Source organism: Gobio gobio, assembly GCF_949357685.1.
Source record: "Gobio gobio genome assembly, chromosome: 4".
In the NCBI taxonomy this organism is placed as follows: Eukaryota; Metazoa; Chordata; class Actinopteri; order Cypriniformes; family Gobionidae; genus Gobio; species Gobio gobio.
The window spans coordinates 45,346,013-45,476,965 of NC_137100.1; the positions used below are offsets into that span (position 1 = coordinate 45,346,013).

The following is a 130,953-nucleotide window of genomic DNA, read 5'->3' on the forward strand; positions in this document are numbered from 1 at the left end:
CAAACTGTTAGGACAGTTTGCTCTACAGCTGTTGGGTGCCGCCCCCAAAAACCAATCGCGCAACCACGAGCACTCGCGACTGGGCGGAGTTCCATACCAGCGCGAGACTCGCGGCTGCCCGAGATAACATGACTGTCAACTTTAGGTCGGATCAGGCAGCGCTGACACACCCGTAGGCGGAGCACAACCTAATCGTCATCTCCAAAGGACTCCAGCCCACCTTGGGATGCGGCGATCGACATCTCACTATCCGGAGCGTGAACTGAACGAACGAGGCGTCAGAGACGGGCCGCTGTTTCAGTCCAACACTCGCGGGAAGCGATGTGCGAGAGGGGGCGTGGCCCGAGGAATGATCGTCGGGGTTCTTAATACCACGGCACCGCCCTCAGGTCACCCTGGCCACCAGCCAAAGTACCACCTCTCTCGGAGACGGTAGATTGGGGTGTGGCAGAGGGGACTCTCTCTCCTCACGGAGATCACTGAGTCTGGACCGCGACATCGCGATGGTCACGTTCCCGCAGTGGGAACATGACACATCCACAAACACTGCCCGAACGTGCTGAAGCCCAAACACATCGAGCAGTGAATGTGCCCATAGCAACGGAGATCGATCGCACCCGGAAGTGCACGGGCGAACTGTCTTGAAAAAGACGTGCCACGCGCAAGCTCTTTTTGTGAGAGGAAAGCTCTGCAGAAGTGCCGAAGCGCCAAGGGAAACACACACACAGCTGTTGCAGATCACTGCACAGATCAACAGGCAGGCAGCATGAGATCGCTGGAACGCGCCGTAGATCCAACGCCTCTGGAAAGCTTGTTCGTCTCAAAGGCTGACAAAGACTCAGTTAGCAGGCTTGAAGGAGTGAAGAGATACTCTTGGCTCCAAAGCAGAAACATAATGCGATGTTGCTAGCGTACTTCCTTATATACCCACGAGGTGGGGCGGAGTTACGCATGCAAATTCCGCATGTCCATGGCATTGGCACGCCATTGGGCGCTGTTAAACACCTCGAAGGTAATTGGCTTCTAGGCGAAACCCCCATTCGTCAGTCACTGGCGTACGTCGGAGTGACTGAACGAAAGGGAACTAATGTTAGACGTACCTGAAAAACATTGTTTATTTTATTAGTATCTTTGCTCAATAGTATTTATTTGTGCTGCTGCTTGTATTTAAATTATTTGTTCTTATTATTTTCTCTATTTTATTTGACAGTAGTCTTTTTTTCCCTGAACATAGCAAATACTGAATCGTTCCGAAACCGTGAACCTAAAACCGTGATACAAACCGAACTGTGAGCAATCTGTACCGTTATACCCCTAGCGTAACGTATGCGAGGGGGTGCCACAAAATGGAGAACATTTCCAAAGGGTGCCACCAGGCAACCAGTTTCTCTCTCCGCTTTACAAACAGCTAGTTTTTGCATCCTAACTTCTAATAGCAGGACATCTGGCAAATTATGGAAGTTTGCTCCCTGTAGTGAAATTAGCTGAGATTAAAAATAAATAAATAAAATAAAATAAAATGCATTAGTATACAGAGTATTATGACTAATAAAGCTGAGCTCTGGTGTCAAATGCAGAGCAACAGCTTCACAGCTTAATAAACCAAAATAAATCTATATAAACATCCAAACATCACTGCTCTAATAATGCCAGAACACATATGAATACACAAATGACCCAATACGAGGTGTCTGATTAGTACTTTATTACCAGTTTTTAGCAGATTCTTGATTGTAATCACAGATTATGTTTACATACCAGGTTTTATACTGCCATTTTTTGTTTACTATCACATCGCTCTGTTACAGTGTATAATTTTAAGCTCGCCATATCACCTGCACATCAAACAGATCTTTTACGCAGGAACAAGCTGTTCCACTCCCAATCAAGTTTAAAGGCACATTACCTTCAAACTGACATGGAGAGGAACATCTGCTCCACAAGTCTTCAGAGGAGCTGAAGAACGAGAGCAGACTCCCGAATAACACGCCCATGTGGCCCAAGTGACACATCATGCAAATCCAAATGGATGCCTACGACTTTATTGGAAAAAAAAGAATAATAATGCGAATGCTCCACACTTGGAGGTTACTTGTTTCAAAACACCACATGGCACCATATGCTTGTTTGTCAGAGCCAAGGATCTATTTATGAAAATAAAAAAATAGAGATACACATGAGTGTGTTTGGTTTTATTTAAGAGAATCAGGATTGCGTTGGTGCTTAGAGGAGGAAATACTGTAGAAGATGTGGATGATCTATAGCATTTTACCCATCAGTCTTACAAACGCAAGTTATTTGCACTGTTGTGTTTATATGCCTGTTTCTGTTCTGTTAAAACTTTTCGGAAAACTTTCAAAATTAGGCTTTTTTTAGGGAATCATTGAGTGCAATACCTATGGGGCGTCATGTATTGGAGCAGCTGTCACAGATGAGTAGTCCCTTGGACCACATGTTGTCACTTCAAATACCAAAGGTCTAGACACCAGACATTATATTTTATTGCAACAAGTTCTCTCTAAGCTCTGTAAATTTCACTGCAATATACGACTTCTATGACTTCATAAAATGATATCAGAAAGCAGGCAACGGTTCAGGGGAGCTACAAAAAAGATCCCATCCAAACTGCAGAAATTGTTTTCTTGTGGAAAATGTAACGGTATTATTCGGAAGAACCAAGGGAACAGTATCATTTGGAAGAACCAACAACCGACTATTAGAACAAATGCTGCTATACTGTACTTATGCATAGCTTAAAAGCAATGCATAGGAGATATAAATTGGTAACCATGATGTTTTATATACATCTAAATGCAAGACATTATACACTTCAAATTAATTACAAGAAATAAGAGTACTATTTGTGCAGACATGTCTGCAATTGCACACATTCAACAACTTGCAGACCTTTTCTAATACTCTTGCAAATAATCTCTGCTTATTGCAACAAATTTCTCTTTTAGCCATCTTTAAAAAAAAAAGGAAAGTTGCCATATATAAACAAGCAAACTCATAAAGGTTCAGATGTTGCATGGTTAAGCCAATTGGCTTAATTTTAAACAAATAGAGCTTCAAGCGTAGTTCAGGCAGACCACTGATCGCTAAACAATATCAGCTGATGCTCAGCTGATTTGTTACTCCACCTACTCTAAACAACTATAGTATTTATCATTCAAAAACATGTTCCTCAGTCTGTAGACTGTCGCACAGAGATTCACACCCACCTCTACCTCCTAGCATCTTCATAATTGAGTACTGGATTCTGTGTAGAAACTCCATTTGTGTTATCATTGTATCTCCTTCTGTAATATGTGCTAAGAAACTTTTGGTTATTATGAAGGCTGGGGATTTGTGTCTCAAGGATGTATCACAAGCTGTCTAGTATGGCAGCTCAAGCCTAAGCCTTTCGCCAAATCCAAAGATTGTCAATAAATTTCATTCTCAATGTGTTCCTGACTGAACTTTCGGAAACACTTTCAAGAATATCAAAGTTTTACCATATATTGGGAAACAGTATTGTCTAATTAATCATTGAAAATGTTGCTACAATTTGTTGGTTATACACCATATTGAACATAGGTGGACCAACACCTATGAGCTGAAATAATAATAGAGTTATATGACTAAATTGGAAATTAGTTGTTGTGGGTCAGCAAGGACAGAATGAATAGGATTTATCTTTGTGAAGATAAAATCAATGCAGAATGTATTACCTGTTGAATTATACTGGACCCTAAAGTCTTTTCACGATAGTTTGAGAGAAAAAAACTGTCTTATATCTGACATCTTACTGCACAAGTATATTGACACTTATGTATAACTCATGTTGGGATTATGTGACATTTGACCTTTGGTTTGAGTTAATGAGTTTATGGAAGTCTGAAGATTGTGTGCTGAGAAAAACACACCACAAGTTTATTGAATGGATGCCCAGAGAAACCTGGAGAGCTCAAAACATTGTTTTCGTCTAGTAGTCTTTTTAGTTTCGAGTGCATATTTCGAGCTTATATATTTAAACTTTTTATCCTATTCACTTTAATTGCGTTTCCATTCAAGTTTTTTTTTCTTTCAGATGTTTTTGCTCTTTCTTTACATCTAATTTATTGTTTCGCAGCGCCAAAAATAGCCTCACTGTCATTTTGTTTTCTTATATACACACAATCGCAAGGCAAACTGTCACTTTGCCATAGAGAAAAAAAAAAAAAACACCACTAGATTCACTGCCCACACATTGTGATCTGAGTACTCGTCGACATTCCTGGTAGCAGTATGTATTATATGTAGCTAGAGTATCATATGAAGCTAGAGTTAATGCTTAATATTTGAAACAGCCCAATAAATTAATTGAACATCTTACCTTTGGGGATTTAAGACTGGGTGGTTATCACCCTGGAATATGCAATAATGCAATGACCAGTACAGAGGGCCCAGTTTACCTTGAGACACCATTCATTGTCAATACTGTAGATAATCCTTTTTTTATACCTTAATAGGGCAACGTATCCCGGGAGATACTGTACATACTTTTCAAAATGCGGTAAATAACAGCATGAGTAACATATAACTTAATTTTCTTAATGTTCACAATTAATACTAGCAGTTTTTTTGCATTTTTTGCTCAAAAAATTTAAGATTAATGCCTACAAAATCAGATGGTTCAGCACCATGGACAGGCATGTTGGCTTTAGGTCAAACTGACAAAACGAGCACAGAAAATTTGAACCAAGTCACACGATCCACATACTCCAAACAGACACAACTATATTGACCACAGTATTGGATGAAAAATTATTTCTCGTGCCTTCTTCAAGAGACTAAAGACTATGTATCCTGTGGTACATATTGCCTGTTTAAGGGTTTTCTTAAGTTAGAAAATAAGAAGAAAATAGCAGTTAAGAAAAATTGTATTCTTAAGAATGTTTCATGAATCTGGTCCCTGCTTTACAAGGAATAGAGAAGCAGGCAATGTCCAAAAAACAAACAAAAAATGTCTCGTTGGGATGAAAGATTAAACAATTTCACAAGGACCTAAATATACACAAAGCATAGGATCCTGAATTGAAGATTTCATACCCTCTTAAGACACATTTACTGAACATGAACTAGACTATGAAAAGCCAGTCCTGGATCTTCTTTTTGTTTAATAACAGTGTTGGATGGGGAAAATATATGTCTCAGAACTGAACTTCAAAATCAAACATTGAGTGATATAATCACTTTCCTTACATGCATGTTGTTTAACAGCACTCTTACTCAATGTCTGACAGGTAGAAAACGTGCTGCAGAACTACAAAAAAACACTTCTGAACCCTGATATGCATGGCTTCAAACACCAATAACCTGCTGCTGTAGGGCAAAAGCACACACACACACACACACACACACACACACACACACACACACACACACACACACACACACACACTAGTATTTGCGCAAGTGCTTGTTCACATCAAAATTGTGGACCTGTTCTTGTTGACTCTTCTTGACATTTTTGTGGCTGATCTAGCCAAGATATTTTTGTAAATCTAGATGACAAATAATCCATATTAAGAACCTAGTTGAGGTGGAAACATACTGAATTTAAAGTAATGAAATTAATATTTAATCAATTGTTTTACCTACATAATGGTGAAAATGGGGTGCCAAGTTTGAGTCTGACCTGGGTTACATTCCCCCTCTCTCACCCCTAGACTGAAAATACACATACAGAATATCAGGCATATAAAGTATTGTATATTTTATATACAGGTATAAAGAGAGGCATAAATGTACACAGAGTGTAGAGAAACATAACATGCATAACACATTATGTTATGAGAAACATAACATACATTACACATTATGACATGAGAAACATAACATACATAACACATTATGTCATGAGAAACATAACATACATAACATGAACCAGATCATGAGACTAGGGATCAGAGAAACATATGGAGTCAGGATAAATATCCTGACTCTTCCACGCTTTATAATGGCAACGACGGTGTCAATTGATTTTGAAGCTCAAAAAAGTGCATCCTTTACACCTTTTAAGGTGGGCTTTGAAATCATATAATGATGTGAGGTTGCGAATATATTGGGGAATAGAATTGCAGAGGAGGGTGGGGCGGGGCAGTGATGCAGAAGGCCCTGCCACCAAATGATGCTAGTTTGTGGCACAGGACCAACAATAGACCAGAATCTGTCAGGGAAAGATACACAGGATCCAATAGCAAGTAAAATGGTGCTTTATTTAGCTCTCAGAACACACAAAGGAAGATCACACAGAAAGTCCGAAGTTACAGAGGAGGACCAGGATCTCCAGGCAGGCAGAGGAACAAGCAGATGGAATACAGGGCTGTGACGCAGGGATGCAATGGGCAGATCCACGGCGGAGAATTCCAGAACCGAAACAGGCAGAACTCCCAGGAGAAACACACACACAGGACACAGCGAACTGACAACACGTAAGAGTGAGTGAGGTGAATATATAGGGAGAGGTAATCAGGTGCAGCTGGATGTGATGATCAGAGTAGCAATCAGTAACCACGCCTCCAACACAACCACACAAACAGAGAGAGAATTAATCAATGAACCCATGAACCGTGACAGAATCAGAGAACCGAAGAGTGCAGGGTGTAGATATGAATGAGGTCAGAAATATACGGGCTGGGTGGGCTGGAGGGCTTTGAAAGTAATGAGAAGTACCTTATGTTGCATAATTATGGAAACTAAAGGGTAGCCAATGTGATCTGCGTAAAACAGGAGAAATGTGGGAGGATTTCTTGGTATGTGTGAGTTCTGAATATATTGGACCTTATTTAGTGTTGTAATGGGTAAGCCAAAAAAGAGAGAATTACAGTAGTCTATAGGCGGGTAGTAATGAAGGCATGAACTAGGATCTCTCAGCATCATTGATATTTAAGAATGGACGTAAACAAGCAATATTCCGGAGGAGGGGAAAAGGCAGATTTTGTAAGTGATGAGATATGAGGAGAGCAAGACAGAGAAGAATCAAAAATTATACCACGTTTTTTTTTACAGTGGTGGAAGGTCGAACTAGGGCATCAGCAATAACGATATTGTCAACACAGAGACGGGATGTAAATTGAGGAGGACCAACCAGAAGTATATTTGTTTTTTCAGTGTTCAGTTCATCAGTTGCCATGGTTTTTGATTTGCCCTCATGTGTTACACCTATCTTGTTAATTATCTCATTTATCTCAATTATCTCATTTGTGTCCCTTTGTATTTACAGCCCTGTGTTTGTTTCGTCTTTGTCAGATCTTGTCATTTAATAGTGGTTGTTCTGTTTCTCGTATTTTTGTTTTGCCCATATCCTGAAGAAGTGTAATTTTGAGTTTTCTTTTCATTAAAACTGCTAGCAAATAGATCCAGCTCTATTATTTCCATCTTTATTTCAACCCCTTGCTGACAATACCACAAACAAAGGTTTGTTGATAAGGGAAGAAAGAGGCGGGAAATGGCAAACATTAAACATAAATACACAAAAACAACAAAACGTCCCTTCACAGATGGCAGCCACCCCTCCTTGAATAGCGAGCATTCGTCCCACATCCATCGCTTCAGCTCCAGACCTCCTCAGCACCGCAATCTTCCTCAGGCTCTCCGATAGGGCGCCCCTTCTTCCTCCAGGGTTTCGGCAATAACTGGGTAATAGCCAGGTACTAATCCCGAACCTACCCCTAAACCTAACCTTAACCCATGTAGTTACCTTATATTAACAGTACTTTCTTAGGTAAGTACAAGTGTGCACACTGTAAAATAAAGTGCAACCACAAAAAGACCAATATAAATGACCCATGCCTGGTTCTCGTCTTGCATTGCCGTCACTCCTCCTTTTATCCTTCCGGAGATCCTCTATGGGACTTGAGACTGGTGTGGCGAACACTCACGCCACCGGCCTCGCTCCGTTCCCACGGCTCTCGGCCCCGCTTACCACAACCACTATAATGAATATTTTATTATAAATTACATAATAAATTATAATTGATAACAGATTAATAAATAATAATATGATACATTCAAATGTAAAATATGAATGCATTAATTAACAAATAAATAAATAAAAATGAATCAACAAAAGCTTGTTAAGTAGCAGGGGGATCACTTTTAAGGATTATGTGATCATGTGAACTAATATTACAGAGCAACTTTCTGTAAACTGTAAAAAGCTGTTGAATTTAAATACAAGAATAACAGTATAATTCATCAAGAGAGAGATGCAAGAAAGTGACAACGTTCACAGGAGTCAAAACTTCTTTTACAGAGACTTTACAACCAATAAAACATCCAATGCAACTTAAGCCCTGTGAGAAGGGAAGATTTTGAGAGTCTGCGAAAAATTGCTATGTGAACCTTCAAAACAAAATGCATACAGAAGGTAAACTCTCTGTCTGTGCCTCATATTAAATCTTTGCACTCTGAAATAATGGTCAGATTTTCCGCATTGCTCCCAGTGTTGAAAAGTCTTCTAAGCGCATCTATTCAGGGCCATAAGCTCACAAAAGAGCGAGTAATAATACACAGGTTTGTTCCAATTTCCTCGTCCTGCAAAGGGAATACAAAATGTCAAGCAGCATTCCTTTCAAGCAGCTAAATAATTACAGCAGTAGAGGACACAGCAGGGGCAGAGACCTTCAAAACAATGCTACAAGTCTCACCTTCTACTGTCATAGTGAAAATGAGAATCGACTCCACCACAAATGGCTGTCTTTTATCGTGCTCACCTGCCAGATGCTTTTTGAAAACATAATAATTGGATTTGGAAAGTGTAATGAATTTCCTCTGACATAAAATGTATTGCTTGAAATCACAAACAACACCACAAAGACTTGAAACTTCCAAAATGATTTAAAGGCACTGATGGAGTAATTGTCCCGTAAACACTGTGTGTTGTATAATCCGGGCCGTAACCACCATAGACAAGTGATAAACTGAGTGGTCTAACAGCACTAGTCAATGTCAAAATATTGGCCAATCAGATCAAAGAAGGCGGGGCTTAATGTTGAAAATGAGTGTGAATTCCAACATAATGCTTTTAGTTTTTACAGTGAAAGAGTGCATGCGCGTGATAAGATATAACTAGCTAAACATTTAATAGTTGACAACTGTTTTACGATGGATGTTTAATAACCCACAGTCACATACAGTGATGCAAACTACTCAACTTTTTAAATGTCATTTTGCCATTTTGAATTGAAAATATAATTTAATAAAATGTCATTTAAATATCATGATATCATAACGGAATGCAATGAGAAAAAAACTTATTTTTTTACATTTTTGACATTAGACATACAAACAAGAGTAAATGTGTGTATATTTTTTTTAAAAAATATATAATTTGAAAATAGTTTTAAAGGGGGGTGGTTGATCAGCTTTTTTAGAAGTCTTGATTGTGTTTATGGGGTGCACTGTGACATGGGTTCATGCTTCATTGTTTTTTTTTTAAATGCATAATTTTTTCACGTATTTGACCCTTATTCTACACCTCTGTGTCCCTTCTCGTAAAAACGGTCTGTTGAGTTCCTGTTCAATGAAGCCTCTCCCTCAGAAATATGCAATGGGCTCAGATTGGTTAGCTGGCCCAGTGAGTTGTGATTCGCTAACCGCCTAGTACACGTTGTCCAGAAACGTCACGCCCCTTACCATTACGGGTAGATGCATATGTTCAGGTATAATGTAATAAACAATGGCATCAATATTGCCATATCAATTTGAGCCTGAATCAGACCCAGAGAATATTAGTGAAGAGGATCGAGCAGAACCTGTGCAAGAACAGCTGTTACAGAACGTTTCAGAATGTTTTTTTACATTTATTTGTAGTTGTCTCATACTTTGTAGATAAAATGTGCCCGTAAAATGTGCAGCACAGAGAGCTATATTTGGATTATAATGTTCAGGAAGGTTCAGCTTTTCTACGGCATGGCAACAACACTAACTCTTCCTCTTCTTAACATGGCCTTTGTTGTGTGTTCCCGGTTATGTCAATTTTAGGGTTAAAAAAAAACTTTGGTCTCCCCCTCCAGTGTTCAAGACATGGTTACGACCTTGGTATAATCCACAGAATAAGGAAAACAGGTGATGCAGGCAAATAGATTCAAAGAGACTTAATAAACATGGAGAATATTCACACTACAAATTAAACATTGACGTTGATGATGCAGAACAGACATGACCATGTCAGTAATATATATTGGTAAACAAACTATCCTCTCAAAAGAATAGTTCTCCTAAAAATTCTGTCATTAACTCACCTGAATGTCATTCCACGCTCGTACAAATGTCTTTTTGTACTGTACGCATACCACGAACGGAAATGTTTATGTTCATGCAATGAAAGCAAATGGTGAGCAGGGGCTGTCAAACTCCAAAAATCATAAAAAGCACCATAATCAAAAGTCCATACAAATCTGTGCACTATATTTCAAGTCTAAAGACTGTAATTTTATTGACGATTTGATGAAAATGATTTAAATTTTTGAGTGAATTATCCTTAAATTCAGTTGTTAGTCTGAAACAAATAATTACTACACCCCAGCAGTGACACAGATAAAGCAAATCACTGGGGCTTGATCCTCCCTCTATCCTATCTTCTCTGGCAGTTCAATCTTGGAATTCCTTTTGAAGTGCATTGTGCAGCACTAATGTCGGTGTACTTTCAGTTCCCTAAAGCCAAGAGTTGCCTTGAAAGTGTGGCTTCATTTTCATCTCTACCCTTTCATTGTGGATGTAGTAGGAGAGCGCTGGAGGAGCCGGCCCTGATCTCTGGGCTGCAGACTACAAAGATCAAACATTTAATATCATTTGGGGATGTGAGGAAAACATATCATCGATAAGAAGTGCTTGCTGACAGTGAGGAAGGTTTAGTACATGCAAGTAAGATACCTACATAATGTATGCAATACACTCTAAAAAATGCTGGATTAAAAATAACCCAAGTTGGGTTGAAAATGGACTAACCCGGCAATTGGGTTGTTTTAACCCAGCGGTCGGGTTAAATGTTTGCTTAAAACAACCCAATTGCTGGGTTAGTCCATTTTCAACCCAACTTGGGTTATTTTTAACCCAGCATTTTTTAAAGTGTACAGACATGTGTTCAGTGGTTATGCAAAAAAAAAAGCTTAATTTGGAGTTAAGAATAGGCTCCCTTTCAATGTCTATCTACTCATCTATCTTTCTATCTATCCATCCATCCATCCATCCATCTACCCATCTATCTCCCCATATACCTATCCATGTTCTACCTACCAACCCATCCATCCATCCCATCCATTGATGTCATCTATCTTTCTACCATCCATCCATTTAAAAATGTTCAAACAAAGTTTGGATTGACGAGATTTTCTAGTTAAAAAAATTATGGTAACACTTCACAATAAGGTTGTATTAATTAACATTAGTTAATGCATTAGTGATCATGAACTAACCATGAATAACACCTCTGTTCAACATTAGTTCATCTTTGTTAACATTAGTTAATAAAAATACAGCCATTCATGGTTTGTTCATTCATGTTAGTTCTCAGTGCATTAACTAATGTTAACAAGATTTTAATAATGCATTAGTAAATGTTGAAATTAACATTAACAAAGATAAATAAATGCTTTATAAGTGCAGTTCATTATTAGTTCATGTTAACTAATGTAGTTAACTAATCTTAACTAATGAATCTTATTGTAAAGTGTTACCAAAATTATTAATTCTAAGTTTATTTTCATTCTACTTCAACTTGATTTTCTGCATCCTACCTCAACCCTGGGTTGACTTGTGGTTTGCTTTGAAAAAACACTTCAGTTCAGGGAATCAATAAATCCATCCATCCATTCGGCCTGGCCTGTAAACTTTCAAACCTTGGGGCTTTTTAAACATTGTGGAAAAAACATGTCTCAACTTGTGGTTTGATTTGAAAACCACCCTCAGCTACTATCTAACAGTAAGTTGTGGTCAGTGGACCCTTGGACCGCTGGATTTAATCTGCACTCATATGATCAATCTCCTTGTCCTATACCCTACCACAAGTCACCACAAGCCACCACAAACACCACAAACCAGCACATCTCCAGACACCCAAAACACAAAGCAACTCACTCCTGTCTTCATTTTGTATTTAATGTGCTCACACAGTCTTAATACATCTTACATACTCCACTAGAGTTGATACTGATACTGTCCCTGTTTATTGCCTGTTCTGGCATTTAAAGTAAATTAGCACAAAAAAATCAGCAGGACCCAATAAAGCTCATGTCGTCCCAGAGTAGTCTATAATGTTTAACTGGTCATTTCCCAGATTTTGTGGCCACACTTTAAAATGAAATTAAAACACAATAAACTGTGAGTATAAAGATGCAAAGGAGCTACAGCTGAGAAGTGAAATATCTGTGAATCATGCACTAGAGAAACCCTAACTTTAACCCCCAGCAGCCCAGCAGTCAGCCATACAGAAGAGATAAACGTGAAGTCAAATGCTGAGGGAGATGGAGGCCTACTTTCATGATGAGTTAAAAAAATCATAAAGTATTTTTAGCTCCTAAACATTTTAGGAAGTTTACATAATATATCGTATTACTGTTAGAATATACTGTACACACTAGGGGTTGCACTGACTAGTCGACTTTAATGCTCTGCCATGACGCTTTAAGCTTGACGTCGACTAGTCGCTGGCCTATAGAGGGCGCGACATGATAAGCCATTTCCTGACATGCAGGCTGCCAGGCTCTGTTTCCAACAGTTAAAAATGACAAATAAATACATACTCAGAGAGCTCTCCACAAGACATGTTTGATTATACCATCTGGAAGCTCAAAATTGATCGGGAGAATGCACGCTTATTGTACAGGGCCGGGTTTCCCAATAACGATGTATCTTAGCTCTAAAGAGCGTGTTCTACGAGCGAAGTTACGATCACTCGCAGCAATTCCACGTGCGTTTCCCAAAAACGTACTTAACATGAACGCGCAAGAACGCGCTCTAAGTGCTACTTAATAGTCGCTGTCCATTTGCGAAGTTCTGAAATATAACCTTATATGGAATCGTTTCCTCTGAACGTTTCACCTAATAATTGTCATCTGATGTGGATTAGCAATCAAAACACGTCTATATAAAGCAACTACCTTCAGGCTGAGGCAAAAAAAAAAACAAGAAAAAAAAAAAGAAAAGATACCTTTAAAAAAGAAGAAATAAATATCCTAATTTAATTCAGATGTGTATTTATAAAAAAAAAAATTGTAACCTGCCCTCATAAAAAAAAATAAAAAAAATCCAGTGATCATAAAGTCAGTTTCCACAATAATATTAAGCAGCAGAACAGTTTTTTTTAATCAACATTGATAATAATGAGAATATTAAAATAAAAAAAAATAATAAAAAAGTGTACAATAAAGTACAATCAAAACCTTATAGTATTATCACAATGCACTTGAATAAAGTTAAAGGTGTAATCTGCCGGTTGTCCTGTAGGTGACCTCATAACTCTGTCTTCTTACGATACACTTGCTTTACGATTACTCCAGAGCACTCGTAGATCTACGATCATTTTCAAGTGCTACTTAAGTTACGATGCTTTTGGGAAACAGACCTTAATATTAAGATCACTCGTACGATCGTTTTTACGATCAATTTAGGCTTACGATGCTTTTGGGAAACGCAGCCCTGGTCAGTTAATCACCGTTCTAAATGCGTGCTGCATTGTAACACACACATAGATCGCGCGTGCTCGCGCCTAACACAAAACCATAGCGCAGAAATGTATCAACACTGTTCTGTGATTTATCACTACAATAGCTTAGAAACTGAAAAGTTATAGCATATATTTCTTAGTAGCTAACTAAAACTCACAGCTTCCCTAGCCTATTAGTAGACGCTGGCAAGCAGAATTAATTCACACGCAATCGCTCTCTCCACTAATGCATTCATATAGGCTACATGTAATCTTTATTGTGCTACTTTATCTGTATCTGATTCAGAACGAGCAGAAATCTGTGAGAAATATAACGACCCAAAGACAAAAGAACTGATACAAAAGCTGTTATGTAGGAGCTATAACCTTATGGGCAGCGCTGTGACTTATGAGTGTGAGTGTGACATATGCCATAGCTGTCCTGTGCACAAGAAAACCCGTGTTCGCTGTTCGCGTCTCAGCTCAAGGCTCAGGGTTATTTGTTTATTAATGACGTCATCAGCGACTAGTCGACGTTGACTCGACTTTCATCACATAAATGTCACATAAATGAAAAATCGGAAGTCGTTCAACCCCTAGTACACACAGTAATTTTCTCCAACTCTAAGCGAATGCCTGTCTTTGGAGAACTAAATAAAATAAAACATTTTACAAACACTTCTCTTTGCACGTCTTTAAATGTGTTTAAAATGGGAATGTTCAAAAACGCATTATCTTTGCACCACAATTTAGATATACACAGGAATAATTGTTTTAATTGAATAGTGTTTTTTGGTGACAAATAAACACGGGTGATTTATGCAAATACACATACATGTATTTAAAATATTGACAATTTACTGTAGAGTAAACATGAAAAAAGAAACATGAATAATTAGGCAGAGCACGGCATTTATGATAAAATATTTACAATGCCTTCTATAGAAAAATGTCACGTAACCAATTAAATATTTTGGTCTACAGCTACATTTTTCAATTAAAGGATACAAATTACTACTATCATTTAATCTGCAAATCTTAATTTTCTCTTTATCTTCATCCTTTTCTCTTGTCTACCAATGGAATGATCAGAGACTTCACTTTCAATCCCATTTAAATTTCCACTAAATGATTTTGAAAGTGAGCAGAGAAACACTTCAATGATTCTTTTAAATGTACTGTAATGGGAGACTGAACAGTTTCTTTCTAGTTAATATTACTAAATTCTAATGAAGCTACTTACCCCTTTAAAACCAAGCATGAGAACAGAGTTCACATTTTCTGAAGAGTGGAATTCATATACTGTCGCAAAAATCTTCCAAAACGGCTTCTGATTGACAACAAAATATTTAAAGAGATCGAGTGCTGGTGACAAACATGGCACAGAGATTAAAATATAAATAAGAGGAAGTAAGCTGAAAACTTGAACTGAACTACTTCAGGTAGACGCTGAGGGTAGAAAATTATACATCATTGCCATGCAAATTCTCTGAAAGATTAAGGGCCTATTTAAAATGAAAATTCTGTAATCACTCACTCTCATGTTGTACTGAAATGGACTTGTATGGACAAAAGTTGCATGGACTAAAAATGGCATTTGATGCCATTTGTTTGATGTCACTGGTTCATGTACGACTCATAAACAAAGGTTAAGTCAGTGGTACTTTTTTTATTTGAGAGCCAGTCTAGAGGAAGATTTTCAATAAGTAAATTATGGCAGAATTTTCATTTTTGGTTAAACTATAACCTTTAGGAAATAAAGCTGATTAATTCAGCTTCAATTTATAAAAGGTACATTCTTGTAGGGTAATGCCAGTGACTTTATAGAGAAATAACTGAAAAACCAAATCCATGTTAACGTGAAGCCATACAGCAAAGTACAAAGTTAATTAGCCAGTGATCCAACCTCTCTGGTTTAAATTGACTAATCTATGTTTCCAAGAAAAAAGGAAATATTAGCAGGAAAAAAAGAGAGCAGGGAAGCTCTCTTTCTAAGGTTTGGCAGGCACCAAGACCTCTGCCAGTCACCTGCAATTTAATCAAGATTAGTACAGACAAAGCATGGCATTTCAAAAAGCATGTTCAGCTATCAAATCAGACATTTTCTTTAGCATGTCTTATCAAATGAGGCACTGGTTTCATCCAAACACTTGTAGTTGGCCTGTTTTTGAGAAAGACTTTTCTGACTTAAGCCAAAAATAGTCATTATTAGTTACAGCTGAAAATAATTTATTATAAATGATTTATCTGTGCACATCATTATTAAAAAATAAATAAATAAATCATGTGCCTCCTAATCTTTACGCACAAAATAACTTGCCCTCAATCTTACAATGAAATCTCTTCTCTTCCTTAATGAAATGTTTACCACAATGATCCAATCAATTCCCAATGGAAAAAATCAAGTCCCGTCCTTCATTTTTTCTTGTTTAAGAAGCCGCTTCACTTGGATATACGTCCCAATTGGGAATAAAATACTTTTGTTCCATGCCGACTTTAAATACAACAGCTACCATGAACAAACAATAAGCAATTACATTTTTTACAGCATTTATTTATTTTTGTCCAATTTAATAAAATACAGTTTGTTCACTGTTTGTTCTTGTTCACAGCACATTAATTAATGTTTATTTTAATAAACATGTTTAATTAACATGAACCAAGATTAATAAATGCTATTGAAGTACTGTACCAAGTTATGTTCAGTAATGTTCTCCGGCTTTTTTCCACCTTTCCGTGTTTTCACTGTTATATTGTAGGGGGCGCTATGACACATCTTCTGAAAGAGTACTTAATCTTCTGATTCTGACAAGCAATCACATATGTAATCATATGTAAAATAACGCAATCACATTAAACTGCATATATATCAAAACTACCTAATGTTACTGAATAAAATGTCGACCCAGGACTGTGCAAGCATTGGGGGTGTTGATGGACTCGATCCATATATATTTTGATCATCCTTCTGAATCTGATCTGGATGTAGTCTTTTACAAAAAATAAAATCAGCTTTTTGCTTAAAATGTGTTTTTTTTTATGAAACTTACCCACATTCAAGTGTTGATAAAAAATGTATGCATCAAGCTAGAATAAAATGGGTTGTTTAAAAGCAGATGGTTTGTTCTTTTGATATATTGCCTCTTCAGATATTCATACAACAAACTATTCTGGGGGCCATCACATTTTTGAGAAAATGATCAAAAAACGCTAGCGGTGGCTGGCAACTTTGTTTTAAACACTGGTGGGAAAAGAGTTAACTAACGTTAAAGGAACACGCCGACTTTTTGGGACTTTAGCTTTTTCCTTGTATCCCCCAGAGTTAGATAAGTCTATACATACCATTCTCATCTCTGTCCGTGCCATAACTCTGTCTGACGCACCCACCACTAGCCTAGCTTAGCACAAAGACTGAAGGTAAACGGCTTCAGCTAGCCTACTGCTCAATAAGTGAAAAAATAATGCCAACATTTTCCTATTTACATGTTGTGATGTGTATAGTTACATCGTGTACTAAAACCGACGGAAAATGAAAAGTTGCAATTTTCTAGACCATTATGGCTAGGAACTGTTCTCTCATTTCTGCGTAGTAATCATGGAACTTTGCTGCCGTACCATGGGTGCAGTGGCGCAATGATATTATACACGGAGATGAGAATGGTATGTATGGACTTATATAACTCTGGGGGATACGGTGAATAAGCTAAAGTCCAAGGGGGTAATCCTACACTGGGAAAGCGTACCTTCCATAGGGGCGGCCATTGCTAACCAAGCCATCACCTGCTGTTAGCATCCCATTGACTCCCATTCATTTTGGCGTCACTTTGACAGCAAATAACTTTACATCTGAGGCGTTTAAAGACTCCATTTGACCATTGTTTATTTCTAAACAAACACGACAATGTATAAAAGGCTCCATTACCTTGTATCTTACACTATCGCCCCGTAGAAGCCGTTTTTGTAAAAATAGGCTAACGAATCGATTGCCTCATAACCACGCGACAACCGGCGTATAGTAGAGAAATTACCGTTTAGACAGGAGGAGAAGCTCGCAGGCAATCTTTTACTGTCTATGAGGCAATCGGGGGTACGTGGAGGCATAAAGTCTGATAAAGTCAAGGGAGAGGCATGGGGAGAAGCCCATAGAGAGCCAAAAGCAACGGGACAAAATATTTCAACAACGTGATTCAGATTTCACTTTGCTCAGCCATCAGGAAGTGAGTGCTTCTATGTGACTTAATTTTTTCTCCGTGAAGTCTATTGGGTCGCTGTGTCCATTTATTTTACTGTCTATGCTAAAGTCCCAAAAAGTCGGCGTGTTCCTTTAAATTAATCACTATTGCAGAATATTTTTTAAAACAATACAAAGAGCTGGACCAGATGAATCTTCTCTCAGGTCAGCAGGAGCACATGCTCACTCTGAGGTGCCACAGAGATTACTGTAATAAAACTAATTAGGTATAGAATGAGGCAAGTGCGCAGTGCCGTCATGAATAAAGCAATATAGAGACTACCAGCAACAAAACATGGTAAATAAGATGTGCTGCCTAGAAGGCAAAACTTACTAATTTATAAAATTATGATCATTAAAATGGTAAAAATTATGGTGTGGTGGATAGGTTATGACAGCAAAAACTCTGGCTATGATGCCAGTTTTACAGTTTAGTATTAAAAAATACATTCAACTCACAAATAAATCTTGGTGTTGAGAAAAAAAAAAGCATTAGCATTTTCTCATTCAGTGTATGACTTTCAAACATGGGAGCCTCAGTGGAAAGGTAAATGACAGTGGGGTGTTAGTGGCAATGTTGAGACAGGAAAGCTAAACAGCCTCTTTTACCTATAGTGTTCTCTTAACATATGGCACAGCAGGAGAAAAATAGACGTGTTTAGAATATGACAGGTAACATCAATCAGGTAGAAGCCCGTAAGGCAGCACACATTGGGGGGAACAGGCAGCTCCACACCTGGAAATTTCCACCTCTCCGCCCTGTCAAAGCTTTTCGTGTGAATACTGACAGACTCCTAGTCAAATTGGAGCCAAACAAAGGTGCACAATCACTCCATGCAATGATTCCTAAGACAATATTTCATGCTTATCAATTTAAAAGGTTTGGGAATAAATACTATTATCTTTTACAGCTCATTCAAGTGAACACATTTTATCTTTAAAGCACAGATTTGTTAGAATCATAATCATAAAGCTTTAGAAGGCCAAAAATGTAATTGGTCTACAAGTAATTATAGAAAAGATTTCAGTATCTTTATCCCGCACAGCCTGACAGCAGCAGTCTGGCTTTGCACTCATAGACAGAAGGCTGAAATGCAGCGCAGGATTAAAGCCTTATATGCACAGTTAGTAAGTCCCCGGGACCAGCTGTTTGAAGCCCCCTGCTACGCATGTTCTAAAGCTCTAACTATGTTCCTGGAGAGCCAATCACCATGTGACAAGAAAGTCAACACACCGCGCTGCTCCGCAGGGAGGAGGATGTCACATACTTTCAGATACAGTCCCACTATGCTCAGTTCACTGCGCAAATGAGTAATTGCACCTAAATGCCTGCCATTTAAAAAGCACCTTGTTCTGCTCTCAGTGCATATGTTTCCCCATGAAATATGATAAGAGAATATAAGGGTTTTATCTGCAACTTAGATCCTTAACCACTGCATGTAGCCATTTATTATATCATCTAATATATACTTATCATACATTTGGTGTTCTGGACAAAATCATTAAATCTCAAGGAGACAACAACCCATTCTCACTCCCAAGGCGTCAAAATCTGAAGCATGGTCACAATGAAGACGTTAAAGGTACCCCTAGGCGCCACTATATCGATACGCAGGGTGCTCCCTTGATTTCAGTTGTTTGCCCAATGCGTCAGATCAAGCTGCATTTAATTATTTGCATTTATAAAAGCAGACATGATTTTATGAATATTTATAGGCTACTTTTATATTTTGGAGCAATTAACCCAACTCCTACCCTAAACCTACCCACTTCTAAACAATATAAAACACGTAACAGGCAAAAACTTTATTGCAAAAACTGACCAAAACAGTATAAAAGTATTAACTCATGTTGCATTCCAAGTCTTCTGAAGTCATATGATATCTTCATTTAAAGAACAGAGTTGATCTTAATATTTGTACTTTTTTTAATAAATTGTGCATGCAGTCGTATCTGCCTGTTATATCCTGTATTTTATATCATATAAATACACAAATGGGTAAAATGTTGGGTTACGTGTTCAAACGTGTCTAAATAGCGTAAATAAAATAAATATAAATAAAATTATGCTGGCTGATTAAATTGAGAATCACACTCCAACATGTCAAAATGGCAAAATTATAACCCAATATATAATTTCATCATGACAATAACGTTCCCATGCCCAACCCGTCTGTGTATGACGGCAAAGGTTTCTCATTGAAATCAATGGAGCACCCTGCGCGTCGAAAAATGACGTCTAGGGGTACCTTTAGTGTCTTCATTGTGACACGGAAGGCACTTGACCATGCTTCATGTCATGTCTGCTTTTATAAATGCAAATAATTAAATGCATCTTGATCTGACGCATTGGGCAAACAACTGAAATCAAGGGAGCACCCTGCGCGTCGATATAGTGGCACCTAGGGGTACCTTTAGCGTCTTCATTGTGACCATGCTTCAGATTTTGACGCCTTGGGAGTGAGAACGGGTTGACAATATTCAGTAATATTATGTTAGCTTTCGACTTCACAAAAAGGTTACATTTGTTTACATTAGTTAATGCATTACTATCATGAACTAATAATAAACAAAACATTTTTTGCATTTTTTAATAGGTTTGTGTTATTTTCTACATTTTTAACAGTTTAAGTTGCACAAATTAACATTAGTCAACAAATTAACAATTTATTAATTAACATTAATTAACATTAACATGACCCTACAGTAGATGTTAAAACAATAATTTTAGTTCATGATGCAGTCTTAATGTGTTATGCTAACTGCATTATTTGTAAATGAATTTAACCTTATTGTAATACCATTAAATTTATCTAGCTATTTATATAGCCTATATACTATTGTATTTGCTCCATGTTTATTTAATAATGATTTTAAAATATTCAACACAAGAACAAAAGGTTGAACATCCACTTATTTTATAGTCGCTGTTGGGTTATTTTTCATTGACGTTGACATTTCACAAGCTACCTCGACCAAACTCCCAGGATCAGTCATCTCACATTGGTCGTACTAGCACAGATTAGGTGACAATTAGTTGAAAATGTCATCTTGTCTTCTTGTGTTAGCTTGGTGCATTTATCTTAAGATGTTCCACCAGGGCTTAGTTTCAGTGGATTTGGAAAATGGCATCAATGCTTGCTCATCCTCAGCCTGATCCATAAAATCAGTCATGAGAGAGATCACTATCATATGGCAGATCACTTCTGTTCTCTCAAAGATTGACTTCTTACGTCTTGCCTTTATCTTTATAGAGGTCTGGGAGTGCCATGTTAATAAATACATTGTTCATTAAAAGCATCATTAAATAAATATGCTAATTATTTTCAATAAATAAATATAAATATCTAATTAAATCATGAAACGTGGCAATCATTAAATAAATAAACAATGTTGTAAGAATATTTGTAAGAATTTTCGTGTATCAAAAACTTGTAACGAAACTTAAAAAACAAGTCCATCTCCGACTTCCTAGGTTGTCTACGGAAGCATGTACTGATTTTTATGTGAAGGACGATTTGGTTTTTAATGTACGACTTTCATAAACGCCGCATCCTTAGGGGCTGCCATTGTTGCTTCGCGGGCTATGTGACGTCAGAGCTCCTAACTGGGAATACATCGATATAGTACGAGTTCGCAGGTGGGAATTCACGGGTTTGACTGCCGTTCCAGTGCACTTTCACGGGTAGAAGGTTGGAAAAACACGGGTTACGGGTTGCCTGGAACGCGGCATAACATACCGCTGGAATGTGCGATTGACCAATCAGAATCAAGTATTCCACAGAGCCGTGTAATAATTAATAATATTGCACTCCAAATCGTCAATATATTTTCACCTGACACATACAAACAATGACATTTGTTTGAGTGGAACTTTTTGATTCCAAAGAACCATCACAACAGCTAGCAGATATCATATCTGGGCCCTCCTGCCACATAATTTTCAGGTCACAGAAAGATATCTTCAGTCTTCAACAAATCAACACTGACACATACTGTGTTACAAAACCCTGCAATGCCATATGGGAAATCATTTGTAGCCACAAGAGTATTGCCCGCACAAAAGAAAAGGGTTTGTGCCTTAAAACTAAAGGCAAACAAGGATGCAAGAGCCAATTCAGGTTATGTATCTACAGGGATACATGAAAGAGGTCCTTGTGTACCCAATTTTACACAGTAGAATTCTAAAAACATTTGTATATCACTGTGAAACAATAGAATAGAATGTGTGAAGAAAGGATGAAAAAAGAGACATGAAACAACAACCTTCACAGTCGACCCAGGAATTTGAATATCCACGACTCACAATCCAGGAGGTACAATCGTAACGAAAGCAATTCAGCAGCAAAGGTGGAATACGTAATGCCAACAGAAGAGTGCTCACTGTTTTCCCAAATGGACAAAAGTGATGTGCGAGTAAAACCTGCATTGCATTTCCATACCATTTAGACAATGTCTCCCTGCTCCCACGATGACCTTCAAGCATTTACTGAATCCAATGGTGGGGCGGAGTAATATATTCTCATGTGGTGATGGTGAACACACATCACATACGAGTGGCCGTCTTGCAAAAACACATGCATGCATAACGCTTTTGTCAATGTGATTTTTTTTCATTGCATTGCAGCAACTGCTTCACCCTGTTTGCTTTACAGATTAGATGGTAAAACAGCACTGCTTTATGACAGAGAGTCTATATGCAGGTGCTGAGTGAGGAGACGTGAAGGACTCTCCATCACATTCCCGCCCGAAGGCCTCTGGAGTCTCAACATTGAAACCAGCTGGTTTAAATGTAAATACACGCACGACCATGTGCTACATGTAAATGCACAATTCCCTTCAGCATACGCAGTCTCTGTTCAGCTTGTTCGCAAAAAAATCCCACCTGAATCCTTTACGACTAATTGCTTATTTTTCCAACAAATTAAATTAGCTGAGTTTGTGAGCTACTGTGACCCCACTCCACTTATCCTTGGAATATGGGTAAAACTCAATTTGAGGCAGGACGGAAGAATTCCCAAGAGACAGATTATGGAGTGTTGTCAAGATTTCCACTTAATTTCTCTTACAGTCTAGTTAGAGGTGTTGCATAGGGAATAACTCAATGATAGCATCTCAACTGCTTAGAGTTTTGGTTATAGCTAAATTCTTTAGCATGTCTGTTATAAACTGCAGTAATAAATGTAAGAGTCTCATTTGCATTGAACTTCTGAAAGGTTTGATTCCCTAATTGCTCTAACATCTTCAATACGATTAATGGCAGAGATAAAAGAGCGAGAGGCAAGATAGTCGGTTTCATGACAGATTCGATAAATGATGCTCAAGATTGTTTTAAATAGCAGAAATGTAATTCTAAGCAAGCACAATGATAATATGCTGACAGATACTGATTGAGCCGTCAGTTACGATTCACGTTGTTTTTAATTCAACAAAGTAGCTCCGATCTGATCCCCAGGGGCTTTGAAACAGCAGTTCTGCTGACATCTTCTTGTAAATTTACAGTCAGACTGCAGTGACGTGATTATATCGGATGGAAAAATGTATGACACAAACCGTTTTCAAAAAACGGATTAACAAAAATATCCTCTGAAGAGGTACTTTGACAATACTAGTGGACTAATCATCATGTTTTTCCTTTCTTAGTACAAAGCTCATCCTAATGCAGTCTAATGCAGTTTGAATCTACAATTCAAACATCATTTACAGGCAGGATTTCAATAAATTGAGTTATTGAAATATTAAAAATATTTACCACCAAAAACACACGAAAAGATAATTTCAACATGCACTTATCGAATTATCTTTCTGTTCTTCTCTTGATGCCAAGGAACCCAAAAGACGATGATCTCTATAACTTTACAGTTTGTGGTGTGGGAGAAAATACTAAGCATCATAGTTTAAAGACAATATTGTTTCCAAAATTAAATACATTAAACTGAATTAAATTGAATCAACTTAACTGAATTATGTTGACAGTGAATCTTTTTCCTACACATTATTATTATTATTATTAGATTTTTAATTTGTGCTGTTTTATTACTAGATCTGACAATGGAATTAAAAAATTGTTATCATTCATGATTCGTTCAAGTAGTCAGACTTCATGCAGCAAAACAGTAAACAATCTATAAATGACTTCAGGAAAGACGATCAATGAGGGGTCATTATGCATACATGACACTCGTTTTTAGACCCTTAGGAGTGGCTTGTTAACACTGTGGGAGAATTTGTCCAGACAGCATTAATATTGATCAGAAGAAATCACTTTGCAGCATTTTTCTTCATTCCCCTGCTATCATTTTCACATCTGTGCATCTGCCATGTACGAACACCCAAACAAATCTGACCGGGTAAACACTGTGGAATGAAAGTGACAAAGTGATGTTTAGCAGAGTAAAATTCCCTTGCCTCTTTTCTGTTTTTTTATTTCCAAAAGCATCTGCTAGGTTGCAACAAACAAGGGAAGATAAATTGTCCATCAACAGCTTTTGTGGGGAAGATCTGCAGATTTCTTTCCTTTCACAGCAATTTATCTGAGTTCAGTCAAGCTTAAGTCCGATGGAGGTTTTATTTCTTCAGTCATGAAAAGAGGGAAGAAAAACAAGAGAGAGTCAGTTCCTGAACGATGAGGGCCAATAAATGAGTTTCAGTTGACGTTCACCTGAAATCCACAAGCTTTTTAGGCCAACTGTCCCTTAAAGAATCATTGGCTGTAATCAGTCTAAAAGACCCAATTAAATATGCTTGGGAAATGGGTCACCTGCCATCCTACAACATGGAGACATTCAATCACGTTTGTGCTGGTGTCTCCGTGTCTGCAATAAGTCACCATCGACCTTAAAATAACCCCAATGTTAAAGGTACAAAAAGATAAAGCTATCCTGTGTGAGTGTATTTAAATATACACAGATCAGGCATAACTTTATGACCACCTTCCTAATATTGTGTTGGTCCCCCTTTTGCTGCCAAAACAGCCCTGATCCGTCAAGGCATGGACTCCACTAGACCCCTGAAGGTGTGCTGTGGTATCTGGCACCAACACGTTAGCAGCAAATCCTTTAAGTCCTGTAAGCTGCGAGGTGGGGCCTCCATGGATCGGACTTCCCATAGATTGGATTGAAATCTGGGGAACTTGGAGGCCAAGTCAACACCTCAAACTCTTTGTTGTTTTCCTTAAACCATTCCTGAACCATTTTTGCTTTGTGGCAGGGCATATTATCCTGCTGAAAGAGGCCACAGCCACCAGGGAATACTGTTTCCATGAAAGGTCTGCAACAATGCTTAGGTAGGTGATATGTGTCAAAGTAACATCCACATGGATAGCATGACCCAATGTTTCCCAGCAGAACATTGCCCAAAGCATCACACTGCCTCCACCGGTTTGCCTTCTTCCCATAGTGCCTCCTGGTGCCATGTGTTCCCCAGGTAAGCGAAGCGCACGCACCCGGCCATCCACGTGATGTAAAAGAAAACGTGATTCATCAGACCAAGCCACCTTCTTCCATTGCTCCGTGGTCCAGTTCTGGTGCTCACATGCCCACTGTTGCCGTTTTTGGCAGTGGACAGGGGTCAGCATGGGCACCCTGACTGGTCTGCGGCTATGCAGCCCCATATGCAACAAACTGCGATTCTCTGTGTATTCTGACACCTTTCTATCAGAACCAGCATTAACTTCTTGAGCAATTTGAGCTACAGTAGCTCGTCTGTTTGATTGGACCACATGGGCCAGCCTTCGCTCCACATGTGCATCAATGAGCCTTGGCCGCCCATGACCCTGTCGTCGGGTCACCACTGTTCCTTCCTTGGAACACTTTTGATAGATACTGACCACTGCAGACCGGGAACACCCCACAAGAGCTGCAGTTTTGGAGATGCTCTGACCCAGTCGTCTAGCTATCACAATTTGGCCCTTGTCAAACTCGTCAAACGGCCATTTTTCCTACTTCTAACACCTCAACTTTGAGGACAAAATGTTCCCTTGCTGCCTAATATATCCCACCCACTAACAGGTGCCGTGATGAAGAGATAATTAGTGTTATTCACTTCACCGGTCATAATGTTATGCCTTATCGATGTGTGTGTGTATATATATATATATATATTTATACACACACTGCATATATATCACTGAAAGACACAAGTAAGATTTGAGTAAGATCTATAGTCTATAAGTCATGGCTAGGAGATCTTACTCAAAACAGTAGCTGGTTTTTGCACTATGCCAAAACTAATATCATTCAGGGTTAATATCATGGAACATTTCTACAACTAAATACATCAGGCAGACTTAATTTTTTCTTCCTGTGTATTATTCATTTCATTTATAAGGTACATGCTGATAGAAAAAGTCTATGATAAAAGATGCTCTAAGGAAGATTCCTCTTTTAAAGAAGAGTCCTTTTTTCAGAGCAGTGAGAGAGAGGACAGGTGCTGAAAAACAACACTGAACCAACTGGGGAAAAACTCATTAACCCTGCATAAGTTCCCCCATGCTAACATCAATCCCTTTTTCCCCTTCTGTGTTGTTCCATCTATGTAGACTACCGTTCAAAAGTAATCTTTTTTAAGAAACTGATCATTTTATTCAGCAAGGATGCATTCAATTTATCAAAAGTGACAAAAAATTATTATTTGTAACACTATAAGTTATATTATAGGTTGTTCTTTTGAACTTTCTATTGATCAAAAAATAATGAAAAAATGTATGTTTTATTTTAAGTTTGGGAGGAACACGTTCAAAGTGCCTATCCGATCAGTACAAGAGGAGGTATATATATATATACATACACACACACACACACACAGCCGACTCACAAATCATTTATTCTATTTATTTATTTAACAAGGACAATGCAGTACAATACAATTACTGCAACTGATGCGCAGCAAATAGAGTTCTCCTGTCCCTGGTTGGGCTTTTCTAAATACATGGTTTCCACAAAAATAATGAGCACAACTGTTTAACATGTGCAATAATAAATGTTTCTTAAAACTTAAAAGCTTTGCATCACAGGAATAAAGTACATTTTAAAATATGTTAAAAATAGATTTAAAATTCTATATTACTGTATTTTTTAATCAAATGAACAGCCTTTGTGAGCACAAGAGACATCTTTCAAAAACACTTAATATATCTTACCGACCCCAAACTTTAAAATGTTATGCTGTAGCAAAACTCCTTTTCTTTTTTTAAACCTGAAGTCCTTCTTCTTAATAAGCTTGTCTTTTAGGTTTTTTTGTTGTTTGGAATGTCCTAATTTAGTGGGGAATGAATTATCTAGACAGAAATTAATGTGGCCTATACTGAGGCGCAGTGTTCTCACAGTTTGATTTGCAGAACATATCCTATAGTCTCCTCCACACAGCTCTCTCAGTCTCTCTCTATATATCATCTTTTTCCACTTCCATATAGTCCTGGTGATGATGGACAGCTGCAGGATGATCAGTATGTATTTGGGAATGAAGATAAACCAAGCATTTTTCCAATCTACCCAAGGGAAGCAAGGTAACAGATATGTTATATGTATAACATATATCAGAATCCAGTTTCTTGAGGTTAGGCAATCGATACGCTGACAGACAACTGGTGAAAGAAGAGTTGAATACGCCATTCAAATCCTGAAAGATTAATTCATTGTGTTGAGTTTGCTGACCCCAGTGTTTATTGCCTCTGCAGAGGGCAAGGAGTTCACAGCCAAAAACAACAGCATGTGAAAAGTCTTGCTGCAGGAAATATGGCCACAATTCAACAGTGAGTAGATGTACATAATGGGTTACAGCATGTCTTGGGCTGCACCATCTGTTGTTCACAAAAATGGCACGTCCACCTCCTGCTTTCTAGCAGATCTTGCTCACACATCTGTGAGTGTACCGTCAGTGAGCAGAGGTTAAGGATGTAAAAGCAGCTTTATTATGTGACCACAATATGCACACAGTGACAAAATTCACTGAAGAACGTGGATTAAGAAGAAGGCGGACTATGGGCACTCATGAAAATTAGCTCACAGTGACAATTCTAGGTAAATAGAATTGTCATGTTTCAGTCATGTTAGCAATTAATAATCAGGAGCCACACATACATTGGCTTAATGCAATATTAAGCCAGCTTTATGTTTGCTCAGATATTTTTGCATTATCTTTTATTAATAATTAATGTATAGGAGACTGAACCTATAAAGTTTAAATGATGATTTAACACCAAGACTAGAAAAATTAAATTAAAATGTACATTACATTACATTTACATTTATGCATTTAGCAGACGCTTTTATTCAAAGCGACTTACAACTGAGGAGTACAGGAAGCAATCCATCATGAGGAGGAAGTACTAAGTTTTGGAAAAAGCACAGAGCATCACACACTAGGGCAGGGAAGAAGTAGAGGAAAATAGAAGGAAAATAAGGAAAATGATTTTTATTTTATTTTTTTTAAAGATAAGGTTAAGTGCTCGTGGAAGAGGTGAGTTTTCAGCAGTCGTTTGAATGTTGTCAGTGATTCTGCAAATCGGATGGAGGTGGGAAGACCAGCAGGGAACGGTGAATGTGAATGTTCTGGAGAGGGATTTTCTGCCTCTCTGTGATGGTACCACAAGACGTTGCTCCTTAGCTGAGCGAAGGCTTCTGGTGGCCAATTATTACCATTGAAGTCTTTTATGCTCACCAAGGAATATTATTACAATTTAAAACAACCGTTTTCTATTTTTATATATTTTAAATATATACAATGTATTAATATATTTAAACATTTATTCTTGTGATGGCAAAGCTGAATTTTGAGCCTCATTACTCCAGTCTTCAGTGTCCAATGACCCTTCAGAAATCAGTCTAATATTCTGATTTGCTGCTCAAGAAACATTTATTATTATCAATGCTGAAAGCAGTTATGCTGCTTAAAATTGTTTTTTAGGATTTTTCTCAGGATTTTTTTTATTAATAGAACGTTTAAAATGGTTAGATAGAATATAGAATAGTTCTATCTTTACATAAAGATAGAAATAGAAATCTTTCGTAAAATTATAAATGTCTTTACTGACACTTTTGATCAATTTAATGCATCCCTGCATTCAACGAAACATTACACTGAGTACGTGATGTAAATTTAGTTTGGTCAAGATTATTAGCTCTAAGCCAAGTTTCAGCAGAATAAATCCGACTTCACACTGTAAACCCAAATAAATTGGCAAAACGCAAAAAAATGTACGCAATCACTTGCTTCAACTTTTTAAGTTAAGAAATTTAAAGTTTAAGTAAGCTGCTCTGAATTTGAAATATTTGGCTAAGCTAATTCATACATTTAACAAAAAAATATAATGTAATCATGTATCATGTAGTGGAAACTTGACTAGGTTTATCAAGCTAATTCAATAAATGCAATCTTGCTAATTTACACAATGCTTTGGTTGCATTAGCATATCATAGCACTTGCTGAAGGAGAACAGCAATATAATACATTTAACATAAATCTGTTCTAAAACTAAGATCATGCTCCACTCGTCACCATGATGGCAACCCTACAACAACAAAAACATAACAGAAACTCTTCTAAACTAGCTAAACAAAATATGAAACACTACTAAATATCTCTAATGTTAATCTTGCACAAAAAAAGTAAGCATGCTGGGAAATAGAAATCCCAGCCCAGTTTTGGTTAAATTTAAGTTTGTCTAAATTAAAAGAAACAGGTTCATAAAACCAAAACAATGAAACAATTCAGGTTACTTAAAATGTGTCAGTTTTGGGAACTCAAAAGAAAAAGAAAGTTCTAAATACTCAAAGTTCATTTGTTTGAACTAATTTGTTTTATTTGAATTGGCTCTACTCAAACCCATTCATTATTTGTAGTGTTCAGGTTTACAGTGTATCATTATTGCCAACGGCTTATAGCAATAAGAGCTCATTCATTTCATTTGCTTGTGTGGTTGAATAATGACTAAAGACAAATCTGTACCTACACTCTAAAAAAAAAGGTTCTATATGGCACCAAAAATGGTTCTTCGTCGTAATCATAGAGGAACCACTTTTGGTGCTATATAGCACCATATCTTAACATGTTCTGTATATGGTAGCGGTGCTATATAGCACCTTAGTTAGCGGTGCTATATAGCACCTTAGTCAAAGAACTGGTGAAGAACCGCTGAAGAACCACTGAAGCACCAAAATTGGTCCTATATAGCACTTAAAAAGGTTCCCCTCTGATTACGAGCCAAGAACCATTTTTGGTGCAATATAGAACCTTTTTTTTTTTTTGAGTGTAGTCTGCTACATATGTTGCTACAAACTTCAACCTTATCTGCAAGTGGTTTCAGTGAAAACAACAGTGCGTGATTCAATCTTGCTTCCCATTGTCAAAAAAAGTGATTTAAATCCAAAAGTAATCTCTTTGTGCTTTTAGAATTAGGATTTATTTATGAGAACATCAGCGCATATAAGGTTACATGAGGAAACACTATAGTTTGTACATTTCTATTTACACATTTTCTATTTGTAAAACTTTATTTCAATTTTAATAGCTGCCGCTGGTGCTGATCAAGATTTAATTACTTGAAAACCTTGTTTATAATATGACTATAAATAAAACATCACATAAACCACATTTTAGCAGCACTTATTTACAATGTAATTTGTCAAACTGGCCTCATCCGAATAAGTGCTGATGATGTGAAAATGTCAGTATGATCATGTCAGTTAGACTCGTTCTTTTCAAAAACTAACCTTGATCGTCATAAGCCTTTTGAAACGCTTATGGAATCCAAAATTTGTTTTGTGTTCCAGGGCCAAACATGAATACTTTTCTCTAGATCTACATATTGATTTATTTTAGTGGAGAGTGGGTTAATTAAATGTGAATTGTAAGCCTGAAACAAAATATTGAGCATGCTGGACAGAGGAGAAGAATCTGTCCTTTAGATGTTAAAACAGCAATCAATACAGCATAACCTGGGAATATCCGTCAACACACTGCAAACGAACGATATTGAGAAAGATCTGGAGCAGGATTAAGTAGCTGGCTTCAGACACCGCAGCTCAATCTGAGGCCCCGCTGAGCATTTGTAATGAGGTGTGTGTATCGTCTAAACATTCAGGGGCACAAATCAGATTCCCAATCAGGTGAATGTACAGAACATTTCAATAAAACAGTAACAGTACAAACTCAAACTGTACAAAGAAGTACATTTTCCTTAGATGAAAAGCATTCTGAGGACACAAAGAAAGATTAGTCACCGAAAGTGATGAAAATAGGCTTATAATACAGAATCAGATGAGGCTAATTAAAAAAGTTAAAACAGAAACGACGAAAGTCGCACAAAAATGGTGACATGGTGAGTTAAAATTTCTAAGGTTTCCCTGGTAACATGGTAACTGAATTAACATATATGAATTAGAGGAAACATGTTTGGGTTTTTTTCAAATGCAAAGTATATACTTTTATAAAAATAAAAATGCATTATTTATACAACAATTTTAACAGAGTACATCCTTTGGGCTATACTGACACTTTTTCCCTTCATACAGCATCTATCATCCATGAAGGACATTATGGGGGAAAACAACTCTAATTCAAACCGTGTCACTTTGAAACTTGTGCGCAATTGCATGTTTATGGAAATGTACAAATCGAACATTGAGCTATTTAGTGGCCTCCTGAGGATAGGAAATCAGCAGTGAAGTCGCTGAAAAACTACCATGTGACATGTAATTTACAAAGTGTGGTACATCAAGATGGTTCTGGTGGTAAATGGAGAAATGCTGCCACGTCACCTCAGGCTATATATGACAAGGCAGACGGAAATCTGAACATTCGCACAAGATCCTTTAAGTCTTCCTCATTAGTTGCGGACACCGTCTTATTGTAGCGAGAAATATATTCAGTGTGATTCACTTGGAAATTCTATTGATCCTCATACAGGTCTGATTTGTGCTCGATATCATTTGCTGCATCAAGAATCTGTGGAAGAACTCAGGGGTGGCCAGGCTACATTAAATCAGGAACATTTTGATTACAAAAGAATAAACCTTTAAGACGGCAGGGATTACATTTTGATGGAAAGTTCCAGGGAATTGAATGGCGCACCATTTTTTTAGACAAACATGGTATTTATTATGTCCAAACAAACCCAGCGCCCTGGGCAGCTGTTAAATATTAAAAGACAGAAAGATGAAGCTGTGCTGTTTGTTTTGTGGTTGATCAAGGAAGAAAATATGTTGAGTTGCTTTAAAAATAGGCTATATATTAGTATTATCAAGCTCCTAATTTACAGTTCACCCAAAAATGAAAATTCTGTCATTAATTACTTACCCTCATGTCGTTGGACACCCGTAAGACCACCGTTCATCTTCGGAACACAAATTAAGATATTTTAGTTGAAATCCGATGGCTCAGAAAGGCCTCCATTGGCACAATGCACTGTACACTCTCACGACCCATAAAACGCACTAAAGACGTCGTTACAAAGTCCATCTCACTACAGTGGTTCTACAATAACTTTATGAAGTGACGAGAATAGTTTTTGTGCGCAAAAAAAAATTATCTCGTATCAGAGTTTTGTCCAGAAGGATCCAACGTTTTGGGAGCCTGAAACCGGTATTTTTTGAAACCGGGTCCTAGAGTGGATAAATCTGAAACCGACACCCTTGCTATTTTGTGAAACGGTGATGTCATCACACCACGTATCGCGCATGCTCCAAGTCTTCTTCTCCGTTTTTAGTGCATTTCTGTGGCAGATTTACAGCGCCAAATACTGGTCTGGCATGTATACTACATTGTTTAAAGTCGGGTTCAGTGGTTTCGTGTGTACGCAAATATTTATTGAGACTAGGGAAAAAAAGATTGGATCGGGAAAAGCTCTGGGTTTGTGTGGATGTGGCCTGAAGCTCCAAGAAAAATGTGTCACCTTCACAGAACATATTTGAACATAAGGCCTTATTACTACCACACGCTGTTAAATTCTTCCTCAAGTGCAGCGAGTGGAGAAGAGCAAAAGAAGAACGGAAGGTCAATGGTAAATGTGGCAGGGTTCTTTAAGTGCCCAGCTGTCTTCCGATGTTCCATTGATTGAGTTCAGTAGAGGGATTCTTGGAAACAGCTGGACACAAATAAAAGAACAGTCAGTCTTTATCGGAGGATAGCACTATGAAAATCATTATATGCCTGACATATACAGTACTGTGCAAAAGTCTTGGGCACATTAGCCCCCCAAAAAATGGTTTTAAGCCAGTTATTTATATATTTTGCTGTAGTGTGTCAGCAGGAAAAATCAGTTTACATTTGCCAACATTAATTTTGCCATTAATTGTAATAATCCAGTGAGATTTCTGTATACACAAGGAGTCGGACAACAGCTGATATGCTCCACATGGAGAGGTTTCTTCAAGCGTCTTGGATACATTGACACAATTCTTATGGATTTAGTCTGTTTCAGTTTTTTTTCTGTTTCTTCATGTAATCTCGATGATGGTGAGATCAGGGGCCCTATTTTAAAGTTCTGAGCGCATAGTCTGAAGCACATGGCACATATGCACTTAGGCCGCATTTACACTGCAGGTCTTGATGCACAATTACGATTTGGGGACTATATCCGATTTTTTTGATGACCTGCTTACATCATCTTTTAAAAGCGACCAGTATCCGATAACTGCATTTACACTATACACTGGCGAAACAGCCCAAGACGTTCTGACCCGGAAAAGGAAGTAAAGAGGCATGATATGCAATGGATGCAGATGAAATGATTATTCAATGTTTTGCTTTCCGCACTATCTTTAAAGGTCAGCAAAACATTGCTCTTGTAAGGCGAAAAAAAAGAGGAGAGCTCTTGATCGCAATTCGTGTCCACCTGAGTTGCCGTCATCCGCCTCCGTCCCTTTTTCAATTGCGTACGACTCGCATTTACTGGGGAATATCCGATTTGACAGATTACATGGCATACGCGAATGCATGTTTCCGAATCATATCTGATTTATTACCCCATTTGAGTAAGGCCTGCATCCGATCTGGGGATATCGGAATTCATCCGTTTTTTTCCTGTTTACACGTTCACATGTCATATCCGATCTTGTGCCACATGAGAGGGAAAATCGGAATAGGGTCACTTGAACCATGCAGTTTAAATTGAGCCTTAGGGCGTGTCCGAATCCACTTTTGCTAGTTTAACGACCTGAAAAATGATTGGCGTGTGTATTGCACGATTGGTTAAATAAGTAGCCACTTTCATTCGTCATTACTGCAAGGTCATTCTGAAACATGCAATGCAATGACTATGTACAATGTACACAGTAATAATCTTCTACATTGGAATCCTTTTATTTTTAATGTTTAAAAATGTTTGTGTGCAGCTGCGTGCCCCCAGAGTGCAGCCTACTTGCATTGTGTCCCCGCCTATAGGCGCATAATACTAACGCACCCTTTAAATAACACAAAAAATACTGCGCTATTGACTTTAGACCAGGTTTCAGTTGCCTCAAAGTAGCAATGCGCCTGAACACACCTCCTTTTCAGACAAGCACGCCCATGGGCACACAAATGGTTGCAAATGCATTTGCCATTTAAACGTGGCGCTGGACGTTAAAATGATAACTTGCGTCGCGCCAGGGGCCGCATTGCACCGGGTATATGATAGGGCCTTGTTGTCAGACTCCTTGTGCATACAAATATCTCACTAGACTACTACAATTACTGGCAAAAGGAATGTTTGGAAATGTAAACTGATATTTCCTACTGACACACTACAGCAAATGATATAAATAGGGTGAAAATACTAACGTGCCTAACTAAAATACTAACTATAAGCAATTACCTGGGGGAAAAATAAGTACACACTACACCATCAATTTGGTGAAAAATAATCTTGTTGGCATTGCATATAATTGTCAACCTCAACCGATATGGCTCTGTTCTAATTGTCTCCTTAACCGAACTGGAGACATTTCTGGCCACTCTGATTCACAGAACTCTTCTACTGTATAAGTGTGATTTTTGAGAGCTTGTTCGCCGGTACAGCATGTTTCATTTACAGCAATTTAGTTTATTCTTGTTGCAAGGTCTTTTTTTTTTCAGACTGCCTCTAACACTCTTGTACAATGTGGAATTTCTGATGGACTAAAGCTTCAATAAAGGGCAGAGGTTGTTTGGTCAAAGAGTTTTTTGTTCTTGTTGTTAAACATGATGCCACTGTGGCCGTCAGTTTTATCTTTGTCTCATTCGTTCTGAACAACACTGACAGGAGCAACTTTTCTAAGCACATTCAAGAAAAACTTTTCTAACATGATCTCAACATGATCTCAACATGAAACTTAAAAGCTTCAAAAGGTGCCTTAGTACCAAAGAACATGTAAATCTCTATGATTTATAACACACAAAAATAAAACCTTTGACATTATGTTCTGTTTTTTTCCTTACCGTTCTTCACTCTTTTATTCATCAGAAAATATTCAGCACATCAGAGGTGAATATGCACAAAAGGGCAAAAATATGCAGCTAGTTTAAATGCCTTGTTAAATCCCTGTGGACCAAACATTTAAAATGTTCAAGGCAAAACCACAGTCAGAAAAATTCCTCTTCAAGTTTTTTTCCCCATTCATCTATGGCATACCAGAGAGCGAGATCTTACTTTGGACATTTGCACCCTTCACTTCATGAAATATTGAAGCCTAAACACACCAGACAATAACTAGTATTCTGTGCACCATCCTATGTTTTTATTGCAACATCATAGACACATCTTATAGAAAAACAAACACTCTATGATATGACAGTCACTAAAGCCATTTACATCCGATTAATGTCTTCATCACTGTAAAATAAAAATGAGATCAATATGCAATTACAGTTAAAGAAGACAAGCGATAGTCCTTACTAATGGCTCTTACTAATTAAATTGATCAAAAATGACAGTAAAGACATTTATAATGTTACAGAAAAAAAATTTAAGCAGCACAGCTGTTTTCAACATTGATAATAATAATAGATAAATAAATATTTAAATATGTTAAAATAAATCAAATGTAATATAATCAAATAAATGCGGCCTTAAAACATTCGACAAATCTTACCAACCTCAAACTTTTGAATGGTAATGTACTGTATATTAAAAGGGTTTATGATTAGTTAAATCATTGATCATAGCTTTAAACGTGTACTAATTCATATTTTAAGTATTTTAAGACAAAGTCTGGGTATGAAATCTGTTCATTTTAATCAACAGAAACAGCCTTCAATAAGAATCCTGCACATTCACATTCTGCAAATCACCATTTAGTTGCCTGGATGGTCCAATTCAGTAGGCCTACACGTTGATTGAATGCCATAAGAAATTTAGAGGGGAAAAAATCAGCCAAAATTCCAAGGCACAGAGAAAAACATTTGACAACTGTAAGATGGTTGTATTAAACTATCAGAGTCACCGTGCCAAACCGAACACATTTTTGCTTATCAGTCTAATTAACCTATCCTGAGTGAGCCACCAACTCCAAATCACTTCCCATCTGTCAGCGCTATATGAAAGTGTCATCTTTGCTCCCCCACCTCTGTTTCCACTGACACGCCAGCAATCAGTCTGAAGAATGAGCGCAAGTGACTGTCGCCGCTCGCATATTAGCACAGCCACGCTGAAACCAAATATAATTCCTGCGAGTGTGCTCATCCATTAGTACGATACCCTTCCTGTTCTAGGCCTATTGTTGTCTTGTTTCATCACTGCAAGGAAGGTGAACCACAAGGTCAGAATTGTTAGAGCTGAATTATAAATGTGTTGAAACTTGGAAGCTGTTACTAAGAGCAATGAAATTCATCAATGAAAAGAGTCTTTGTGGGAATGGTGATTTGTTTCAAATGAGAGTAGGGTGGACATTTCTTTATCTAACAAGAGCCAGAGCTCAACTGTCCACACATACCTGTCATGCTTGAACACACTGGGGTAATATTATTTTACTTTAATTTATTTTATTATTTAAAAATTTGTATAATCATTAATAATATTCATATTAATAATTTACTTTTTATTGAAAAGGCATACATAGGTGTAAGCTCCACCCACTTGGCCCAACGACGGAATCCAGCAGCATGGTTGAAGGAATTCAGTGTGTTTGTCTTTTCTGCCGCTTCTGGAAAAATCACTTTAATTTATTAAAATGCAAGGATCCAATTTTTCATCTGACTCCATGAATAATTTAATCTGATTCCAATTGTATGTGACTTTGTTTAATTTGTTACATTTGTAACTTAACAGCTGATCATAAGATTAGTTGTGATTTCTTTTAGATCGTTGATTTTTGATAGTATCTCTTATTTTTAAATATTAGTTCCACCATGGGACCCGGTGCCGCAGAGAGACTTAATGTTCGCGAAATTACATTAGCTCACGGGCACAAATTAGCCAGTTCTGATATTACAGAGGAGGCAGAGCAACTATTTTACCTTGTCAGGTCGCACATGCTTACGCACAACAAGTGTAATAGTCGAAAGCTGCAACCGGTTAATAACAGTGATAGTCAGAAATCGGATTGCCCCGAATTATGTGCTCCATGCTCCATTAATTGGGTCCTCGGTATGAACTACCCTGGCAGGATGATTTGAGGAGACGCCTACTTACTCCGCATTGGTCACTACTAAAATAATGATTTCAGAAAGATACAGAATAAATCAAGATTAACATTTATTTCAGCCAGGCAGAACATCAAAATAAAAAGAATCAAACAAGAATCCATGGTACACAACTGATCAGCATAAAATATAAAACACAATTACATAAATAATATGAAAATTGTTTTAAAGAGTCTTCATACCTAGCAATAGAGACACACTCCAAAAGTGTAGGAAGTTCTGATTACAGATGCTTCCTTGAATGGTTTGCCAATTCCCTTTAAATACTCAAATAGGACAAAAGAACAATAAACATTTAGCACCCAAATATTTATTTACTTTTTATTGAACCTTTTCTCGTGCCCAAATGGTCACGCCTATCTTTGGGGAATGACAGCAAATGGTTATCAAAAGATCTTTATTGAGGCATCTCCCACACCATTCTGACCTGTTCTACTGATGTGGGAACGAAACTCCATTACCAATCGCACCAAAAGTATTTATTTTGACCACAAGTAAACAGCTTGTGGCAGTGTCTGTGAGATTTGCATGATTGTCTGGGCCCTGAGGGGAAGGAGAGGGTGAGAGGGGTCAGGAACTCGGCAGGTGGGGGAAGAGATAAGATTGGGCCAGGTGGGGTCTTGTGTTTTCTTGGAGATCTCCTTTTCAAATGAGTGAAGTTTTATTGTTTTATTGCAGGTTAGATTTCTTGAGTTCAGTCTTGTGAAATCCATTCTTACATAGGAATCATATTGCAACGATTTTAAGTAATGTAATAAGATACATTTCAATAAAGGCCAGTAAAAAGATAAAGACATGGACATTATAGACTAAGAAACCCTTTAAAGGTCCCATGGCATGGCATTTTTCTATTATTTTATAATGTTTCCTGAGGTGTACTTATATTGTTAGTATGACTTTTACATCATAAAATGTCATAATTTAGAAATAAAAGACATTTTTTCTATACTGCTGTTTGCCCTGTGGCTGAAGGCCCTGCTTCAAGAGGCGTGTCTGCTGTGAGACTTCAGTAAAAACGCCCACTGTTGTGATTGGCTGACATCTTTGCATTTTAAATGAGCGGAGGGGGCGTGGTTTAACGAGGTCTACGAGGCACGAGCAGGCACGAGCTGCTGCCAGAGAGACGGATGGACCTGAGTTCACTTCACATCAGTTCTCAGCATGTCTGAACTGTTGTAGTTACAGCATATACTTCAGGTTATTAGTATATTTCTAGTCGGAGGGACTGTCACTCATGTCAGAAAGTTAGTAACTTTAGTAAATTATGGATCAGCGCTGACTGGAGACGCGAACCGTTTAGAACGATTCAGTCCGATTTGGTGAACTGATTCAGTTCACTAAAAAGAACTGGTTCAAAAGAAAGATCGTTCGCGAACCGGACATCACTAATGTACCAGAGACTGAGCTCAGCGATTGCTAACAAAGTTATTTATAGTAACTACTGAGTTATGAGAGCGCTGTCAGTCAGCGCGAGTTTATTGTGTTTGTATCTGAGAGTTCTGAATAAACACGAGTCCCAGTCACACCGAGTCCGTCTTCATCATTATTACCATCTTTGTAACACATGCAAAGTACCATTACAGCTGTCGAGATGAACGAGTTAAAAGTAAGTGTTGATAATAGCATTATTTTTAAAATAAAATAAAAGCGTCAGTGACACGCGTTGAGTACACAGCGCAAACAAAGACACAACAGCAGTAATCGAATGTAATCCAGTTTATTGTGGGGCTAGGCTGGCTAGCCCGAATATGCTCACGCTTACCCCCTTCTGCAGAATCTCATGCCGCGTTTGGTGCCTCCGCTGTGGGCTAGATGCAGTACTGGGGGTCGGGGATGTTGAAGGCCACCGGCCATTGCAGCCCGAGCTTCGGCGTGTGTGAGGCCGATGTTGAGCAGAAACTAATGACTGTATGCACATTTTAGAACCGATAGACGCAACGAGGACGTACAAAAACACTGACTCACAAGATAGAAAACACGAAAACACCGTTCTGTCTGGAGAGAGAGAAGCCGCATTGTGTGCACGAATAATAAATAATTAGCTACACATCAGAAATCACTGATCACAGATCAGAAGGAACTGAAAAAAGACTTCTGTTTTCATTTGTACATCCAAACACTGAGAAACTGCCATTATTCACTCATTCACAACCCATGATCGTCTCGGTTACGACTGTAACCTTAGTTCCCTGATAGGGAACGAGACGCTGCGTCACCGCTTTGGGAACGCCTCTGCGTGATTGCGTCGTGAAGCACGTATGTCATCAGTCCAATAGAGAGACGGAACGTCATAGGCGGGTGACGTCATAGACCCGGAAGCTATAAAGCACACCGGCAAACACACGCCGTTAGCTTCTGAAGAAGGCCTGAAACAAGGCGCTTGCGGGCATGCGAGGAGTATGGCCGGGTGACGCAGCGTCTCGTTCCCTATCAGGGAACTAAGGTTACAGTCGTAACCGAGACGTTCCCCTTCAAGGGAACTCGAGCTGCGTCACCGCTTTGGGAACGAGAATACCCACGTCCCCATGCGAGTCTGGATGCCCGCCTGTAACGGCTACGAGGCGAGCACCCGAGACCCCGGAGTAGCAGAAATATCTAGTTCATAGAACCTGACAAAAGTATGCGGCGATGACCACCCCGCCGCATCACACACTTCCTGCAGGGAGGCCCCTGCCAAGAGAGCTTGAGAAGCAGCCATACTCCTAGTGGAGTGGGACCGAACAGCCAAAGGAGAGGGCTGTCCGGCCGCCACATAAGCCAGTGAGATAGCCTCGACTACCCACTTGCTCATCCTCTGCTTTGACACCGGACCCCCACGGGATGGAGGTCTGTAGCAAACAAATAACTGATCAGTTTTCCTCCACAGGGCAGCTCTGTGGACATAGGCGTCTAAAGCGCGAACTGGACAAAGCAGATTTAACTTTTCCTGGTCTGACGTCACAAAGGGAGGAGGACAGAAGGCCTGGAGCACAATAGGTCTCACAGGATTAGTGAGGACCTTAGGAATATACCCGAGCCTCGGAGAGAGAAAGGCCTTAGCCATACCCGGGGCAAACTCCAAGCACGAGGGTGCGACAGAGAGGGCTTGCAAGTCCCCAATTCTTTTAAGAGAAGAAATAGCAAGAAGAAAAATAGTTTTTAAAGTGAGAAACTTTTCAGAAACTTCCTCGAGCGGCTCGAAGGGAGCCTCGGAAAGGCCTTGAAGGACGATGGATAAGTCCCAGGCCGGCACCCTGGTGCGTGTCACAGGTCTCAGCCTCAAGGTTCCACGGAGGAAACGAGTTACTAGAGGGTGTCGCCCTAATGAAACTCCACTCAAAGGAGTGTGGTAAGCAGCTATGGCCACCACGTACACCTTTAGTGTGGAGGGGGCTAACCCAGCAGAGAATCTCTCCTGCAGGAACTCCAGCACCACGCTCGCAGGGCAGTTAACTGGATCCCGCAGGTGATCTCGACACCATAAGGTGAAGAGTCTCCACTTTAGGTAGTACAGTTTCCTCGTAGAAGGAGCTCTGGAGTGTAGAATGGTCTCAACAACCTCAGTTGAGAGACCGGAACTTATGAGCTGGGCCCCCTCAGAGGCCAAGCCCACAGTTTCCACAACTCCGGGCGGGGGTGAACAAAAACTCCGCCCGCCTGAGAGAGAAGGTCCCTCCTGAACGGGATCTACAGGGGAGAGCCGTCGAGAAGAGACACCAGATCCGAGAACCATACCCGGCCCGGCCAGAACGGGGCTACTAGCAGGAGACGGGCCCCGTCCCGGCGCACTCTCTCTAGAACTCCCGGAAGCAGAGCGATCGGGGGGAAAGCGTACAGGCGCAGCCTCGGCCACTCCTGTACCATCGCATCCAGTCCGAGAGGAGCTGGAGGCGACAGGGAGAACCACAGATGACAATGAGAGTTCTCGTGAGTGGCGAACCGGTCCACTTGGGCCCTGCCGAACTTCTCCCAAAGGAGCTCCACCACATCGGTGTGGAGTCTCCACTCCCCGGGCCTTGGCCCCTGCCTCGACAGGATATCTGCTTCGACGTTCAACCGCCCAGGAATGTACATAGCCTTGACTGACAGCAATTTCCCCTGAGCCCAGAGGAGGATAAGGCGCGCCAGCTTGTATAAGCGACGGGACCTCAAACCCCCCTGATGGTTGATGTAGGAGACCACCGATGTGCTGTCTGTGCGTACAAGCACATGAACGCCCCTGAGATGCGGCAGGAAGTGCTTCAGAGCCTGAAACACCACCAACATTTCCAGGCAATTTATATGCCACGAACGCTGGTGCTCCTGCCACAGACCCTGGGCCGAGCGACCACTCATGGTCGCCCCCCAGCCCGTCAGGGAGGCATCCGTGGTCAGAGAAGTACGCTGACACGGTGCCCCCAGCGACGGGCCCTGGGTCAGGAACCTGGGGTCCTTCCACATAACCAAGGTGCGGAGACACCGCCGCGTTGCCTTGATTACGCGAAAGGGGTTCCCCCTCGGGGAAAAACCCCTGGTCTTGAGCCACCACTGTAGCGGCCTCATGAACAGCAGGCCCGAAGGAATAACGTTGGACGCGGCTGCCATCAGACCCAACAGTCTCTGAAACTGCTTTACAGTGAGCGGCTGGTCTAGCTTCACCCCTTTCACGGCTGAGAGGATCGACCCCACGCGAGGCTCCGACAGACGAGCCTGCATAGCGACCGAATCCCAACTCACCCCGAGATAAGTGATCTTCTGCACAGGAGAGAGAACACTCTTCTTGGAGTTGAGCCTCAGCCCCAACCTCCTCATATGCGCGAGAACAACATCTCGATGCTGAACCGCGAGACGCGCTGACTGTGCTAGTATCAGCCAGTCGTCGATGTAATTGAGAATGCGGATCCCCTGCAAACGCAAGGGGACCAGAGCAGCGTCCACACACTTCGTGAACGTGCGGGGTGAAAGGGCTAAACCGAAAGGAAGCACTCGATATTGGTACGCTTCTCCCCTGAAAGCGAACCTCAGGAACTTCCTGTGCTGCGGAAGGATGGAGACATGGAAATATGCATCTTTGAGATCTATCGTGACAAACCAGTCCTCGGACCTGATCTGAGACACGATCTGTTTGAGTGTCAGCATCCTGAACTTGAGCTTTGCCACGGCTCGGTTCAGGACGCGAAGATCCAAGATGGGGCGCAGCCCACCATCCTTCTTTGGCACTATGAAGTACCGGCTGTAAAAGCCTGACTCCCTGTCCGGGGGGGGGACCCTCTCTATAGCCCCCTTTTGCAGCAGAGTCTGTACTTCTTGAGTCATCACCAGAGCCTGCACCGCGAGGACCCCGTTGAAGCTGGGGGGACGGCATCTGAACTGAATCGCGTACCCCAACTTTACACATTGCAGGACCCAACGAGATATGTGAGGCAGATTTTCCCACTCTGACACAAAATCTACTAAGGGAACCAGCCTCTCGAGGCTGGTCTCTGATGTACTCTGCACCGCGAGTGCAGCGCCCTGAAGCGGCGAACCGGCAGGGAACGACTGACTCGACGGCATAATTTCCCTCCGAAGAGGGTGCGGGCCATCCTCGAATGACCCGCGGGGCTCCTCCGCGCCCCGTCACTCGGGCGGGGTTGGCGGACTGACCCCGTGAGGGTACCGCGGATGCACGGGTACCGTGTACAGCGGTAAGCACCGTGCGCCCGCGGAGGGGATCACCCTCACTGTCCTGGGCCCAGAGGCGTCAGGACTTCTTTGACGCAGCCTTCCTCGCCACAATGACTGTCCTCAGATCAGCCCTGGGGTTAGAAGGCTGCGCCTGTGAGCGCCGCGCACCCGACGACCCTTTCTGCGGGGGTGTACGAGTGGCAACTCTCACTCTTTGCTGCGCCCTGTGCGAGGAGCTCGTACTCGGCGTCTGCTGCTCCCGCCCAGCAGCAGACGAGACCTGGGGCTTACGGGGAAGGAACTGCTTGAGCGCCGCTGCCTGTTTTTTCGCCTCCAGGAACCTGTCGGTAACCGTGGTGACAGCGTCACCGAACAGGCCCTCCGGAGACAGCGGCGCATCAAGCAAAAAGCTCTTGTCCCTTTCCTTAATGTCCGTAAGATTCAGCCATAAATGCCTCTCCATGGCCACTAGGGCTGCCATAGAACGGCCGACGCATCGGGCCGTCTCCTTGGTGGCACGGAGAGCGAGATCGGCAGTCGATCGAAGTTCATTAATAGTATCGACTCCGATCTCGTGGCTTTCCCCCAGGTCCCTCAGCAGATCAGCCTGATATGCCTGCACAATAGACATCGTGTGCAGACACGCGGCGGCTTGACCTGCTGCCGAGTATGCTTTGCCCACAAAAGATGATGTCACTTTAAGAGGTTTTGTGGGCAAAGTCGGAGCCTTTACGGTCGACGCAGACTCGGGTGACGGATGGCTCGCAAGCGTCTGTTCAACCCGAGGCAGCTGACCATAACCGTGTCTTTTACACCCCGCGATATTGCTATAAACAGACGTTTGCGGGGTGAAAATGCGTGCAGACACGGGCCGCTTCCAAGACCTCGACACCTCGGTGTGGAGGTCCGGGAAAAACGGCAGACTCCTTCGAGGAGGCTGAACAGAGCGCGCGGGGAGAAAGCGCTCGTCGAGTCTGCTTTTTACGGCAGCTCGCTCATGATGTTCATGTGGCCAGTCAATGTGTAGTCTGGCCACCGCTCTGCTCAGCACCTCCATGAGCTCCTCACTTGCAGGGGAATGAAGTGACGAGTCTCCACCCCCTGCATCAATGCTACAGACATCAACCTCCTCGGAGGAAGATAGCTGCAGTATCGCGGCCGCTCCCCGGGCGGGAGAAGCCGCAGAGCGGGCTCCCGATCCCAGAGAGGCAGAGCTGGATCTGGCGGGTGAAGGAAGAGATAGGGCGGGGCCCGTCTCCATCCCCTCCGTCAGATCCTTTGGCGAACCCCACGACATGAGTCGCCGCTGAGCCTCAGCAGCAGCGGGACCCGTGCCGTGGGGAGCGCTAACCGGGACGCCCTCCTCGAAGAGCGCCCGGCGGGATCGCAGCACGCGAAGAGGCAGAGCCTCACAATGCTCGCAGCCGGCACCCTCGAGTGCCGACTGCGCGTGCTGCTCTCCCAAACAAACAACGCACATCAAGTGTGTATCCCCGCTCGTGATGTAGCGTGAGCAGGGAGGAACACACTGTCTGTAACGCTGTTCGCTCGTCATATTTATTTTTTATTTTTTCTTGATCAATGTGGTGAGAGTGCAAACGAAACAAAACAGTCTGAACTCAGACACAACACAAAGACACTTTGGACAGATTTTACACAGAGCGCTTGTTGAAGGCAACAGAAGCTAACGGCGTGTGTTTGCCGGTGTGCTTTATAGCTTCCGGGTCTATGACGTCACCCGCCTATGACGTTCCGTCTCTCTATTGGACTGATGACATACGTGCTTCACGACGCAATCACGCAGAGGCGTTCCCAAAGCGGTGACGCAGCTCGAGTTCCCTTGAAGGGGAACTCTCGAGTGTTTGCATGGGTGTGCCAGATTCTCTGGGCGGAGGAAAGGGAGGTAACCGTTCCTGCTTGGACGTCAAACCAGGAGACTTCAGGATTGGCTCGTCTGGCCTGTCATTTTCTCAAAGGCAGAGAGAGACCGCCAGAACTCGGGTTTACACCGATCAACATTTATATCCACTTGGGGACAATATTCAGGCTAGGGGAACTCATATTAATGTTGAAAAACCTCATAAAATGAAAATTTCATGCCATGGGACCTTTAACCCTCTGGTCCTCTTCGGTCAAAAATGACCGAAAACTTTTACGTTTTGAAATGTATAATTTTTTTGCCTTATCAGAATGGAATGACACTTGGTGACTTTTGTTGCATTAGCTATGTGAACACACACAAAAAAAATCAAGGAGATGATTCGGATATGTTAAAAGGTCGTAAAAAAAATAGTCACACTTGTCTCCTTCACGGTCAAAAAAGCAACAAGTCAACAAGTCAACAAGCATAGGAAATGAATAGGAAATACGCAAAAATACGAAAACTCAGAGAAACTTTTGGTGGTACAAACTACAAATCAGCCACTGTGCAGAAAAAAAGTGCACAGCAATGAAGGGGTAACACTCTAAAATGTCAAGAGTGCAAATTAGACACTAGACATGTGCCGGTATACGGTAATACGATATACCGCAATAATGAACATGCACAATATTGTTATTGTGGGCACTTAAAAATACAGTGAATAATAATTTTTACGAATTATTAAGATTTTTAGAATGCATTTTAAGAATACTTTACCCATCAACCGTTTAAAATGAACAACACGTCCAAGAGAAAGACGCACTGATGTAAACAAACCGTGCATGAGCCGAGCACATGGCGGAACGAGTGAAGGGGACGTGCATTCACTCTCTGACAGCAGAGGGCGTTGATGGAACAGCAGAAATGCAGTCGTTTCCCCGGTAACCCTCGTAAACAAAACAATACGGTGCTCATCACATAACCCAATACTTAATACTTAACGACTTAAGGCTATTCATTTTCAAACTTAAACATTTTATATTTTAATCTAGACTAAATTACATGCCCTAGATATTGTTTGAATATGTTCTGATTGTTGTTCACACTTAAAAGGCTCTATTATTTAAGATTAGTTCATTCATTAACAAACTGACAATGAAAAATACTTCTAAAGCATTTATTAACCTTAGTTAAATGTAAATTTCAGCAAAATAATAACACATTATTAAAATCAAAAGTTGTAACTGTATTATTTAATGGACCTGGGCTAACACTAACAGTTGCTTTTTTTTAACTAACATTATCAAAGAATAATAACTGTAAAAAATGTAGCTGTTCGCTCTTTGTTAATGTTAATGCATTAACTAGTGAGACTTTATTGTAAAGTGTTACCTATTGTTCTTTATAATTCTTTAGCATTTTAATTTTTAAATATTTTAAAATTATTATTAAATTATTATTAAAATTATTATTAAATATTATTAAATATTTGTTTACTTTATACACTTTTGTGTTTTGCTTTATTGTATTTCTGTCAGATCCATCAAGTCAAGAACACATGACAATAAAAATTAAAAAAAATTATTGAATTGCAATCAGTTGATGAATTCTGAATTAAATTTTGTTTTTGGCGGCATGGCTCATGAGCACCATGAAATAGCAGAGAGTCAGAGGACAGCAGCAGCATTAGGAAACGCTCACACAGTTTAGGACTGGGAGAGCTTAACTATTCCCCCAAAGAACAGAGCAGCAACGATGACAAAGTAAATGCCACGTTATACACGACAGGAGGAGGTGGGGAGGTGGTGGGTTGCAAAGCAGCGAGCAGCAAGTAGTAAGAACGAACTGAATCTGCTTTAAATAGGCGCCCTGTTTTTAGCGTAGCCATTAGCAGCGAGGGGAGTTGAAACAGCTGATGCAAATCAGCTGATGAGACAGTGGTGTTGTCAATCACGTTAGCAGCGTCTTGACTACTTGGTCTGCCAGAACTGACGCTGACGCTCAATTTAAATGTTTGGTTCTTTTTGTTATAAGAAAGTTGACAACACTTTTTTTGCAATGAATTTCAATATCGTGATAATACCGCATACCGTGATAAAAGCTTCAGCAATGAACCGCAACATGAAAATTTGATAACGGCACATGCCTATTAGACACCCACACTCCCACACACACACACCCACGCACACAAACACACACACACACACACACACACACACACACACATAGAAATTAACAGGTAAGACTGCAACAGCAAATTTTGAGAATATGCTAAATAAAATCAATACATGAAAAAAAAATACAAAAGTGACTCTCTCGCTCAAATGCACACACACACAGAGAGAGAGAGAGAGAGAGAGAGAGAGAGAGAGAGAGACAGACAGAAATTAACAGGCAAGACTGCATTTATTGAAAAAAAAAAAAGCTATAGCCTACAGATGGTTACATGACATTACACATGTTTTTATTTTTTTAACAGCTCCAGAAGGCGCTATTCTCACTTCAAAAAAATTATTTTAAAGGCCTGCACTCTATTGTAATGTGAAATGTTGCATTTTTGGGGAAAAAATTTTAAAAATGACAAATTAAATATTAATTCTAATGGAAAAAATTGCTCATTAAAATTGTATTATTATTGCATAGTACCATAGAATCCCTTCAAAATTTTAAATAATAATCAAAAAATATTATTGAACAGAAATATATTACATTGGTTTTCCTTGGAAAAAAAAGTGACATTTTAAGGCTTCGGTCACTTTTGACTGCAAAGGAGACAAGTGTGACCCCTAAACGAAGAGGACCAGAGGGTTAAATAGCTAATTTTCAAATTATAAACATTTGACAGATCCTATCCAAAGGTCTGGGAAACCACTGCATTGAAAAAAGAGCAGACAACAGAAGAATATCTTTCAAATCCATCAAACACACAAGGACATATGCTGGCAAATCTCTAAAACTCATGCTCTCAAGTCATGCTCTCATATATGTTACAACTTTTACCCTTAGTCTTGAGTCCTGCTTATATCCTCATCCATATTCATTATTTACACAAGGAAATAACAGCAATTAGACAGAGCTGCACTTCTTTACAAAGCATTAAAAAATGATAAAGCATTTTATAGAGTTTTAATTAATCTCCTTAAAGCTGAATGTCATCCTTGGTTAAATCGCTGAGGCTGATGTTTTTTTCACAAAGACTAGCCTTTGTGGCTAATTCATAGGTTCAAAATTCATTGATATTGCACAGGGAAATTGGGACACCCGTGTTTTTTCAAGAGCATTTTGAATGTTGTCACGCAACTATACAGCTTAAGATCACTGTTAACTGCTAACCAGCTAGGGAAAAGATTAAGCCATTACAACCAAACATGCAATTAGATCTCATACAGTCAATGATCTCTCCAACCTTACAATGCCCTATAAATGAGAATAAAATAATATTCAGATCCACTTGAAAAGTGCATGTTATTTCATCCGAACCCCCCAATTTCTATTAGGCTATGTAATTTCCCAAATAATCAGGGAGTGCCCTTTAGAAATAAAGCTCTTTTTCTCTTGGACCATCAGAATGTATGACATATAGATTGAATCAGCACTGTTAGTAAAGTACATGACTCAGCTTGTTTCTCATCATGTCTCTCTTGACAGCTGATGCAAGGTGCACGAAAGTGTTCTCCTTGTGTTCCACAACTGAATAGACTTTTGTCCACTGCAGTGGACATTATATTTTAGGGAATTTCTCTGACATCATAACATGTCACATGTCACAGTCTGGATGTCCTGTAAAGAACACATTCAGGGCTTTGCAGAGATACCAAATGTTTGGAGGTTTCATCAGGACAACAACTTCTTCTTGGTCTTTGAAAATGGCTGACATTAATGTTTAGCACTCTTATGGAAATATGATAATATTTTTTAATATCAATGCATTTCATTATATCTTTCATAACATAGTTCAGAATCATCTTTAAACAAAGTTTGTTTAAAAAAAATCCTGAAACCTACAAAATGTATTGGTGAATTAAAAATAAATCCCATTGTTTTTGCCTATACATGTAATTTCATGTCGTTTAATTTTTTTAACAACTGAGTCCTGGTGTCAACTCCAGAGGACATATCATAACATGAATAAAATATCATTTTTCAAAAATGTTTTTTCCATTTGTTTCTTATGCTCTAAACAATGTAATGACATGAAAAAATACTAAATTCAAAACACTTTTTTTTCTGGGTCCCAGGAGGATATATATCCTTCTTTCCTACAATTTCATGAAACAAGCATCATGTGAATACCTTAGGGGACCAGTATGGCAATAAAGGCATTGGGTCAACGTTATGTTCACGTTGATGCTTAAGGCGTCAGGTTGGTCCTCTGAGGACCACTGAATCAAGGTGATAAAGAACAAGGTAAAATCAAACGCAGAGCACCAGTCCATGCTATTAACATACTGTGGGTCTATGCAGATATGAAACTCTGAGCAGGGCGTCTCTCTATTACTATTGAGCTCATCTCAAAAGAGAGTATAGATCACCACTGCCCCCTATTGGTGCAATGGCAACACAAAGAGACGTTTTTTTTGACACTGCTGATGGTGTGTTTATTGCCCTCAAAGTCTTACACCGTGCATTAATAAAGCCAAATATGAACAACGATTTTGATGCTTCTCATGCATTTTTCATAATTATATTATAGGATATAGGAAACCACAACAAAAATATCAATAATAACAACAATACAGTGGAAAAAATAGCATGATTGCCCTGCTGAGAAAGCCTGATCTTGATGACTGGCCAGTTTAAGCTCATCTCCCAGCCTGATCAGTGGAAAAGTGCCCAAATCCCCTCTAAGTATGACCAGACTAGGAAGACTATCCAAAAATCTAAGGCTGGTTTTCCAGCAGGGTACTCTTTATTTTACTGATGTAACTGTATTTTTTGCTATGAATATTGTCAATAGTTCTTTAGCACACCAACACCAAAGACACCCAGCTAACTTACAGTATCCAGTTCACAGACCATCTAGGCACATTAATTGTTCTAAGAAAACCACACTAAAGCCATGAAGAAATCGGACTCAGAAAAAGTATATTTCAGTCAGTTTGTGACTTCTAAAACTGGCCCGATTCGAGTTAGAAAATTGACCTAGTCTTTCTAACAGGCTTATGAATGAGTATTTCATCTAAAATACAGCGGAGAAAAAAAGACTGGCTGGCATTTTTATGATTATTGTCTGAAGTCAGTCCATCAATATTATTGACAATGAAAAAAGCAACTGACATATGATTAAAAAAAGGTGCCAATTAAATTATAATAGTCATTAAAGTTTAAAGGCTGCACCTGTTTAAAGGTCCTTCTGTCATGTACAGTATCACTAATACAAGGGGTAAAACACTGCACATGTCTAATTTCAGAGCACATAAGCAAGACGTTTAATAAAAAGCAATGCCCCAAATCCAATAGTTTGGTAACACAAATGGTTGTTTGTTCAGTTTCTTTCTATAACATTATTACAGTCTTAGCTGCAGATAGACTATAAAAAAGGAACGTGTGCCATTTTTACTTCTTTTCTAACTCTTAAATTACTTCTGCTGGAATAACGTAATGTAATCAGGTCGATTTAGTCATATTAGATAATATTCATGACTAAAAATAGGTAGTTTAGACGTTACCCCAGGAAGAACATTTTTAGGCTATGGGACAATACATTTGTGTAAAATCATACCTGTATCTGTGAGGTGTTAATGGACAGGTTACTGCTTTTTCTCTGGAGACTGTCAGTATTCATGTGTGAAATTCTTTTGAAGTATAAAACATCCACATCAAATCTGGAGTCAGCACAACTCACACAGCCTGCCGGCAGAGCAAGAAAGAGGCAAAGTGAAATGCTGCTGTAAACACAAGATCAGAGGCAGGATTTTGTTGCTGCTGTAGGACACATCTCTCTGCACTCATTTACTGTGCCATTGTTTAGATGTCAGCAGGAGTTAAGTGAACATGCCAAACTTTTCTTCAGGAATACTGCCAAAGGTTGTTCAAGAAGAAAAAACTTTCCAGGTAGCACTGAATGATGTAATACGCACAGATATACGCCTGAAACATTTGCATGTAATGCATGCAATGGTGTTATACAACTTGTTCATGATAAGTCATACATGACAAGTTAGATGTTGTTGCTGTCTTCTGAAAAAAAGGAGATTGCACAATGCAGCAGTCCACAAAAATATGAAGTGCATGTTTTCTTTCATAACTGTTTTCAACATTTATAATATAATATAGTAGTATAATGTAATGTAATATAAAGGAAGTTTTGCTCAAGAACAAAAGGCTATTAGGTTACATTTATTAATAACATTATCACTTGCTCGGTGATCTGCTATGAGATTTTGGCCTGACAGACACAGAGAGAGGTAAATGTTTGAGCTCCTCCCTTAATTCTTATCCTGAAGACCCCAAACCCAAACTGCGTTCCAGCATGTTGTCCCTTCATAAACAGTTGTAGACTACGAACGAGCCGCAACTTGAGCGTCATTATATGTGATATTTAAGCAATATGCAAATATTCGTGAGTTTAAACGTGAACATTTTTATTGTGAAGTTGAGCAAGAGGACATCTGTTGATTTTGTCAAAGCGAAGTTGACTTGAAACTGAAATTCCATCTGTACTTACATCGATTGGCGAGATTATTGTTCATCATGTGGAAGCTGTTGGCCTGCGTTCTCATGGCCTCTGTGTTACAGGCGCGTGTTATACGGAAAAGACAGACAATATGCCCGGATGTGTGCGACCTGTCCCGCTGCTCATCTGCTCTGGAGTCTTGTTACTTCGGCGTGGTGAAGGACAGCTGTGGCTGCTGTACGATGTGTGCGGCGGGAGAGGGGGAGTACTGTGGGGAGCGCGGAGATGGATTTTGCGGACAGGGGATGACCTGTGAACATCGCACTTCTGAGCGCGGCACGTGCGTTTGCGACTCTCATGAGCCAGTGTGCGGCAGCGATGGGAGAACTTATCCCAGTATCTGTCGACTGAAAGCTGAGAACAGACGGGCAAAGATGACCGGCATACCTGCTGTCATTTTCATCCAGAGAGGCCCCTGTGAGACCGGTGAGGGGAAAATGTGGTTTTGGATGTTCATAGCCTAGTTATCACAGTGTAAACTGTACGTTAGTCGTTCCCCCCTCTCAAGAAGTTACTTGTATTAAAATATATAACCCCTACCGAACTTGTTGTCGAAACTAAGCTAAGAAAACTAAATATTGTACATTTATTTTTTTACAAAAAAAAAAAAAAAAATGTAGCTCGACGTTTAGCCTACCTTTAACTTACTGTCAAATATTGTTCAAGACCCCCTGTGGTGAAAATCAAGTTTTTATATTATGTCTATGTGGTGTTTTAAAAAAAAAAGTGCATTCAGACAAACCATTTGCCAATTCAAGTCAACAACATTGATAAGTATTTTCTCCTTAAAGGGGTCATAGAATGGTACATGCACTTTTACAAGTTGATTATACGGAAATGTGTGTTGGCAGTGCCTGTACACAACCATCCTATAATGATAAAAATACATCCAGTGTTTTTTTTTAATATCCTTATATATTTTCCCCTGTCTCAAATCGAGCCGTCTGACCGTGTGACGTTACACGGTGTACGCCCCTCCTACGATTGTTGATTGACAGCAGCGTTTCAACACAGACCCGCCCTGAGCGAGCTGTCATCAGTCCGCCATTGTTGATACTCTGGAGCAGAATGGCGTCTAAGCGATTGTGGTGTTGTGTTTTATTAACCTTTATATTAATCTTTGCAAATCGCTTGCACGCTTCACGATGAATGAGGCTAAAGTTTACAGGGTAAGTTACATTACGGCATGCTTTCTGTGTATGACGTTCTCAATATAATTCATAATACCACGTTTATAATGAACAACGCGTTATGTTTGTTATTACAAACTGTGTACTCGGGTGATAAAGTTAACGTGGTAACACTACACTAAGCTTACTTTTGTACATGGTTTATAACGGTGTCTGTTACTGATTAAGAAGTAATGTAAAAAAAAAATCTTATAACATAACATCAATCTGTCAATGAACTAACGTATACGTTACATCAGTAAACACATAGCAACTACACTACTCTGCCAGTACAAAGATAGATCAAAGTGACTTGACGTTAACCAACCATTCAGAAACGTCCTGTTCGAACTTCGATGGGTTCGTCATCTGTTCCTGGTCCGACTCCGGTTCAAAATGATAAGGTTGTTTAGATGTGTCCTCAGAGACTCCCGTTGCCATTATTTCTCGAAAATATACCCTCAAATGTTGTCAAGGCAACACTCCACGTGTGTTGTGGTGTTGTGTGGGGTCGAACCGAACGCCCCACAGAGCAGAGGGGGCGGGGTGAGCAAAGCTCATTATCATTTAAAGTCACATACACTGAAATGACTTGCTGAAAACTGAGTTGGTTTTGACCAGGTAAAATGAGTGTTTTCTTACAATACTAATGAGAATTTTTAATTAAAGTATATTACAAACATTTCATTTAGACACTAAAGAATCATATTAACTTGTACAAAAATGTCATTCTATGACCCCTTTAAAAGTGCAGTGAATCAAAGACAGAATCAAAAACATGTTTTGAAATCGCTGACGTCACAAACTACCTGTACCCAATAAAGTCAATGTGTGGGCGGCCTTTAGCAAATCAGCGTTACTAGGCTGCAAAGCAATATTTTTCTGTTGATATGAAAAATGCGTAGGGTACATTTAGCAATATAGAGGGTAAATTATGTGATGTATATTATGATGTTATGATGAACTATATGCATTTCTCCACAAACGTTCTATGATGTTCTAAGCGTTTCTGAGGATACTGATTTTTAGAAGGCAGTCTGAGATGGCAAACGGGAACATGGTTTGTGTAACATAATATTAGCAACGCATTATTAGCTGTTAACCTATTATTTTATACATAAGACATGAGTAAAATAAAACTATTGGCTACCATTAGATAATTATATGGTAAACGAGAACACACCCATGAAACCAATGAATGCATGGTTATAAAAAATGTCTTTTAAACTTCATATCTGGTCATAAAGCTAAACTCTGGAGAATAATGTCAGTGCTCAATACTCACCAACGTCTTGTGACGACGAATATCTCTCTATTCTCTTGGGAATGTTTGTTTCGGTCTTCAGCAATGGCTGGTTTGGCTCTGCAGTCCGCTCCCGCTCCGCATTTGAAATCTCCACACGAACGGTTTTCCTCAAGCGCATTTTGCGCATGCGTGTAACATTACAGTTTTTTCGGACGTAGGACTTGTTCGTCCAACATGGATTTTTCACTTCGACTTCATAGATTGACTGAGCACAATTAAATATGTTCGGTATACAATTTTAATTTTGAGTGAAGACCTTAAGCTATGATTAGTACAATGCAATTTTTTGCATGGGGATAATTATTTGGAAGTAATTTATTGGGCCAATATGTAATGATACATTTTCAAAAATTTTCCCCCAAAATTCTTTTTACAGTGTAGTCAAGCAAAAGGCTAATCATATTAATTACCGCTATATGTCCGACGTTGTAGAGACAGTAACTTGAGTAAAAGTTGACCAAGTGGAGCTCTGAGCTGGTGTGAGTGAGTGGAGCCAGGGATAATTTGCATATTCATGTGTATACTAAATGAAGCAAGGGTGTAGAGTTACATTCAAGCTATTTTAAGGCATGAATATTTTTTTTGCACAGGAAAAAACTTTAAAATATGTTGTTTTGGTGATCAAAGATGACTATTAAGGGATATAATTATTGACTAGAGGGACTTAAAATATGTAGACCTATTTTAAAACTACATATCGCCATGGGAAAATGGGAAATCCCAGAATTCAGTGGCAGATCAAATTTGTTTAGATTTTATTTCTACAAAGATAGTTTCTTCTTATTTTAGTTTCTTATATTTTGTTTCAGTTTATGTTTATTGCATTTCAATGTTAGGGTTTTGTGTGTGATACAGTTACTATTCAATACTGAGAAGGTGAAAAAAAAATCAAAAAGTCATTCAAGGGGCATATATCAGATGTGAGTGAGTACAGCTTGACTTTACAGCTTCATGCAAAATTCAACCAAATCCCCTCATAAAAAGTAAGAAGAGGCATTTATGTGATAATAGATTTATGACTTCAGCCACAAACCTCTGCAATAAAAGAGGTGCAGCATTTCAATTCTATTTCAATGTCAAAGGAACTTTGATAGCATTCATTTCAGCACATGTCATTTGTGGCATTCAGCAGTTTTACATATTGCAGAAGCAGTGGTTGACTGTCAGCTCTTACTTTGACACTTATTGTTACAGGCCAAGTCATGGAGAAACTTTTAAACATCCATATTATCATAGCATGTTGATTTTATAAATGAACTGAAACCTTCTAATGATATTACTACTACCAAAACTTGTACCATACAGTACTAGTAGGTTACAGAGATATTGACATTTTAAAAGCCTTCATTTTCATCATGCCTTGACTGCAGGATGATTTCCACCAATTCCAAATTTGTAGCATAATGCAAGTCATCGTATTGTGTTCGTCTCTCATTATCACATCTTGAGATATGATTTGACAGACAAACATGTGTGTCAAATGGTCCCCTTACAGTATTAGTACAAATATTCCTGCACTGAGAAACCATTTTTATTGTTTTCTATAAATGAAATGTGGTGCTATCGTATATAAATATATATATATATATATATATATATATATATATATATATATATATATATATATATATATATATATATATATATATATATATATATATATATATATATATATATATATATATATATATATATATATATATATATATATATATATATATATATATATATAAACATTTTTAATGTTCCAATAATTAAATATATATGCATATATACTATAAAAAGATTAATTTTGAAAATACATCTCAGGTAAGGTTTATGTTTCAGGTGATCCCCCTGCTTTTATGCATACAAATGTTCTCTGGCTTCTGGCCAAGAGGTTCAAATTTATTTTGTTATGACAGATATGCCTTGGGATATATGATTTATCTATGAAAACCATGTGGCATGTTCTGTCAGCTATGCCTTGCCAAATTCAGAGGTCCCCAAAGGGCCAAAAAAACAGTGTCACAAGCAATTCAGCTCTGAAAGTGGACTCAGTATGCAGAAATAGTCAAGGGAACACCAATTTCGTCTAGTGGTAACATGTTATGTGGATTACATAACCTTCATCTTGTGCTTTGTATCCATATCCACTAAAATTTGCATGTATGAAGCATCAGTTGTTTCCGCACCAGTTTTTTTGTTTGTTTTTTTTTTGACAGAAGATTTGAAACAATTATGTCTATTTTTATTTAAACAGATTTTTAGCGTGCTGCACCGGTGGTTTAGACTCATGATTTCTCATTTCCCAGTATAGATTTTTTGTTTTGGTTCACCCTAGGGAAACCTGTTCATGTAATGTCTGGACGTTGACATTCTCTCAGAGGAGCGTGGCTGCTGTCAGCTGCCACAGACTTGGAGATAAGCATGTAACATCAATTTATGCAGAGACTTTGTGACAAGTTCTCCCCCAGTGCCTTCAGGTAGCAGGGTGAAGAAAAGAGCTCCACAGGGATGTTTGCTTTACTCATAGCTTGTGCCCACATGTTACTATTGTTGATGTGTGACAAAACAAGAGCTTCATTGTGACATTTGTAATACAGTTTAGTTTTTATTCTTGGTTGTCAAGCTCTTTTTCTATTTATATGTTTTGGCTTGCTCTCTAATCTTTTTTGTAATGTTTTTGGCAAGTTTTCAATCCCAGGTTATATACTTTCTAATGTAATTTGTGTCATTTTTGCCTGTTCTTTTTGCTCTGATAGGCTCTCGAAATCCAAGCAGCATGCGCTACAAATTTAACTTCATAGCAGATGTGGTGGATAAGATTGCCCCTGCAGTGGTCCATCTAGAACTGTTTAGTCGGTAAGGACAGATGGTGATGGTTGTTTAGATGCTGAGCAGAGACTGACATGCTGGTTGTAAAGTTTGGTATTCTTAGCTGCCTTAGAATAAACTCTTCATATGTGATTAAATTATGAGAATATAATTGTTTTTGCTTGCTTGTTTAGACAGAGGTTCAAAAATGAGAGTAGATTAGGGATGTAAACTGCTGTTTGTATCAACATTATGGTATAGTTGAATATTACAAGATAACTGTTATTTGCATTAGTTAAACATGAATCTATAATTATGTGAGAAAATATTAAGTTTCACCACCATCACACATTTAAACAGTTGGTGTGTTATATTTCATAACAGTTTAAAAGTAATATATAACACACTACCTTTCTTAGGTTTGGTGTCAGTAATATTTTTTAATGTTTTTTGCGCCCCAATAGGGGTGGGAATCACAGGGTATTTCACGATACGATACAGGATACATGGCTCACAATACCAATAATATCACAATACAGCAATTCTGCGATAATCAATATATTTCTAGGAAAATCCTATTATGATACATCACGATATCTATATAACTAATAAAATGCCTGTGAAAAGGTTAAGTGCAGGTTTTCTAGACTTTGGACTTAAAGGGATAGTTCAACCCAAAATTATGTCATCATTTAGTCATCCTCAAGTTGTTCCAAACCTGTATGAATTTCTTTCTTCTGCTGATTACATAGGAAGATATTTGGAAGAATGTTTGTAACCAAGCAGATCTTGGCAGCCATTGACTAGCATAGTAGTTTTTTGGCTGCAGAGATCTGCTTGGTCTTATGTTTGTGTTTCCCTCATTCATGTGTTGAGCTCCACCTCGAGGAGTCATGATGTAGCGATGCTGGAAGCAGGGAAATCTATTTTGAGTGGCTTATTTATTACTCAAAATATCAATATTTGGTGCCAGCATACCAATTCCTGTATTGCAAGGAGAAGGACAACGATATATTGCCCTATCAATATTTTGTCCCACCCCTATACTCACCAAGGCTGCATTCATTTGATCAAAAAGACAGTTATATTGTGAACTATTATTATAATTTAGAATAACTTTTTTTCTATTTGAATATATAAAATGTATTCCTGTGATGGCAAAGCTGAATTTTCAGCAGCCATTGCTCCAGTCTTCAGTGTCACATGATCCTTCAGAAATCATTCTAATATGCTGGTTTGCTGTTTAAGAAACATTTAATTATCATCAATGTTGAAAACAGTTGTGCTGCTTAATAATTTTGTGGAAACCGTGATGCATTTTTAGGATTGGTTGATGAGTTGAACGTTCAGAAGAACAGCATTTATTTTAAATGGAAATCTTTTTTGTAACATTATAAACTTTACTGTCTTTTCTGTCACTGTTGGTCAATTTAAAGCATCCTTGCTGAATGAAAACATTCATCTCTTTCAACAACAAAAAAACTTAGGTATAGTAATTTAAAAATATTTAGTGGTATCTTAAACAGACAAGAAGATGGAATTTGCCATAAAATGGCTGTGGTTCAAAACCTATAAATCTCTCTGTAAATAATAGGCAACTGATGTTTTTGTGAATTCATACACCAATGGATTCATTATTTCCTTCCAGACTACCATTTTCCAACCAAGAGGTCCCTGTGTCCAGTGGTTCAGGGTTTATAGTGTCAGAGGATGGGTGGATCGTCACCAATGCACATGTACTGTCCAATAAGCAACGTATCAAAGTGGAGCTGAAAAATGGAATGCTCTATGATGCCACAATCAAAGATGTGGATACAAAATTAGACATGGCTCTAATTAAGATCGACTCAGAGGTAAGTATCCCAAGATGTCTGAAATCTGTTCAGGTGACATGGATATATGATTAACCAATGACAAAAACTAACCTCCAGAGGTCTTAAGTGGTTCAAACCCCTTTGGTTGCTTGGTAAAAATGTTGTCTTTGCATTTTCTGGTTCAGGTCCACTGGTTTATCATCACAGCGACTAGTATCACAGCTGCTGGAAGTAAATTAATCTTGGGGAGGATGTTTCTAGAGTCAGCAAGGGCTTGTGCCACCAAAATTAGATTCTGCTTCTTGAAATGGTTCATTTGTTTTCTGAAAATTGGTCTCGGTCTTACAAATTCCAACTTTGCGCCTATTTTCGGTGTGCACTTGTGACCATGCAGGATAACATGTCTATTTGGCACTGGCAGCCTGCCTTTGTAAACAGGACCAGCACACAGCCCTGAAATATCCTCCTGACAACAACAAAAAAACAGCCCAACCAGTAAAAAGGGCCTTTCAGACTGATTTTGAACCACTTTAGGACCGTCTATAAAGAGAGTCTTTGATCAGCGGGCAGTGGCATAGAGCACCTTCTGCCAACACCAATAATGTCTCGCCATATACCAGACCATAGCAACAGCATGTAGCACAATGATTGGTAATCACTTTAATTCAGTCCCAGACTGTGTACGGCTGCCTGTGGTTTCAGAAAGGAGGAGAAAAGGGGAGAAAAAGTGCTGGGGAGGCAGATGGCAATCTATTTTGCAGCGCTCAGGCCCCCAGCAGTAGCCTGCGGAGTCAAGGTTGAGACAGAGTGTAAAGCCATTCTGCTCTAGAAGCACTGGTAATCAAGCCTGGTGGATCAGCCTGAAGTCATAAAAATGCACCCTACAAAGCACAGGCAGGCAGAGACAGGTCAGGCCCAGACTGGCTGCTGGCTTCAAACATTTCACAAAAACGTATTAGACTTTTCTAAAAGGGTGACAGCACAGAACAAAAGTCCCCCCCTGAAATATCTATCTAAAATTTGATGCACTGTATCATTATGAGCGATAAACCGTTTGTAGAGAAACGTGTTGTTATTTTTGATAATAAAAAGTTTTGATAAAAAGGTAAGCATACTTTCAGGGTATGTAAGTAGCCATAGTATAGCAACTTAGGGCATTTTCACACCTGAAAGTCCGCACCAAATTCCGAACTGAAGTTCATGTTTTGATAAATTTTATACACTCGGTTAGTTTTGGTTTGGATTCACATTGCAATTATGCGAGCGCACTAAAGAACTTTACATGACACACTTGCGTCCTGTCGTCATCATCTATGTGGGCTGCATTTTGACATTGATTGGTTTGTAAACGGACGTGTGTCTGACGTCAACGTGTTTTCAATTCGGCGAGTAACTTTGACAAGAATGAATGAACATACGCATACCGTTGCCACTATTGAACAGTGCGCATTGCTCATTGAGACATGTTCAAGAGCAATGCAAGTGATCGCTCTGGCGCCTCCATGTCACGATTGTTGTCTGCTATAGCCTATTTGCTTCTTATTTATTAAATCCGGGCAATTGGCTGATGAAACGCTGATTAAAATTAAGATACAATTTATGCAAAACGAAATTCACTTTAAAAGAAAGGCTTTCTACAAAACAAAACTTAATGAAGTGGTCAAAATCATTTCTGACCTTCTGTCTTCTGACATACTGCGCATCTTTGCACTTCATAATCACTTTCCACATAATCAGTGCACTTCAAAGCACTTTGCTATTCATAATCAATATGGCCTAGATGAAATTTTAAAATAACAATATAATATTTAAACATAAACAATAACTTCCTGTAAATGGTCTGAAAGTCCGAACCATACAGAAAATGCTTTCACACTAGAAACGAACCAAACCTTTGTTCAGTTTGATCTGGACAGAGACTACCTCTATTTCTAAATAAAAAAAAACATACATGATACTTTGTATCTTACCTTTCAAGCAATGTGGAAGCAAAATGACTAAACGAAAAATAAACTTTTACAAAGATAAGCAAGCAAAGATAAGAATTTTTAATTATATAATTAACATCAAACAATATAGTTCTTATTCACAGTGATTAAAGATTATTAAACGAAAAGATTCATATTCTGGGTTGGTTAAACTTACTCCCAGACGCGTTTTCGGAACCAGCATACCTCGAGCAAGAAAGGTTTGGGTTAATCAACCGTGTGTCCAGGGTAGGTTTGACGGTATATTAACCTTGCTTTCTGGAATACCCCCCTGGTGCTCAGAGAACAACCTGACCTTCAACACAGAAAAAAGGAGCTAATTATCAACTTTTGGGAGATCACAGAAGCTTGACTATGCATAATTGAGTCAGCACAGCAACGTCTCTTTTTTTTTTCTTTTCTTCCCAAGGATGGTTTGCCCCAGCAGATGCTGATCACCCTCTATCAGTGTACTATAGAGAGCATTTTAACATGCTGCATGCTCTGTGTGGTTTCTTAGCTGTACAGCTTGGGATAGGAAAGCACTCCAGAGGGTTGTCCTGCGAGCACCGAAGATAATCTGTGTTGAACTGCAAGCACTAGAGGACATCTATAGATCACACTGTCTGACAAAAGCTATCAGGAGGACCACACACACCTATGCCATCACATGTTTGAACTACTCCCATCTGGCAGGCGTTACAAGGCATTTTATGCCTGTGCCTCAAAACTGAGGAATAGTTTTATTCCCAGAGCAATAGATGCTCTGATTTTTTTAACTGTCTGTAACCTTTTTATTTGTTGACAAAATTAATGGAATGCATAGAGACTGTTACTCTCCGGAATGGTGTGTAATTAACCCTTTTCACATTTCTGGGTTTCTCAGAAGTCGTCATAGTTGGGTAAACTTCTATAGTGGTGAATGAGCGACTACAATAAATATAAAATATAAAAATAAAAAATAAAAATATAAAAACTTTCAAAAAGAGGAAAAAATGAAAGATGTAAATTTTACCGTCACTCCCACAGCCGTTGTATTACAAGCAGCTTTAACAATTTTTTTGTAAGTTGATGCAAAGGTAATACAAAGTATAGTGTTATAAATGTACATACAAAATATACAAAACTTTTTTACAATGCTGATGACCGTTAAAATGCGTCATCACAGACTAAGAAAAAGGTTCATTGCTAAAATTGTTACAAGGGTATTGTCTGAACAATTAATATTGTCGACATTGTTTTATTCTTTTTTTTACAATGGTTTATACTGCTGTTAACTATTGTCACTGTCTTTTCCACACTGGACTGATTATATATTTTTTAATTGTTCTTTTTATTTATTCTATTTTTATGCTATTTTTTATTTTAACAAATGTAATGCTTAGTATTAGTATAATTCTTACCATTATTCTTATGCATCTAAGGAAGATGCAAGTGTAATTATGTTAGACGGCTGCAATGAGAGTTATATGCGTGCAATTCAAACGATAAATGTTGTTTTGAGGGTCTTTAGTGTGATGTGACAGATCACTGTTATCAACTTTAATTTAACTTTGAATTTTAATTTAAATGTAACTTTTATTTTTATTTCAGTTTTAATTTGAGTCATTTTAGTACTTTAACTTAAACTTTATATCAGTTAGTTGCCTAAGGCAATTTCATTGCAGCTTAATTTCAATATGTAAAATGTTAACAAATATTTGTAATAGTTTTTGTTAAAAGTAACAAAACACGCGCTTGAATAAATCTAATTCGTTCAAAAAAGTCCAAAAATTGTTTGGAATCTTTTATAAAAACCCATTTTTTTTACGACAGCCACTTAAAGATATAATTTGTGCTCTGTGTTTTGGGGTCAAAACAAAAGATGGAGCAGGATACATTTGCTTTTACTAAAATGAGCAAGCTGACAAAATATGTTTTAGAGGAATTAATGCAATACAGTATGTCTATGTCTTTCTTTTATACAGACTCCCCTGCCTGTGCTTTTACTTAGTCCTTCATCAGACTTGAGGCCAGGAGAGTTTGTAGTGGCCGTGGGAAGCCCGTTTTCACTTCAAAACACAGTGACCACCGGTATCGTCAGCACTACCCACCGAGGAGGTCATGAACTTGGCCTGCAGAACTCTGATATGCAGTATATCCAAACAGATGCCATTATAAATGTAACCATTCTTCACATAGACATTATTGTCAATATCAGTTTAACTGTGTGTCCATGTAAATGAATGGAATCTCACTTTTTTTTTTCTTTCACAGTATGGCAACTCAGGAGGCCCCCTTGTAAACTTGGTAAGAACCATTTACTCTCCTGTCTGTTATTCGGCATTAAATATATTTTGAATATAATTCTCTATCTCTCAGCTGCTACAGAGCTTGTCTTTATTTGTTTCAGTAAAACTTCCCTCAAGGTTATAACTCTTGTTTTTATTTGTTCATCATTCAGTGATGGTATTCATGGTTCATTACTGTGCAGAATCTACTATTTCTATGTCTGCTTCCATCTGGAAATTTAGTATACCCTGGGCAAATTACCTGCGGTGGTTTATATTATTCTATTGATCGTTGTAAAGGAAATCACAACATGTGTCCTTGAAGAAGCCTCAGGCTCGAGCATGCATCTGGCTTTGCAGTAAAAAAAAATAGTTCCATTTGTAGTGCACAATGGGAGCTTGAAAGCATGTAAAAAGCATTGCACAGATGCCATGCACCATAACACTGGATTCAAACAATGGAACAGTATAAGCAAAAATCTGTATTTCAAGCTTATTTGGCTTTACTATAAGCTTTTTTCGTAGTGTGTGTATGTAGATATATATATATAAATATATATATTATACACTTCATATACCTAATGAAAACGTCTTTCGGTTCAGTTGTTTAAACAGTCACTTCAGTATCCCCTATTACTGTTCAATTAAATCAGTAAACCCATTGACCACCGTCCCTTGTGTGTCTCAAGGTAGCTGTTCATTCATTACAGTGCATTTCAATATTATGCTCCCTGTTTGCGTTTTCAAGGATGGGGATGTAATTGGCATAAACACTTTGAAGGTTACGCCTGGAATATCATTTGCCATTCCCTCTGACCGCATACGGCAGTTCCTTGCAGACTCCTATGACAGACAAAGGAAAGGTTTGCATTCAAACTTCTGTTTAGCTGTTTCTAGCGGTTTAGTTGCTTTTATCTTGATTGAATCAAGCAGCTGTTTTCTTACACTTCAGGAAAAAAGCTGACTAAAAAGAAATATATGGGAATACGAATGCTTCAACTTTCAGCTGGGTAAGTTTGATATATTTTCTATTTTATTTTTTTCCAAGCATGCTTTGATGAAGATAAAAAGTGATATTGAGACCGTTTTTGACATTATTAAATCAGTTTAATTAGGGAGCTTAAGGAGAAGGACAGCAACTTCCCAGATGTGAGCTCAGGAGTGTATGTGTATGAGGTTATTCCAGGGACAGCTGCCTTCAGGTAAAGAGTTTTGCCTACACCACCTCATCTTATTCCTTCTGATTAACTCCAACCGCAGCTCTTTCTTCACTCATCTAGGCCTAGAGGCCCATTTCATACCATCACAAACTTCAGTCAGATCAAGATTTATATCCTCATCACATACCATAAGGGCTTTTACATACTTACCCTATGAATACATTTTTTTACCGTAGCACCTCTGTCCCATGATGACATTCCCGCTTGTGGTATTTTGTTTTCATATAAGCGTCAATAAGCGTCCAGCATTAGAAACTTAGAAGGATAATCTATTCAAAAATTGTCATCATTTGATTAATCAAAATGTCATTCCAAACCTGTATGATTTACTTTCGTCTGTGAAAGATAGTTTTGTAGTCAAGACCACCTAATCCAAGACTAAGACCAAGGCAAGGCGAGACGGAGTCAAGACCAAGACCAAGACCAGACCAGCACTCCTTACATTCATAGAGATCCACATTAATGCCTGAGAAATGTCTTTTTAATCAATAAATATAATTAGAATACACAATATATAGAGCTGTTACCAATCAAATTAAATCATTAACAACCAAGTTCATCTTTGCACTGCAGAGGTGTTACAGAAGATGCATCTGAATTGGTAAATTACAAATGCATAAATAATGTTAAGAATAATGTTTTAAAAAACAATTATTGTATATTTTTATGAAAGCAATATCATGTTTGCAGTCATGCTCAAATTTGTGAAAACAGCTCTCTTTCTCTTGTGATATTGCTCAATTATATCACGTTATAATAAAAAAATTCAGATCTCAAACAAGTACATTTTTGCAACAATATCTTGAATTTTGTGAGCATTTGTATTAATTTGTGACATTTTTGAGACAATCGCTCATTAATTTCTGAACCGGCACAATAAATAAATCAAATTAGAAATAAGTTGTTGATTCCTTCTGAAGCAGTAAGTTTTACATCCAATCACATTATTGATGTTAATAAATAAATCAGACAATGCACCGGCAATTTAGTAATATCACAGCAGTTGTGGTCTTGACCAGTCTTGAAACAAAATCCTGAGTCCTCTAACGCTGAGACGAGACAAGACCGAGTACAAATGTGGTCAAGACTGTGACAAGACCAAGACATAATAAAATATATTCTGAAGAATGTTGGTAAAGCCATCGTTTTGGTTCCCAACATTGTGACACAAAATAAGATTGCAGTCAATGGGAACCAAAACATTTTGGTTACCATTGTTCTTTAAAATTTGTTCCACAGAAGAAAGTCATATTTGTAATGAAATGGGGGTAAATTACAGAATTTTCATTTTTGGATGAGCTATCACTTTAAATGGATAAATGTGAATCAGCTACATCCTCTTTAACTGCACTGTCCACTTGAGCAAACAAATCATTAAAGGGATAGTTCACCCAAAAATGAAAATTCTGTCATCATTTACTGACCCTCAAGTTGTTCCAAACCTGTATGAGTTTCTTTGTTCTGCTGAAAACAAAAGAAGATATTTTGAAGAATGTTTGTAACCAAGTAAAGAGAGCAACCATTGACTACCATAGTAGGGAGAATAAAATACTATGGTAGTCAATGGTTGCTCTATCTGCTTGTTGCAAACATTCTTAAAAATGTCTTCTTTTGTGTTCAGCAAGACAAAGAAACTCATACAGGTTTGGAACAACTTGAGGGTGAGTAAATGATGACAGAATTTTCATTTTTGGGTGAACCATCCCTTTAAAGAAAAACAACCTATATATATTGCTTTCTTGTTTTTCCCAACTAATTGGAACAGTTTAGATCCAAAGCTAATCAGTTTAGATTAGCTGTTGCAATCACTGTGTGGTACAATAATGAAGAGTATCACAAATGTTTCACATATTGTAATTTTGTTTTGTAGTGCTGGCTTGGTCAACAAAGATGTGATCATCAGCATTAACGGACAACCAGTGCATTCTGCAGAGGACGTGAGTCAGGCCGTGCAGTCGGACGACTTCCTCTCTTTGGTAGTGCGACGTGCTAATGAGGAAAGGACACTAACAGTGGTTCCTGACTAAGTGGACTGAGAAAGATTTCTGTTGCTAGTTTTCATCTTAACAATGCATTATCCACAAACATGCTTTACTTGAAAAGGATATTATAATGATAATATAGTATCATGATCAAGTGATGCTTTTTGATACACATACTGACATACACAAGTATATTAATGTGTAAGATGTATTGTTATTCTGTATATATTCTCCTAACAGAGTAGTCTTATTTTTGTTAATTGTAGTTTTAATTTGCCATGTTTCACAATATGGTACTACCATTCAAAAGTCTGGTTGGTATATTTTATTTTTGAAGGAAATAACTTATGCTCACAAAAGCCATATTTATTTGATCAAATTACAGTTAAAACAAAAATGCAGTGAAATGTTATTACAATTTTAATGACCTCTTTTCTATTTTAATACATTTTTAAAATATAAATGCGAAGCTGAATTTTCAGTATTACTCCAGTCTTCAGTGTCACATGATCCTTCAGAAATAATTATAAAATGCTGATTTGGTGTTTGAGAAACATTTTGTATTATCATCAATGTTGAAAACGGCTCGGGTTATGTATATAACCCTTGTTCCCTTTCGAGGGAACTCCCACTGCATCGGAACGACGAATTTGGGGACACTCCCTAAGACCCAGCGCGTCTGAATGAAATCAGGCCAATCCTGATTGGTGTTGCGTCATGACGTAACTATGACGGCATACCCGGAAGATACATAAAGGGCAGCCCAGGCATAGTAATGGCAGTTATCGCGATGAAGCATGCGCTCCAGGCCTGCCGAGGTGTGGCGACGAGATGCAGTGCTCGTTCCCTTTCTCAGGGAACAAGGGTTATATACATAACCCGAGCCGTTCCCTTTCGAGGGAACTCCCACTGCATCGGAACGACGAATTTGGGGAACGAGTACCCACTAGGCCACACCGACGGTAGCACCAGTCCTAGTGTGAAGCCGGAGACCGGGCACAGCTAGGACTGGAGTACCCTAGCACCGGGCGTCGCAGGGAGGTGCAGACTATAAAACCTAATAAAGGTGTGTGGAGTAGCCCATCCGGCTGCCTCGCAAATGTCCTGCAAGGGGACCCCAGAAAGGAGGGCCACCGAAGAGGCCATGCCCCTGGTGGAATGTGCCCTCACGGCCATAGGTGAAGGCAGGTTGCGCACCTGATAGGCCGTGGCTATTGCCTGGACAATCCAGTTACTGATAGTCTGGGTTGACGCAGGCAGCCCCTTCTTAGATGAACCAAAACACACTAATAGCTGCTCAGACTTCCTCCACTGCGCAGACTTCTCCACATATAATTTAAGGGCTCTGACCAGGCAGAGCAGGTGAAGCCTCCCTTCTTCCGCCGTCACGTGAGGCGGAGGATGAAATGCCTGAAGAACCAAAGGCCTGACCACGTTCGATGGCACCTTGGGCACATAACCGGCCCTAGGGTGTAAGATGGCCTTCACTTCGCCAGGGGCAAACTCCAGGCAAGTCGGCGTAAGCGCCAAGGCCTGAAGGTCCCCCACCCTCCTCAGAGAAGTGATGGCTAAGAGAAAGGCCATCTTAAGGGTCAAGCTCTTTGGGTCTGCTGACTCTAGTGGCTCGAAGGGGGCCTCAGCCAATCCCTCGAGAACCACTGCCAGGTCCCAGGTTGGGACTCTCGGCCGAGCCGCAGGCCTCATCCTCCGAGCCCCACGGAGGAACCGTACAACCAACTGGTGCCTACCCAAAGGCCCATCACCCAACGGTGTGTGGAAAGCCCCAATGGCAGCCACGTACACCTTGAGTGTGGACGGGGTAAGCCCTGCAGAGAAACGATCTTGGAGGAACTCCAGCACTGAAGCCACTGGGCAGTTAACTGGGTCCACCTCACGCTCTCTACACCAAGTGGAAAACACATTCCACTTGAGGCTGTACAGTCTCCTTGTAGATGGAGCCCTGGAACTGAGTAAGGTCTCGATCACATCGGCCGGCAGGCCAGCCTCTAGGTATCTGGCCCCCTCAGGGGAGACCCAAAGGTTCCATAACTCGGGCCGGGGGTGAAATATCGTGCCCCCTGCCTGAGACAGGAGATCCCTCCTCAGAGGAATCTCCCAGGGTTGACCTGCCAGCAGAGATATGATGTCCGAGAACCAAACCCGAGTCGGCCAACGTGGCGCCACCAGAAGCAGGTTGGCGCCCTGTCGACGGACCCGCTCCAGGACTCCCGGGAGCAGAGCGATCGGGGGAAATGCATACAGACGTAGCCTCGGCCATGTCTGCACCATGGCATCCAGCCCCAGAGGGGCCGGATGCGTGAGAGAAAACCACAGTGGGAAGTGGGTCGTCTCTCGAGACGCGAATAAATCCACTTCCACTGGGCCAAACCTCTCGCACATGGCCTCCACCACCTCCGGGTGGAGTCGCCATTCCCCGGGCCTCAGCCCCTGCCTCGACAGGATGTCTGCTCCCTGATTTTGGACCCCCGGGACATACATTGCCCTGATGGACAACAGTTTCCCTTGGGCCCACAGGAGGATCTGATGCGCCAGTCTGCATAGAGGGCGCGATCTGAGACCCCCCTGCCGGTTGAGGTACGCTACGACAGACGTATTGTCTGTCCGTACCAGGACATGGTGACCGCCGAGGTCCGGGAGAAAGCTCCTGAGAGCTTTGTAGACCGCCATCATCTCCAGGCAATTTATGTGCCAGGAGGAATGACAGCCCTCCCAAGGGCCCCTCGCAAAGCGGCCGTCCATGACCGCACCCCAACCAGTGAGGGAGGCGTCTGTTGAAACGGATTTCCAGCAAAAGGACGCTCCCAACACTGGCCCCTGGGACAGAAACCAAGGTTCTTTCCATATGGCTAGGGAACGAAGGCAAACGCGCGTTACCCTGATCATGGTTTTCAGCCACCACTGTAGAGGTCTCATGTGCAGCAGGCCAAAAGGTATTACGTTGGACGCTGCTGCCATGTGACCCAGCACCCTCTGGAAGTGCCTGACAGTGATGCTGTGGCCTAGCCTTAATCCTGAGACCATCGCCCGCGTGGTTTCGACTCGTGCGGGGGCTAATTGTGCCCGCATCGAAGTCGAATCCCACACGACTCCCAGAAACGTAGTTCTCTGGGATGGCGTCAACACACTTTTCTTGGTGTTGAGTCTCAGCCCCAAGCACTTTATGTGGGCCAGAACGACATCTCGATGCCGAACCGCCATATCGTACGATTGGGCCAGAATGAGCCAATCATCGATATAATTCAGCACACGGATGCCCTGGAGTCTCATTGGAGCCAGAGCTGCATCCATGCACTTTGTGAATGTGCGTGGGGAAAGAGCTAGACCAAAGGGAAGCACTCGATATTGGTACGCCTCGCCCCCGAAAGCGAACCTCAAGAGCTTCCTGTGACACGGAAGGATGGATATATGGAAGTATGCGTCCTTCAGATCTATCGTGACGAACCAGTCCTCGGACTGGATCTGACTCACGATAGTAGGAATGGTGAGCATTTTGAACCTGAACCTCATCAGAGATCGGTTCAAATACCTCAGATCCAGAATAGGACGCAACCCTCCATCCTTCTTTGGAACTATGAAGTACCGGCTGTAGAACCCGGACTCCCTCTCTGGCGGGGGAACATACTCTATGGCCCCCTTTACCAGCAAGGATTCTACTTCCTGTTCCATAACCCGAACCCGCTCTGGTTCCACTACAGTCCATGTCACTCCACAGAATTTTGGTGGAGGGTGGCTGAACTGCAGTCTGTAACCTTTTTCTACAGTACGCAGGACCCACGTAGAAATACTCGGAAGGCGTTTCCACGCGCCGAGATAATCTACTAAGGGAACCAGCGGAACCTCTCGAGGCTGGCTTCGGGTATCAACCGAGCCTTGTCCCCAACCCCCTGAAGCGGCGAACCGGCAGGGAGCAGTTGGGGACAATTTTCGGTGTACGGACGTGTTAACTGCCCAGTCGCAAGTCCTCCCGGAGGCGGCTGGAGCAGTGAACGTCTGCGGGAAACCGATGTGGCCCGAAGCGTCTGTGACGGCGGGATTACCACATCGATTTCCCGAGAGCGCCGAGGCGGGGACAACCTCGGTTGTTCCTGCGCGGGGGGGACCGCTCTTTGAAGTCCAGCCGAAGCTAGGACTTCTTCCCAGCAGCCTTCCTAGCCTGAAGGACGTTTCTCAAATCGCCCATAGGTGCGGAAGCCTGCTGGTGCGAGCGCCGCCTCTGTTGCCAAGCTCCAGGAGGAGGGGCTCGAGAGGCGACGCTCTGCTTTTGCACCTGCCGGTGCGAGGAACTGGTGGACGGCTGAGGCTGCCCGCTGGAGGCAGCCTTCCCTTTGGAGCGACGAGGGAGATATTGGCGGAAAGCTGCTGACTGCTTCCTCGCCTCCTGGAATCTGTCGACGACGATATTAACGGCGTCGCCGAACAGACCAGAAGGCGAGATCTAGAAGGAAGGTTTTATCCTTCTCCTTCATCCCCGATAAATTCAGCCATAAATGTCTCTCCACAGTCACCATAGATGCCATAGAGCGGCCCACAGCGCGGGCCGTCTCCTTGGTGATGCGGAGAGACAAATCCGCAGCTTTCCGGAGCTCCAATATGTCCCCCGGAGAGGGACCCTCACCCTCGTCCAACTCCTTCAGGAGGTCGGCCTGGTAGGCTTGCAAGATGGAAAGGGTATGCAAGGAACTACCAGCCCGCCCAGCCGCCATATAGGCTCTGCCCACCAAGGCTGAGGTGTCCCTGCAGGGCTTGGTGGGCAGTACCGGGGCTTTCAGCGACGATGCCGACTCGGGAGAAAGATAGCCCGCGAGCGCATCTTCCACCCGCGGCATCGTCCCGTATCCGGCTTCACGCGCCCCCAGGACATTAGAATAGTCCAATACAGGGGGATTGGAAACGCGTGCCGAATACGGCTTTCTCCAAGACTTGCACAACTCGGCGAAAAAGGCAAACCCCGGCGAGGTGTTTGAGCCCGGCGTGAAAGGAATCGGTCATCCAGCCTGCTTGGTGGCTGGATTTCCTCATTTTCCTGTGGCCAATCTAATCTTAATTTGGCCACCGCACGGGTCAAAACCTCGACCAGTTCCTCTTGAGCAGGTGGGTGAAGTGGCGACTCATCTGGTGCTTCACCGCCCGCTTCGATGTCCACCTCATCTGGTTCCTCAGAACCAGAGAGAATGAACATCGGATTCTCCACCCCGGGGGAAGAAGCCGCAGCGCGGGCTTCCACACGGGGAGGGAGAATCTCGGAATCGTCAGACGAAGTTTGGGAAGGTGCCTCAGCAGTCCCAAACCTGTCTGATAGATCCCGCTGTGAGCCCCAGGATCTGCGACGCCGCTTTGCCTCAGCAACAGCGGGTCCAGAACCAGAGGGCTCACGAGGCTGGCCGGCCTCATCGAACACGGCCAGCCGAGAACGCAAGAGCCTGAGTGTGAGCCGCTCACAATGTTCACAGGCGGCTCCCTCGAGAGCCGCCTGAGCATGCTCCACACCCAGGCACTGAACACAAAGCGAGTGTGTGTCCGAGCCCGACATGTAGCGGGGACACGGGTGCACACACTGCTTGAAGTCCCTTGCCTTCTCAGTCGCCATCTCACACACTTTTTCACTCTCACAACGAACAACAATAAATAGACAGACAGATTTCACAAAGAGCGCTATGCTGAAGAGCGATAACTGCCATTACTATGCCTGGGCTATCCTTTATGTATCTTCCGGGTATGCCGTCATAGTTACGTCATGACGCAACACCAATCAGGATTGGCCTGATTTCATTCATACTTCAGACGCGCTGTTGCTTAGGGAGTGTCCCCAAATTCGTCGTTCCGATGCAGTGGGAGTTCCCTCGAAAGGGAACAGTTGTGCTGCTTAAAGGGGCTATATGCAACTTTTTCCCCAAAAATAAACGTAACAATAGCCTTTTTATTTTACCATTTATGACTCAAACATCTCCTGATGAGCATACTGACACCTTGTTCGCTCACAGTGGGTGCACCCATAAGCCTGTATCCTATTTTTCCTATTTTCTGGCGGGTCGTCTTTTCCCGCGCTGTCTGCGGATGTGACGCCACCACCGCTGCGAGAGCGAGCAGAAAATGAGAGCAGTTCTGTTTTTTGGCCACAGGTGTCAGTCGCGAGTTTAAATTTCAGAAAAACGCATATAGCCCCTTTAATATTTTCCTGGAAACCGTGATACATTTTTTCTGATTATTTGAGGACTAGAAAGTTTTTTTAAAAAAAGCATTTTTTTGTAATAGAGATATTTGGAACATTGTCTTTACTAAATCTTACTGACCTCAAACGTTTGAACTGTAGTGTATGATGGTATTGTTGTAAGCACTTAATAAATAACCGTGTGTACTCTTGCAATGTTTTAAATAAGAGACTTGAAATGCATGAAAACATTGAGGTTGATGATCTGTCAGGCTGAATTCAATCATGTGCTTACTACCTGCTGCTTTCAAATAAGGAATCCTTTTTATGCCCCACACCAGCCAAACAAGTCTGTTATCCATGTTTAGCCAAAAATTGTGAGCACATGTTTTAAAGCAATAATCTTGGATGTGTGGCTATATATACAGTGAGGAAAATAAGTATTTGAACACCCTGCTATTTTGCAAGTTCTCCCACTTAGAAATCATGGAGGGGTCTGAAATTGTCATCGTAGGTGCATGTCCACTGTGAGAGACATAATCTAAAAAAAAAAAAATTCCAGAAATCACAATGTATGATTTTTTTGCTATTTATTTGTATGATACAGCTGCAAATAAGTATTTGAACACCTGTCTATCAGCTAGAATTCTGACCCTCAAAGACCTGTTAGTCTGCCTTTAAAATGTCCACCTCCACTCCATTTATTATCCTAAATTAGATGCACCTGTTTGAGGTCGTTAGCTGCATAAAGACACCTGTCCACCCCATACAATCAGTAAGAATCCAACTACTAACATGACCAAGACCAAAGAGCTGTCCAAAGACACTAGAGACAAAATTGTACACCTCCACAAGGCTGGAAAGGGCTACGGGGAAATTGCCAAGCAGCTTGGTGAAAAAAGGTCCACTGTTGGAGCAATCATCAGAAAATGGAAGAAGCTAAACATGACTGTCAATCTCCCTCGGACTTGGGCTCCATGCAAGATCTCACCTCGTGGGGTCTCAATGATCCTAAGAAAGGTGAGAAATCAGCCCAGAACTACACGGGAGGAGCTGGTCAATGACCTGAAAAGAGCTGGGACCACCATTTCCAAGGTTACTGTTGGTAATACACTAAGACGTCATGGTTTGAAATCATGCATGGCATGGAAGGTTCCCCTGCTTAAACCAGCACATGTCCATGCCCGTCTTAAGTTTGCCAATGACCATTTGGATGATCCAGAGGAGTCATGGGAGAAAGTCATGTGGTCAGATGAGACCAAAATAGAACTTTTTGGTCATAATTCCACTAAACGTGTTTGGAGGAAGAAGAATGATGAGTACCGTCCCAAGAACACCATCCCTACTGTGAAGCATGGGGGTGGTAGCATCATGCTTTGGGGGTGTTCTTCTGCACATGGGACAGGGCGACTGCACTGTATTAAGGAGAGGATGACCGGGGCCATGTATTGCGGGATTTTGGGGAACAACCTCCTTCCCTCAGTTAGAGCATTGAAGATGGGTCGAGGCTGGGTCTTCCAACATGACAATGACCCGAAGCACACAGCCAGGATAACCAAGGAGTGGCTCTGTAAGAAGCATATCAAGGTTCTGGCGAGGCCTAGCCAGTCTCCAGACCTAAACCCAATAGAGAATCTTTGGAGGGAGCTCAAACTCGGTGTTTCTCAGCGATAGGCCAGAAACCTGACTGATCTAGAGAAGATCTGTGTGGAGGAGTGGGCCAAAATCCCTCCTGCAGTGTGTGCAAACCTGGTGAAAAACTACAGGAAACGTTTGACCTCTGTAATTGCAAACAAAGGCTGCTGTACCAAATATTAACATTGATTTTCTCAGGTGTTCAAATACTTATTTGCAGCTGTATCATACAAATAAATAGTTAAAAAATCATACATTGTGATTTCTGGATTATTTTTTTTTTTTGGATTATGTCTCTCACAGTGGACATGCACCTACGATGACAATTTCAGACCCCTCCATGATTTCTAAGTGGGAGAACTTGCAAAATAGTGTTCAAATACTTATTTTCCTCACTGTATATATATATATATATATATATATATATATATATATATAGCCCCTTTTTTCAGTAGATCAACTGTTCAGCAATAAAAAAAATCTCATACATAATGAACAAGAAACACAAAAGCCACAAAACAATAAAAAGGTATAGTGTTTTGAAAAGTCTGTGATAAAAGCCATGGGAATTCTGCCAAGGGATGCATGTTTAATAGAGTCTATTATTGTATGTATTTTTAATTGCAAGCTGTTTCATAACATCTGTCCGTTGACAGCTCTTTGTAGGTATTCAGTCTAAAATAATGTCTGTAACATTGCTGCAGCTGTTTTGGCACAGTCTGCAATAAACTTGGTGATTTTAAACATAATTTATTAACAGAGCATGTTCAGACAGATCATACAATAAAGAGTGTAGTGTGTACTGAAAATACCAAACTAATTTCCTTGACAACTTTGTTGTTTAATAAAGATTACACTTGGTGAGTTTTACTCTTGGAAGATGACATTTATTTGCATCACTGCGTCACAAACATTTTACAAAAGAAACAAGAACAGTATTTTACAAATAATAAAGGCAAATAAGGCCCATGCATTCAGTGTATTCAATATAACTTGCGAGAAAGGTGAAAAGCTACAGCCACTTTATGTCAGTAAAAAGTGCACCAGTTGCTGCTGTCGCTGGGAGTCAGTCCCCCTGTTATCAGGAGAATCAGGTCCACAAACCACCAAATGCCAAGGCCGCCCAGGGTAAGCAGCTTTCCCACCGCAGTCCCAGTGTGTCCGAGACAGAACCGATCGACGCCAAAACATCCCAGGAAAAATGAGTACAGTAGGGTGGTGATGAAGTAGTGTCCTGTGTATCTTAAATATCAAAGAGGAAAATCTTTTAATATCAATGACTTAAAGAAAAGAATTGCATTAACACAATTATGCATGTACTGAAAAGACTGTCCACAGTTAAATGTTTTATGCTTCGTATAAAGCTTGTGAATTGATAGCTCTATTTACTGATGGTCAGTTTGAGATACATTAGGCACATTTACTCTCAGTGAAAGGAATCCACAGTACCTCACTGCCCCCTTGTGGTAATTAAATAAAAAATTATGCAATGCTCACTTGTGAAGAACAGGAAACACTTTGTTTAACTGTAACTGGCTGTCATCTCATGTTAGTGATATTTCCTTTAAATAAATAAATAGTGATATGACGCTTTTGACTAATTCATTTCCCATTACCTTACTAGTCATTTGTGATTACTGGATAACAATTTAAAAAAATCATTTTGATTCAGACCAGTTTGCTAATGAAGCAGACTATTTTGGTGATTTATTAAAAAGAACTTACTCAAAAGAACACTTTGCATACAAAACAAGCATTTCTATGGCTAGCAAACAAGTTTTACTCAACAAAAGACTAGATGATGAAATATTTTACAGCTATATCCAGTATAAATATTTCTATGATTTTGTTTTTTAAAGTTTATAATTATGTCCATGATTTTATTATATTAAATATTTTGTGAAACCAGGTGAGACACAGGCCCACGACCGTTCTAAAGTATCCAGATAGAAATTTGTTACCCATTCACATCACAATGGTTTGCAACTCTAAAAGTTGCCCCGTATATCATCACCTTAAAGCAGGGGTGGGCAATTAATTTTCCCAAGGGGCCACATGAGAGACAGGAGCAGTTGTAGAGGGCCGGACCAATTGAATTCAGTAAATAAATACTTTGAAGTTCATGCCTTGTTAAAAACTCTACATTCTGAATATATATTTTTTAATGTTAGCTTACATATTTAAGGTCTAAATGCAAAGCTTCTTGAAAGCTGTCCTACATGATCGTGAACCCATTTGAGTGATGGTGCATACAGTTTCTGTAAAAAAAATAAAATAAAAGCAGTGCGGTTGTATTGCATGCACCTAATTACACCTATATGTGTTTGACTTTTAATTTACCAATTACAGGGCTCAACGCTGAGGATTTTTTTCTATTGACTCTGTGTTTTGATGTTTTAAACATAAAATGTTTGAAGTTATTTCAAATGAAAAGATACTTTAAATGTGAAATTAAAACCGCCAGTATGTGGCAGCATGTCACTGTTAATGAGTGAGTCAGTGAGATTCAACTGATTCGTTCAAATGGCTGTTTCATTCAAAAACGTTAATTACCTCACGTGGGCCGGACAAGGATAGCCAGAGGGCCGGATGTGGCCCGCGGGCCGTGCAATGCCCAGGTCTGCCTTAATGGAACACTCAAGACAAGAGTGTTTTTTTTTTCCAACAGTTGAGTTTTACCGTTTTCAAATCCATTCAGCTGATCTCCGGGTCTGGCGGTAGCACTTTAAGCATAGCTTAGCATAGATCATTGAATCTGATTGGACCGTTAGCATCTCACTCAAAAATGACCAACGACTTTCAATATTTTTCCTATTTAAAACTTGACTCTTCTGTAGTTACATCGTATACTAAGACCGACGGAAAATGAAAAGTTGCGATTTTCTAGACCAATATGGCTAGGAACTATTCTCTCATTCCTGCATAGTAATCATGGAACTTTGCTGGCGTACCATGGGGGCAGCGGTACAATGATATTACAAATAGGGCTGGGCAATATGACGAAATATATCGTCTGGACGATCGAAAATGTCTATCATTTTATATAAGGCTCTATCGTTTACGCCACGATAAGGCGTTTACGGCAGAATTTTACGTCAAGATGCACCTCACGCCACGGCATGCCCATGCACGCTGCAATACATAAACAAACATGGAGGAAGACGGTAGTAGACGCGGTTCAGACCAGGGTAATTCTCAACAAGATGACCAGCCAACCCAAACCGAGGAGCTTGTACCTAAAAGAGGGGTGACTTCTATTGCATGGACGTGGTTTGGATATAGGAAGACCGACTTACACCAGACAACAGTTGTTTGTAAAGTTTGCCGGCTCCCAGTGCCAACAACGGATTCCAACACTACTAATTCATTTTATCACCTGCGCAAGAATCACGAAAAAGAATACAGAGAGAGTAAACGAGCAAAAACTGCAAAAGCAGTGTCGAGTGGTGGCATAAGCGCTCAAAACAAACTCCAGACACAAACGCTGCAACAGGCTTTTACGCGTGGCACAGACACCATATAGCCATAGCTCCTGCAGATGGAAGGAGATCACTTCTGCTGTTGCCAAGCATATCTGCAAAGATATGGTTCCAATCTACACGGTCGAGAAACGCGGGTTTTGTGAGTTGGTGCAAACACTCGATCTGAGATACGAAATGCCCAGCCGAAAACACATTACTAAAGTTGTGTTACCTGATTTATATGATGCATGTCGGGCCAAAGTGGAGGCTTTACCAACAGTCTTGCTTGAAAAAAAGGTTCTAAATAAAATAAAAATTTAGTCCATACTACCTTTATTTGTTTTGTATATCATTTCAAACTGCATTTCCACATTGCAATTTTGTATAGACTATTCATAAACTGAATTAACAGAAAAATTGCTATATCGTTATGTATATCGTTATCGGGATATCAAATGAGCTATATCGGGATATGAAATTTTGGCCATATCGCCCAGCCCTAATTACAAAGTGTGAAAATAGTCCCCAGCACGCTCTCTGTGCGAGCAGGTTGTAACGTTGGTTACGTTGACGGTAGTTAGCCTATTTTCAGGTGCTGTGTAATATCATTGCCTGTTGCACCCATGGTACACCAGCAAAGTTCCTTGATTATTACGCAGGAATGAGAGTTTAACTCTAGGGGAGTTGGAAAATGAGCCTATTTTCAAAAAAAAGTGGAGTGTTCCTTTAAGTGCAAATAGGCCATTTTGTTGGCAAAAGCTATTTACTCTAACTCTGCCCACGATTTAAGGTTAATGACAAGAAAAAGGCATAAGGCAGCATCCAATTTATTATTTTTTAATTATATAGACAAAATATGTTGTCATTATTATTGCATTTATTGCTCTTATAATGTACTACAATACACTGAGTTGCAAACACTGCAGTTTCTGCCACAATTTGCACTAAAGTATGAATAGCATGTAACACCTTTTATGCTTAGTGCAAAAAGAAAATGCTGCTATTTTCATTTTCCAGATTTCCAGAAAGTCCACGAACTGGAGCCCTGCTATATTGGGTTTCACTTACTTGATGCATGGCTCATTGCCTCTGAGAAACTCCCGTGGTCCAGCGCACTCTATGCCGTCCAGTGCCGTGCATAATACCTGGGTATGGTTCACATCTTTGTACACTTGACCGCCAAACTGTAAAATGTAAATTGTATGCTTTTAGCTTGGCTACACATACATAAACATCAGCTGGAATGGATTTCATTATATATATAGCCTATTAAAAAGCAAGAGTTGTCAAGGCTCTGAACTGCAGATCAACATATCTTTCCAATAAAAATGTACTTGCCTTTACACATCCATAGCCCAGTTCCTGAAAGGCAGAAACATTTCCTCCGTGATCGACTGGATCTTGGCAGAATATGAATTCCTGTGGTCTAAATGAAATAGCACAAATGATCTTCATATAGTAGACTATACCAGCTCCTACTGAACTGCAAGTCGTTGTTGTTGTTTACACAAAACAGGCCGCGTGCTTCAGAAAGGTGAAGTGTACTTACAGGTATCTACAGAGGACGACAGGTGATGGAGGGCTATACTCGTACTGCTCCGTGTGATTTGATGTTTCAGTAGGTAACGTTATAACACTCTCCGTCACACTTTCTTCTCCTGGTTGTTCGTTGAACACTGTTTTGCTGGTCGTTACTCTGTTTCCGGGTGGATCAGTTGAGTTTTGCGAGTGAATCCCGTCCAGACACTGTAAAAGCAGCACTGTAAAGAGCAACAAGAACTGTCCGCATAATAAAATGTAGTTGACTGAAATCTGCGGCATGATTTCTGAACAGCAGTTGAGCTGAACGGCTAACTGATCTTTCAGCTAATAAACGAGACAGCAGCTACCTAGCGGTGATTTTGCCAGTCGACATATTACCGGCGGTATTATTTAATAATAGTCGACTGACTTATGTACCGTATTGTGACCGAATATGTACCATATTATACTGCAACTAGGAAATACAAGCCAAAACTGAGCTGTACAGTAGACAAAATAGGCGGCGCATTGTGATGACGCTATTTTGTGTGGCGTTACGTCATTTCATGTTCATTTTTAGTATTATTTATATCAAGAAATACATCGATATACTATAAATAAATAGTGTTTTGCTGCTAAATACTTAGTTACTAAACATATGTCGGTGTAAATTTCAACATCATTTTTGTGGCAAATAGGAAACAATTCCTTTGAGATTAGCATGTCAGACCTTTTTTTAAAGAAATGTTTATTTTACTTGACTGGGTAGATTTATTTAGAAAAAAAAAGTATATATTTAGAAATGTAATCTTAATGTATCACTAAAGTTGTTAAGTATAAAAAATACCCCCTGCTTCCACCCTGCGCTGAGTGAACCTTTTTAATGCAGTAGCCCAGCAGATCTCGTGTCATCACACGGGTTACGGATGACCTCTTGTGGTGAAATTAAGATAGAGGTGCATTTGGGGGGAGGTGCTTTTTTTTGCACTTTTGAAAACTAAGGTTTGACATTTTCTTAAACTATAAATGAAAGTTGTTAATGTAAGATTATTACGTATTTATATACAATTTATATAAAAACAAAGTGTATGGACATAGCATCAATCTTAAATAAAGAATTATATTGCTAAGACTGTGATACATTGCATAAAGTAAAAATATGCTTAAGTGCTACAGTTGTTAAAATAAATAAATAAATGTAATAATCTAAGTGGTTTAAAACTAAAGTAGGCTTGCTATAGTGCAGTTACAACAATAATAAGTAAAGCAAATAAAGGGGAAAAGACAGAAAAATTGGTATGAAATTTATTTAATAGTTGCTCTGCAACTTCATATATTTTATGCATTTTCCACACATTTCCACAGCAGATAAACACTAAAGAATAAATAGTATATATTATTATTAATCCAGACCTTCAGTTGATACATACCATAGACTTATAATGCACATAATTACAACTTGCTGAGTTTTTTTTTTCCTGTACATACATCTCTAGAGATCCCGACATGTTATGTTTTGACCCTTATTAGGTTTTGATCTAAACTCAGTTGATCCAGGAGTTGTAATACCAGTATGCTCATTTGTATCAGTTTCACCATATGGTATAAATACTGAGGTTTGTGGCATTTTTCGGCCATGTACCCACATTGGTACAGGGTAGGGTCTGCATCGGGATCGGTAGCTAACGTTGAGAAAAGGGGGGCATTGAACCTGGTATGATATCGAAGAGGAGGTTGCAGCAGATGTAGCCATGTAACTCTGTGGATAAGACAAGACACTTCCATGCGCCGAGACAAGCACACCCTGTGAAAATCAGATCAAATATATATTGTATATACTTTACATTTTTAAGTTATAATTTTCATGCAAGTTAAAGGCTATAAAACAACACAACATATTTTATTTAGCATGCCTTGTGTCTTTATATATATATATATATATATATATATATATATATATATATATATATATATATATATATATATATATGTATTATTATTTTAAAATAGTTTAAAATTATTTTTTATTTCTAGTGATATTCAACCAAATATTAGGCTTACATCATGAATTATGGACCTACCTGAGAGGTCGTTCTGTGCTGCTGAAAGTTAGGGGGTAAATCTGGCATGTCAGTAAGTCTTTGTTGTGAGGTTGAGACTGAAGTGCTGTAACTTTGACCCTCCCCTTCATTTGACCTTCTTGATAACCAAGGACCAGTTGCTTCAGATGCCAAAAGTGGAAGTGGTCCAACATAGTTAAACGGACATAAATTTGACAAGACCTGTGCCGGCACACGCAGCGAATTAATTAGGCCTGGAGTGGGGATGTAATAGGGCAGAGCAAGCAAACCCTTCTGAGAAACATCAGTCGCATCAACTGCAAACTTGGATTTTTCAGCATGTTTTTTATCAAAGGGTAAATGTTCAGTACCCTTCTCCTCACCATGCTTTTCCTTGTTGTTGACCTCTATGTTCCAATCTCCCCGTATCTTCTCTTTTAAATGGTCCTTGGACTCTTGCACTGTTGTAGAGATTTCTCTGGAATTTTGCTCATCTTGAGAAATTGACTGATTTTCATCTTCGTTGCTTTCCTTCTCATCCCCATATCCATCAATGTCGCTCTCATTCATATCTGTAGAAAACATATCTAATAAGTGTGTGTTTATGAGAATACCAATAATATTAATAAAAAAAAATAGATTTTTTATATCTATCTATCTATATATATATAGTCGTGGTCAAAAGTTTACAGAGTCTGCAAAATGTTAATTATTTTAATAAAATATGATGCCGGAGGTGAAAAGTTTTGAACAGGATGAAGATGCGTCAATTTTTCTTATTTTGTTTAAAGATAATATTTTTTAATTTCAGAAGATATTTACATGCTTCCCAGAAGACAAAATACGTACAATTTACCCTGATCTTCAAATTCAAAAAGATTTCACCCCCCGCATTGTTTCCTTTTGAGCATCAGTGAATGTTTGCAGCTTTTGTAATAGTTGTGTTTGAGTCGCTGGATCTCAAAATCATGAAGTCACTGCTGGAAAGGGTTCAAATATGGAGAATTTTTCTGAAGAACGTTGGGCAGTTTAACTGCTCAGGACAAACAAAGGACTCAAGAACAACCATCACAAAACAAAAAAACAGCCGTGGATCATCCAGGTAACAACACACAGTGTTAAGAATCAATATGTAAACTTTTGAATGCGGTCATTTTTATAAATTCAACTATTTCTTTGTCTTGTGGACTATATGTAAACATCTTTTATGTATATCTTATTATAGTAACATTATAGGACAGTAAAAATAACATGCATTTGTATGATTTGTTAAAATTGTTAAAACAAAATTAATAATTAACATATAACTAATATATATATATATATATATATATATATATATATATATATATATATATATATATATATATATATATATATATATATATATATATATGATATAGCGTAAATTAAATTCCAAACGAATACCTGTTGAAGTTGATGTAACAACATTAGTTTCTTGAATTAAATAATTTGATGTACTTTGGTCAAAAGACGAGTCGTCTGCGAACAAATTGGCTTTTTTCCCTTCCACATCGCAATTCTGATGCAACATCTGTTTCCTAAGTATTGAAAAATAATCATGTCAGTGAATATTAAAATGAATCTTTTTAGGCAGTTCTGTTCATATATGTCCACATTGAAAATATGAGATTTCTAACACCTGGAAATAAAGAGAAAGTTTCTGAGAATTAAAAAAAACACAAATGGAATAAAAAAGAAAAATTCTGCACTAGTCAAATAATAGCCTACGTAATGTGAACTTCTTTGTTTCAAATGTCAAAAATCCTTTGTTATATCATTCTCAAATCATGCTGGAGAACATAATCATCAAGTTTTACACAAAGTTGTGTTCATACAGTAGGCTACCGGTCATTAAAGCGAAAAGGGGCAGATCAAATGTTCCGAAATTATGGATTATTCAGATGAACTTTTCACTTCAATATAGGCTGATATTATAATTTGTTCTGAAAAATAAATGAAAATGCAAAATAAAGGCATTTTAGATTTATAATTTATAGAAAAAAAATAGCCTACCTTTTCTCTCGTCTCCCATTTCCTGTATCGCGGAATCCCTTGGCAAATGGATTATTATCGATTTTCAGCTGAGTTATCTGTAAAGGTAAGGTCAACGTGTTAATGAAGATATCAAATTACTTGTTTACAACTTTTTTAGGATAATATGTGGTTTCTTGGATAAAACTTTTGAATCAATCCTGTCACCTTTTCGTTTTGGTATGCAGTCACAGCGATAAATTCAGTCTCAGGAAACACGTATGTTTTGAATGTGCTGTAGGGAAGTTTGAGGATGTCGTTGGCTCGAACGACATGAAACCTCGGCTGATATTTGTGCATGGAGTTTAAAATTGTCTGCAAAACAAAATCATATCCCTTTTCATATGAATTAGGCCTATGTTTAAGACATTTTAAAACATTTCTGTTCGGATTTCACCGAATCTTTTCACACAGAATTAAACAAAAAATAACTTTAATGAGCTGTTTGATAGGCTACACGCAACTTGTTGAATGTAGGCTACATAGCGCATTTGCCTTTTACTTGCTTGGTGACAGAGAAAATGAGGGTGATATAGGCTATACAATAAAATTCTAATTCATAAATTAGAGCATATGCTACATAGGCTATATGGCCTATTCAAAATACTCACAAATCCATGTTTGTCAGATATATTGTTCGTCAGTTTGAGTTTATGAAAAGTCACAGCTTTGGACATCCATTGCTCCCCGGTAGCAGGACTGTCTGGGTGGATGTACATTCGTTTGGGCATTTCTGGATCGGCCTTTCCAGCCACCATCCAACGGGAGTTGTGAAACTTGTATCTGAAGTCATCAGCCGCGACTATATCCATCAGAAGGATGTACCTCGCCTTCCTGTCAAAGCCGCTGCAGCGCACTTTAAAAGCTGGAAACATGCGCCTCAAAGACGCAAAAGACACGTTTCACTTGTCGTTTACACTCATGTTCTAAGAAATTTTTGTTATCTAATTTTCAAATATGTAAAACGTTATTTCTGGATATTCTCTGAACGTTCGAAATGACCATGTTTTATAAAACATTTTAAAGAAACATTTTAACATTATGGCATAGTTTCATCTTTGAAAATTCTGAAATATAGTCAAAAAACACTTGATGAACGTCCAACTAAAACGTTCAGGGGAAAACAAAATATTGTTTTATAGTAACGGTTTGAGAACATTAGCCTATTGAAGGCCAGATAACTTTTGACGAACATTCTATTAGCAATTACTGTGAGAATGTTTGTGCATAACTTTGAAAGAACCTTGGCAGAACGTTAGTCAAAGTTCTGAGGACGTCCCTTGTTAGCTAGGCAAATGTCCAATTCAGAATAGGCTAGTGACACCACAATAAGTACATTGTTTACACATGAATAGCTGAGATCGTCAAGCTGCTTTTTCAAAAGACACTGTGAGTCTAATCGTTTTAAATGATTTCTTACCTTCCAGACTTTGTTATGACCATCTCCGTGCCGCTTTTGTGAAACTGCCCCCACAGTTCCTTGCCTTCCAGGTGAACCACAGGGTCATCCTCAGGTGCCAGTCCGAGGTCTCTCGTCTCCACAGAGAGGTGCGCGGGAGAAGCGGCTTCTTTGAGTGCCAAACGAATAGAGTTATGGAGAACGTTCTCAAACTGCTGTTTCCCGTATCCAACAGGAAAAAACTGTGACTGCTGTCCAAGCATCGAACTAACAGAGAAGTCAGCGGAACTGGCCGGTCTAAAGTGGTGATACGCCATTCTCTCAACTTGGATTCACTCCATCCCCACTACTCCTCTCTGAAATCATGCTAGTTTCAGTGTGTCAGAAGTTGTACCGACTGTTTGTCAAAATTAATCTCGCGTTTTTGAATGAGTCATCCATTCATGCTTTCATTTCTTTGTCCTGTTGAGAGAAAATCCCAACTGAAGAGACAGTAAAGGTTGTTTTATGGGGTCTCGTGCGCACAGATGAACCCTTGGGGACCTTATGCCAGATCTCCAGACACATGGTGGTTTCTGGTCGGGACGGGTCAGTCAGGGGGTTCTGATTGGCTCCGCGGACACATGCAAACCAGTTGTGCTTCATAAGGGCGTGGCAAATCGATTTTTATAAAGAATCAACTGCAACAAAGTGATTTGATACAAATGGAGCATCAGCTGTCCAGATTTTAGTGCTGCTCATGTTAGTGAATAAAGTGAAGAAAGAATGTAGGGCATGGAAGGGAGCTAGTTGTCAAGGTTGATTCAAAAGTACAATTGCTCAGATCAGGTGTAGCTATGTTTTCTCTGCCAGGGATTTTGTATACTCTAAATACATGAACAAAAATTCCCTTATAAACACAATAAAACCACACTGAAATAGATTCAGATTAGAAAGTTATAGGCATATATCTGACATTGATACATTATTCATACTTATTTGCCAAAACAAAGATTTCATATTTTGTGTCATTGTGTAGGCCTTTTTGTTTAATAAAAAAATGTTGCTGCCTTAAATATTTAAGTACAATCAACTTAAATTACATTAAACTGTCTTATAGTTGAATCTTGTAAAAAGTTTAGCTTAACTTGTTTTGATGAGGTAAAGCAATGTAAAAAGTGTTTGTCAACTTATTGATTATGTATATATTTTTTACGATGGGGGTTGGTGTACTGTATATTGTAAATTCTGACATCAAAATCTCCCTTATTTTTATTAGTTACAGTAGTCGGCACACACTGAAATATTCAGGCTGTAGTCAATATTGTATTTACATTTATACAATTACAATTCGTTTGATATTTCGTTATGTTTGTGCTATTTTGTTTCATAATCCATAATGTGTTATTTTGTTTATCAGTTGTTTTACTGTTTACATTTTTCTGAAAATCCTAAAACGGGTTGTTAAATGGGAAGTTCCACTATGACTGTCTTAACCCCAAGCTATGCAGGAATTGTGCCATTTGGAAATAGGCCTTGAGAAATATTCACTGTCGTTATTCTGACATTATTTTATGTTATACATTAACTGTTGTCATGCTATAATGACAGTACTGTCTGGATAACAAACAGCAGTACATATAAACAATATTGCCCTAACTGATGCTTTTTTAGGACTCTCACATTAAATTACCCTCCCACTCACCTCCCACAAGACCACCCATAATCAATCAAACATCTGTAATCTATGCAAAAGCATCTAACAGCACAACCGCAAAATACATGAGTCCAACATGAGAAAGCTGTTCAATCTCTCATATTTTACATATTTCTCATAGTGAAGCACAACTGTAATATAACACAATTTTGGGGGGTGCCCTTAAATATGTCCCGTCTTTTCTTGCTCCCAGACTCTGTCCCATAAGATAATGCTGTGACATGAAGGGGAAGTGACTGAGGAATCAACTGATGTATGCTTTTGATTGTCCAGGCTGGATTAGGCAGTGTATTCAGTTACACATTTTTATTGCAGAAGAGTTTTGGCTACACATTCCATAAAGACTCAGAAATGACCAGCAGGACACAAGCCTCATGAAACCATCAGTTGTGTAACTTTGTGTTTAACACAAACAATTTTTCTTCTTTGCCATGTTCCCAATCATATATTCTAAACCACTCATTCTAGTCATTTGGATATCAAGCTCTGATGTTTTGAAGGCTGTGGCCAGACTATATTTTGACAGTCCATGTAATGGGGAAGTCCCATTGCGGGTTTTTTAATGAGGATCTATTTCTGTTTCTGCATCCTCAAGGCATCAGCACTCTAGCAGTTTTTTTTTTCTCAGGGAGAGGCACTAAGAATATTATAATTTCACTAACTGGTGTCACTTTTGTGTTTGTTTTTTTGCATTAATGTATACAGTGTAAAAAATACCTGATGGCACATAGCTTCAGTATCAGGACAGTGTTGAGTTTTATGTCATAAACGTTTAAATAAAGAGACCCTTGTGCCAAAAGCAGGTATTGTTATTATCCATTGTAATTTTTTTCATGCTATAGACTGCTGTTATTAAATTTTATGATTTAAATTGTTCTATCTATCATAAACAGAACATTAAAAGTTCGTCGTTTTTTAGTAAGATAAAAAAAAAACATTCAAAAGAACTCTGCTCACCAGAGCTGTATTTATTTGATAAAAAATACAGTAATATTGTGAAATATTATTAAAATAACTTTTCTATATTTATTCCTGCGATGGCAAAACTGAATTTTCAGCAGCCATTACTCCAGTCTTCAGTGTCACATGATCCTTCAGAAATCAATCTATGTTGGTTTTATACCTGATTTGAATGTTGATACATTTTTAGGATCCTTTGATGAATACAAAATTATATATGTTCATGATTAAAAAAAACAGCTGCTGTATTGACTAAGGGTGGTGAAAACTCTCCTCACAGAGATACAGCTTTATTTCGAACATTGCCTACATTCTGAAGCATGTAAATTATTTCACGCCCTGCTTCTGTAATGGGTAAATCTGAAAATTTATGACAACGCTCTGCTATGACAGCTTTATGTCCTGTGTTCAGCTGCGCTGCCATGGTGGCTGCGAGTACAGAGAAAGATCCACACACCGGATTATGAGAGATATGCCATCTGCGGCCATCCACTACTGGTGACCCAATCTTTATTGGGCAAGGGGCAACCCTGGCTGTCAATCATCCCTACTTCAAAGGGAGAGCAGGCAGAGATCTGTGGGAGGGAGAGAGAGCTGATGCCAGTCTGATATTTGTGAGAACACTAACAGGCATTGTGTGTAACTTAACACCAAGGATAAATAGTGGCTTTAAACTGTTCCACCAGTTAGTACTGACCATTATGGTGTGGCTGGTTGGGAAGTTTTGTTCTAAACAGGACGTTTTGTTTGTAATGTTAGTTGAAATTATAATATACAATTTTTACCTTTGCATAAGCATTGTGCTATCTTTTAATTGTTTATTTTTAAATCTCTATTTCATTCATGCAAGGTTTTTTTTGTTTTTTGTAGTAGCCTATAAGAAGTTATTAACAGCATTACATTCAGCTCACAATTCACAAATCTGTTGCTAAAGACACAACCTTGGGTTGAAGGACTTCAATAAACCATTACAACCGTAAAAGCATAAAAGTGATTCATTTTGCAGATGTCCACATGAAGGGATTGCATTTTGTGAATATATCTATGAGGAAAAATAAAGGAAAACACTATCACCGAATGTCAGTAATTGGAGTTACTTCCCTCCAGCAATGAGTAGCCATCTCTCAAACACCTCAGCTGTTTATTTAGAGGGGCTGTGATGAATAGTCGGCCGCTAACAGACTGGTGTGACTGGACATGTTTGGACTGTGGAGGTGGGAGGAATGTAGTTAAACAGTGGCACTGAGAAGGTGTGAGGAGAGAGAGAGAGTGGTTGCAACAGAGCAGATGTTCAGAGCACGTCATGCTGTCAAATTGATGGTGCTGCTTAGAAACAAATACAGGACAGGCAGGATTTTTTTCCCCACCTAATTTTTTAATGATCCACATTCAAGATTAAGTAAACAGCCGAAATCAGCACATCTCTTCAGACAGGCTTTCTGGGAACAGGTCCAGCAGCAGATGAATGAGCACTGAGGGAAATGAAAGTAAATGACTGATTGTTCAGTGAGTCTGCAGTATAGTCATCCGTCTGATTCAGTTTACATTTAATGAAGAACATCACTTCCTGAAATATTGTTTCTTAATAGAAAAACACACTACCATTCAAAAATATGGGGTCAGTAAGATTTTCTTTAAGAAATTAATACTTTTATTCAGTATGGAAGCATTAGATTCATTAAAAGTGACATACATTTACAATATAACAAACAATCAACTTTATATTTCAACTTTCTATTCATCAAAGAATCCTGGGGAAAAAAGTATCACGGTTTCTACTTAAACTGCCGTTCAGTCTCTTAATGTCTGACACTTGCCTACACCAGATGTAATAATAAACATTATAAGTGAATCTCAAGGCATGTGTTGGGGTAACAGCTTAGGACCCAGACCAAGAGTCAGGAGTTAGATTAATTGAAGAAAAATTTACTGAAGAATAGTTTGCAGTTCCATCAGCGGAAGCCAGCGTCAAGTCTCACAAGGAGTTATAGGCCGACAAAAAAAAAAAAAAGACAAATCCATATTTAATCCCTGGAAGCCGGGCTAAATGAGCAATCCCTGTTACTGCATTCCGGTCGAGTTGGAGGTGTGTGATGCCTCTAAAATCCAAACACACGACAACATGTTCTAAAATCAAGTGTTTTTGCGAAACAACACACATTACCTAGCCTGGATGCCAGCCGAACTTAGCCCCGCCCACAACATTTTTACTTGGGCAGTTCGGTCTGGAATTGATCGGTAGAGAAGTAATTATGCCCGAACAGAAACTGTTCGGACCAATGAAATTGTCAGGGCGGGCTTTAGACGATGATGGACAGATGATCAACATTAACGTAATCATCCACGTCATCAAAAGCCGCTTGGGTTGAATTTGTTCTAATCCTAAACGGAGAACTTGTTCGTATATGCATTCACCTTTACTATTTCTCTCAGAAATGATGATCGTGTTGGTAAGTACTCTGTGTATCCTTAAATTCTTTTTTTACAACACCGGCAAAGATCGTTTACACTCATCTTTTTCTTCTAACGTTAGGCTACTTATTCTAGCATGCGTGCAGACAGGGTTGCCAAGTTTTTACAACAAAACCCGCCCAATTGCTAACGTTCCTCAAAACTAGCCAAAAACAAGCCCAATAGCTTTCCAGGGGGGGTTCTCCAGGAAAAAAAGGCATTTGGGGGGTAAAATATGTGTTATTTTGGAAGGGCTGGTAGCTAAAAATCGCATTCCTGGGTTTGTATATCACATAATTGGGGTCGCTTCAACCCGCGGACATGGCAACACAGTGCAGTTGAGTTCTGTTGACATTTGACAACTAACCTTATGCGTCGCTCCGTTGCTCTGATTGGTTGTAGGTCTATCCAATTGAGGTCTTTCCTGGTTCGGTTGAAACACGCCCCATAATCACAGCCCAACGGAGCAGTATCAGACTCATATTCTGACTAGAATTGAGTATGACGACGTCAGGCTACACACCACCAGGACCGACCCTCAAATACAAACTTTAGAAAATATAAAGGAAGAGACAATCATTGGTCCCCTTGATATAAGCAAAATCATAACTGGAAAGAATAATTAAAGTCATAATAATTATATAGGAGGATGAATATTGATTGAGGCTTTGATTATAAATTGAATTAGGATATATACAATTATATTGAAGCGGTAGTGGATTTCAGAATCCACCTTTCACATGGGACTCCACATGGGACTGCCTCGTTGAGGCATGGACTCTATTAGACCCCTGAAGGTGTGCTGTGGTATCACTGGCACCAAGATGTTAGCAACAGATCCTTTAAGTCCTGTAAGTCGTGAGGTGGGGTCTCCATGGATCGGACTTGTTTGTTCAGCACACCCCACAGATGCTCGATTGGATTGAGATCTGGAGAATTTGGAGGCCAAGTCAACACCTCAAACCCTTTGTTGTGCTCATGAAATGTCTTTCATGGCCTTTGAAGTCTGAGTCCTTCTAAGTGTTCCATGAAAGGGTGTACAAAGCATCACACTGCCTCCGCCGGCTTGCCTTCTTCCCATAGTGCATCCTGGTGCCATGTGTTCCCCAGGTAAGCGGTGCACACGCATCCGGCCATCCACGTGATGTAAAAAAAAAACATGATTCATTAGACCAGGCCACCTTCAGAACACCCCACAAGAGTTGCAGTTTTAAAGATGCTCTGACCCAGTCGTCTAGCCATCACAATTTGGCCCTTGTCAAACTCGCTCAAATCCTTACGCTTGCCCATTCATCCTGCTTCTAACACATCACCTTTGAGGACAAAATGTTCACTTGCTGCCTAATATATCCCACCCATTTACCAGTGCTGTGATGATATCAGTGTTATTCACTTCACCTGGTCTTAATGTTATGCCTGATCGGTGTATATTGCAATAGAAAATAATTATTTTAAATTGTAAGAATATTTCACAACATTATTTTTTACTGTATTTCTGATTAGATAAATGCAGCGTTGGCGAGCATAAGAGACTTCTTTCAAAAACATTACAATTTCTTACCAACATCAAACTTTTGAATGATAGTATAAAGGTAAATAAATAAATATTTAGTAGGAAATCAGAGAGTTTGAATCACTCAACACATTTTAAGTTCATTGCTAATATTGTTAAATGATACCTGCATTTGAAAAGGCTAAATGTTTGTCCTTCTACTTTTTTGTAGATTCTTATTAAATTGAATACATTTTTGTCACATAGATCTTTGATGGTTCAAGTTCTTATTCCCACATTTTAAAGAATAAAAGAAATCTGTTTGGAAATAAATGAGACCTGAGTGTCGTCTCAGCAGAGCAGGTGAAAGCTTTTTATTTATTTATTTATTATCATTTTAGATCATTTCATTGTCCTTGTCTTCACACAACAAAAAAAGACACACAATAACAAAATCTGTCCTGAAGGTTCTGTGAATTTTCTGAGAAATGCTTCATAGAAACATAGCCTATTTGAATAATTGTTTGGCACATTGTTCAAGGCGATGAGAAAAACATCTTATGTGTTTGTACTTGACAAAGAAAGAAATCAATTTCATTGCACATCTGCACTTGGAGAATCAAATACAACTTTCTTACACAGATATTGATCGATGTCAGGAGGTCAATGATAACTGGCAGGGTTGAATGTGCTTTGATTCAGATGAAGGTCAGTACTCAAGAACCATTGAAACTATTTGAATACTGGCTTTGCTCTGTGTGGCAACCACAATATGCCTCAATTGTGCACAAATATATCATCACTATAGTTCTGCTGAAATCTTATGTCTGTATTTTTGTTTATTTTTTATGTATGCAAATTAAGTTCTTTGCTGAACACTCATTGGCTTTTAAAAATATAGCTTCTGTCATGTCATGATTATAAATAAAACTGACGTGAAATCAAAAAGATTTAATGGGAGTGCCTCTGTAGAACTGATCAGGGAACATTGTGGAAGTATTTTTAAAAATCTAAATGTTTGGAATTTCTTCTGGGAAAACTGGCCCCGAATCTGCTCTTTGGGGGCCATTGTGAGGCTCAGGGGATATGCAACTAATGCCATGAACACCCACACCAAAAAGACAGTATTGATGTTTTTAAGCAGTGAAAACCTACTCTGGTAGATTAGGAAAGGTCTGCCAGGCTCAGTAAACCTGTGATTAAAAGCTGTAGTAGTCCTTAGAGTATTAAACATGAATCTGGGTAATGAACACAGAGGGAAGGGGTAAATAAGGGAAGCTTTTCGGTAAATTAAATTAGATGGAAACATTTGTTTACTTTGGAGGTCTTACAGTCCCCATCTGATATTTAGGTATTTGAATGTATATTTCTTTAGATTACAAAGATTATCAAGACTTTTGTTTTTAATTAAATTCAGATATTTGTCAGTGAAAATATTTCAATAAATCATATAGCTTAAAAGTATGTACTGTGTCCAAAGAGATTATTGTAGTAAGCAGTTATAGCATTAAGCTTTTTTTACGGGTAAAGTTACGTCAGTAAAGGTTTTTACTAGTTCTGGGATGGACAATCAAAAGAAAGGTTTGCACAGCATCTGAATGTCTGAATCAATAGGCAGCTAAACATATACACTTTTATAGCACACTCTTAAATGACTTCATGAATTGAAGGTAGGGTAGCCAATTTCGGAGCGGCTAGCAATAGCAAGTTAGCTTTGAAAGCATGAGATCCAACCCTCCTTTCAGTGTGTCTCCAAAGCCAAGCCTCCTCCAAAAGACATGAAGAGTCTGCAAAACGTCGCAAGAGACTGTGTTAAATGTCTCAAAGCACATAACATTACAATAATAATGAATGTAAACAACTTACAGAGCTCTGACTTGTACCACCTGATTGCTGATTCATTTTGGTGTTGATTGTGTTGACATAGAAACTGAGAGTCTTAGGACATGAACAGCTCTGTCATTATAGTTACGATATTGCATTGAGACATTGTTTTGGTTGAGAAGGAACTGTAAAAGGTGGCTACTTTTCGCTTGCAGTGCCCAAATGAAAGGCTGCATCGTTTGAAGGACTCAGACTTCAAAGGCCATGAAAGGCATTTCATGAGCATTGTTAAATGGGACAGTATAGCCTACAGTGGATTGTTTTTGTCACCTAGCAACTGTGACAGTACTTATGTTTAAAGAGGTAATTCGGCAATTTCTTTTTTTTTTTTAATCCTTTCCTCACTGGCGTGCATTGAACTCTGGGGGTAGGCAAGGCCACGAAGGATCCATCTGTTCATTTAATGGGAAATGAAAAGGATGCATTTAAAGGGCACATTTGAGAGAGCCTTCGAATTGGGACAGCCTTCGTCGTGCCGCAGTGACACAATCTGCCTTGGATTGCTCCCTTCGAAGGATGCAGCGATTGCAGCCTCTGAATTGGGACGCAGCATACAACTCTGCATAGCCTGACGGAACGCACTGATGACATGTGATGTCTGTACGAGAATGGTGCACATGGGTATGGAAATACTTATGTTGACTATGAGACTTCCAGAGAAGATATAGGCCTATGGACATTTTTTCATATTTAGACCACTACTTTTACTGATTGCTATCAGGATGTGAAGAGAGTTTCAACCAGTATAACAAAACTGGTTTATGAAAAACATTGCCTACCCTACCTTTAAAACTCTTTGTAAAAGCTTTTGGTCAATATATATTCTACCTGCAAGGAAATTCCTTTAATTCCAACAAATATGCCTGTGAGATAAATGTTTTATATAAATATTTTAAATTTCGGCTTTTATTATGCGCAATAATAATGTTGATTGTATTTTTGGGATTTAATGCATACTGAATAGAAGATTTTATGCAGTCTAAAAGTTTCTTCAGAGGAGACCTTGAAGCTTTCTTTGATTTCCATATGTCATCCATTTCTTAATAAGATAATAGTTCTAATGTGTGAAAATTGATTCCCTTCCCGTTGCCTCATGTATTTTTCTTTCTATTTCTGTTTCCTTCAGCCAAGTGATTTACTCCCTTTATATTAAAATGCCTGGATTGATTTTGCAATGCAATAAAGCCAATAAAACTATGTTTATTTAAGCTTTGCAAGGGCTTTGGTGTGTTTATTTGCCAAAGTGTATGGGTCAGGACAAAGTACACTGTGAAAGGAAAATCAAAAAGCAGAAAGGGATAAGCTAAACTAGCTAAACGTTTTATTAGAAATGTTCATATGTGTTTGTTTTATTTTTACCCGACAGACAGATAGATAGATAGATAGATAGATAGATAGATAGATAGATAGATAGATAGATAGATAGATAGATAGATAGATAGATAGATAGATAGATAGATAGATAGATAGATAGATAGATAGATAGATAGATAGATAGATAGATAGATAGATAGATAGATAGATAGAGATAGATAGATAGATAGATAGATAGATAGATAGATAGATAGATAGATAGATAGATAGATAGATAGATAGATAGATAGATAGATAGATAGATAGATAGATAGATAGATAGATAGATAGATAGATAGATAGATAGATAGATAGATAGATAGATAGATAGATAGATAGATAGATAGATAGATAGATAGATAGATAGATAGATAGATAGATAGATAGATATTGTAGTGTTCAGAAGCACATGGCACAAAGGTTCTCTGGTCTAAGTTTGACCACAGTATAAGATCTAAGAGCTTGAGAAATGTTTGGAATTTATCAAGTCTGCCTGTGAATCTGTCATCAAACCTACAATTGTTTCCCAGCCGTTCACTCTAGTTTCAGTCCCTGTTCAGCAGTGGCTTTTCTTCCACTGGACCCATTGTTGACTTTGAAATGGCTATAAGAATTTGTGGGGAAAAAATTGTAAGGCTCTACAATGAACATACATGCTTTGACAAACATTGAAAAGATTGTTGTGCCTTTTTTGGAAACATGACTTTGGTGCAAGGTAATCCAGTCAGATGACTCAAAGATGATTTCAAAGATGAATTTTTATGTAAAATAACAAAATAATTACAAAATCTTTTAGTCTTTTAATCTATTTTAAGAACCTTATTAAAAGTCTAAAAGTCATGATGACCTCGCCCATTTGCCGCAGTTTGGAGAAGAAAAGCTATTGTGGTTTTGACACCTTTAAAGGTCCCATGGCATGAAATTTTCATTTTATGAGGTTTTTCAACATTAATATGAGTTCCCCTAGCCTGAATATTGTCCCCAAGTGGATAGAAATGTTGATCGGTGTAAACCCGAGTTCTGGCTGTCTCTCTCTGCCTTTGAGAAAATGACAGGCCAGACTAGCCAATCCTGATATCTCCTGTGTTGACGTCCAAGCAGGAACGGTTACCTCCCTTTCCTCCACCCAGAGAATCTGGCACGCCCATGCAAACGTTCGAGAGATCATGGGTTGTGAACGAGTGAACGCTGGCAGTTTCTCAGTGTTTGGATGTACAAATGAAAACCTAAGTCTTTTTCAGTTCCTTCTGATCTGTGATCAGTGATTTCTTATGTGTAGCTAATTATTTATTATTCGTGCACACACTGCGGCTTCTCTCTCCCGACAGAACGGTGTTTTCGTGTTTTCTATCTTGTGAGTCAGTGTTTTTGTACGTCCTCGTCGCGTCTATCTGTTCTAAAATGTGCATATAGTCATGAGTTTCTGCTCAACATCGGCAGACTCACATCTCTTTAGAGATAAACCTTACACACGCCGAAGCTCGGGCTGCACTGGCCCGGCCTTCAACATCCCCGACCCCCAGTACTGCATCTGGCCCACAGCGGAAGCACCACACGCGGCGCGAGATTAAGCAGAAGGGGGGTAAGCGTGAGCATATCTAGGCTAGCCAGCTATCCCCACAATAAACTGGATTACATTGATTACTGCTGTTGTGTCTTTGTTTGCGCTGTGTACTCAATGCGAGTGAACGCTGGCAGTGACGGTTTTCATATGATAGGAAAATATCAAAAAAATAATGCTATTATCAACACTTACTCGTAACTCGTTCATCTTGACAGCTGTAATGGTACTTTGCATGTGTTACAAAGATGGTAATAATGATGAAGACGGACTCGGTGTGACTGGGACTCGTGTTTATTCAGAAACTCTCAGATACAAACACAATAAACTCGCGCTGACTGACAGCTCTCTCATAACTCCGTAGTTACTATAAATAACTTTGTTAGCAATCGCTGAGCTCAGTCTCTGGTACATTAGTGATGTCCGGTTCGCGAACGATCTTTCTTTTGAACCGGTTCTTTTTAGTGAACCGAATCAGTTCACCAAATCGGACTGAATCGTTCTAAACGGTTTGCGTCTCCAGTCAGCGCTGATCCATAATTTACTCAAGTTACTAACTTTCTGACATGAGTGACAGTCCCTCCGACTAGAAATAGACTAATAACCTGCAGTATATGCTGTAACTACAACCGTTCACTGAACTGAGACTGACAGAACTGATGTGAAGTGAACTAAGGTCCATCCGTCTCTCTGGCAGCAGCTCGTGCGTCGTAGACCTCGTTAAACCACGCCCCCTCCGCTCATTTCGAATGCAAAGATGTCAGCCAATCACAACAGTGGACGTTTTTACTGAAGTCTCACAGCAGACACGCCTCTTGAAGCAAGGCATTCAGCCACAGGGCAAACAGCAGTATAGAAAAAATGCCTTTTATTTCTAAATTATGACATTTTATGATGTAAAAATCATACTAACAATATAAGTACACCTCAGGAAACATTATAAAATAATAGAAAAATGCCAAGCCATGGGACCTTTAAGAGATACTGAAGATCGTGCATTATCGTATGTCTGCAACACTATTACATAAACATGCAGTCTTTTCTGTACCAATAAGAAAACACAGCTAAGAACAGAATAAACACCCGTCCTTACAACACAGAAGAGCACAAAATATAGTACAAGAGCTTAATATCAGCAATATAAGCTTAAAAGAATAAAACATATATATAAAAAGAATTTACTCAACATTTTGAATATAATGATTAGAATATTAAAAAGTAATATGACTAACAACTACACTACTGTCACAAGCACGCCAGGCTCCACCCTCTCCCAGTCACAGCGCACACCTTCACCAGAGCACTGATCACACGCATCTGCACCTCATCTTCACCACAATCACTGCCTGCATTTAAGCACCACGATCACACTCAGTCACTGTCCGATCTCGTTCGCAACAAGCTCACGCTACTGCTTACCTCAAGGACTCATCTGCTATACTTACCTGCTCCCAACGTGTCTCCCTCCTCGTCTCCTGTCTCTCTCCTCGTCTCCTGTCTCCAACATGTCTATCGCTCCATCGTCTTGTTCTCCATCTCCATCTGCAATCAAGAATACAGTATTACCAAACTATCATCTACCATCATCTAAACTCTCACATCTGACACTCACCTGATCCGCTCACTACATGGTTCAATCAATAATCGCTGTTTACTTCCATCACCTGTTCTCCGTGCTCCTCTGTTTGTAACAACTACATTGCCAAATGTTTTGGGACGCCTGCCTTTACATGCACATGAACTTTAATGCCATCCCATTCTTAATCCGTAGGGTTTAATCAATGTGGACTTGGCCCACCCTTTGCAGCTATAACAGCTTCAACTCTGACAATAACAAGGCTTTCTACAGGGTTTAGGAGAGTGTTTATGGGATTTTTTTTTTTACCATTCTTCTAGAAGCGCATTTGAGGTCAGGCACTGATTTTGGACGAGAAGGCCTGACTCACAGTCTCCGCTCTAATTCATCCCAAATGTGTTCTATCGGGTGTGCCAGACAGAGAACAGGGGTCCGTTCTTACCTCGCTTAATACATCTGAGATGATTTGACAGATCCCAGATCTTTTAACCGTGATAACTGATGTCTGGCTAATTTGGTTCTTCAAACGAATTTGCGGATTGGATTTAAATATCTGGATTAAATTGTCTAAGATCACTGCGTGTTCTTGTGTTCCCTGAAGAGGGCAGATGCATCGATACTCGATGCCATGATCAGCAATGCAGCGATTGGCTGGCGTCAAGACAGCAATGTAATGACATCATATAATTAAAAAAGCCACCTGGCATATTGGAGAACTTGGCAAATTACATAACCCCCCCTCCCCCTCCACAAATATCTGGACCTTTATAAGGAAACAGCTGGATGACCAAACCAACATAAAAGTTATAATAGATACATTTCTGTTTTTTACATGATTACCAATTATTTATATTCACGATTTTATACAGTATTTGTACACCCTTTACGTTTTTATTTCAATGTTGTAATTACATTTTTTAAAATTCAATTTGAAGCAGATTTGTAACGTGACAGACAGTATTAAAGTCAAGATCAAATTCTCGGCATCTCCTGCGCTGCATCAAGCCACTCCCATAATATCCGTCATCACTTAAATTAATGCACGGCTCAGATTAACTGTACAACATGTGTGTAAATCTCCAATAAAATTATAAAGTAATTATTCCATCACAAATAAATCGCTCAATATAGTGGCTGTGTCTATAGTATTATATACAGTCTCATATACAATTTAAAATTTGTAGGCCTATATTATTATTATTTAAAATTATTATTGCCCCTGGTTCAGTAATGAACTCTTGTAATAAAGTATGGCTGAGACAGATTTTAAGTATCACCTCAAGATGCAATCTAATCCTGTTTACATGAAATAAGCCTGCTCGCTAGCAGGTTTAAGCTTATGGACCTATTGCTATGACAGCAAGTCCAGGATGAGCGTTGAAGAACCAAACAATCCAAGATCATGCCAAATCGTCAACAATCAAATCCAGCTAACTGAGTTAGCGAGGTACGAAGAACGGACCCCAGGTCTCCACAGCTCTAGAGTCCAGTAGTGGCGTGCTTTACACCACTGCATCCGACGCTTTGCATTGCACTTGGTGATTTGAAGGCTTGGATCAAACAGCTCAGCCATGGAAACCCATTCCATAAAGCTCTCTACACACTGTTCTTGAGCTAATCTGAAGGCCACACGAAGTTTGGAGGTCTGTAGCTATTGACTTCTGTTCTGTGCACTGTGCGCCTCAGCAGGTGCTGACCCCGCTCTGTGATTTTTTTGTTTTGTTTTGTTTTTTTGTGGCAGAGTTGCTGTTGTTCCCAATTTCTTCCACTTTATTATAATACCACTAACAGCTGACCGTGGAATATTTATTGAGGAAATTTAATGAATGGACTTATTGCACAGATGGCAACCTATCTCAGTACCACGCTTGAATTCACTGAGAGCGACCCATTCTCTCACAAATGTTTGTAGAAGCAGTCTGCATGCCTAGGTGCTTGATTGTATACACCTGTGGCCATGAAAGTGATTGGAACACCTGAATTCAATGATTTGGAGGGGTGTCCCAATACTTTTGGCAATATAGTGTAAGCTATATGAATAAATGAATGCATAACCACATATGAGTAAAATAATAGATTCATAAAAAATAGAAGATTAATACAATTCTTAAAAGTAACGAGACAAAGAATTAACACTCAAAATTAAATATTGACCAAAACTAAGTATAAACAAATTTGAAGACACCAAATACGCATATTTATATATAACTATTCCGTTCAAACTTTTGGTGTTAGTACAATTTTTTAAAAACAAATGACTTTTAGTCAGATAGGATTCGTTAAATTGATCAAAAATGACAATAAAAACAATTTTATGCTACAAAAGAGTTCTATTTCAAATAAATTGTGTTCTTTTGAACATTCTATTAATCAAATAATCCTGAAGGATCATGTGACACTGAAGACTGGATTAATGGCTGTTGAAAATTCAGCTTTGACATCACAGGAATAAATTACAATTTATTAAAACCATTTTTTTTTTTAAATGGTTATGACATTTCACAATAGTTTTCACTGTATTTTTATTTATTATTAAATAAATGCAAACTTTGTGAGCATTCCTTTTTCTTTTTTTTAAAAGGAATCTTATCTTCCTTGAAAAAAAGTACCAGAGTACCAGACAGTCAGCAAAACATTCATCGGTGTGATGGAATAAATAAATAAAATGAGCAGAGGACAGGCTTGCTTTAATGTTAATGAGGCATATTGATCAAAGTCAACAGTAAAAATCGGCAGATAGATAATGGGTGAGTGGAGGCTTCCTCTAAGACGTCAGACCTGGAGTGAATAAAGGCCTTCTTAAGTTCAGAAAAGTGTTAACTAAAGTGACAAATATTATACTAATATTCATCAGATGAACAGCGGGTTAACAAATAACAAAAGTTTAGTATATTTTTTTTAATTATTTATAAATAATATAATATACATATATATTGTATGTGAATTAACTATTATTTTAAATTATTTGTATTGAATAAAAAAAAAGAGGTATAACAAAGGAATTTGTCCACTGTTAAAATGCCAAAATTAAATAAATAAAAACATGCACTTTCACAGTCAAACAGACACTTAAGGAATCACTGTTGGTGTGAATTATTGATTAAGACAGACATTCTGATGAGGATGGCTTTGGAGTGGTGCTATTTAATTAAGGAAATGTATTCTTTCTCTTCCGCTCCCTTTTGTCAGCACAAACACCTCAATTGAAGAAGAGGCGCACTGAGAACGCTTTAGCACAAAGTGGCCCATCATTCCTCATGCAGATCCCCTTCCTGCCTGTAGTAATTAGGGCCTCGGATTTAAACAGCGTCACAATTTATGTCTGAAGGTGTTCTTAATGTCTGCGCTGAGTTATACAAACTGCAGATATTCCTGTGACACCCGCTAGAAAGAGAATTAAGGCTTATTTATGATCAAATTATTCACAGGTGGAACATTTCTCTCTGTAGCCTTTAGAGAAAATATATCTAAAAGACTTACCATTTCTACAACGTAGATACCCTTGTTAGATTTAAAATCTTAAAAACATTTCTCCGCTTTATTATAACGTGTTCAACGAATCCAGTGCTGAATGAACAGGTGCAGCCTGATGTGAAATGAGCTGTGTCAAAAACAGGATTACGGACCCTGAGTAATTGGTGATGGAATATAAAAACAGCAGGTGATATTGACCACACAAATATGGATTACACGGAATAAGGGCCAAATGAAGCAGCTGCAGGCAATGGTCTACTTACTGTATGACAACAAAGAGTTTTGAAGGGTTAAAACTTGAGTGTGAACATTTATTTATAGCAGATAAGTCATTCAAACCTAATTTACTTGACTCATATCTGCATTAGCCTACTTACAAACAAATGTATCTTTTCTAGGAAAATGTCACATACATGTGGAAAAATAAATATAATGTAGGTAAAAAAAAAAAAAAGAAACAAGTCTTGGCTAAACTGACTGGATTTGTTGTGTCTCTGTAACAGATATTCGTCCAGTGGTACAGTACAATAGAAAGTGAACTGTACTCTGAATTGGGATATCTTTGCTCAGAAACTGCTCATTATGACTTTAGGGATTTTTCTGATTCCAATGTACATAATCCATGACTAGCTTTACACCTCCTTATCTTGTGTCTTTTTGAATGAAAAGTGCTGGCAAAGACAAGACACGTTAATCAAGGTGTGGTTAACATAGAAAGAGAAATGGAAAGAAAAAGCAAACAAAGGATATATGATCCAAGATTCCAAAAGAAAGGTGCTTGGCAAACCTTTGAAAGAGGAGTTTTGATTTTATGCGCTTAATAAAATATATACTTCGGGGGACATCTTCGAGAACAGCATATTCCACGTTTGTTTTTATGTCTGTGATATAATCTATAGAAAATCTCTGGTGCTGTTAGGAAATCATTCACAGAAACTGCTGTTTAAATTGAAATGAAATGTAAATTTGTTGCAAACCATCCTTTATTGGTATCATTGATTTTAGATTTAGCCACCCCTCATAAAAAAATAATTAAAAAAAAACTGTGGTTGGTCATGTTGGAACCTTCCTGTCTAACATTTTATATATATATATACACACACACACATATACGTGTGTGTGTGTGTGTGTGTGTGTGTGTGTGTGTGTGTGTGTGTGTGTGTGTGTGTGTGTGTGTGTGTGTGTGTGTGTGTGTGTGTGTGTGTGTGTGTGTGTGTGTGTGTGTGTGTGTGTGTGTGTGTGTGTGTGTGTGTGTGTGTGTGTGTGTGTGTGTGTGTGTGTGTGTGTGTGTGTGTGTGTGTGTGTGTGTGTGTGTGTGTGTGTGTGTGTGTGTGTGTGTGTGTGTGTGTGTGTGTGTGTGTGTGTGTGTGTGTGTGTGTGTGTGTGTGTGTGTGTGTGTGTGTGTGTGTGTGTGTGTGTGTGTGTGTGTGTGTGTGTGTGTGTGTGTGTATAATGTAATGGCCGATTGTTAAGGAAGAAAAACAATCGAGCTGAGCAAGCGGATCTGTCCAATTTTTATATTATAAATTCTAAATGTCTTTGTTGTAAAACAAAATAAATAAAAACTTACCTTCCTTTAAATGACTGAAATAATTTCTTGGTTTTAATTTAATTGTTTTATTATTATTACTTTATTTTTACTGACTGCAGATGATCTCTGATTAACCCAGTTCTTCAGTGCAAAGTTTTCCCAAGACCAGTTTACTTGTGTAACTGGATTTCCCTCATTAAAGTGTTGGTAATATATCAAGCCTTCATAACCTCCTGGGTGCCACTGTCCCTGACATTATATTTTAGTGAATTTTTCTGACACCAGCCCTGTAAAGAGCCCATTCAGGGCTTTTCAGAGATACCATTTGTTTTTAGGTTTCACCAGGACAACAACTTCTCCTTGGTCTTTAAATACGACTGAGTGATTAAATTTAGCACTCTTATGGAAATATGATAATATTTTGTAATTATCTAAATCTGACTAATTTTCAAATGGTTTGTCATAAATAAACATCTCAGGAAAATGTTACAGGCTTTCTAATCAAAATATGACTTTCTGTTACAAAACAAGGCAGTGATTTCATACATGTCCTCAAAAGAGGGCACCGGGACTTAAATCAAGTTTATCAGGCGTTTTGGGAGAATGAATAGGGAAAGTGAATAGGGAAAGAAATTACATATCAATTTTCCTATAAAATATTAGATACTATTATGAAAATGTTGCCAACTATTACTCCCATTATTACACTTATTTTATTTTTATTTTTTTACATGTTGCTCCAAGAACACATTAATATGCAAATTAGATACAGTGTATAGGCTATAGATACATTCCATTGAATGGGAAAACCCATTTATGTATGGCCATTTTACCCACATATTGCATAAAGTAAAATGCAATTCATTCCATCATATCTTTAATACCATAGTTGAGAATCATCTTTAAACAAAGGTTGTTGTTTTTGTTTTTTTAAATCCTAAACCCTGAAAATTGTTTGGTGAATGAAAAAGAAAAATCCCATTGTTTTTGCCTATAGCCACATGTCATTTTATTTTTTTTAAAAACTGAGTCCTGGTGTCCACTTACGAAGACATAGCATAATAAAAGTACATTTTTCATTTGTTTCTTATGCTCTAAACAATGTAGGTAATGACATGAAAAAATACTAAATTCAAAGACTTTGTTTTCCTGGGTCTAGGAGGATAACCCTGATAGAGGAAATCAGTGTGTGGGAAAAGCAGAGGAGGAGACTCAGTGAAGTAACCTGAGCTGGTATAAATTGTATTTTCTATCTTGCCTGATTAGGTATGACAGCTTAGGCGTGAACATGTTTACCTCTGATTATAGCCTAAAGAGCCCATCAAACTCAAAGCTATACGCTTAGTCCAGCATGCTATCTGCTGCGACCTGCCACTGTATACAGTTACAGGTTTGACTCAACAAGGAAACCTAATAACTTGACGAACACCCACCGAAAAGGGTCAGACACCATATTCTAAAAAAACAGCTGAAGTCCAGAGGAACGTCTGGTGAAGACTCAGTTCTATTCATGTTGCCCCCTCCCATGCTGCCACCAGTATTCTAGACCCGCATTGCTGTTGTAGATCTGTGTGGGTCTGGGACACCGAAAGGATTTTCGCTTAAGTGGTCCCCTTAAGCATGAGGAGTATAATGATAACTATAAACTCAAGGGTGAACTAAATTAAATTCTGTTAACTCAAAATACAAGAACCATTCCTCTGGTGACCTCTAGCGGTGAGTAAGTATGAAATGTCAAACACCTCTAGATGGATTGTTTTCATTGCAATAATCACATATTTTATAATAGGAGAAACAAGCGAGCACATTATTTGTGTCTGAGTGTAGAAGTGAGTGTGCTAGTTTACTTAGTATCGTAGCTACGTAGCAAGAAGAGCATGTTTAATTGCTTATTGAGTCATCTGGTTATTATTTTTATTAACTAAAATAAAAGAGCACGGCCTGTTCACAACTGAAAGTGCATAACATAACATTTATATGTCTTAATTTTAAATCTGCAGGGTCCTTTACGGATCTGTGTTGCATTTAAAGGGTAATGACACGCTACACTACATTTTCTGAGATTTAAACCAAACTGGCAGCAGTGTATAACATTGCAGCTTATTTGAATGACAAATATTTGTTTATAAGCTGAACAAACAACTGACCTAGAATGACACGTCCTGGGTACATGATGGTTTGCATAATAGATATGTAAATTTTAGATAAGATTTAAGATTTAGATTTATAACGCAGATTTAGATGATCATTTTAACATTTAAAATAGCTTTTTGGCTTCATTTTTTTCAGAGCATAGTCTTATTTTATTGGCACACATACTCACCAAACGCAAAAAAGGGAAAACGTTGATTGGTCGAAATTATGATTGACAATATTGTGAACCAATTATAGCAGTGCACGAATGAAAATAGACCAATAGTCACAAGGGGCGGACATTTTGAAGTGAACGAGGAAAAATGGCGACCATCGCGATGAAGTTGAACGGGACTATTTACACAACAGTAATGAATTTACCGTACAGTCTAGCGAACAAAATTAGAGTATCTGTGTTATTAGTTTTCATATTTACTTTTGTGAGCAGTAGTTCTGGAGAAAACACATATGAAGATAATACTTATGAATTTCTCAAGCGAGAGTATTCGCTGACTAAGCCGTACCAAGGTAAGCGTTAAACCGGTGCCCTGCCAAAAGTGGCACCTGTTTCAGCGGTTTCAGCAAAGTCAGCTAGTTGAGAAGGAAATAGTTCAGTGAGACCACAAGTTTATTGTTAGAACGGTAACTGTGTCCTTATTTCTTTTGTTATTGTTGGTTGTCCCTTTCTTGCTCTTGTAAGAGGCTGTTTTATTTCGCAACTGCAGTGATTTCTCACGTCGTCCATAGGGCGGAAGTACAGGACAAGTGTAGATATTCCGGTTCATATGTTTATCAAACAACATTAACTAGTATGTATTGCAACTTTTATCTTGATCTATCTTTTGCATTTGCTCATACAGCTTGAGGGAGATAAGTCATGGTTATCTAGAAACCAAAATAAAACATGCTAAATAAATAACTGAGCAAAAAATATGCTAATGTTAAGATGCGCATATATATTTGTATAATGTATATATGTATGTCCATTCATTAATCATGGTTTATTTTGTTTGTGTGTGTTATATTGTATTATATATTGTGTGTGCATTTACTTTAAAATGTTAATGTATGTTCACAGGACTGGGCTCCTCCAGCTCCTCACACTGGGAGTTCATGGGCAACACCATGATCATGCCTGAACACATACGGCTGACACCAGACTTGCAGAGCAGACAAGGAGCTGTGTGGAGTCGTATTGTGAGTTTAAATGACAAGAGAACCTGAAACACCACCTTGGGTTTAATCTAGAGTTATTAGACAGCTCAACCTATTAGACAAAGTGTTTCTTGAGAAAATGTTTAATAGTCATGCTTGTTAATCAGTGTGTTTGTGTATGTAGCCCTGTTACCTTAGGGACTGGGAGCTACGAGTGCAATTTAAGATTCATGGAGAGGGCAAGAAGAACCTGAATGGGGACGGCCTTGCAATATGGCTGACCAAAGAGCGAATGCAAATTGGTAAGAAATCATAATTTTTTACAAATTTTCAAAATATTGTTTTTCAATGATGTGACTTATGGGTTTTTGTTTTGTTTTTCCTCTAGGACAAGTGTTTGGAAACGAAAATCTTTTTACTGGTCTGGGTGTTTTTGTAGACACTTATCCAAATGATGTCAAGCAGATTGAGGTATATCGCCACTAAACATTATACAAAAAAAATACCATCTTATGTCATGTTAGCTTTAGCATTCATAAGAAATCGTTATACGATGCTCTTTTACAAAGTCTTGATTTTTTGGGGGGGTCTCAGTAATGCTTTAGGGCGCATTGAGATTTGTCAGCAGAACCGGTGTGTTGTGATTGGTCAACCACTATGAGTGTGTTACAAATATGTCACGCCTTTTATAAATCGGCGAGAATATTTTGCATATGACTTGGGTAGGAATCATTTAAAGGGATCCCATGGTGTTAAGACTTGTATGGCTTAATATAACATAAATTATGTCTCTTACTGAAATATGTAGTAGAAAACCCATGAAAGATCTACGTTATTTTAAAAATCCGTTATAAATTTGGACAATGGGCGGCGCCATTTTGTTTATGTTCTAGGTTGATGACGTAAAATGGTTGCACTTGGCAATCAACTGCCGCTACCCGTAGCTATTTTTACCACAACACACCTCGAAAAATGTTTCAGAGTTAAACAAAACCAATCAATTGCTTTGTAATTGCATTTAAAACACACATGCGCACACAAACGCGCTCTCTCTCTCTTTCTCACACACACACACACAGAGACACACCAATATATCGGCGCGCGCGCTCACACACACACACACACATCCACGCACTGTGCGCTCACACACACGCTCATCAGCTGTTATGTTATACATGAGGTTGACTTGCCTAGTTTGTCACCTGGTTCCGATTCGGCAGGCCAGCACTCTCCCTGGCTGAATCCGAAATATCTCAAATAGGGCGTTGTTTGAGGGGACAGCCATTTGTAGTGGTGTCCAGACCATAGTGGACGTTATTGAGTGCACTCATTCAATCCCACATTGCACCGCAATAACGAGTGTACAGCTGATGTACACACAACAGCTATCCGAATTCACTCGCTCGTTTTCATTCACTCATCAAGTGAACTGTATAGTGGATAACGTAGGGAATAGTGATTGAGGTTTTGGGGGGGCGATTTCAGAATCAGCCCCTGTCGGGGAGACTGACGAGGGCAGCCCATAACACATCTCGATTGAGACAGAACAGTCTGTCAGATGTGTGTGTGTGTTTGTGGGTGCCTAACTCTGGGGGATACGGTGAATATGCTAAAGTCCCAAAAAGTCGGCGTGTTCCTTTAAACAAGGAAAATTGTGACGTGTACGTTCCCAGAAGAAATTCAAAACTACAATTAAGGTGTTTCAGGGAGTTCAGAAACAGTGCTTGCTGAGAATACGTGTGTTCGACTTGAAGCGTCGCTGTGCAGATCGATCAGTGTATGACATCAAAGTACCGCGAGAGTGTTTCATAAGCATACAGAGCCGTCCGCTCTCACGATACTTTGATGTCATACACAGATTGATCTGCGCAGCGCCGCTTCAAGACGAACACACCTAATAACTCCCTTTGGAGTGGGCTTTGTACTTTGTTGACTCTTTTAATGCTCAAACAGCAATATTACACACTACAGAAAGTGTAAAAATCATTATAGGTCCTCTTTAAGTTAAATAACATGACCCCTGGCCTGCAAGTAAGAAATAATCTAACCTGTTTAATTTCCATCTTTTATTTAGAGAACGTTTCCTTTTATCTCTGCAATGGTCGGGAATGGGAGTGTAACGTATGATCACGACCGTGACGGACGGTCTACTGATCTTGGTGGCTGCACTGCTCACGTTCGCAACATTGAATATGACACGTTCCTCTTGATCAGATACATGAAGAACAGACTCACAGTAAGATACGACTTTACATTCTGTGTTTCTTTATTCAGCCAAAGAATGATACATGCATGCAGTGCCACACCATTTCAGTCTCCCATATTGCCATGCTGATGCTCAAGACATGAGAGAGGTTAAATATTCTTGACCTTGTTGATGATAGAGATAAAGGAAGTATTGTTTAGACAGATGTTGAAAAGCAGCCTTCAGTTCCATATGCGCCTTCATTTACTGTTCTGTCTTTTAGGTGATGACGGATATTGATGGGAAGCAAGAGTGGAAGGACTGTCTGGACATGCCTGGAGTGAGGCTGCCACAAGGTTACTACTTCGGAGTCTCGTCAGCCACTGGAGATTTATCAGGTTTGGTCCAGTGAAGTGTTCCATTCACTCTGGGGCTGCCCCCTAATAGTCAACTAAACGTTAGTCAACGAGAAGAGGCTTAGTCGGCCAAGATTTGATTAGCCGGTTAGTCATCGAAAGTCACAGTCCATGAGCGGGATAGATAACGCCGGGTCCTTGTGGTAATTACAGTACGTCGGGCTGGAAATCCAAATGTTCGCCTATCATCCATCGACCTCAAATATGGCTTATCATTTGAAACATGTAAGTAGTGGCAACTTGATATGCTTGGTCGCCGTAACGATAACCTAGATCAATGTGCGCTATTATTTGGTGCATATCTAAGTGTTTGTGCTGAGTATGGAAGCTAATGTATAGCTCTTTACTGCACATGGATTTTTTTCAACTTAACATTTTTTTCAACTTAAAATATTCTCTCATTTTTGGTCAGAATAATACAGAGTAATACATCATTCCAAACTGTAAAGGGTCTACTTTTATTTGCATACATTCACAATAAAAACAAAACGTTGTGGTTTTGTAAAATAAGGAAAACAAAAAGGATGCGCTCTCTGCCGTCTCGGTCTCCCTGGACTGCAGCACGTCACATAAATTAACCGAAACTCAGCGTATAGGCTACTTGCCTCATGAGATATCTATCTATCTATCTATCTATCTATCTATCTATCTATCTATCTATCTATCTATCTATCTATCTATCTATCTATCTATCTATCTATCTATCTATCTATCATTACCTATTTCACTCCGTTTTAGTCCAGCAAATGTTCAAATCCTATGTGAACTGCATTATATATCATACTCATACATTTTGGGCCAATTTTAAAATTTCCATTAGATTGAATGTTACACTAACTAATACACATAAAGTAATTGATAGTATTTATTTGTATGTTAAACACGATTTCAGTCAATTCACCCTTTAATTTTAACCTCAGCAATAGTAAACAATTCCCAGAGCAATATAATATCTGCTTGTATTGCCTGGAGAAGTTATTTGCTCTAATGTATTTTACATTAAAAATAAGGATTTCTAACAGATATACTTGGTGCTTATTACTATAATATAAAATAAATGTATATCTTTTATGTTACCTTCTTGTTCAAAAGAGAAGAATGTAAACCACTTTTTGCATATTAGCCAATAAGAATCATTTGAATATTTATTTATATAATCATTTTTTAAATTCATATTGTTTTTACATTATTTAATTATTTATTTTGCACGTTTTTGTTTTTTTTCTAGATAACCATGACCTGATCTCCCTCAAGCTGTATGAGCTTACAGTGGAACGGAGTCCTGAAGAGGAAGAGGAACAAAAGGAGATCACATTGCCTAGTGTAGACTACCGAGCGGACCCTAATGGTAATAGTTACAAAAAGATTGTACCTTCAGTATATGTTCCATATTAGATAGTTTGCGGAGGAGTACGAACAAATGTTTTTTTCTTTACACAGTTTACTTGGAGGATGAAGGAAGGAGCATCATCACCGTCTTCTTTCTCTTCATTGTTTCCGTCGTTGCACTGGTTGTAGTGGTTGTGGTAATTATCTTTCTTTATAATCGCTATAAAGAAAACCGCCGCAAGCGCTTCTACTGAGCAGATTTAAGAGAGTGTGACAGGTAGGAAATAGTATGAGAGATCCAACGTGAGTGTGACTGGCATTTTTGCAAAGGACCACTTCTGGTCCTCACCTCTGCCACCAACAGGAAGGACCTGAAGGCCAACGCTGAACTAAAAAAGCCATACCTGACCTCTCCAAGTGGAAACCGATCACCTCAATCATGATTATCATCTCAAAAAACTCTTCAAGCATTTGATAGAGTCTGTTTTTGAAGGTCTCTCCAGACTTTTGTGTACGTTTGCTGTATTTTTGTACCAGTTACACTAACCTTGGCCTCTCACCCTGAGGCAGCACAGAGAACAATGTGTGACAGCATTTACAGAGTTCTGTACAAGAACTGTTGTAATCTCAGGTTGTCTATTGTCGTTTTTTTTCTTTAAATTGGACAGAAATTGATCAAACGAAAATATGAATGGCACCTCGACTTTGAAATGTCTTCAGTAAATAGCCGTGCCAGAATACCCCCATCAACCCCACAGTAACAACCATCAATGTGAATGTGAAGAATATTTTCCCCAAACTCCTGTTTTGTAATAAATATTGGTAAATATAGGTGCTTTGTCTTGTTATATGTGGTCCCTTTTTATGTATCCAAAACTGCACTGAACTGCTTTGCCACATGTAGCTTATTAAGTAGTTACTTTGTGAAACATAATTTAACTATAACTTGTGACAACATTTATTTTACATGTCTCCATGGCCTTATTTGAATACTATGTTTAATAATTTTGCCCCCAGTTTCACAGACAAGGCTTTAAGGGCCCAGACTAAATTGCATGTTTGAGCTGTTTTACCTGAAAGAAACTTAAAAGTGTTATCTTAAAATATGTCAGAGCCATTGTTTTGTCACCAAGATCCACAATCTACTTAAATGTCCTAATTGAACTAATCCTGGCTTAATATAAGCCCTGTCTGTGAAACCGGGCCTTGATGTATGAGAAATTGATGATGGCATGTCATGAATTCCTATATCTTAATATCTTCCATAAAGAGGCAGAGATGCAATGCTAGCATTTGACAGTTCCAGACTTTTTAAATAATTACATTGTTGCAAAAATATGCAAGGGTTTTTCCTTTTGTCCATGTTTCAGTCTTTTCTTGTCTCTTATAGTCGCTGCTCTCTACAGTTAAGCAACATTTGTCCATTGTTTTATACTGGGCAGAGATTGCATTGCTGTTCTCATGAGCTCAGTGATTGAGCAAGCTGCTGTATCAAACCGCTGTCTAACGTTTTCATGGTTGTCACAAACATGTTGAATGATGAAAATTCTAAATTAAACATTCTAAGTTTGTCTTATAAATGGATGTTTGGTAACTCATGTTTTCTGATTAAAATGTTAGGAATTGTTTTACAATAAACATTTCTATTTTCACAGCTTTTACAACACAATTATTTCTATACACTCTAAAAACAAAGGTTTTGGCTCAGCAAAAAAAGAATGCAACTGTTTGCATCACTTTTAATTGAGTTATAGTAGGGTGACCATATTTTGATAACCGAAAACCAGGACATTCGGCCGAGCAATGAGATACTCAAATGATACTCGAAGTTTACTCAAAGATTCCTTATTAATTTCAATACATTTAAAGTATGCCCCCTCTGTATGGATAGAAAATTGTTATATTAGGGCCAGGACAGGACTTGAAAACGTTTGTCGTAATATGCACTGTTGCATTGACAGCATTTTAGTGATTTAGCCTCACAATACGTTCGCTCGCTTTACCAGCAGCGAGTAAATTGATAGTTCATCACCACGGCGACCGCGTGGGCGTACATGATGAGCGCATTTCTCCTGTGTGAAAAGTATCTGTCTGTACTGTAGTACACAGAGGCGGAAAGATCGCAAGAAAAGTAAGAGTTGTAATACTTTATCTTAAGACAGGAACTGTTGCAAGTGCTGTGTGCACTCCTTTACACTGTCCGTGCACTGCTCTCGCGGTTGGCTCGTGAATGCTGATGGAAGCGGCCGAAAGGGGTTTTTAGACAGCTTATAAATGTGTAAGGAAAAAGATTTTAGTATTGTAGAGTTGCTTCGAGCCGTGTAAACGGCGTGGGCGGGCGGGGCGAATCAAGACTGACTGTAATATTTAATATGCTTTATCAACAGCACTGTATTTTCTTAGAATTTCTCTCACAATTTTAACAGTAGTCCACTGTATAAAGATTTGTTGTGTATAATGTCACAGTTTACTTTATTTTGCTATCTTCACTTACATAGTGTCCTGCACCTACTAATAAAAATGTATCAAAAATGTCTGAATAATTATTGGTTTGATTGTATGTGTGTGTGTGTATATATATATATATATATATATATATATATATATATATATATATATTAGGGCTGTCAAAAGATTAATCGCGATTAATCGCATCCAAAATAAAAGTTTGTGTTTACATAATATATGTGTGTGTATTCTGTTAATTATCATTTATATATAAATACACACACATTCATGTATATATTTAAGAAATCTTTGCATGTATATACTGTATATACATTTATATAATCTATAATATATATATAAATATAAATGTTTTATATATAAAAAAAATAATATTTTTTTCTTAAATATATACATGCTTGTGTGTGTATTTATATATAAATAATAATTAACAGAGTACACACACATATATTATGTAAACACAAACTTTTATTTTGGATGCGATTAATCGCGATTAATCTTTTGACAGCCCTAATATATATATATATATATATATATATATATATATATATATATATATATATATATATATATATATATATATATATATATATGTATATAAAGGCAATTTATAATGTCAGAATTGCGAGATAAAAAGTCGCAAATATACATGTGTGTGCGTGTGTGTGTGTGTGTGTGTGTGTGTGTAAAGGCGCTTGCGAGTTACTCAAGTACAGTTGTAATTTATCTGAATAGTGAACATTTCACGGTTATATCAATCTAGAAAATAAAGTATTTTGCGAGATAATTTTTTATTTGAATTCAGAAACAAGCTTAGGTTACATAATATCTGGACTTTAATGAGAGTAAAATGTGATATATAACGAGAACGCTAATGATTGGTATTCGTTTTAAGGCTGTTATCCACAAATGCGCGTTCTTGCGACGAGGGTGCTTTTCACGGCAGGGGTGCCGTTTTCGGCACAACACCGGAAATGCCGTCCGTGCTGGAAAACTGTCAATGAATAGAGGTAAGACTGCTGCGTGTATATACCAAGCCTGTAGTGCTCCAGTCAGAAATTGAAGCTTTCGCGCCTCAATCGCCCCCCAGTGGCCGGTCCCAGTATAGCTCCTAAACCCCGCCTCTCCATGTATTTGAATGGGCGCGAGACACACTAAACAATTTAATTACACTTCAAATAATTGTTTCCTAAAGATGGTTTCTGTCATTTTAGGCAGTTTTTATTACAATAATTTCATTTCAAGTGTTCGTTTTTTTAAATAAGTTTAGTTTTAGTGAGTTATTTGATGCTATAAAAACGGGAGGTGTGACGTCATGATTGACAGCTGAGATTGACTGCTTCTCTGAGTGAACTTGTCACTGAGGCACTAACGGACTTTTTTCTGGATTTTTGGGAGGAGATTGGAGCTTTAGCTTTAATTTCTACACTTCCATAACTGTTTATTTCACACCAACATAATTAATTGTTCTGCATCTGCGAGAGTGTGGGCGGGCTTTTGATAATCACGCCTCTACTTCCTGTTCTCTACTGCGCAACTCCGGTCCCGAGATCGCTACTGCGCAGACTCGGTCCCAAGATGTCAGCGCCGTGTGCAGGCCTATGAAAGCTTCAACTTTGGTCAGCGGAAGTCAATGAAGTCGCGTCGTCCATATTTTTTTACGGTCTATGGTATATACACACCTCTTTGTTGATTAGCGGAGTGCTCTCCACCTGTGTCAATTATCTGAAAGTGCTCCTCCCGAACCTTTGTTAATAAACATCATTTAAATTTATTGAATAAGTAAGCTATTAGTTGTTACTGATGATATCACATTTGTTACTCATATAGTCAGTGTTAAACAAACCTTCATGTAGCCACTCACAATAACCACAAGCATTACTCTTCAGCACAATGCTAACCACAAAAACGTCAACCTAACAGAATCTCTTAAATGTCAAACATAACAACTTTAAACACTAACTTTCTCTTTACCAAAAAAAAGCTTTTTTTCCAATAATTCTGCTGTCTACAATATACTACAGTTGTGAGAGTGTCTAGTGTATCCATGTGTGCGTTATTTCTATAAGACAAAACATCACCTAATTTGGAATACAATATTAAAGGGATATTTCACCCAAAAAGGAAAATTCTGTCATAATTTACGGGTATGTAAATGACCGGTAAATTATGTTCCAAACCTGTCTTTCATCTTCGGAACAAAAATGAAGATCTTTTTGATGAAATCTGAAAGCTTTCTATCCCTCCATTGACAGCTACGCAATGTTAGAATAATGATGAAATTGATTCTTTTATTCCCAATGTATGTACAGGGAGACGGCCTAATGTATGGAGGTCTTGCTCCCAATGTGTAACCAAGGGTGATGCCAAATGTAAAGAGGCATATGTTAACCACACAGATATGTTATGCATGGTTTTATGATGTTGGAAATATATAGAAAATGTAGTGGAGGTTTTATAGAGAACCTTTATACTGGACTTTATAAGAGCCACATGTAGAACAGAAGCAGCAAAGTGAAATAAAGAAGTTGTTTATATGGCCAAGAGACTTTTATAAAAAGTTTTTATTTTTCAACTTTTATGTATTAGCTGTTGATAAGGCCGAGGAGCCTAAAGGAGGTTTTTTTTATACAACTTTCATGAATGACTTTGTAAGCATGGAAAAACATGACAACATGATATTGTAAAAATGTTTTACTTTGATTCATAGCAAGAATGCAGACACATGATTTGGTAAAAATGTTTTATTTGGTTTTATAGTAAAGACATGGAGACAAAGACTTTGTAAAAGTATTTGATTGAATAATTGAAATGAACACGCTGAGATATGTTTTAGGCAATCTGCTTTATTAAAAAGATGAAGAAAAACACTAAGTCATATGTATAAAAGTCATTTATAAATGTAACCAAGTATTGAATGAAGAAACAGGTTTTACCCAGGATGATGTCTTGCAGACGAGACGAAGGAGGAGATTAAGGAAACAAGCCAGAAGAAGAAGAATGAAAGAATACAGAGCGTTATATACTAAAATGTTGAAGGAATTGAGGGAGTTGACAATCGTTCAAAATCTAGGATTGGATGAACTGTGCCTGTGTAATTGAATATGTGATGAAGAGGTGTGATAATGAAATGGTATATAAGGTATTGATCTCTGTATGAACACCAGAAGCTGAGAGCGTTATGCTGCTTCTCCATTGCTTGATGATCCGAGCCTGACATCTGCTGGTGACACTTGTGAACTGCCGCTTTTGTTACTTAAGACTTTTTCTTTTTGTAAACTTTTATTTGATTGTATGTAAAACTTTTTGTTATTGGAAAAATAAATCTACTTATAATTGATTTATAAAAAGAAATCGTCTGCCACGTCTCTGCTTTCTAAACGAGTTGATCTGAACCAGACACGGAGGGGGTCTGTTCTTCTAGAAAGTGAGTATGAATATATATTTATGATCTAGTTAAGGATTCGACCTGCTTTACCTAGCCTGAGGTTGTAAACTAAAAATAGGTAGAAGGTGTGTGGGATCTAGGCAGATTGTACACCAAATAACAGCAACTACCACATAAAGCGATTGTAACAACTAATCCATAATAGAGCGATCCAAATTTAGTCAAACTTTATATGATGAACAGGCTTTTATTCACATATATAAACATTGATTCACGAACATAAACAGAAGCTCAACCAAACTTGATTGACGCGCAAGAACAAACCTCTTCCGGAAGCGCAAACGTGCTGCATAACACACAAGAATAAACCTCATTGGTTCTTGCTGAAGCTCAAAAGCACTGCGTAACACATGAGAATGAACCTCATTGATTCTTGCGGAAGCTCAAACATGCTGCATAACACACAAGAATGAACCTCATTGGTTTTCGAGGAAGCTCAAACGGGCTGCGTAACACGAGAATGAACCTCATTGGTTCTTGAGAAAGCTCAAACGTGCTGCGTAACATGAGAATGAACCTCATTGGTTCTTGAAAGCTCAAACGTGCTGCGTAACACGAGAAAGAACCTCATTGGTTCTTCAGAAAGCTCAAACGTGCTGCGTAACACGAGAATGAACCTCATTGGTTCTTGAGAAAGCTCAAACCGGCTGCGTAACACGAGAATGAACCTCATTGGTTCTTGAGAAAGCTCAAACGGGCTGCGTAGCACGAGAAAGAACCTCATTGGTTCTTGTTGAAGATCAAACGTGCTGCGTAACACAAGAATGAACCTCATTGGTTCTTGAGAAAGCTCAAACGTGCTGCGTAACACGAGAATGAATCTCATTGGTTCTTGAGAAAGCTCAAGCGTGCTGCGTAACACAAGAAAGAACCTCATTGGTTCTTGCAGAAGCTCAAACGTGCTGCGTAACTCGAGAAAGAACCTCATTGGTTCTTGAGAAGCTAAGCGTGCTGCGTAACACGATAATGAACCTCATTGGTTCTTGAGAAAGCTCAAATGTGCTGCGTAACACGAGAAAGAACCTCATTGGTTCTTGAGATAGCTCAAGCGTGCTGCGTAACACGAGAATGAACCTCATTGGTTCTTGAGAAAGCTCAAGCGTGCTGTGTAACACGAGAATGAACCTCATTGGTTCTTGAGAAAGCTCAAACGTGCTGCATAACACGAGAAAGAACCTCATTGGTTCTTAAGAAAGCTCAAACAGGCTGCGTAACACGAGAATGAACCTCATTGGTTCTTGAGAAAGCTCAAGCGTGCTGCGTAACACGAGAAAGAACCTCATTGGTTCTTGAGAAAGCTCAAACGGGCTGCGTAACACGAGAAAGAACCTCATTGGTTCTTGAGAAAGCTCAAACGGGCCTCGTAACATGAGAAAGTACCTCATTGGTTCTTGCGGAAGCTCAAACGTGCTGCGTAACTCGAGAAAGAACCTCATTGGTTCTTGAGAAAGCTCAAGCGTGCTGCGTAACACGTTAATGAACCTCATTGGTTCTTGTTGAAGGTCAAACGTGCTGCATAACACGAGAAAGAACCTCATTGGTTCTTGAGAATGCTCAAACGGGCTGCGTAACACGAGAATGAACCTCATTGGTTCTTGAGAAAGGTCAAACGTGCTGCGTAACACGAGAAAGAACCTCATTGGTTCTTGAGAAAGCTCAAACGGGCTGCGTTACATGAGAATGAACCTCATTGGTTCTTGCGGAAGCTTAAACGTGCTGCGTAACACGAGAAAGAACCTCATTGGTTCTTGAGAAAGCTCAAGCGTGCTGCGTTACACGATAATGAACCTCATTGGTTCTTGTTGAAGGTCAAACGTGCTACGTAACACAAGAATGAACCTCATTGGTTCTTGTTGAAGGTCAAACGTGCTGCGTAACACATGAATGAACCTCATTGGTTCTTGAGAAAGCTCAAACGGGCTGCGTAACACGAGAATGAACCTCATTGGTTCTTGAGAAAGCTCAAACGGGCTGCGTAACACGAGAATGAACCTCATTGGTTCTTGAGAAAGCTCAAAACTGCTGCGTAACACGAGAAAGAACCTCATTGGTTCTTGCGGAAGCTCAAACGTGCTGCGTAACTCGAGAAAGAACCTCATTGGTTCTTGAGAAGCTAAGCGTGCTGCGTAACACGATAATGAACCTCATTGGTTCTTGAGAAAGCTCAAACGTGCTGCGTAACACAATAATGAACCTCATTGGTTCTTGAGAAAGCTCAAATGTGCTGCGTAACACGAGAAAGAACCTCATTGGTTCTTGAGAAAGCTCAAGCGTGCTGTGTAACATGAGAATGAACCTCATTGGTTCTTGAGAAAGCTCAAGCGTGCTGCAAAACACGAGAAAGAACCTCATTGGTTCTTAAGAAAGCTCAAACGGGCTGCGTAACACGAGAATGAACCTCATTGGTTCTTGAGAAAGCTCAAGCGTGCTGCTTAACACGAGAAAGAACCTCATTGGTTCTTGAGAAAGCTCAAACGGGCTGCGTAACACGAGAAAGAACCTCATTGGTTCTTGCGGAAGCTCAAACGTGCTGCGTAACTCGAGAAAGAACCTCATTGGTTCTTGAGAAAGCTCAAGCGTGCTGCGTAACACGATAATGAACCTCATTGGTTCTTGTTGAAGGTCAAACGGGCTGCGTAACATGAGAAAGTACCTCATTGGTTCTTGCGGAAGCTCAAACGTGCTGCGTAACTCGAGAATGAACCTCATTGGTTCTTGAGAAAGCTCAAGCGTGCTGCGTAACACGTTAATGAACCTCATTGGTTCTTGTTGAAGGTCAAATGTGCTGTATAACACGAGAAAGAACCTCATTGGTTCTTGAGAATGCTCAAACAGGCTGCGTAACACGAGAATTAACCTCATTGGTTCTTGAGAAAGCTCAAACGTGCTGTGTAACACAAGAATGAACCTCATTGGTTCTTGAGAAAGCTCAAACGTGCTGCATAATTGGTCGTGTGCTGCGTAACACGAGAATGAACCTCATTGGTTCTTGAGAAAGCTCAAACGGGCTGCGTAACACGAGAATGAACCTCATTGGTTCTTGCGGAAGCTCAAACGTGCTGCGTAACACGAGAAAGAACCTCATTGGTTCTTGAGAAAGCTCAAGTGTGCTGCGTAACACGATAATGAACCTCATTGGTTCTTGTTGAAGGTCAAACGTGCTGTGTAACACAAGAATGAACCTCATTGGTTCTTGTTGAAGGTCAAACGTGCTGTGTAACACAAGAATGAACCTCATTGGTTCTTGAGAAAGCTCAAACGTGCTGCGTAACACAAAAATGAACCTCATTGGTTCTTGAGAAAGCTCAAACGGGCTGCGTAACACGAGAATGAACCTCATTGGTTCTTGAGAAAGCTCAAACGTGCTGCGTAACACGAGAAAGAACCTCATTGGTTTCTTGCGGAAGCTCAAACGTGCTGCGTAACTCGAGAAAGAACCTCATTGGTTCTTGAGAAGCTAAGCGTGATGCGTAACACGATAATGAACCTCATTGGTTCTTGTTGAAGGTCAAACGTGCTGCGTAACACAAGAATGAACCTCATTGGTTCTTGTTGAAGGTCAAACGTGCTGCTTAACACAAGAATGAACCTCATTGGTTCTTGAGAAAGCTCAAACGTGCTGCGTAACACGAGAATGAACCTCATTGGTTCTTGAGAAAGCTCAAACGTGCTGCGTAACACGAGAAAGAACCTCATTGGTTCTTGAGAAAGCTCAAACGGGCTGCGTAACACGAGAAAGAACCTCATTGGTTCTTGCGGAAGCTCAAACGTGCTGCGTAACTCGAGAAAGAACCTCATTGGTTCTTGAGAAAGCTCAAGCGTGCTGCGTAACATGATAATGAACCTCATTGGTTCTTGAGAAAGCTCAAACGTGCTGCGTAACACGAGAATGAACCTCATTGGTTCTTGAGAAAGCTCAAACGGGCTGCGTAACACGAGAATGAACCTCATTGGTTCTTGAGAAAGCTCAAACGTGCTGCGTAACACGAGAATGAACCTCATTGGTTCTTGAGAAAGCTCAAACGTGCTGCGCAACACGAGAATGAACCTCATTGGTTCTTGAGAAAGCTCAAACGTGCTGCGTAACACGAGAGTTAACCTCATTGGTTCTTGAGAAAGCTCAAACGTGCTGCGTAACACGAGAGTTAACCTCATTGGTTCTTGAGAAAGCTCAAACGTGCTGCGTAACACGAGAATGAACCTCATTGGTTCTTGAGAAAGCTCAAACGTGCTGCATAACACGAGAACAGTGTTGGGCACGTTACTTTAAATAAGTAATTAGTTATAGTTACTTCTTACAAATAGTAACTGAGTTAGTAACTTCAAGTTACATCATTATAAAAGTAACTAATTACCAGGGAAAGGGATGTCCCAATATTAAATATGTTAAATGAATGAATTGGACACTAAATAGAATAAATTATTATTATAAAACATTGTACATTAATGTAAACTATTGTAATGTTGCTGTGGGACAATGTGAGAGACACCTATCAAATTCAATACATTATTGTAAATATTATCAGTAGACCTACTATAGTGTAAATATTGTGTAAATATTATCAGTACCATACTACTCCTTTGGTAGTGGAGCTCACATTATCACCTGGGTTTTTAGGCACTAATTTTGTGGCGGCATGTGATGATGTGAGGCTTCATTAGATTAGAATTACTTGCCACCGACGTGGAGAGACTCTTTCTTCCTGGGCATAAGTTGCACGTTACATAAACATTCTTACCTTTCACCTCAACGAGGGAAAAGTAGTGCTTATAGGGCTCGGGCGCTGCGTTGCATTCTGGGACGTGGCGGCCATGTTGATGGCCTCGCGAATGTAAACATACAGCAAATCGAACGAGGAGATGCAGAGTTGGGAGAAAGAAAAACTATGTTAAAATCCCGAAAAGGATGTGGAATTTACCGGGATACGTTAAATAGGGAAGCCAGGGACCGGTATATGGACAAAATTGGAACTATTAACGGTTTGGATTCATATGAAATTTGCAGTTCACAAATGGATGGGTTCAGGAGCTGCAGATCATGAAGCCTATGTAACGTTAACCTTTTACCTTGAAGCATTCTGCACCGTTCTGTGTTCTCAGGTTGCACTACTTGCAAATAAACACTGAAAAATATCTATTTGTGTGACACTTCTTGCTTTTGCACATTATACGGTTATTGCGATTGTGTGACACTTCTTGCTTTTGCACATTATACGGTTATTGCGATTGTGTGACACTTCTTGCTTTTGCACATTATACGGTTATTGCGATTGTGTGACACTTCTTGCTTTTGCACATTATACGGTTATTGCGATTGTGTGACACTTCTTGCTTTTGCACATTATACTGATTTGAGTATATTTATTGTGAAGATTGTGGGTATGGATGCAACAGACACTTATGGCTGTATTTAATGCACATTTATTTCAGCACAACGCTAGGGCTCATGTTTGTCAGAGCACAACATACAGACACAATCTTATAGAGGAATGTCATGTCTTCGTCCTTGCTTGGCAACACCATGTGAATCGTTACTTTATCTGACAAAATAGTGTACTTGTTGCGGACGGTTCCAATCACCCTTTACACGTGAATTCGGAGGTGGGCATTTTTTCTTGTGCTCTCCACATCTCTTGCATCCAGCAGACAGCGTCCTTTTGTGAAAGCCGACGACTCTTTGTTACCTCGGATACTTGGTCTCCGTGGTTGCGCCTCCAAGCAGGAAAGCGGTGGAAAGTTAATAAATTTTCGACGCCAAATTAATCAAATTAAGACACACGACTGAGAGGGAGTACGTCTATAAACAGTGCGTAGTAGTCCGAGTAGCAGTAAAGGAGGCCATCAACATGGCCGCCACGCCAAGTAATGACGTCAGACGCCCAAGCCCTATACTTCCAGTTTGCGAAAGCTTCCGTTGAAGTCGTTGGACTAGGTGTGTGTGTGTGTGTGTGTGTGTGTGTGTGTGTGTGTGTGTGTGTGTGTGTGTGTGTGTGTGTGTGTGTGTGTGTGTGTGTGTGTGTGTGTGTGTGTGTGTGTGTGTGTGTGTGTGTGTGTGTGTGTGTGTGTGTGTGTGAACTCAACCTATCAACCTCAACCATGTCTCCCACCCACCCATCAGTTCCCTTACGAGAGTACTCTCGTATTGCGTTTTGCTAAAACGCTTATGGGGGAATTCCTTTCCTCGAGATATTGAAGCAAAATTTTTATCCAAAAATACCATGTACACGCAGTGCAGCTGCACAACTCTCAGCAGGAAGCAGCTGCGTGCTGATTGGCTGTGCCGCTGCAACTGCAGCAACCTATGGCGAGACCGCGGGGCGGGACGGACCAATCAGGTCCTTCTAAATTCCCGCCACAAGGGGCAACAGAATTTGCATAGCCAAGGGTATATAAGACCCGTCTCGCAAGGTTAGTCAGATTAATTCTTCTTCAGCGACTGCTATCACTGAGCTCCGGATCGAAGCCCGCCGTCGAAACGCTACCAGCGGAATCCCTGCAGCCCTGAGGACGACAGATTCCAACCTGGTCTCCGCCTTCAGCCGCCTGCTGTTCCAGCTGTGCAATTCGGCATCAAAATATCCTTTATACTATGTATATGTGTGTACGTGTGTGTGCGTTGCTGGCAACGCCACTTCTAAGAGCTTACTAGCTCTCCACCTCTCTTCTCTCGTGTCCGCCGCGTGTTTACGCCGCGAACAGAGAACATTGGTCTTCCGCCGCTTCAATAAAGCCGCGGACATACGGAGCGCTCCTCTTCTCTCGTTCCATCGCGCTGAAATGCGCCGCGGACAGAGAATGTTATATCCCCGCCGCTCTATGGACATACGGACATACGGAGCTCTCCCTTTCTCTCGTTCCGTCGCGCTGAGAAGCGCCGCGGACGGAGAATTTTATATCCCCGCCGTGGACATACGGAGCTCTCTCTTTCTCTCATTCCGTCGTGCTGAAATGCGCCGTGGACAGAGAATGTTATATCCCCGCCGCGCTAATGACGCCGCGGACATACGGAGCTCTTCACTCGCCTTCCTCTCTCCCCTCCGCCGCTCTAAAATGGCCGCGGAAAGAGAATGTTATATCCCCGCCGCGCTAATGGCGCCGCGGACATACGCTTTTCACTCGCCTTCTTCTCTCACTTCCGCCGCCCTGAAAATGGGCGCGGACAGAGAATGTTATACTGCCGCCGCGCGGATAGCGCCGCGGACAGAAGATGTGCACTTCTGCACACGAGTGAACTCAACCTAAGCTCTCCTCACTCTTCCTTCTCTCTCGCTCCACCGCCCTGATATGCCGCGGACAGAGAATGCTAGAGTAGACAAGCGAACTCAGGCTGCTGGATATATCGAGAACGCACTTACGTAACAGCCGTTCTCGCTGCACAGCGCGCGTTCGCTGACTAGAGCGCGTCATAACACGCGCTCTCCGTCTAGAGCATAACGGTGTCATAAAATGGCTGCCAAGCTTGCGGCTTTTTTTCCCTCAAATATCACTTCTCCCAGTCCCCCTATTCAGGCGGCTGGAGTGGTTCAACACTGTAGGTAATGTGTCCACTACATAGTGTGCACTCCTGCACAAGCACTGTTAATTCAGTGCCACAAAATCACTCAATAAACCTGATATTCTCCCAGTTCCCTTAGTTCAGGTGACTGGAGATATAAATTGCAATAACTATTCTGTGGTCAAACATGCTCGGTTGCACATTAACGCTGTTATGCGCTTACCTCTGTGAATTCGCTCGCTGGTGTACGCCGCGAGTACTCTAATGTAGTGGCGCCCATTATACAGTGCGCGCCACCACACATTATTTACAATGAATCAGAGCTTTTCTAGTGGCTAGGCAGACCCGCGCCTGCAGAGCACGCGCTATCCATTAGCCCTGCTGCTAACGCGCACGTGGACTAATCCGCAAGAATGCGTCCACTTTACAGTAACACTATCCAAACACAGTGTTACGAGTTCATCTGTAGGCAGTGTGCCAACATCAAGTAGTAACTCTACACTCAAGCACTTCCCTTTGTTCCCCAGCTCCCTGCACTCAGGCGGCTGGAAACATTATTCCCACAATCGACGAGCCCGCAAAAAAACGCGCTCGCCTGTACAAATGCACCATTTCCCCGGCGACACAATTAAAGCGTTCACCGCTATTCTGCGTTCTCCGGCCCCCTGCACTCAGGCGGCTGGGAACACTATTTCCACAGTCTACAAGCCCATGAGCAACGTGCTCTTCTGTACACAAACACAATCCCCTTGGTAAGCGCCACTCCCACGGCGACCCAAATAAGGCGTGCGTCACCATTCAGTGCACGCCGCCTCTCACAGTGCTACTAGCACAATGCAACCGGGCTAACAGGTCCCTGTTACTCAGTGACCCGCCCCACAAATTAATTCAACCCTTGGCTTCGATAACAAGGTTACTCGCTACAGTTCGCTCACAGACCACCGTGCTTTCGCACTGTGGTAGAGACAGCGGTGAGAAGCGACATGAGTCACGTGCTTCGAACCGAAATATCAAACTGTTAAATAAAGGGAGCGGTGGAAACCGTGCACCCCTCACAGAGCGAGTCAGGCTTTTACAGTCGCTACTTCCTTGTGCCAAAAGAAGGTCTCAGGCCATTCTAGATCTTAGACATCTGAACGAAGCCCTTATGAAGCGCCCGTTCAGAATGTTGAGAATTAAACAAATCCTCGCGCACATTCGCCCGGGAGATTGGTTTTTCACTGTGGATCTAGAGCAGCGTTACTCAAAGTGTGGGGCGCGCCCCACTGGTGGGGAATAGAGACATGACAGGTGGGACGCGACAAACGGGAGGAAATGTGGTCATTTTTGAGCCCATCTCTATTACCCTTTTGAGCGGTCCCACATGTGGGATTTTTATTTCGGTGCACCTGAGATGAGATGTGCTGCGCTGGTGGAAACACGAGACCATGACACCGCGACTGTCAAGACGGCTCGCACAGTGTTTAGAGTGGCGCGGGGCTGGCGCTATGCAACGCATCGCCACAAATGAGTCTGGGAAGGAGCGCGCGCAGTCAGCGGAGGCTCGCGCTGCGGAGCCAGGCGAAAGTATAAACAAGGCTTAAAGCAAGCCAGCACGCAAACTGCCGCAAGGGAAACTGAAAATAGGCAAAAACACAATCATCTTCATTAAAACGAATGAGACTAAATGCTCTTACCAGTGCTTAGGTCGCTCTCTCATATTGTGGTCTTTGATGTTGAAATGAGCTGATATATCCTACCTAATGCAGCTCATATCTGTTGCTTTCGTTGACGTGAACTCCGTTAAATGTGCATACTATAGCTCAGGCCGGGAATTGAAGTTCGGATTTATATTCATTTTGTAGAGAGGTGTAAGGTAAGACAAACAGCATGTTTTTTTTGTGTGGTTTTTTGTAGCCCGTTTTGTTTGTGAGAGCCGTTGCGAGCAGTATCTGCCTCAGCTTGTAAAAAAAATGCCTTTTTTAGGCTGAACCGGTCACTTACTTGCATGTGTTTCGGGAGAAACGGATAAATTCACGCAAATCTGACTGACAGGACTCTCTGAACTGCGACGCAAACAAACATGGGCGCCCATCTCACATTATAGATCAAGATAATTTATGAGGGTTTTTAAATGGCAAAACACACTCACTTACACATATTTGAGAATATGATTATTAGATTTGATTACATGGTAAGCAGGTTTGTCAAGTTCATCTGATATATCGGCCTGTATATAAACACAGAAAAGCATATATAGATTTCCCTTACATTAGTTATTTGTAGTTATTCATGATCCCTCAGCCTCTCTAAAATGTGATAATGCTGTTTAAAAATAAACTTGTTTGTTTTATGGTCACAACAGAAAGGAACATAAAAATATATTAAAGTTCAAAGGTGAAAGGATAAGATAAATAAAAAAAAGATAAAAAGATAAATAAAATGTATAAAAACTAATGTGGTTGAGCGGTGTTTCGTCCGTTTTTATAATTTTGTTAAACATTCATTTATCGGCCATCATAAATGCAGATACCGATAGTTTGGAAAAACTTTGTTGTGGCGATTGGGGACAGGTGGGGCTCGGAACCCTTCACTACCTCCAAAGTGGGGAATGGCAGAAAAAGTTTGAGAAACACTGATCTAGAGGATGCCTTTTTCCACATACAAATAGCCCCTCATCACAGGCCATTCTTGAGATTTGCCTTCGAGGGGAAAGTATACCAATACAAGGTGCTACCTTTTGGTCTATCTCTGGCTCCCCGCACGTTTACGAAGTGCATGGAAGCGGCGCTAACCCCGCTGAGGCTTCGGGGAATGAGAATTCTCAATTATCTCGACGACTGGCTCATAATAGCTCAGTCAGAGATACAGTTATTAAACCACAGATCTTGGCTTCTCAACCATTTAGAATGCTTGGGACTCAGAATCAACGTGGCAAAGAGTTCATTGTCTCCCACACAGAAAGTTTCGTTTCTGGGAACAGTATTGGACTCACTGCAGATGAGCGCGCGACTGACGTCACAGCGCGCGCTCTCTGTTCAGAACCGAGCGGTTTCCCTCAGGTCCGGTGCACGCATTCCTCTCAAACACTTTCAGAGGATGCTGGGTCTCATGGCCTCGGCGGCGCTAGTTCTCAGACTAGGTCTGTTGCACATGCGCCCCCTACAGCACTGGCTGAATCGCCGCGTTCCAGTGGCTCTCGGGCCGATTGCAAATCAAGGTAGACCACAGCTGTGTGTTGGCTCTGGCTCCTTGGAAAAATCCCGTCTGGTACCAGACGGGCGTGAGTTTGGGCACTGTTACGAAGTGGAAAGTTATCTCGACAGATGCATCCAACCTAGGTTGGGGAGCCCTTCACGAGGGCAGGCCAGTCTCCGGTCTCTGGTCAGACTCGGAGAGGAGCCTTTACATAAACTGTCTAGAGATGAAAGCTGTCACGCTATCGCTAAGAGCTTTCCTTCCGTACAAAAAGCACCACCATGTCCTGGTCCGAACGGACAGCAGGTCGGTGGTAGCCTATATAAATCGCCAAGGCGGTCTGAAATCTATCGATCTGCACACAATGGCGGAAGAAGTCCTAATATGGGCAGAGCACAATCTGAGCTCGCTGAGAGCGACTCATGTGCCAGGCATTCTGAATTTGGGTCCGGACATGCTATCCAGGGGCAAAGTGTCCCCTGCAGAGTGGTCTCTTCACCCACATGCAAATCAGACAATTGGGGCAGGTTTGGAGAGGCAAAAGTGGATCTTTTCGCCTCACAAGACTATGCTCAATGCCGAATATATTTCTCCAAGCACAAGGATGCGTTGGCCCACGAATGGCCCAACCTTCCTCTTTATGCTTTTCCCCCAATCTCAATGTTACCTCAGGTCATAGAGAGGATCAGGGAGAGCAAATGGGCTGTGCTTTTAATAGCCCCGCTTTGAAGAAATCAACCTTGGTTCTCACTACCGAGTCAGATGTCAGATACAGATTTGTGGCCGATCCCCCTGAGGAGAGACCTCCTCATGCAGGCGGAACGGCAGATCTGGCATCCCCGTCCCGATCTATGGGCGCTTCATGTCTGGCCCATCAACGGGTACATGAGAACCTCTCTGAAAATGTATTGAATACTATTACTGAAGCTAGAGCCCCCGCGACCAGGCGGCTCTATTCAGGCAAATGGTCAGTCTTTTCGGACTGGTGTAAAGCGCGAAGTCTGACCCCACATGATTGTGAAGTGTCAGAAGTGCTTACATTTTTACAAGAGCTTCTGGACGCGGGCCGTTCCCCCTCCACGCTCAAATTTATGTGGCTGCTATAGCAGCGTATCACATTCAAGTGAACGGACTGTCACTAGGAAAGAACGATCTCATTGTTCGCTTCCTTAAAGGGGCTAGAAGGCTTCACCCACCTCGCCCCCCTTCAGTCCCTGTATGGGACCTGTCCACGGTCCTGGATGCCATGAAGAGCTCTGCATTTGAGCCTCTGCATTCGGTTCGATCGCGTCAGTTAAGCGAGTGGGTGATCTGCACGCGCTCTCTGTGAGCGCCTCGTGTCTGGAATTTGGGCCAAACGACTCCAAAGTCATTCTCAAACCAAGACATGGATATGTACCTAAGTGTTTTTAACTCCGTTCAGAGCACAGGTAATTTCACTCTCAGCACTTTCATCACCGATAGATGAAGAAGATGCTAATTTGCTCTGTCCTGTCAGAGCACTGAGAATATACATAGAGCGTTCCGCTGCTTACAGGCAAACTGAACAGCTCTTTGTATGCTTTGGCGGCCGCACCCGAGGGTGCGCGGTTACAAAGCAGACCTTGTCACGTTGGATAGTGGATGCTATCTCACTGGCCTATGAGTCTAAAGATCTCAGCTGTCCTTTAGGCATTTAAGCCCATTCTACTAGAGGCATGGCCTCTTCGTGGGCTTGGTCTACTGGCATTTCTCTGAATGATATCTGTGCGGCGGCAGGCTGGGCCTCCCCGTCCACTTTTATCAGATTCTATAATTTAGATGTTCCGGCCTTACAAGCTGGGCTTCTTGCTGTGTAAACAGATTTAATCCATTAAGACTCGAAAAGTCCAGTCTGGGTTAAATATTGTATAAGTCATAAGCACATTCCTTATACGGCTCGAATTATCTGGCCATTCATTATTCCTGGCCCGACTATGTCTGGTCTATACATTATATTATTACACGTATATCGTGTTCATTTTCATTAAGGGCCCGACTCAGGTCTGGCTCATTTTTGGACTTCTTGATATCATATTACGGGCCCACCTAGGTTGGCCTGGGTTTGGTGTCGTCGGCTTTAGAACCGTTAAGCAAGCACGGCGTTTTCCATTGGTCCCCCATAAGCGTTTTAGCAAAACGCAATACGAGAGTACTCTCGTAAGGGAAAGCTTCGGTTACTAACGTAACCTCGGTTCCCTAAGATGAGGGAACGAGTATTGCGTTTTGCTTGCCGTGCTTGCTTACTTGCTCAGGAGTCGCTTCAGTCGATTAACCTGACTAACCTTGCGACGGGGTCTTATATACCCTTGGCTATGCAAATTCTGTTGCCCCTTGTGGTAGGAATTTAGAAGGACCTGATTGGTCCGTCCCGCCCCGTGGTCTCGCCATAGGTTGCTGCAGTTGCACCGGCACAGCCAATCAGCACACAGCTGCTTCCTGCTGAGAGTTGTGCAGCTGCACTGCGTGTACATGGTATTTTGGGATAAAATTTTTGCTTCAATAACTCAAGGAAAGGAATTCCCCCATATGCGTTTTAGCAAAACGCAATACTCGTTCCCTCATCTTAGGGAACCGAGGTTACGTTAGTAACCGAAGCGTTATGTGTACCACCCCACCCACCCCCGAACACGCATGGCATGCACGCCCGCACACGCACGCACACACACACACCAACCAGAGAAAAAAAAACGTTGCGGGTCCGACTGACAGAGAGCCTGTTCGGTTAAAAAAAACGCTTCAGTTTTCATCCGAACAGGCTCTCTGACAGTCGGACCTGCAACGTGTGTGTGTGTGTGTGTGTGTGTGTGTGCGCGCGCACCAGCCACGAGTGTTGGGGGGTGGGTGGGGTGTTACACATCACTGATGATGATTGTTGGGTGGGTGACAAGGTTGAGGTTGATAGGTTGAGTTCACACCTTTTTTTCACGGTCTATGGTTCACACACACACACACACACACACACACACACACACACCTATGACGCACACGCATATGCACAGTCAGCGATGGCAAGTCCAACGACTTCAAATGTAGCTTTCGCAAACTGGAAGTATAAGCGCTACTTTTCCCTCGTTGAGGTGAAAGGTAAGAATGTTTATGTAACATGTAACTTATGCCCAGGAAGAAAGAGTCTCTCCACGTCGGTGGCAAGTAATTCTAATCTAATGAAGCCTCACATCATCACATGCCGCCACAAAATTAGTGGCTAAAAACCCAGGTGATAACGTGAGCTCCACTACCAAAGGAGTAGTATAGTACTGATAATATTCACACCATATTTACACTATAGTAGGTCTACTGATAATATTTACAATAATGTATTGAATTGTTTTATAATAGTAATGTATTTAGTGTCCAATTCATTCATTTAACATATCTAATATTGGGGGCATCCAAGTTATTTGACATATTTGAACATTTGAAAAGAAAAAAAAAAGTAACACAGTAGTTACTTTCCCTGGTAATTAGTTACTTTTATAATGATGTAACTCAGTTACTAACTCAGTTACTATTTGTAAGAAGTAACTAGCAACTATAACTAATTACTTTTTTAAAGAAACGTGCCCAACACTGCTCATTGGTTCTTGAGAAAGCTCAAACGTGCTGCGTAACACGAGAAAGAACCTCATTGGTTCTTGAGAAAGCTCAAACGTGCTGCGTAACACGATAATGAACCTCATTGGTTCTTGAGAAAGCTCAAGCGTGCTGCGTAACACGAGAAAGAACCTCATTGGTTCTTGAGAAAGCTCAAGCGTGCTGCGTAACACGAGAAAGAACCTCATTGGTTCTTGAGAAAGCTCAAACGTGCTGCATAACACGAGAAAGAACCTCATTGGTTCTTGCTGAAGCTCAAACGGGCTGCGTAACATGAGAATGAACCTCATTGGTTCTTGAGAAAGCTCAAACGGGCTGCGTAACATGAGAATGAACCTCATTGGTTCTTGAGAAAGCTCAAACGTACTGCGTAACACGAGAAAGAACCTCATTGGTTCTTGAGAAAGCTCAAACGGGCTGCGTTACATGAGAATTAACCTCATTGGTTCTTGCTGAAGCTCAAATGTGCTGCGTAACACACGAGAAAGAACCTCATTGGTTCTTGCGGAAGCTCAAACGTGCTGCGTAGCACACTAGAATTAACCTTATTGGTTCTCGCACATCAAGCGAACATGCTTGAGCTTCCTTTCACCTTTGATGCGTGCATTGATGAATGTTTATATGTGAATAAAAGCTTAAATTCATCAACCACTCAATTCATTTGGATAAGTTTTATGATCTCTTTAGGAACTTTTTGAAGCTTCAAAGTGTCAGCTGCGTTGCTGTCAATGGAGGGACAGAAATCACCCAGAATTCATCAAAAATATAATTAATTTGTGTTCAGAAGATGAACAAAGGTCTTACGGGGTTGGAACGATATTTAGGTGGGTAAATAATGACAGAATTTTCATTTTTGGGTTGAACTATCCCTTTAACTACAATAAAGCCTCAAAATCTTATTATTGTAATACTATTCTAACTACGTATACATAGGAAAACATGGCATGATTATGCAAAGTTACCATTAGAGGAAGTTACGTTGGTCGCTTGGTTCTATGGTAATGGTCATGGTAAATGGTAAATGGACTGCATTTATATAGCGCTTTCAACAGACCCATGGCCATCCAAAGC

General features: G+C 39.8%; 4 protein-coding genes across 5 annotated transcripts; 2 read left to right on the forward strand and 2 right to left on the reverse strand.

Moving 5' to 3' along the window:
• Positions 1-51,678: 51,678 nt before the first annotated feature.
• On the forward strand, positions 51,679-66,230 carry htra4 (HtrA serine peptidase 4; the record flags this gene model as incomplete). The annotated part of the gene is made up of 9 exons (XM_079814236.1): positions 51,679-52,087; positions 56,881-56,980; positions 58,581-58,785; positions 62,681-62,875; positions 62,970-63,002; positions 63,732-63,846; positions 63,936-63,993; positions 64,090-64,185; positions 66,074-66,230. The coding sequence occupies 9 exons, from the start codon at positions 51,679-51,681 to the stop codon at positions 66,228-66,230; spliced, it is 1,368 nt and encodes a 455-aa protein (XP_079670362.1).
• An 8,620-nt stretch (positions 66,231-74,850) lies between these two features.
• Positions 74,851-79,521, reverse strand: tm2d2 (TM2 domain containing 2). The gene is made up of 4 exons (XM_079814349.1): positions 79,000-79,521; positions 78,789-78,876; positions 78,519-78,634; positions 74,851-75,231 (listed from the first exon to the last, which is right to left on the reverse strand). Exons 1-4 carry the CDS (start codon positions 79,269-79,271, stop codon positions 75,018-75,020), a joined length of 690 nt encoding a protein of 229 aa, XP_079670475.1. The 5' UTR covers positions 79,272-79,521; the 3' UTR covers positions 74,851-75,017.
• A 741-nt stretch (positions 79,522-80,262) lies between these two features.
• Positions 80,263-85,031, reverse strand: tbx3b (T-box transcription factor 3b). 2 transcript variants are annotated; one of them, XM_079814487.1, is made up of 7 exons: positions 84,507-85,030; positions 83,698-83,965; positions 83,255-83,401; positions 83,069-83,145; positions 82,514-82,593; positions 81,053-81,603; positions 80,263-80,775 (listed from the first exon to the last, which is right to left on the reverse strand). In XM_079814487.1, exons 1-7 carry the CDS (start codon positions 84,800-84,802, stop codon positions 80,464-80,466), a joined length of 1,731 nt encoding a protein of 576 aa, XP_079670613.1. In that variant the 5' UTR covers positions 84,803-85,030; the 3' UTR covers positions 80,263-80,463. The 2 variants fall into 2 exon arrangements, with proteins under 2 accessions (XP_079670613.1, XP_079670612.1); XM_079814486.1 differs by having other exon boundaries at positions 80,267-80,775; positions 82,460-82,593; positions 84,507-85,031.
• A 19,865-nt stretch (positions 85,032-104,896) lies between these two features.
• Positions 104,897-111,337, forward strand: lman2lb (lectin, mannose-binding 2-like b). The gene is made up of 8 exons (XM_079813956.1): positions 104,897-105,124; positions 105,675-105,793; positions 105,936-106,053; positions 106,140-106,222; positions 107,826-107,987; positions 108,220-108,334; positions 109,581-109,700; positions 109,793-111,337. Exons 1-8 carry the CDS (start codon positions 104,920-104,922, stop codon positions 109,933-109,935), a joined length of 1,065 nt encoding a protein of 354 aa, XP_079670082.1. The 5' UTR covers positions 104,897-104,919; the 3' UTR covers positions 109,936-111,337.
• Positions 111,338-130,953: the final 19,616 nt, after the last annotated feature.

Coding starts and splice junctions, on each gene's coding strand:
- tm2d2 (XM_079814349.1), bottom strand. CDS start 79,271: ATGCCGCAGATTTCAGTCAACTACATTTTATTATGCGGACAGTTCTTG. Junction 78,877..78,999: donor GTCGTCCTCTGTAGATACCT/GTAAGTACACTT, acceptor TATTTCATTTAG/ACCACAGGAATTCATATTCT. Junction 78,635..78,788: donor TGGGCTATGGATGTGTAAAG/GCAAGTACATTT, acceptor TACATTTTACAG/TTTGGCGGTCAAGTGTACAA.
- tbx3b (XM_079814486.1), bottom strand. CDS start 84,802: ATGGCGTATCACCACTTTAGACCGGCCAGTTCCGCTGACTTCTCTGTT. Junction 83,402..83,697: donor TATCTGACAAACATGGATTT/GTGAGTATTTTG, acceptor TTTGTTTTGCAG/ACAATTTTAAACTCCATGCA. Junction 80,776..81,052: donor AGCACAGAACGACCTCTCAG/GTAGGTCCATAA, acceptor TGATTTTCACAG/GGTGTGCTTGTCTCGGCGCA.
- lman2lb (XM_079813956.1), top strand. CDS start 104,920: ATGGCGACCATCGCGATGAAGTTGAACGGGACTATTTACACAACAGTA. Junction 106,054..106,139: donor CAAAGAGCGAATGCAAATTG/GTAAGAAATCAT, acceptor TTTTTCCTCTAG/GACAAGTGTTTGGAAACGAA. Junction 109,701..109,792: donor CTACCGAGCGGACCCTAATG/GTAATAGTTACA, acceptor TTCTTTACACAG/TTTACTTGGAGGATGAAGGA.